Here is a 144179-nt window from a genome sequence, read left to right on the forward strand (position 1 = left end):
TTCACTATGAGCCCCACCACCCACTGAGGACATCTGGAGAGGTCCGGCTCCAGTTGCTGCCAGCTCAGCTGGTGGCCACACAGGGATGGGGCTTCTCAGTTGCTGCCCTCCTGGAATGCTCTCCTAACTGAAATATGATCCTCCCCATCTCTGACCATTTTTAAAAAGAATTTGAAAACCCATCTCTTCATCCAAACCTTTTCAGCTTTTTAAATTGTTAAGTTTTAATGTTTTGACTTTTAGATTGTCTAAATTGTTTTAAGATTTTTGAGTATGTTTTAACTTGTTTTATGTTATTGTTAACCGCCCAGAGACAAAAGTTTGGGGTGGTGTACAAATCAACCAATCAAATGGTGATCGATCGATCAATCAATACTAGAACTTGTCTTTTCTTTTTTTTTGCCCCTTGCATGTTTTTAGCTTTGCACCTGACTTGAGTCGAAAAACCAACAAACTTTGTTTTCAGTGTTTGGCAGCTTCCAGGTCAGTATCATCCTGCACTTAGTTTTGTAGGCTCCCTGAATTATTTTATTAATAAACCTTCAGTAGACATCAGAGGGCAATGAATGCACCACTGAGAGACATTAAAGGCTTAGTTGAAGACAGATCATCCTGGAGAGACACTATCTATGTGGTCGCTAAGAGTGGACACCAACTTGACGGCTCTTAATCAATCAACCAATCAATCAATCAGACAGAGTGGCTCATACCCCATTTGAGAAGCGGGAGAAATCATAAAACTTTGTGTTCAGTTTTCTTCAACTCCATGTTCCAGGTCAGAATCAACTTTAATGAGTAAAGTGAACTGTGGTGTTTCATCCATCATCCCCTCATAATATTTTACAAAATTTAAGTTTTTACTTATACAGATTTTGGTTATTGACCGACCACAGATCAGAGTCTCTGAAGCGATCTGTTGCCCCTAACAGTTATCAAGATAGGTAGACCTTTATTTCTTCTTCTTCTTATTATTATTATTATTTTATTCAAAATATATTTTTAAAAAACCTTCCAGTACATTACTGTTCGGGGTGGCTCAAAACAATAAAATAAATACAATGTAAAGTAAATGTAATAAAATTAACCAAATTAAGTAAACAAGTTAAAAGTCAGGTTAAAACCACGAATTAAGTTTCAAATTAGAAGTTATTTTAAAAGCTAAAAATTATAAAAACTAAAATCTAAAGAACCTACCAGATATAACCAAAGATGGAGCATTAAAAAACCTCTTTAAAAAGATTTGGTTTTCAGTTGTTTTTGAAAAACATTGAGGGAGGGAACATGGAGAAGCTCTTGAGGGAGGGTGTTCCAAAGCCGAGGGGCCATGTAGTTCATTTTGGGCTTCAAAGGCCAAAGTCAGCACTTGGCATTGAACCTGGAAGCAAGTGGGAAGCCAGTGCAGCTGGTAAGGAATGGGTGTATTATGTGCCAAACAATTTGTGCCACTTGTTATACTAGCAGGCAGCTGCATTCTGCACCAACTGAAAGTTCTGAACAGTTTTCAATAGCAGCCCAATACAGAGAAAATTACAGTAGTCTAGGTCTCGATGTGACTAAGGCATGGGTCACTGAAGTTAGGTGCTTTGACTCTAGGTAGGGCCACAGTTGGCACACCAGCCAAAGCTGGACACAGGAAACCGTGGCCACAGCTGCAACTTGAACATCCAGAGAGATCTGGATGCAGAATTTCCCCCAAGAAGTGTACTTGAACAAATTAATTACCTCCAACTAGTTGTGTGGCCACCCTCACCACTACCAACAGGATATGCAGACTAACTAAGGCTTCCCGTAACTGTCCTTGACACAACAGTCAAAGACAAAGCAGCAACATGAATATCCAGGCAGAGCTCCAAATGCAGAATTTCCCCAAATGGTGTACTTGATATTTCATGGGGAGTGCAACTCTGCCCAAATTAGACCAAGTGCGTCCAGCAGGATCAGTGGAACCCCCCAAACCTACCAACAGGACATTCAAACAAACCAAAGACTTGTCTCAGCTTCCCTCAGCCCCTGCTTCCCCTACATCTCTCCCTTGCATTTCCCTTTGGTTGTTTTCAGCTTACATGAATGTAGATTGGTTAGGAGAGAGTACTGGTCTAGTGGCTTCTGAGGTCACAAAGGCACACAAACTGTGTATTCGGATAGCCTTTTTCTGCTTCCTCCCTCAGCAATTCTTAGACATAACTGTCATTTTGTAGTGTCTCCCAGCTGAAAAGCAGCAGAAGACTTCTTACAACCTCACAACTTTCTAATGAAAGGACTCCTTCTTGGCCTGACAAAGCCATTTACTGGGAGACGCTGGGATCAACAACAGATGTCTGTTTGAAAACAAAACAGGGTCAAAGAGAAATCAATTTGTGGTTTCTAGATACAGGCCTTGGAGGACTCTATAGATATGCACAAGTATATTTATTGATAAATTTAAAAATAAATAAACCGAAAATGGGCTGACAGATACCTGTGAACTTCATAGACCTAATGAACCATATAGGTATGAACTGGAAGGTAGGAATAGAGACAAGAAGATAGAATTGATCTCTGTAAGCCTCTATAGTAACCTAAGGTGGGAAGATTAGGATTTAGTAGATCCATGCACAGCAGAGGAAGGTTTCAGAAGGGTGAAAAAGAGAAAAATATCCCTTGTCTCTGGTGCTGAAATATTCCCTCCTGCCCATGAGTCTTGAATAGCATGGTTCCTGCTCCATGCTAGCTGAAGCCCTAAATAAAAACACTTTTGATAATAGAGGGAGATACACTACCAGATGTCTCTGCAAATCCCTGTATTTTTCTACAGATTCTCACATTCAGCCAACTTATTTTTGATCAATACACTTTTAGTACATTTAAAACTGACAGAAGATGATTTAGAATTGAAGGATACATACATCCATGGAATAACACAGTGTGCTGCTGTCAGCACCATGTTGTTATTAATTAAAGATCCACCACATATATGGTGATATCCTATACCGAAGCCGGAAACTTGAAGACTAACTTGCCATGGCCATGCCCCAAGCTGAGCATCATGTCCACCTACAATCCGAGTCTCTGCCGCTTCTTCATCCATAAGAGGCCTTGTTCCACATTCTGGAAATCAAAAGTTATATGAGTGAGATGCAATGTCTACAAGTACCCCACAAAACACAGCTTGCATTAAGCAACACCACAGACATAAATGTGTTGTCTTGTAGCTACCACGAAACTTTTAGAAAACAGCAGCAACATCCAGGGTCTGGGGAGTTTTACATCATCGTCTCCTGGAGTATTTATCAGTCATTACTTCCACTGGAGAAATCAGGACCTGCAGGCTGTCCGGCTCCCAGGGTGATATCATGCCTCTTAGGGACAAAAATATCTGCTGCTATCTGACTCTGCTACCTAGACAGCTGTTGGAACAGCAACAGTAAGCAGGAATGCATTAAGACTGGAAATAGGATGCTACATTTCACTGACCTCCATCTTTGTCATGTGCCCATCTTAAGGGATGCAAAATGTTTATGTTTATTTTCTGTTCATTTTCTTCCATTGTCAGTTTCCTTGTGAGTCTATTGTCAAGCAAATAGGTGGGACATAAATATTTTATATAACTAAATATTCTGGTTTAAGTGGTTGTGATCCTAAATATGTTTATGTAAAATCAGATTTTATTGACATCAGCTGTTATTACATAGGAGTTTCAAATAATGTGAGATGTGTGCAATCCATTGATTACCCAATCTACTTTAAGTTAGGGTATTAACCTTAAAATGTGGACCTAATTATTTCCTGTGTGATATATAAAAACGGTAGCATTCATTTGGAACAAGAAGGGCAGTTCCCAACAAGAAACACAATTTTTCAAGTACCTAGGGGTACTTGAAGGGCTTTGAGGGGGTAAGGTACTCAGAGCCCTCCTGATTCCTCATGCTGCAGCTGCACTATTTGCTCCCCATCCTGGTCCTCTGTTCCTGATTTGCTGGCTACAAGCTGATGCTCAATGTAACCCTCTGCTTAGCCCAACAGGCTTCTGAAAATTGAGTACTCCCATTAAATGTGTCCTATTAATTTCAATAAGACTGTTTATGAGTAACTTAGTGGATGTGATATCACCCTGATAGCTGGACAGCCTGCAGGTCCTGATTTCCCCAGTGGAAGGAATGAGTGATAAATACTCCAAAAGACGATGATGTAAAACTCTCCAACCCCTGGATGTTGCTGCTGTTTTCTAAAGGTTCCATGGTAGCTACAAGACAACACGTTCATGTCTGATCCCAAATCCCAAAATCTTAAGTGCCATACTTTTAAGCTCACAGAGGTGGTGCAAAAGTAACACTGAGTTCTTCCACACTAGCTTTTTTTCTTCAGAATTGCTATTTTACATTCAGAGGGGTGGTCCTTCCATGAGGTGAGGGAGGCGGTGACCACAAGTGGCCTCTTTTTAGGATGCTGGTAGGGCAGCAAGATACACCCTGCTGCCGTACCTACCTCCCGCCACCATCTGAGCAGCTCTTTGCTGTGTGGGGGCACCAGAGGCACTCTTACCCCTGGACTTCTGGGTCGAAGTCTTGGTCTTCTACATTCCCTGGGGATCTCCAAATCCTCTTTAGTCTGTCCTGGGTGGCGCTGGCCTGCCACTGTGCCAGGCAGCCAAGCATGATGTCTGCTTTAGAGGCAGAAGGGAAATGGGGAAAGAATTATGTGGGGTGGGAATATGTTAAGTTGCATGTTGAAATGTTTCTGCTAATGCATATTTGCATAAATATACCTGTTTTATATTCTTACATTCTTGTGAGTTGAGTTGCTGTTTGTGCCCTCAAGGACTCACGTATTAAAAATACTGTGTGTGTGTCAAGGTGTGTGGGGGGGGGGGGGCTCCAAAGGCCTTTAGGTCCACAGGCTCCAAAATTACCTAGGTGCACCTTTTGGGGGGACAGACAAAATGGTTCTCCTCCTCCTCCACCTTTTTTGTATCAGTGGCACCTGACCTGCACCTCCCTGCAGTGCCACTGGTCTGGTTAAGAAAAGGGGACAAAATAGAGAAAGTATTATAAAATGGGTAGTAGAGTGCTGGAGATGGTATTACTCTACAGGACTTGCAATGTTTCCTCTTCCATTCAGTCATCTTTTCTTAACCAGATTCGTGACACAGGATGGCATGCATCAAGTCAGGTGATGGCAACTACTGCTGCTGTGAAGGAGGAAAAGATTGCTGAGAAGAAGGCTGAGGAAGATGTCTGTGGGTGCGAGCAGGTGGTGACATTTGCCACGGTTATTGGACTTTAAAATGGCCAAACTGAAAGCCTCCACTTTGAACACACAGACTGGGACCAAAAAGCAGCTGTTGGGTTGTCATCATGCAAGGTTAAATTCACTTTCTATGTAGCAGTCAAAGAACGTTGTTGCTAGTCCATTGCAAGCCTACACTTTCTGAGCTGTTCTACCCTTTTTTTAAAGACCTGATTTGTGCTGAGTTTTCATTCATTCATTCATTCGATTTCTACACCGCCCTTCCAAAAATGGCTCAGGGCGGTTTACACAGAGAAATAATAAATAAATAAGTTGGATCTCTGTCCCCAAAGAGCTCACAATCTAAAAAGAAACACAAGATAGAGTTTTCTGATTTGCAATACAGTTGAAGCCCTTCTCTTTCACTTTTGGACTGATAAACTGATCAACTGGTGGGAAGACTGGTCTGTGAGTTTAGGGTGACGTGCTTGGGAATCCCTACCTGTTCACAAAGCCAGAGTTCCCTTGCCCAAGTACTTTTGAACACCTGCCCTAGCTGCTTACTTAGAGCTGATGAAGGCAATGAACAGCCCCTCACTCACCCCAGGAAATCCCCCTTTCCTGACTGCCTCCTTAACAGTCAACTGCTTGCAGTATATTTGCCTACAAAGGAGGCTACAATGACCAAGCCCAGCATCTGCCCTTCCAGAAAGGGAAGCAGAGCAAGAACCAGTGCCAGCCCAGCAGCTCTCTGCCCTTTGAGACATAACACAATCTTTCTTCATAGCTGGTTTTCTCTCCTTTCCTCCAGTGCTGTGCCTTGGACATGGAGACACAATATAGGGGGAATGGAGCTTGGGGTCACCAGCACTACCTTTGAACTATATTATAAGATCTGGGCTTCTCTCTCTCTCTCTCTCTCTCTCTCTCTCTCTCACACACACACACACACACACACACACACACAAAACTTTGGTGGAGGCTAAATATTGTTCTTTATTTCCATTGTTGTTAAGCAATTGATCTACTTTTTTAAAAGGCAATTATTCTAGCACATTTTCTAAGGTGTATGTTTTGAGGCACCAAATTGAACTTACTTCTGAATATCCATTCTTAATAGCCAGAGTCATCATGTGCCTACTCCTGCCATTGCCTTTAACGTTAACTCTGGTTGATCAGTTGCTGTTTTTCTTTTTAAGGCCATCCCCCAGGGCTGTGCAATAGTGCACATATTTTACTCCTGCTAACGGAGCAAAGAGCTACTTTTAAAAGTGGCAATTCTCTTCTATTTAGCAGACAGAGGCAGAGATCAACTGTTCCTGTCAAACCCCAGCAACAGCACCTCTCCATTGGTTGTTGTTGGTGTTTATCTTCAAGAACTTTTGGTCACAATATTTACACATTTTTGTTGTGATATATAAATATTCATAGTAGTAGTTAAATGATTTTTTTTTAAAATGGCCCAGCAAGGTTGAAAAAGGTAGCATGGTTAAACACACTTCCTATGGAACAAGTCCTATTGCACTTAATGGAACTTAGTCCTCATATTCTCTAGATCAGGGATTCTCAACATTGGGTCCCAAGATGTTATTGGACTTCAACTCCCATAATCCCCAGGCCCAGTGGCCTTTGGCTGGGGATTATGGGAGTTGAAGTCTAATAACATCTGGGGACTCAACGTTGAGAATCCCTCTAGATCTCACTCTTATCTCTGTCATGAAATGGGCATTGCAGGACATGAACTCTATATTGTGCACCATGTGGAAACACAACTACAGTATAGCAGACAAATGCTTTGGTAGGGTTAAATGACCCTAGTGTGGAAGCACCCACTGGCTCCCTGAAAACCATCTAACTCTTGATAGTTTGACTTGCTCAATTCATCACTGTATTGAACCCTTGGATAAGGTGTTCATTTCAGTATGTGTGCTTCTGTCACATGAATATTGATATGACAATACAGCAAACACGAGACTTGGAAATTATTTTTCTAATACACACAAGACTTATTTTGTACACTTATTTTGTAGTCTGTTTTTTCTTACAGAACTGTTTGATTTTTTGTTCTGTTAAACTATTTAAAAGAAAACCAAGCAATACACCTTTACACTCTTCTAGGAAAAGCAAAATATACATCTTTACAACAAATATATAGCCATACCAAGTGCTTTACTTCACTGTGATTCCAACAGGGCTTCGTTTGATTCAACAAAGAATCCTTATTTAAAGTGTTGCGGTTCAGCCTTGGAACATGATAAGTAATAACTCAAAGAGCACCTTTAAGCATTAGCAGAATTATGCTCTCCGCCGGTAGTTACCACATTGTTTGAAACAAATAGGTACAGATGCCCAAGCACAAAACTATACAGGGAGGGAGCAAGCAACTCAGATACCGAGAAACTGAACGTAAGAGCGAGAGGTGAGCAGGAAAAAGACTGGTCTGGACCAGCTCTTTCTCAATAGTTTTTTAAAATAGACTTGATAATTATGGCTACACACACACACGTGTAGCACCCTTCATATTTGTGACACGATCCCTGTATGTTGCACTTAAGTCTCTCTACTCAAGGACAAGAGGTATCATAAGAAGCCACTGCAAAGGGCAGTTCACCTGCGGTAGTTTTTCTGCATAAAGACACACTGAGTCAGCACTTTCCCCCCCGTTAAATGGGCAAAGACATACTTTTTAAAGTGGTGACACTCTTATTTTTCGCAGGAGGAGAGCGACTGTCCCTATTTAACATAGCAGCATCCGCCAGCGGCTGTTCCTGGAGAATACGAACTGGAGTGCTCCGACCGCAGCAGGCGCTTGGAGGCTCTATTGGCGGGAATCATCACCTCCAAGCACAGGCTGCCCACCTGGTCACCGCGGTTGGGAGATCGTCTTTGCCCAGGAAGGAAGGGAAGAAGTACATGCTTCGCCGCCCCTCTCCCTAAGCCCAGTCCATACACGGCGATCCTCACAGCGGAGCCATGTGCTGCTATTACCTGAATTCAGGGCTGCCGCCCCACTAGGGAATCCGCAGGGCCGGGGGCCGCCGCAATCCGTCCCCCTATTTACCAGCTGGGAGGAGGAACTCTTTCCGTTTGGGGTCGCACTGGGCAGAGGCCAGCGAAGCCGCGGTGCGTTTGCAATAACAGCTCCATCACCCCGTGGGTAACCGACCCTGGATGCACCCTTACCCTTAAGCCACAGCCGCATCACCGTCCAAGTTAGAGACTCCTCCCCCAACCGGCAGTTTGCGTAGGACGTCCCCGGGCCTGGCCGGCAGCGACACTCCATGCGCAGGCGCCCGTGGCGCGACAGAGCATGCCGTGTGCGAGGCGCCCTACCGCCGCCTTCGACGCTTCTTACTGGCTTAGTACAAGCCCCGGGAAAGGGAGACGTAGCCGGGCTCACCGTCTTCAGGGAACAGTGCGCCCAGGGCTCTTGGCGGGGCTTCACCCAGCAGCACAAGCAGCGCTAATAAGGAGGAAGCCGCAGCTGCGGGGAGAAAAGGCGACTGCACCATCACCGTCCTTGGAGGGAGGAAAACGGCGGACAGCTCCTCGCTTTCTCCTGCCCTCTCTCTCTTCTTTCCCGCCTCTGCCAGGCGGAAGTTCGGGGTCGCGGGACTGTCTGCAAACGGTCCTGGCACGCGCGCGCCTTCGTCTTCCGGCTCTCGGCGGGCCCAGGAGTGGTTGCTTTTTGCCCTTTGGACGTGGCGGGATACCCGAGACAAAGGAATGACTCTCATGCCTGACAGTGCACACAAGACCCAAGCATGGTATGCGGGCGGGAAAGTGTACTGTTGCATGCCCAGGCTGCAACCCTATTACCAAATACCACGTGAAGAAGAAGGAGACGACATGAGGGTAATTGCAGATAATGTACAAGTATATTTATGGTAAATTATATGCAAACACTGTGGGGTGTCCAAGTTGCGAAATGTGCTGGAACCAATCAGAAGGAATGTTAGAACACCCAGAATGTTGGGGCAATATGCTAAATCATTGTAAACCGCTTAGAGAGCTTCCAGCTATAGAGCGGTATATAAATGTAAGTGCTATTGCTATTGCTAGAACAGGACAAGCAGCGGTCTGTTCAGTGGGTGGCTGCAGGGGTGTAACTATAATAGGGCAAGGAGAGACAGCTGTCTAGGGGCCCACTGCCTGGGGGGGGCCCCAGAGGCAAGTCACATGACTGACTCCTCCAGCCGTGCACCCCCCGGGCTTCCTTCAGTTGTATATATTGCAGGTATATTGTATCTTCCACAGGGTAACATGACTCTTTTTGCTGTCCTTAAATGGTATCCCTGGTGGATTAATTATATTGAGAAATGTCAGAAGCTGCCAGAATGCAGTTTAGAAGACAACAGGAGAATGGCCAGACTGGAACAAGTGTGAAGAGCCAGAGACTGGGAGAAGTGTAACTGTAGATGTCAAAAGGAAAGAATTTTGTGTTGCCAGCAACTTCTCTCTTGCCAATTGTGGTGTGGATGAGAGACCTTGGGATGATGTAGCCCACTTTAAATGCACTTCAGGAACCAGCCTGGTTTAGATGACGTTACAGAGGTTCCACTGCCTCCAAATATGCTTGAGCTTAAAAGAGAATGTATGTATAACTCTCAAATATAATTCCTCCCCAGGGCCCAGCATATGCAGCAACAATCACAATCGCAGAGACCAGCAAGGTGAAATCTCCAATCTGCCCAAGGTGTCATTTCCAGAGAAGTCTCCCAAGTTGGAATGTGGTTTAGGAGAGGACTTCACAATCCAAATGAAGAGGAAGGAGTTGCATGATACTGAGTTGAACTGGTTTGCAGACATGGTCCCAGATATCATTGGCACTTTTGATTCTGGGGCCCCATCAGGATCTCACATTTAAAAGACCTGTGCTTTCCTCAGACCTGCTCTAGCAAGAACTCCAAGTCCCTGGCTTTGCTGTGTGTGAAGATGGGGAGGGACAAAACACTATAGAATCAAGGACATTTATTCTGTTTCTAATAGTACTTACAGACCTAATTGTGAGTAATAAGCTAGGCCTGGTGTACAGATCTCACACACAGAAAAAGTGAGGGATAGTGCCTGGAAGGAAAGAACATTTCTTCATATGCACACCATATGAAGTGGGGGGGGGGACAGCATGTACACCATTCTGAGCTCCTTGAAGGAAGAGCGGGATATAAGTGCAAAAATAAAATAAATATCTGGCTATAAATACAAATTAGTCAGCCAGAAATGTAAGAAAGGAAACTAAAGAAGCTAAAAGACACCAACCAGTCCTCCAACTTTCCAAAACCAGGCAAGACCTTTGTAATCTGGTTTATGGTATACATCAGTGTTTCTCAACCACCAGTCCATGGACCAGTGCCGGTCTGCGAGGCATTGGGTACCAGTCTGTGAGGCATTACTACTAAAAATCACTCTCCCAAAAACAATTTTGGGTCAGTGGGGGCCACCGGGAGCTCTCTGGAGTTCAGCCCTTGCTGCTGGATAGGCAGCCCTTGCTGCTGGATAACATTCATTTCACTTTCTTGAAATGAACATTATCCAGGAGAGGGTTGACTAGAAATGAGCTCCGTAGAACTGCCCGAAATTGTTTTTTGGGAAGTGCCTGGGGGTGAGTGTGAGGGGGGCAACCCCCTTACTAACTGCTTGTCCAGGAAACTGCATGAATAATGTACTGGTCCATGACTCCAAAAACGTTGAGAAACACTGGTATACATTAACTAGGAAAGTAGATGTACAGAAGCAACATGACAATGATTTCAATGTAAGGTCTGTGTATAGAACTGCAGGCATTCTACTATGGAGCAAGGACAGTTAAGCCATCTTGGTATTTTGTTTACTGAATATAAACTCATAAAATAAATTGATTTGGGGAAGATAATTCATGATTCTGCAATGAAAAATGCTTTTTAAAAAGCTCTAAAGTGAATTGGCATAATAAAAAATGCAGACATTAATCCATTAGAATTAAAAATATTAAAGCATTGATTGGCCAATACTATTAGTTGAACCAATAATAAAAAAGTTACAAAATTGGAAATTTTGTTGTTGCTTTTAAAAAGGATTTCACAAGTGGTTTTTCAGTCTTTGAAATTTGCAATAAATTCTTTACAAGGCATGCTGCTCATTACTCTTTCAAAATTCTGTCTATGAGTGTCTTGTGAATTCAATGAAAAATGTCAGATAATTCCAATCCTATATAATATAAAGTTATGTATAACTAGTAGGTGAGGCCCGTTGACCGGGCAGGGTCATTTTGCACAGATTACACTTATAGGGAAGTTAAAGAAATTAAACATAATGTAATTTTTCATTAATGTGTTTGCAAAAGGGAAGTAAAATAACAGTTTGATATTTGTAGGATTTCAACTTCAACCATTTTACTGAATGCTTGGTAAATTTCAATCATGGTAAATTTGAATCTGAGACAGATCTGCTTTTCTTAGGCATGATGTCAATACTTGGAATTAGTGATCTGATTATTGAGTGTTAAAAATCTGTTGAGAACAAAAACAGTTTAAATGTGATTATAGTTAGAATTTCTTCCTTTAAAAATACAGTTTTTAAGAACTTTCTTCAAGTATATCCTGGTGTAAAAAGCAATGCAGTCAACTAATTTAAGTGGCAAGATTGTTCATGCAAAATTTGGTATTTGTAAGTAATTGAGAAGTATGATATTCAGAATTTCTTTTTTAAATTACCCCCCAAATTATTTGTTTTTCATTGAGCATTTTCCAATGTAAAATTTAATGCATTCAACTAATGTAAGTGGCAGGACTGTGTATGCAAAACTTCAAATCTCAGTTGTATTTCAGCCCCTCACAGGACATCCTGTCGTGTTTACTTAAAGAACACTCAGACCTAGGCCATTTCTAAGACCTGTAGTTTCCTGTGATTGTTGCTTGATGTACTCTGACCTACTGCCTTCTTTGATTTGGAGGATGATGGAAATATATTTCTCCCGATTTCTCTCTTGTTCATCTTGGAGATATTCTCTCACCTCAAAGAACTGTGACACTGTATTTCATCCTCTTACAAGGAAACAAGAATCCTATTGCCCTGCCTGCTTGTGTGGAGAGATTTTTATTTTTTTTTTAAAGGTCAAAGGGGGCAGATAGGTAGGAAAGGCTCAGAAGAAACATGTTTAGTTACCTCAGGTTGTAGCAACTTGCAGGCTGATCTCTAGAGTGGAATATAGTTATAACTTTAATTTGATATATGTATAAAATGTAAAAGTATAAATTCCTTATTATAAAACATCAAAATCTTATATGTTTACATCATTCATTTTGCATTTGGCGTCCAGACTGGCACTTTGTTGTTGAAACAGTGACTGCCATCCTGTCTAATGCAGCATTATACAAGTAGGGAGGGGTGATTTTTGGCAATCTCTCCTTCACATAGGAAGCTGCCTTCTACCAAGTCAGACCATTGGTCCATCTAGCTCATTACTGTCTTCACAGGCTGGCAGCGTCTTCTCCAGGGTTGCAGGCAGCCCTATCTTGGAGATGCAAGGAGGGAACTTGGGACCTTCTGCATGCAAGCATGCAGGTGCTCTTCTCAGAGTGGCCCCATCCCCTAAGTGGAATATCTTACAGTGCTCACATGTAGTCTCTCATTCAAATGCAAACCAGGGTGAACCCTGCTGAGCAAAGGGAACAATTCAGTCTTACTACCACAAGACCAGCTCTTCTCCCAAGGGGAGGAGGGAAGACAATCTCTCCCTCTGAAGTCACCTGTGCCTCTCAAAAATATGTCCCTGATATATTTCTATTTCCTCAAAATCTTTTGCCCCCTCAAAAAGCATCAAACACAAGCAATTAGCATGACATCGTTCCAAGCTCTCTGTCAATTCATGCCCCAACAAACAATTAGAAGTAGAGTGAACATGGAGCAATATACATTTTCATACCTGTCATTTTAAGAGTCGTAGTGGCGTATTTGCTGGTTCAATTTGTTCAGTGTTAAAAATACTGAAGGAACACATGTTTTGAATCAATTCACCTCTAATGCCAAATCATGGCTTGGTGTTGCATAAACAAGCCCTATACTTGCATGCTGTCTCCTTTCTCCTCCCATGCATACTCCGCTTTAATAAATTAATTGTGTTGGTTTACAGTCCTAATTTGGAGAACTCATGCAATTATGTTGTACTAGCTGAACCCGCACAGAGCTTCTGTGCAGTAGTTTACTTACTTTTTGGAGTTGTGTTGTGAGAATTTGGCTGGTTGTTCAGTTGTTTCTTTATTTTCCCATGTGTCTTCGTTGTCTTTTTGCAGTTCTTTCTGAGCATCAGTGCACTCTTTGGGGGAGGTTGGTGTTTCAAGTATTTGGTTAGGGTTTTTTTCTTGTCCCTGCTGTTTTGTGGGGTTTTTTTCTCCTCCTCTTAGCAGGGTCAGGTAGTCGCTAGATATTATTTGTTTTTGTGGGGAGTGTGGCTACTGTAGACCCTCTAATTTTCATTTTTAAATTATTTTTAATTTTGGTGGTGGTGGTAAGACTGGCTACCCTTGTCCCTCACAGTCCAGTGTTTTGGTTTCCATCCACTTCGCCTCTTGCCCCAGTGTTGTCCTTAAAAGCCCCCCCCCCCGTTTGTCTTTTTTTTTTGTCTCGCCTTCCATCCCCCCAACTTCTGCCCCATTGTCTTCCCTTTTATCCCCCCGCCTTCTGCCCCAGTGTCTCGCCTGCCATCCCCCCGCCTTCTGCCCCAGTGTCTCGCCTGCCATCCCCCCACCTTCTGCCCCAGTGTCTCGCCTGCCATCCCCCCACCTTCTGCCCCAGTGTCTCGCCTGCCATCCCCCCACCTTCTGCCCCAGTGTCTCGCCTGCCATCCCCCCACCTTCTGCCCCAGTGTCTCGCCTGCCATCCCCCCACCTTCTGCCCCAGTGTCTCGCCTGCCATCCCCCCACCTTCTGCCCCAGTGTCTCGCCTGCCATCCCCCCACCTTCTGCCCCAGTGTCTCGCCTGCCATCCCCCCACCTTCTGCCCCAGTGTCTCGCCTGCCATCCCCCCACCTTCTGCCCCAGTGTCTCGCCTGCCATCCCCCCACCTTCTGCCCCAGTGTCTCGCCTGCCATCCCCCCACCTTCTGCCCCAGTGTCTCGCCTGCCATCCCCCCACCTTCTGCCCCAGTGTCTCGCCTGCCATCCCCCCACCTTCTGCCCCAGTGTCTCGCCTGCCATCCCCCCACCTTCTGCCCCAGTGTCTCGCCTGCCATCCCCCCACCTTCTGCCCCAGTGTCTCGCCTGCCGCCGCCACCACCATCCGCCTTCTGCCTCAGAGTATCTGTGCAGTAGTTTACTTACTTTTTGGAGTTTTGTTGTGAGAATTTGTTTGATTGTTATCTCACGCTCTCTCCATCCCTCCTTTTTTTGTGTGTGAGCAGAGTGGCTGCTGTTGGCTCTCACCTTTCCTATTTTGTAGGGGAGGGGATTCTGGCAGCTGGCCTTTTCAGTGGCCTTTTTTGAGGGGAGGGGAGAATCTGGCTGCAGTTGTTTTTATCATTTTTAATTTGGTGGGCAAACTGGCCTGCTGTTAGCCCTTGCAGACCCCCCCCCCTTTTTTTAAGGGAAGGGGAGTCTGTCAGAGACTCTCCATCTCTCCTTTGTGTGTGTGTGGGCAGAGTGGCTGCTGTTGGCCCTCACAGTCCCCCCTCCCTTTTTTGTAGGGGAGGGGATTCTGGCAGCTGTTGGACCTCACCGTTTGTTTGTTGTTGTTTTGGAGGGGAGAGTCTTGCAGTTATTGGCCCTCAGAGTCTCTAAGGGTTTCCCCCCAGTTTTTGGTGTGAGGTCTTGCATTCCCAAGCTTTGTCCCCCCCACCCCACCCATCACTGCTTTGTGTACTATGAAAGCACATCCATCTGTCCATCAGTCTCCATCTCTCCTGCGTCAGGTACAGTGGGCAACCAACTGCAAAATAAGTGCCACCTCCTGTCTCACGCCTTGCCGCCCTCGTCTGCCCAACCGCCACCTGTCTTGCGGCCATTCCTGAAGCAGGCAATTGCCACTCTTGTTTGCAAGCCATGACTCTCACTCCCCACTGCATAACTCCTTACTGCTTGTCCACTCCGCTTGCTTTACTCTCCACCAAACTTGCCCAAGCAGCCCACCCGCAGCTGTTTTCTGGCTCCTTGCCACCGCTGTCCATTTGCAGCCGCCTTGCCCCCACACCTTCCCCAAGCGACCCGCCACCAGCTGCCCACTTCCCAAAGCGCCTAGCCGCCTTGGTGCCTAACTCAAGCACGCCACCGACAGCCGCGCGCTTCCCCCAACGGCCCACCGACAGCCGCGCACTTCCCCCAGCGGCAACCTCGTGAGTGGTGGCTGCTGACTGTTGGCCAGCCAATACGGAGAGCCTGCTCCGCCCAGCCAACCCCCTGGGTTGCCGGGACGCATCCCCACAGAGGCACATCTACGGGGATTAAATATATAGATTCTGTTGCTACTGGAGAACCAATAGGAAGAATAATTAATTAAAATAAAAAATTCTAAATCTTAAAAACCAAAACACTATGGAGCTTCTTAAGGGGAACTTTTTATATGACTGATGCCTGAAAAAGTAACTCTTACATATATGCCCTCACACTTTCCCTAAGACAAATCATTTGAAGGACTGGAGAAGGTTTGTATTTCAATATGTTTTTCCTCCCTGAGCTGGAGCTCATCACTGATGGGAACTGCTCATCAGGGGCGTAACTACCATTAGGCAAGGGGAGGCGGCTGCCTGGGGACCTCTACGCCTCGAGGGGCCCCCCAGAGGCAAGTCACATGTGAAGTGAGTGTGTGTGTATCAGGGAGGGGCCAATTTTAAAATGTTGTCTCTGGGCCCACTCCAGCCTCGTTACGCCCCTGCTGCTCATGTTCAAGTTCCGGTCCTATCTGCTCGAGGCATGCAGCACTGAGAGTTTGCTCTCTCCATAGGCCTTTTCCAGCTGCCATAGCTTTTTTCATCAAAGCTCTCTTCTTCTTTGTCTCCCCTTCCCCCTCTTAGATTGTTCTGGGGTGGGAAGGGAGCTGACTCAGACTTTTGTTTCTTTTTCTACCAAATTTATCCAAAAACCTTTTTTCTTTTTGATCAGACCAATTGGCTTTTGCATTCATTTGTAGTTTGTGCTTATTTCGGACAAAAAGGAGATATGGGACGCGATCGCTTGCTCCCCAATGGAGCGCACCCATGCAGAGGAGCTTTTGGTTGGCTCCCTTTCAGAAAGCTTGCGACCTCTGCAGCCTTCGGAGCGAGGTGCCGACGTACCACAAGTGTTCCAAGTGGCAATTCTGACCACGCAAACTGAAGCCTTCCCCGCTCTGACGTTGGCTACTTTGATAGAGGCTAGGCGTTTGCCACACAATCCCTCAAAGAAAACCAAATACCTCAAGGAGGATGGCGAACCAAAATGGCATTAAAAAAGCCTCAGCCTCGCTTAGGCTGAGCAAACGCCTCCTGATTCAGGTGGTCTGCAAGAAAACCAAGCTGTGGCGAGAATCTACTGCCGACAAGGCAAAAAGGGGAGATAAGGGCAATGTGCTTCCCGCGGGGCAGCCAAGGGCACCGGCCCAACTGTCGCCTTCAATCGATAGCACAGCAAGGGAACTAGCGGGCCTGCCCAGCCCCCATGCACACCGAACCTTGCAACCCGTTGCTGGCCCCGTGGGATGTTGCCCGCCCATTGCTGCCGGCGGATGCACATGAACCTCCCGACTCCTTGCCAGCAGGTAGTGCCTTTCCCCCTCCCATGGGGCCAGCAGCCCCCTTCCCCCCTAATGTGACTGGGTGGTTGAAAGTTTTTTGCAAGGGAATGTCCCGCTTTTAACACAGTCCCGTTTGCCAGACATTCCTGTTGCACCCCTTAGGCTCTGCAGGCAGATCTCTTCCTCCTTGCCTGATTCCAGCCCCGGGCAGGAGGCCATTCCCCTGCATAAGCAGGGCAGATTGGTCCCGAGAGGCCAGCAATTTGGGTGCAAATGGCACTCTTCCCATTGGGAAGAATAGCACTCAGCCCGCTGCTGTGCCTCCCAAGCACCCATGGCCTAGGGCTCTTGCCCTCCCTCCTCCAGACCCAGCCTTGCCCTCTCATCCTTTCCCACCCATCCCTGCACAGCCCGCCTTCCCTCCTCCTATGCAGTCTTACCGGTGCTACCTCCTCCTAACATGGTCCCTCTCAGACCAGATTCTGATTCCAGCCAAGCGAACCAGGAGTCTCCCAACTTTTCCTAACCTGCTTACTCCTGTTGACCTTGAGAGAGAAGAGGAAGAACTTTCTGAGGACTCTGCTCCTTTGGCTCCTATTTCAGCACACTTATTCTCCTCTATTGATTTTGAGGTATTACTTTCAAAGGCTTAGAGGACAATAAATGATGTGGCTCCTTCGGCTGCCATGCAGGCTTCAGACTTGGATCAGAACGTTTTTCCCACTTCATCCGCTCCTCAGTCATCAGTCCCTTTCCCTGATTTATTTAAGCAGGTCATGTGGGTGGAATGGCAGCAGCCAGCCTCATGTACCCATTAGTAGTTACCCTAGGAAGCATTACGCCTTCTCTCAGGAGGCTGCCTCTCTTCTAGTCGCCCCCTGTATTGTTTCTGCCCACTGAAGGGCAAGAACAATTGAAGTCCGTAGAGGACAGGAAGGCAGACCTACTATTAAAGAAGGTGCATGAGGCCTTGGTCACTGTGGTAAGGGCGACATCTGCTAATTCTATCTTCACCAGGGCCTCCATTCTGTGGGCTAAAGAGCTGGCGGCATTGGTCTAAGAACATCAAACTTAAGGCATTAATAAGATGGCTAAGGCAGCGCCTTTATGGCAGATTCCAGCCTAGATTGCATCCAGCAGGCATCCAAGGCTCTGGCCTCAGGGGTGGCGGTGCACAGATTCCTCTGGCTGAGGAGTTGGCAGGTGGACCCCAAATCTAAGGTCACGCTCACAGCATATCCCTATGTAGGATCTAATCTATTTGAGCTGTCCTAAGACCCAGTCCTTATTGAGACAAGGGATAAGAAAGCAATGCCATACATGTGAAGGGAGTCCAGGAGGTCCTTTCATCCTGCCTCCTCATCCTTTCACCCCCAGCGGCAGTTCCATAGGGACCAGTCCTTCAGGTCTGGTGACTACAGACCCTAAAACTTCAGGGGGTCAGGCAGGCCCAAGTGGAGGCTTCATCACAGGGGAACATTCAAGAACCAGGGTGCTAGATCCTTCAATCCTACTCCCCCACCACAACAAGAGACAATGACTCCTACCCTATAGAGGGCAGGCCCACGCACTTTGCCCTGACCTGAATGTCCACCACACAGGACCAATGGGTGTTGGACACCATTTCCTGCGGTTACTCCATAGATTTTCTGTTCCTCAACCCCCACCCCAACCCCGCCGACAGTTACATGGTCACCCGCGCTCCAAGAGGGCGGACAAGCACGACTGAATGAATCAGGCGATTCGTCATCTTCTGGAGATCCACGCCATCGAGCCCATACCCTCGACACGAATATGCTCAGGCGTTTATTCGCTCTTGTTTCTGGTTCCCCCCAAAGAACGGCTCTTGGAGGGCAGTGTTAGACCTCAAGTGGCTAAACAGGTTCCTCAGGAAGAAAAAATTCAAGATGGAGTCCCTTCGTTCCATTAAGAGGCGGTTCTCCCAACGACTTCCTGGGACTTCCTGGTATCCATAGATTTCTCGGAGGCATACATCCATATTCTCATCCTTCTAGATCACAGGTGGTTCCTCCTTTTCACTTACAACAATCAACATTTTCAGTACAGGGCTCTCGCCTTTGGGCTCTCCTCAACAACGAGAGTGTTCACGAAGGTCATGGTGATCGTCATGGCGCATCTCCGCCTACAGGGGATATGCATATACCTGTATTTAGACGACCTTCTGGTCCAGGCCCCATCCTTCCATCTTGCCCATTCACATGTCCTTCAGGCCCTCTGGTGCCTGAACGACCACGGCTTCATTGTCAACACTGAAAAGAGTCATCTTCACGCAACAGTCTCTACAGCATCTAGGAGCAGTTTTCAACACGGTTCCAGCGCTAGTCTCCCTGCCGCCAGAGAGGAAAGCCAAGCTGGCCACTCTCATCCAACCACTCTGTCAGGCTCTCTCCGCAGACCTGATTCTCCTGTCCCAAGTCCTGGGATCGATGACAGCCTGTATGGACTGCACACCTTGGGCAAGGTTACATGCTCGTCCGCTCCAGTGGCTTCTGCTCCCCTTTCAGTACCAGATCATGGCAGGGACCCAAGTGCCAGTGTGCCTCACTCGCCAATTCAAGGAGTCCTTCTGTTGGTGGCTATCTCTAGCCCTCAACCAGGGCTTCCCCCTGGTAGTTCCTCATTGGACTGTCATCACTACAGATTCAAGCCTCTCGGGATGGAAGCAGTCTTTCAGGGGCACTTGGCCCAGAGCCTGTGGTCCAAAGAAGAGGCAAAGAGCGCAGCCAGGAAGGCTCTACTCCACTTTCATCACCTTCTGGCAGGCAGGCATGTGCTGCTTTGCACAGACAATGTCACAACTAAGGCCCACATCAACCGTCAGGTCGGCATTCGATCCAGAGCATTGATGAAGGAAGCAACGCACCTCTTCGTTTGGGTGGAGACACATCTGGTGTCAATACTGGCAGAACATCTCAGCGGCATAGACAATACCCAGGCGGATTGGCTCAGTCGCCAATAGGTAGATCCCGTAGAATGGGTGCTTCATCCAGTGACCTTCAAACAGATCGCCAGTCAGTTGGGCCGCCTGACAGTGGACCTATTCGCCACTGAGACCAACACGCTGCTACCACGCTTCTTGCTGTTCCTCAGTCACTGAGCGGAGGACACGGACACCCTTGCAACCCGATGGCCACCAGGTCTCTTCTACACGTTCCCTCCGGCAACCATCCTTCCGAAGGTAATCACAAAATTGTGCCTAGAGCACGCCAAGCTCATTCTAGTAGCTCCTCGCTGGTCCAGACGACCTTGGTTCCCGGACCTGATCAACCTGAAGGTCTGCCCACCTTTGCATCTACCGCTCCGCTGGGACCTTCTGTCTCAGGGTCCAATCATCCACCCAGACCCAGGCTGGTTCCATCTCTGCATCTGGAGGTTGAGCACAAGAAGCTGACTGTAGCAGGATACTCCTCTCAGGTACAGAATACCATCCTCTCCTCCCACTGACCGTCCACTCAGAGGATCTACTAAGCCACATGGGCGGCCTTTTTCAGGTGGTCCCAAAGGCATAATTAAGATCCCTGATCCTAGGGAGTCCCAGAGGTGCTGGCCATCCTTCAAGAGGGATGGAGCTCCGTCTAAGACCCAGTACGCTGAAATGCCAAGTCTCCATCCTGGCCTCTGTTCTGGATCTCTGTTATTTGGGCTCTCAGTCCTTTCACCCACGTATTCCGTGTTTCCTGAGGGGTGCCTCTAACCTGGTCCCCCCTCCTGTCCAATGTTTTCCCTCTTGGAGCCTCAACAAGGTCTTGAACGCACTGACCCAGCTGCCGTTTGAACCGTTGGCGTCCATCCCAATCAAACTCCTCTCATACAAGGTCCTTTTCCTGACGGCCATCATGTCCGCACACAGAGTTTCTGAATTGGGAGCGCTGTTGGTGTGCAAGGAGCTGTGTATTTTTCAGCCGGACTCAGTCGTGCTGAAACCTGACCCCACCTTCCTGCCTAAGGTCAATCTGTTTTCCACCGATCTCAGGACATAGTCCTTCCCTCCTTCTGCCCCAACCCCCAGCACCATAAGGAAAAGCTCTGGCACAATTTGGACGTGTGCCAGGTGATCAAGGCTTACCTCAAACGAACCAATGACTGGAGGCAGTCAGACTCCCTTTTTGTGTCCTTTCAGAACCCACCATTAGGGCAGAAGGTCTCTAAGGCCACCTTGGTGAACTGGATCAAGTCTTGCATCAAGCTGGCTTACAAGGCACAACGGCTACCACTGCCAACTGGGATCACGGCTCACTCTACTTTCAAGCTGAGTCTTTCTCCGTTTGCATTCAAGCCATCTACCTTGCCACTTCAGCCCTTGTAGCTCTTCTGTATACCAAGGGGCTAATTTAGAAGCGGGTCGGAGAGGGCACTTAGGAACAACCTTGTCTATTGCCCTAGTAAGTTCATTATTCCAAGTCTGAACCAGGGCATCAACAGAATCGCTGGCAGAACCAACCTTAAAACCTTCTAAGGCTTCTTGGAATCCTATGGGATACAATAGCTTTTTGGGGTGGACCATCGTAATAGGTCCCTCAACCCTGTGGAGGAGGGTTGTGGCTGTGGGTCCAACCTTAACCAAATGGTGGTCTGTCCATGACAATGGGGAAATCACAGGAGTCCCCACCCATGGAACACCTTCCTAATCAGAGCAAAAAACCAAATTGAGAGTGTGACCAGCAATGTGTGTTGGTCCAGAGACTTGGCACTGCATGAACAAGTCCAGTGCTTGTATGATGTCTCCTTTCTCTTCCAGCACACACTCCTCTAACATAAAACTTATGCTGTGTTTTATTGCTGCTAGAGAACTGAATAATTAAAATAAAAGTTTCCAATTCGTATAAAGTCCAAACACTATGGAGCTCCATATAAATATGACTAATGCCTGAAAAATTCTTATTTATATGCCTTTACACATTTTCTCTAGAAGAAACAGACTGAAGGGTTCAAGAAACTGTGTATATTTATAAATAACATCTGTATTCAGCTATAAAACATCTTTTATTTGAAAAATCAGGAATAATATGGCAACATTTAGCATTTTTTGTGTACATTGTTTTGCTATATCTTAGAAACAGAAATTGCATATTTGGGAAGCTAGCTCAGATACTGCACAGTGAAATGGGGTGGTGGAGCACTCGACCACACTGCTGTGTATGTGTAGCTGCCATGGGGCTGTAGTGAAACAGAACAGAACTGCTCCTACTTAAAGTTGTGCAAATACATTTGCACAATCGACACCCATTGGAAATAATGGGCATTGGGTTGCAGAACTATGTTTGTGCAACTTTAAGTTGGAGCAGAGCTGCTCTGTTCTGCAGCAGCTTCAACAGTGGTTACACATGTGAGCAGAGTGGGTGGTCATCAACTCTTAATGTTTCAAATTCACTGCATGGTATGTCAGCCACTATGCTTAGAATAATAATTGGTCTTGCTGGAGGAAAAACATTTCTGTCATATGCTAAATTACTGGCCTTAAACCGTGTTTGATCAGCCTGCTGGAGAGTAAGCTTAGCATCAGGTAATTTATAATCTGTAAAACACATACATGTAACTGAACACTGGCTTTTGTACTTATAGAAGAATGACCAGGAGGGCTGGAGGAGGAGGTTCCCTGCCTTCCCCTGCAGATGAGTGGCAGCTGTCTTGGCCTCTGCTGCATGCCCACATGAGTGGAGGCATGGCGAACGTCAGAACTGAGAGCGGGAGGAAGACGTCCTGCATCCCAGTGTGCCCTGCACCAGCAGCGCAGCAGCTGCTCTCAACAGAGCAGCCGCTGCATTTGGCACAGCCATTCCTTCCCCCAGCTTGCAGACCAAAATGGCAGTGGGCTGTGGGGAAGCCATCTACTGGTGGCAATTGCCAAGGTAGAACAAACCCACAGTTCATTCTACCTTGATAAAATACCAAGTAGAAAAGATGGTCTTTCCTAGACTGGAGCAGCTGAGAGCAGGGGGCTCCCGGTGCTCCAGACGACACAAGTTGCCTGAGGTAACCCAAGCAGCTTGTGTTGTGAGAATGCCCTCAACACTATTTGCTAAAATAATAAATTTTGTTGCGGGTATTTGTTCAAAACAGGAAAATACGTTTTAAAAGCAAGGTAAGAAAGTTTTCATACAATGGAAGATTTTTCCTCTTCATACAACAAGATGCAAGGCTACCCAATCTATATTCAAAAACATAAAAAGATATGAAATGCTTACAGCATTCTTTTTGTTAAAGGCAAGATGTGACTCTATCCAGTCTCTGTAATTAGCTGTACGTGTGAAGACAGTTGGATGTCTTGCTTGGGAACAGTTGTCAGCGCCAAAACTGGTGACTCCCGCCACATAATACTTGGTGGCATCTGGGAAATAGCACATCAGAGGCCCACCGCTGTCTCCCTGGAATATAAAGATAAAAGATAATTTGACAGTTGCTCATGGTAATTTGAAGATCGAACATGCAGAGAGATGGAGTAAGTCTGAGGTTGCTTTCATGAATAATCAAAAGAAAATATTAGCCGACATATTCCACAGTGTTAGTAAAGTGAACGAGGAGCTACCTCACAAGAGGCTGCATCAGAACTGTGCCAGAGCATTGCTGAGTGTGTGGAGGGGGAGTTATTTTTACTTCTCTTTGCTATTTGGCTGCCAGTAATATGCTCCTGAGGGCTACACTTCCCCATTTGTCTACATATATATTTAACCTTGATCCTGTATCATAAACTCCTACTGCCAAGTAGAACTGATTAATCCAGAATAGTCTCATTGGTTACATTCAATACGTCAGACGTGGGGGTGGTAGTTTAGCTCCCGAGTGGGGGCTGTGCAGCCCCTTCGGGAGCTAAACTCAGGTTGGCGCTGCATTTGCAGCGCCAGCCAGGAGCGCCTCTTCCCTGCAAAGGCAGGGAAGAGTCGCTCCTGGCTGCGCGCTGCAAACCAGCCTAACAAGCTCCTGAAGGGGCCGCGCGGCCCCGTCAGGAGCTAAAAGACTGGTGCTGCCTTCGCAACATAGCCCAGGAGCGGCTCTTCCCTGAAGGAGCGGCTCTTCCCTGAAGGGCTGCGTGGCCCCTTCAGCAGTTAAACTGCAACTCAGGCTCCCGAACGGCCAGACCACGCCCCCCACATCTGATGTCAGTTGCAGGGGCGTGGCTATCCCCTGAATCTGACATCAGATGCAGGGGCGGGGCTAGCAGGGGCGCCCGCCGCGGCTGCACACGGGCCGTCGGCAGGCTGGCTACGCCCCAGAGCGCCACTTGTTTCTCCTTCCTCCTCCCAGACTGAAGCTGGGCACCATTTTCATCATCAGGGCTTTCTCTGTTGTCCCTGCTTTGTTTTCCCGCTTTCAGTGACATGATGAATTAGGTGAAAAAGTGCCTGGGGGTGTGTGAGTTGCATTAGAGTTTTGGGCTCAAAAGCATATGCCTATGTGCCAAAGTCTAAAAGAACCAAATTGAACTGCAGATGTGAGGAATGGATAGTAATTGGCTATGCACCAGGATGTAAAGGGTATAGAATACTTGATCTTGCCAAAGAAACCATAAAAATGTGTCATGTGGTGTATTTTGATGAAAAAGACAAACCAAATGCTGATGAAGTACCATATATTAAACCATTTAAAGCATTCAGATGCAAAAGAAGTATGAACCAGAAAAAAACATGTGTCAACTAACTATTCATAGCAAAATGAAAACATTAAGGCTTGGTCAGAGATAAGGTGCTCAGCAAGAATCAACATAGGTGTTCCAGCAAAAAGACTCTCATATATGACTAGAGAAGAAAATGTGTAAGAGCCTAGTACATGGGAGGATATTGATAAAATGCCATCTGTTCAAGCTTGCTATTGGAGAAATGTTGCAGAAGAGATCCAATCTCTACATAAAAATAATACTTGGATACTTACAGAGCTGCCTATGGGAAGAAAAACTGTAGGGTGCAAGTGGGTTTTCAAAGTGAGGCATGAAGCAAAAGGAGACGCAAGGCTAGGAGCTAAAGGATATTCTCAGAAATATGGTGAGGATTATGAGGAAACTTTTCCCCCAGTAGTAAAACATTCTTCTATAAGAATGCTGCTCTGTATTGCAGCAGCAAGGAAAATGTACATAGACCATTTAAATGTGAAAGCTGCATTTCACATGGTGATATTAAGGAGGACATTTACATGGAGTAACCACCAGGGTTCAGGGAACCTGATAAGGAGGGACTTGTGTGTAAGTTCCAAAAGAGCATTTATGATCTAAAGCAAGCAAGCAAAAAAAAAGGGAAAAAAAAAGCCTGAAATACAAGGGTAGGGGTGTGCACAAATTGGTTAGGTTCGGTTCCGGACCAGACTCAAACAAGACCAGGCATGTTTGATTTTGTGCCCTGAACTAGAACCCTGACTCAGCTAGAGTTCGAGCCTGTTCGGGATTCTAAGTAAAAAATAATAACAACTCACACAGCCTCCGGGGGTTGCTGCTGTGTTTCCGGGGGGTGGTGTCTCCAAAGGCATACATGCCTGGGCATACAAATAACCCGTGTGCATGCACAGTGGCCTTCAAAATGGTTGCTGTAAGCTGGGAGAGGGCCGAAATGGCCCCAAAATGGCCCAAAGAAGACCGGGGCGAGGCTGGTGGTGGGAGGAGGAACTTTCTGAGACACCCCCTCCCCGTGTGGCCGTTGCAGCACACCCTGGAGGCCAGTTGAGTTTTTAAAAATATTATTAATTTTTTTACTTAGAACCCTTGAATCAGCTCTGAGCCAGCTCGTGCGGTTCGGCTTAAGGTCAAGCTGAATCAGGCCCAGTCTGGCTCAAGGGCAAGCCCTCAAGCCAGTCCGGTTCAATGACAAACTGGCTCGACATCGATACCAACCCTACAAGGGTTTATTCAGGGAAAAACTGACTCTTTTCTATATTCAAAGTTTAGAAACAATAGGTAAACTTATATACTAATACTAGCTGACCTGGCGCAGAACATCTGCGCCCGTAGTTCTCCCTGTCTCTCTCCCTCCCTTCAGCCACAGTTCGTTGTCCCCTTCCCTTCAGCCCCAGTTCGTTCTTCCCTTCCCTTCAGCCCAGTTACATAGATTGAATTGTTTGCCGAACCAGTTCAAGGTCTACTGGTAAAGGGGAATCCGGTGAGGATTTGGGGGGGGGGGTAACAGTGGCGACTCAGGCTAGCCTGGGCCAGCGGCAGCCTGGTTTGGACATTCTCCAGCCTAGTTCCAGTCTCCAAGCACGCACAGAGGCCATTAGTGTGATCACACAATTTGTGTGATCATGCAAATAGCCTCCACGCATGCATACAGATCACTAAAATGGCCTCCACAGGTGCACAGAGGCTGAAATCGGGCCAAAGATGGACCGAACCAGGCTGCCAGCACTCCGGGCTACCCAAGGGGAGGCCAGCAGGATTGTGGGGAGTTGCCACTCTACAGCCACCACCACTGATCCTTTTTGTAAGTACACCTGACTCCCCCGACCCCTCTAGCCCTAGAAAAGCACCCTGCCCTTTTACAGGTAAAGGGAAATCCTCACCAGATTTCCCTTTACCAGTAGACCCCCCAAACCAGTCCAAATCAGTCCAGTTCAAACTGGAGCCAGTCTAGTACAAACGTGGACCAGACGAACGGCCGGTTCAATTCAAAACACAGTTTGAATCAAGCTGGCTCGCACATCCCTACTTATAAGGGAAATGGAACATAACTTTCCAAAGAGGAATAGAACTTTATTTCCTACCCCATAATGATTAACACTGGGCTGAGACATAAATTACTCCAATGGAGAAAGTCCATGCAGTGTGGGGTAGCTTTCCTCCCATGAAACTCAATATTGGGCTGGGATGGAGACTACCCCACTGGAAACAGTCAATACAATTTGGGGTGGTTTTTTACCAAAATATAACTGGTGAGTGGCCATACTTTGAGATCTGATGTGTACCAGGTGGAGATAACTATGGTCTCAAAGAGCATAGCTGGGAAAGCAGTTATTTGAATAGTTACGCTAGTGCCCATGGTCAGAATTTACTCCACTATATAGGATAAAATTAAAAATGGCTGTTTAGTATGTACTTATGGAATTGTGTTTTCTGGTTTTGTACACCAGCACCTATTGGATATTAAATGTTTTTGTAAGTATTGAATGAAGAAGATAAATTTGAATGTTATTACTTGACTTTTCCTGTGACATTACTAATATACATTCTTTCATAGTAATGTGAAATAATATGCCTTTCTCAAATTTACTAAATACCTTGCAGCTACTTTATAATGCAAGTGGATAACAGTTTAGCTTAGAAGTAATGAAACGATATGATTCAGCAATATGTGTCAAAGCAGAATTATTTCTGGTTTACCTGGCAGCCACTGATAATTCCACTTTCAGTACCAGCACAAACCATATTCTGGGTTATGAACAATCCTCCATACCAGTCAGCTTGATTACAGATGTCTAGTGGGAATATGTCCACTTGAGCTTCCTGTAATATATGTTTGTGTAGACCTATAATGAAAACAACAGAGTGCTAGAAATATGCTTAGGCTTGTTAAGGTTCTCTGATATACAAGCCAACTAGCAAAAATGCTGAGTTTGGCAACCTTTCAGTCTGTACAATTCTCCTAAACCTACAGTAACTAGAAAAGGTGCATTAGCTGCTATGAAGATATATGGAGAATGCCTGACTAAAAGGCAGGCTCTTGGAAGCCAAAGAGGTGGTGAATCAATTTTTTTGGAGGTTCTGGGATTAAGACCAAGCAACAACAGCATATACTGTGCAAAAAAATTGTTAAGGGCTAGCAGTTATGTATGCAGCTTGCATCATCTAGCTTTTCTTATGGCAGAATTTGGACTGCCTGAGGACATGATTTTTATTTCCTTTGAGGACTAACAAAGTACTTAAAATACTACAGGCTTTCAAAATTTCATAAGGAATTCCTTGGCGCAAGAATTGTATTTGCTCCATGTCTCTCATTCGGCGAGATTAAAGCCGGGGGGGGGGGGTACTTTGAAAAGCAAGAAATCTGCATGGTTTGCTCATGCCTACTCAGTAATGAACCCAGCAGGAAAACTGAACTTCAAACCACAGTGAACAGAGTGGCTATATCTGATGATACTTCTGCTATTCTTGATTGCTTCCAAAAAGTGGCTGGAAGGAGCTCTCTTAAAACCTTCAGTGCCCAGAAAAGATTATAAGCGCAAGATCCATTTAACACATAAAACTGTTTCTAAAGCTATGTGTAATGTTACACAGCATCTATTCCAGAAGTATTTACAGTACAGAAACTTCTGGGATCAATGAATGATATCCTTACCTAGTGGCAGCACTCCTGCAGCACATGTGCATGCTGTGGAGAGCTGCCTGAGTATGAGAGAACACGCCACATAGCACAGGGGAGAACTTTAGTGTACTCTCGTTTCCCCAAAAGAGCCCTGCACAGGCTCGGACTGGCCTGCCCGGCAGGAAGGCATTTACCCGATGCGCCCTGAGGCCCTCTGAGTATGAGCGCCCTCCCGTCTCCACAGCGCCTGCCTCTCTCTTGAAGGGCGCAGACACCAGGAAATCTTGCCTCTGTGTGTGCGCATGCCCTGCTGCTTTCTCCGAGAGAGTGTGAGCTGTGAGCGGCAGCCCCCTCCCTGCCTCTGTTGTCCTGGCAGCTCCCAGCAGCGCCTTCTTCTCTTGCAAGGCGCAGCCAGCCACCAGGGAATCTTGCCTGGTGCGCCCTGCCTTCCAAGAGTGTGAGCAGCTCCGGCGCCTCCACCTTCAGCCTGCTTGCTGCCGTTTGGTTGTACCAGCGCGCAGCGCCTTCCTCTCTTGCAGGGCGCAGCCTGTGTGTGCGTGCGCCCTGCTGCTTTCTGAGAGTGCGAGCGGCGCCTCCACCAGCCTGCCTGAGCGCCCCCAGCCCCCCTCCTGCCTCCGTTGAACCAGCAGCCGAGCCAGCGCGCAGCGCCTTCCTCTCTTGCAGAGCACAGCAGCCTGTGTGTGCGACTGTGTGTGCGTGCGCCCTGCTTCTGAGAATGTGAGCGGCGCCTCCGCCAGCCTGCCTGAGCCCCGGCCCGCTCCTTCCTCCGTTTCACCAGCACCTGACTCTCTCTCTCTTGCAGAGGGCAGGGAATCTCTGCATCCAGGCAGGTTGCTGCTGTGCTGCTCAGAGAGTCCATTGAGTGAATCAGGGCAGTGGGCTTGCTTTCATTCATTCTCCTTGCTGCCCTCCTCTGAGTCAAGTCAAGGTAGTTGCTTAAGTTGCTCAATCGCTGCTATTATTAACTGCAGAAATAAAGGATTTCAGCCTCCAGTCATGTCTCCCAGGTGCTGGGATTGGGAACCTGGTCCCTCTCCTTACTAATCAAAACATTAGAAAGAGGCGGTCTCCTCCCACTACTACCTTCCTGCTCCTCCTCGCTTGCTCTCTCACTCTGTGCGTGCACAGACTCACTCTTCACCTCAGTCATGTGAGTGAGGATCTTCAGGTCAGAGTGAGGAGAAAGGAGACATGGGGAGCAAGAGCACACGCACACACAGTCTCATCCATTTCAAAACAGTAAGCAATGCATCCTTTCAATCATTCATATTTCAATCAGTAAGCAAAAATGGAGGGGGGTGGGGTGCATGCATATGGGGGATGTTCTGTGAAATGGGTAATCAGTCTGTCTGTGATTCTGCTGGTGGCTGTGACTGAGTGGAGAAGAGGGGAGAAAGAATTTCAGAAAGTAAGCAAAAATGGAGGGGGATGCAAGCATATGAGGCAATGGGGCCCCATATGCATGCATCCTCCTCCATTTTTGCTTACTTTCTGAAATTCTTGGGGGGGTGAAATTTTATTTATTTATTTTACATTTTATATCCTGCTCTTGCTCTTGCTCCAAGGAGCCCAGAGCGGTGTACTACGTACTTAAGTTTCTCCACACAACAATCCTGTAAAGTAGGTTAGACTGAGAGAGAAGTGACTCTCTCAGAAATTGGGAGATATCAGGCATAAAATCACTCTCTGTGTGTGATTCTGCTGGTGGCTGTGATTGAGTGAAGAAGAGGGGAGAAAGAATTTCAGAAAGTAAGCAAAAATGTTGGGGGATGGATGCATATATGGGGCAATGGGGTATGTGAAATGGGGAGATATCAGGCATAAAATCACTCTGTGCCTGTGATTCAGCTGGTGGCTGTGACTGACTGAGTGGGGAAGAGTGAGGGGGGAAAGAATCATTTCCAAAAGTAAGCAAACCTCTAACTGAGATTCTCAGATGTTGTTGACTACAGCTCCCAGAATCCCCAGCCAAATGCAACTGCAGCTGAGAATTCTGTAGTGAACAGCATCTGGGAATCCCTGTTAGAGGGATCAGTGCTCTGGTGTCACTGAGAGGGAAGAAAAGTGAACTTTGAGAATAGTCAGCACTGATGCTGCTCTACTATGAAATGTCAGAGAGCTTCTGGTTTTCTAGAGCATGAAATAAACCTCATCTATAAGTATTGCCTTTTTATAGGACTTCCATTATGTTTTAAATTGTTCTGGAGTTGACAGCAAATGTGAAGGCCTTAGGGGATGGCAATGTATTGAGTGCAAAACATGCAGTGCCTGTAGAATCCAGGGCAAAAATGCAGTACATTTTAATTCCTTAATGCAGTATAATGTTCAATTTAATTTTCAGTATGATTATTTTGACTTAATTGAGTCAAATTTACAGGCATAGGTAGGGACTATTTTTAAGATAGTCAGCATGGTGTAATGGTTAGAGTGCTGGACTAGAACTGGGGAGACCCGAGTTCAAATCCCCATTCAACCATGATACTTGCTGTGTGACTCTGGGCCAGTCACTTCTCTCTCAGCCTAACCTACTTCACAGGGTTGTTGTGAGGAGAAACTCAAGTATGTAGTGCATAAGTCTGAGCTCCTTGGAGGAAGAGCGGGATATAAAATGTAAAATAAATAAATAAAAGGGTGAAAATAAGGAGCAAGGACTACTTGAGTATTTTGCCTGCTTAATCATGTATGCACAAACAGTACTGCAGATTATTACTTATTTAGCCAGCAGGGATAGATTAGAGTAGCTGAGGTAAAAATTGTCCAAATCCAGGCCAATATAAGATACAACCCTGGCCAGCATGAGAATTGTCCAGTACCAGGCCTTTCTTCCACACAAGAAAAAGTTAAGGAAAGCACCTGCTATACAAGCCACAAAATAAGTTTATCCCTAGTCCGAGTATATATCCTCTCTAATAAAAACCTTGGTGTCCGTCCGTGGACACCAAGGCGTGTGTCCGTGCCTGCGTCGGCCGTTCTGGGCATGCGCAGAGCGCATGCCCAGTATGGCCGACGTAGGCACGGAGACAAGTACCAGGCGGCCATGTTCCTGACTCTGCCCGGCTGCGGAGAGGACAGAAGCGGCTCGGGCAGCCGCTTGGAGGCAGAGGCGGCGGCGGGACGAGACCACCCACGGGCGGCAGATGCGGCTGAGACAGCCGCTGGAAGGCAGAGGCGGCGGCGACTCTGCCCAGCCGCGGGGAGGACAGAAGCGGCTCCGGCAGCCGCTTGGAGGCAGAGGCGGCGGTGGGCGGCTCGCCGGGGGCTGCTGCGGGCCGAGCAGCCCGGGACTGAGAGACAAGCAGCAGCTGCGGAGGCCAGCGGCGGGCCGCAGAACCAGTACTTGGCCCAGCCCTCTCTGCCTGCCTCCATAGTCCCGCCTTGCCCTCCTCAGCCGCCACCCGCTGGGCAGCGCGGGCTCCCTCCTCCCTTCCCCATCGGCTCCCCTCAGGCGGCGGTGGCAGCAGCAGCACCCAGACTCCGGAAGAAGGGCAGGGAGGGAGGGAAAGAAGGAGGAGGGAGCCTGCTGGGTGGGTGGGAAAGGAAGGCGAGCGGCGGAACTCTCCCCTACTAGCGCCCGTTATTTAAACGGGCTTGAAAACACTTGTACATATATATTTGTAAGAAATTGAAAACAAAAACTCTGGGGATGACAAATCCTGTAGGTAGCATTGCTAACATTTAGCGGCATACTTCCGTATTAACTTTATGTTGCCAAGATTCCAGGACAGAGACAGAGAGGCTCTCAGGCTCGGACTGGCCCACAGGGCAACAGGACATATTCCCAGTACGTCCTACCCGCGCGGCACCTCTGCACCCCAACTCCCACCATTAATTTCCTATTCTGCTCAAATACATGTTAAAAAGCCTGAGTGAACAGAAAGGTCTTCACCTGGCATCTAAAAGAATAAAGTGATGGCGCCAGGTGAGCCTCACTGGGGAGGCTATTCCATAAATGAGGTCCCACCACTGAAAAGGCCTTCTCCTTAGCAGCCACCTGCCTCATCTTGCTTGGCAGGGGCACTGGGAGCAGGACCTCCGAAGAGCTTAAGGTCTGAGTGGGGACATATGGGGCAAGATGTTCTCTCAGGTAACCCGGTCCCAAGCAATTTAAGGCTTTAAAGGTTAAAAGCAGCACTTTGAATTGGCCCCAGAAGTGGACTGGGAGCCAATGCAGCCGACAAAGCACTGGTGTGGTATGATCAAAATACCCAGGCCCAGTTAATAATCTTGCAGCCCCATTTTTGTACCACCTGAGTTTCCAGACTATTTTCAATGGCAGCTCCATGTATAATGCATTGCAATAATCTAAGCAGGAGGTTACCAAAGAATGGGTAACTGTGGCCAAGCTATCTCCACCCAGGTAAGGACACATTTGGCATTTCAGCCAAACTGATAAAAGGTGCTCCAAGCTCCAGAAAAAATATTACAGACGCTAAGCCAGTGCAGATGATACAGAATGGATTCTGTATACTTGCCCAGATTCCCAGCTTTCATTTTCAGAAAAGCGCTATGCTCGAGCCCTTCTAGAAGCTGGATTATGCCACAAAAACGTCCAGAGACCATTTGAGCCTGGCTGAGAGCTGTGTAGAGCACTGCTGGTAAGTCCCCTGATGAATGTTGTCTTTGTTTTATGTAGGAAATGCCTGGAGGCTTCTTTTCTTTTGGTATAAATCTTTATCATGTGAATAAGTACCAAGTGTCTATCTGTGACTTGGCTTTATAGAGCAATTCTATGAACGCCTACTCAGGAGCTCAATTGGTTTTAATGAGACTTCCTCACAGGTACGTGTGTATAATTGAAAAGTTCAGTGTGGAGTTTTTTTGTTCTATTGTTCCTATTACTCCTTAATTTAGTTTTTTATGTATTTGTGTGTGTATGTTTTATTTTGCTGTAAGCTGCCATGAATTCTCTCTCCCCTGCCTCCACTGCAGGACAGGGGAAAAGAAGGTTTGCTCTCTGATAGAGAAGTTTGCTCTCTGTTTGCTGATGGTTGCATTTATTTCAGCATAAAAGAGACAGCATTAAGAACACTTTTCACAGTTATGCAATAAGTTGCCTACATTAAAGTATTTTAACTCAAAATTGTTTTAGTGTTTTGAGTTACATTTTATATACTGGTCTCAGGGTATAAATGATGACAAGGCTCAAGAACCCTGCAAATCTTGATTGCTAACTGGACAAAGAGGCAACTTTCTAATATGGTGATTCTTTTATTTAGCAGGGGGAGAGTAACTGGCCCTATCCACCCCCCGGCACAGTACCTCCAGTGATTGTTGCTGGTATCTGCCTTATGTTTCTGTGTAGACTATGAGCCCTTTGGGGCATGGATCCATCATATTTATTTATTACTTATCTATGTAAACCACTTTGGAAACCTTTGTTGAAGAGCGGTATATAGATATTTGTTGTTGATGATTCCTAGTGCTAGTTCTGTAGTGTAGAATTTAGTGGTTATCATTAATGCACTCAGCACTGCTCCTCAGCATAAGCTGGGGTATCTTAACAAACAAATCTTAACCAATAAATAGCATCTTCAAATATTGGAAGGGTTTTTTTGGGGGGGGAGGTGTGACAGTATTTCACACAGCTAAATAGACAAAGTTATAGACAAAGAAGATATTAGAAAGTGTTGGGATATAGAATCTAGGTGTTTAAATGCTGCCTGAAATTGTGAGGTAAAAGATCCTTCTCCAAATGTTGGTGGTTGGTGTCCAAAGCAGACCCAGGTAATCAGCGCATCAGCGTAGTATAGTGGTTAGAGTGCTGGACAAGGACTGGGGAGACCCAAGTTCAAATCCCCATTCAACCATGATACTTGCTGGGTGACTCTAGGCCAGTCACTTCTCTCTCAGCCTAAACTACTTCACAGGGTTGTTGTGAAGAGAAACCTAAGTATGTAGTACACTGCTCTGGGCTCCTTGGAGGAGGAGCAGGATATAAATGTAAACAGTAATAATAATAATAATATTTTGCACAATATGCAAAATATTTGCATATGCAAATTAGGTTACCAGAATTGGGAAGCTCATATATGGCAACTCTACACACCAGGGGAAATGCTTGACTAACAAGCAGAAAGTTGCTGGTTCAAAGCCCAGCTGGTATGTTTCCCAGACTATGGAAACACCTCATTCGGGCAGCAGCAATATAGGAAGATGCTGAAAGGCATCATCTCACACTGCGTGGGAGGAGGCAATGGTAAACCACTCCTATATTCTACCAAAGAAAACCACAGGGCTCTGTGGGAGCCAGGAGTCAAAATCGACTTGATGGCACACTTTACCTTTACACACCAACCAAAGCTGGGCACAGGCAACCTTGGCCACAGCTGCTACTTGAACATCCAGAAAGAATTCTGGATCCAGAATGTCCCCCAATTTGTTCCAAAGGGTGTATTTAATGTTTCAGGGGAACTGCAGCCCCATCCAAGACAGTCCAATTACTTCCAAGTGGATCAGTGCAACCCACCTCCAACAAGACATTCAAACAAACTAAAGACCCGCCTCAGGTTCCCTTGGCCCCTGCTTCCTCCATATCTCCTCCTTGGGTTTCCCTTCCATTGTTTTTAGCTTACAGGAACCTATGCTAAATGCTCAGGAATGCTCAGGAAAAAGGAGGACACTGGTCTACCGACTTCTGAGGTCACAAAGGCACATGAACTGTGAACACAGATCTCTTTTTTCTGTTTATTCTCTCAGCAGGGAGGAGGACATCCCAACAATCTGATGAAAATCTCCTGTAAGGGAGGCAGTTCACCTGAGTCAACCATTGCACATGCTCCAAATGGGGAGATGCTTGCACAGCAGGGAGAGTGGTAAAGGGTGTGTGTGTCCCTTTTCTCCACACCTGCCCTGCTGAAATATTCCTTCCCATCAATGAGCTCTGGCTGCTCTAGATGGCTGAAGCCCAAAATAAAAACACTCTTCATAGCGAGGGGGCATCCACTACCAGATGTCATTGCAAATCTCTACATATTTATATAGCTTTCAAGATTTGATCAATACACTTTCAGAACATTGAAAACGGACAGAAAGATTAAAAACAGAAGTATACATACAGCCGTTCCATAACACAGTGTGCTGCTGTCAGCACTGTGTTGTTATTAATTAGAGATCCACCACATATATGATGATATCCCATGCTGAAGTCAAAAGCCTGAAGACTAATTTGCCATGGCCAAGCCCCAAGCTGAGCGTCGTGTCCACCTACAATCCGAGTCTCTGTCACTTTTTCATCCATAAGAGGCCTTGTTCCACATTCTAGAAACCAAAACACAGTAATGCTAGTGAGTGGCCATGTCTACAAGGGTCCCATAAAGCACAGCTGGCATTGAGCAACACCAGTGATAGTTCTGAACATATCAGCTTGGCATAGCCATATAAAGCACTTTCCGATAGACTGAGATTATGCAAGTCTGAATCCCTATACACCTCTATATCTCTCTCTCACACACACACACTACCAGAAGTTCTTTCAAATAAGTATGAGCATTTTAGCCTACTTTCCAGTAGGCTTATGAGATCAGCCAGCATTCCATGTGTGTGCCCCCCTCCATCCACTTGCAACACCTGTCTAACTGAATTGAACCAAATTAGGTACAGCTGCAGTGAGTGACACACATGGACACCTCAAAGGCGTAGTTTATGAAGATGTCACCCACCCCAGTTCAAGTTGGTGGTTGTGTAAACATTTGAGGCTCAAGTGGGCTAACTTGTGAACCGCCTAACCGATTTGATCCAAATTTGCTACAGCTGTAGAGACACATAGGGACACCTCAATGGCGTAGTCTGTGATAATGTCATTCACCCCAATTCAAGATGGTGGACATGTAAACGTTTGAGGCTCAAGAGGTCTAACTTGTGGACCACCTAACCGATATGAACCAAATTTAGTCCAGTTAGTTTCTTCCAGATAGTGGAAGAAAAGTAGGCAGATTAGTTCTTACTACAACTTGTTATATATTACACACCGAATGATTTGGTGCATGCTTCAAGGTTAATATCCTAACTTTTTGATTTATAGAGGTCTATGAAATCATACATGGTGTATGATTTCATCCTCAGCTGCAGTGGCCTTTGTCTTTCAACCAGTTAGCAAGCCACACATGTACTTTCTCTCTTAATTAAGTACTAAAATTACAGCACAATTTAAGTACTTAATTAATCCTATGCATGTCTATTAAATTCAATGGGGCTTATTCCCAAATAAGTGGTATAGGATTGCATATTCTTGACTCTCTGTAAGAGAACTCCCCAAATTATTGCATTTAAGTGGGGGGTGTGGCTGTTGGGGTGGACATGACTATGGGGGCTGTCATAGAGCGCACGCCTGCACTTCTGAACTTGCGACTACATCACTCATCACGTGCGACAATGGAGTAGGATAGTTGTGAGTAGCAGGAGCTGGAGGGGTCTGGAGCTGGGGGCTGTAACCGCTCAGTTATAGCTACACCCGTGGTGACAGCCAGCACCTTCAGTCAGACACTGCCTACGTGGCCGCCTACTTTGCGAGATCGTAGTGGCCCTATTAGTCACCTCCGTGGTGGACAAATCGGAGGAGCGACAGGAACAGTTGCTTCCTGGAGGGCGGCGCCATTGAAACACCACCTCCAAGTGGGGGTGCAGCCGCTTCCAGGCCAGCTTGAGCCCCAGAGCCTGTTTATTTGTTTAACTTCTATACCGCCCAAACTTTCGTCTCTGGGTGGTTAACATAAGAACAATTAAAACACATACAAAAGTTAAAACAATGCAACAATTTAAAAACAGCCATAAAACTGTTTGCCCTCAAGCGAAGGAGAGTAGCGGCGCCTTTGCCTGCGCGCCCTACACAGCACCATCTTGACAGCAGATTCATGTCCTGTGAGCTGAACTGAGGGTTGACCCGGCCGCAGAGGAACAACAAAGCAGGCGGGCGGGCTGCGCTCCGCGGATTCATCATTCCCTTTTGGACCACATTGCGCAGAAGCCCGCTCTGCCCCGCTGCGCTCGCAGTGACAGCCCTTCCGGCCCGTGAGGTGAATAAAACTTGGGGGCGGGAGGGAAAGGAACCAGGAGCTTTCCACTACGCGTGCGACCCTCCTGGCCTAGACGGACCTCTGTCCCCTGGTCTTGCGAAACGCGCGCTCCCTCTGCCACGCTCCTGCACGGCCGCTCCCCGCCAAGGTGCGTAGGCGCACCACGCCCGAAGGCGCTTATCTCGGGCCGCATGATGCGCAGGCGCACCACGCCCGAAGGCGCTTATCTCGGGCCGCAAGATGCGCAGGCGCACCACGCCCGAAGGCGTTTAATCCTGCTAGCTGTTCGCTTCTCCTCGGCCCAGCCTCGCTCGACGCTTTCCGCCGGCTCAAACCACTCAACACACACGGGAGGGGCCGCAGAGCGGTGGGGGGGGGGCAGGGAGGAAGCAACCTGGGCTCACCGTCTTCGGGACCAGGAATCAGTGGGGCCAGAACTTTGCAGAACAGCAGCAGGAGCAGCGCCAAGGGGGTGGCGGCTGGTGGTGGCGGTGCTGCTGCTGCGGGGAGAAAAGGGGGCCGCATCGTCGTCCTTGGAGGGAAGCGACCGGCTCTCTCGCTCCCGCCCTTTCTCGGCCAGGGGGCGGGGCTCGCTCTGGGCCACGTGCCTGAGGGCGCGCAAACGGTCCTGCCACGCGCGGCTTCTGCCCTCTCTGTGTTCTGTCTTGTGGCCGAGCGAGGCCAGATGTTGGCCTCCTCTCCCCGCGCCCCTTGGGCATGGCGGGACTCCCGGGAGAAAGTGGTGGCCGCGGGCTTCTGCTGCTGCTGCCACCCTGACAAGGGGGACCCGCCTGCCTGCCTGCCGGCCCTTCCCAGCCCTCCTCCCCGCAGAGGTTCTTATTAGCGGTCTTCTTCGCTTTGCCTGGAAGGTCCTGCTTCAGCGAGGATCGCAGGAACAGCCCGGGGGGGGGAGCAGCAGAGGGTGGCTGCTCTTGTTGCCCTGCGCGGTGAGCCGGGCTGCTGCCTGCGAGTGGAGAGGAAGGTGGGCTCGCTGCTTCCCTGCCCGCCAAGAGCCCCTCCTGCTCGCAGGCAGCTGCCGAAGTGTTTGGGGGGCTGCTCTGTGCCCCCCAACGCCCTGCCGCATCCCTGGCACTCTCCTGCTAGCATTCTCCGTGGGAGCAGCGATGAAGCACAGCCTCGGGGCACAGCAGCCTCCGCGGGTTCTTCTTGGCGGGCAGCGAAACCGCGAGCCCACGCTCCGCTCTGATGCGCAACTCCCTTGGCGGCAAACCAGCCTTTGCCTGCAAGTCCAGCCTCCGGGAAGGGTTTAGGGGCGTTCTGTTAGTCCTCCATGGAACAGCGTCTTTTTGCACACTTCGTTTCTCTTTTCGTCCCTTCCTCTAGCTTAGATCTACCTTCCTATCTCTTTGCTTTCTTCTTAAGATAGGCGAACTTTGTCCGCTACAGCAATCTTTCTCTTCAGATCTTCCTCTTTTTAAGCGATATGAACTTATACATGCAGGGCTGAAAATCGGGGTGGGGAGGGAACAGGAGAGATGCTGCTGGACTCACCTTATTACCCATGGAAAAAAGAGAGTATTTGTAGATCACGTTAAGGACATTTATGATATGTTACTTATATGCCATCTCTGTGGGGCATCCAGGTTGCTAGAATCGGGGCGTTCTGAACAGTGAATTCAGAGCAAATCGGGGGTGCAAGTTACAGATGGGTCCCAGCCCTCTTAGGGAGAGAATTTGTGCAGTTATGTCTAGGACTTGAGTTGACAGAGCTGTGCTTTCCTATGTGTGACCTGCTCTCCCAAGAACAAGAAGTCCCAGTCTTCCCTGTGCATATAGGTGAAGAGGGAGAGCCGGTGGGATGAACAAAGCACAATAAAATCAGGCACATTTACAGTATCTCATATTGGTAGGATTTATAGATCCAAGCGTGAGTAGAGTCTACAGATTGCACATAGAAAAAGTGAGGGATCGCACCTATGGACGCTTGGGCTACCGGCAGCCATACTACCAGGCAGTGTAACCCAGGCTACCTGGCTGAGGACTGCCAGGATTGGGACAGAGCCTGGCAGGTCTCACTACCAGCTCTACCCAGGTTGGTCTGTGCTACCGTGAGAATGATCTCAGTATGTGTCCACCAGAAACATGAGGTAATACAAAGGGAATTAAAATAAGTTAAAAGCCACCAATCACCTAATTTTCAAAACCAGACAATACCTTTCTACAGTATGACTCGTGCTAAGTAGAAAAGCAGATAAACAAAATACAATACAAATGATTTAAAAACAGAGGCAGTGTATAGAACTGTAGCTGCTTTACTATGGAACACAAGCAGTTAAACTACCTAGCTATTTTCTCTACTGAATGTAAACTTGTAAGAAAAAATTGATCTGGTGGAGATAATTCACAAACTTGCAATGAAAAACAACAGAAAAAAATCTTTGAAGTGAATTGGTCTATTTGAAAAATGTTTGCAGCTGTATTAGTTTATTAGAATAAAAATATTTAAATCTTGATTGGCTAATTCCATTATTAAACCAATAATTAACAAGTTATGAAATTGGAAATTTTGAAAAAGGCTTGACATAACATAATGTTTTATGGAAGACATTGGAAAATACTACGCAAATACAGTGTTACATATAATTTTCAAATCCCAGATGCATTTCAGCCTTTGCCCCCACAGGACACACTGTCATGTTTACTTGAGGAACACACAGACCTAGTAGTCCAGTCCCTGGCCAAAGGACCTGTCGGAATTTCAGAGTGGATGAGGTTTCTCATTGGATCCTATGCCTAAATGAAGGGGGGGGGATTGGGTAGACACCTGGCAAGGTTTGCTACAATGCCATATTGGTTTTGACCCATGTGCATGGAACCATACTGGATTTCTCTTTTTTTCCCTCTTCCCATTAAAGTGATACCAAATATAATGTGTTCATTGAATTTCTCATAAAATCTTCTATCAATAGGAACTAGTTTCCTAGCAAACTTTTGCACTAATTGCCAGATGTCTACCCCCAATTTTTTCCCCTTCATTTAGGCATGTCCTTACAGGATCCAGTGAGAAACCTCATCCACTCTGAAATTCCTGCAGGTCCTTCAAAGAACTGTGTCTCATCCTCTGCTTGGAAACAGCCTATGGCTCTACCTGCTTCTGTGGCAAGAGTTAAAAAGGAAATCAGAGTGGGCAGATGCTGCAAAAGGCTTCTTGTGGGTAGGAAAGCTTTACTATAAACCTGTTCAGATAGTTCAGGTTCTAGCAGCTTGCAGGTTGATCTTCAGAACTGGGTACAGTTGTAATTATAGTTTCTTAGACCTATGAAATGTAGAAGTATACGTACCTAGTTTTTTGTGGTTTTTAAAAAATCTTATGTGCTGAGCTGTACATCATTCATTTTGTGGTTCTGCTGGTGCCAGTGGCATAGTGACAACAAGGGCAGCTCTGGGACAAGATTTGGGATTGCCCCCATTATTATTTATTTATTAAAACATTTCTATACTGCCCAAAAGTTACATCTCTGGGCAGTTTACAACAGAATAAAAAGAAAGTAAAACATTCGTTAAGACAAAAATGGGTTGGGGGGGGGACATACACATTACAACTATATAAAATTTTTAAAATAATATTTTAAAACACCATTAAAACCATTAAAACAACATTAATTAAAAGCCTGGGTGAAGAAATGTGTTTTTAAAAACATTTAAAAAGCTGTCAGAGAGGGGGAGGCTCTTATTTCACTAGGGAGTGCATTCCAAAGCCTCGGGGCAGCAGCGGAGAAGGCCCGTCCCTGAGTGGCCACCAGATGAGCCGGTGGCAGCTGCAGACGGACCTCTCCAGCAGATCTCAGTAGGCAGTGGGGTTCATGCAGAAGAAGGCGTTCCCTTAAATACCCAGGGCCCAAACTGTTTAGGGCTTTATTGGTTATAACCAGCACCTTGTATTTTGCCCAGAAACATATCGGCAGCCAGTGCAGCTCCTTCAATACAGGAGTTATATGGTCTCTCCGAGATGACCCAGAGACCAGCCTGGCTGCCACATTCTGGACCAGCTGTAGTTTCCGGACTACGTACAAGGGCAGCCCCACATAGAGCGCATTACAGTAATCTAGTCTGGAGGTTACCAGCAGATGTACCACTGTTTTGAGGTCATTCATCTCAAGAAACAGACGCAGCTGGCGTATCAGCCGAAGCTGACAGAAGGCACTTCTGGCCACCGCCTCAACCTGGGACACCAGGGAGAGGCTCAGATCCAGAAGCACCCCTAGACTGCGTACCTGTTCCTTCTGGGGAAGTGTGACCCCATCCAGAACAGGCAGATCAAAATCATCTCTCAAGTTCTGACCCCGGACAATGAGTACCTCCATCTTAGCTGGATTCAGTCTCAGTTTGTTATCCCTCATCCAGCCCATCACTGACTCCAGGCAGGCATTTAGGGAGGTTATGCCCTCTCCCGATGATGCTGACATGGAGAAATAGATTTGGGTGTCATCAGCATACTGGTAGCACCCTGCACCAAATCTCCTGATGATCTCTCCCAGCGGTTTCATGTAGAAATTAAGCAACATTGGAGACAGTATGGAGCCCTGGGGAACACCATACAAAAGTTCAGATTAGGGTTGCTGCTGATGATACTCACCTGCCACTCATGCTTCGCTCGCTTCTCACTTTCCACTTCCAAAATGCTGCTTTGCCAGGCCAGGTTGCATCACAATCTAAGGATGTTACCATATCACAGCCAGCTATGGGACATAGGCCAGTGGTGGAGGCAAGCAAGTACTGCAAAGACCAGCGTGGGCTATGACAAGTGACCAAAACAGGAGGCAGCAGCAGAATGGGGCAGTGGATCACCTCAGAGATTGGGTGTATAGTGTCCAGACGACCCCAGAAACAAAGCACAGGTGATGGGGTGGGGAAACTCCAGTGACCCTAGGAAATCCTATGGGCGCTGGAGGGCCATGGACATTTGCACTCCACGTTCCATTATGTGTATGCACCTAGGTGGTGCAACAATGGCTGATGTCCAGACTAACCCTGCATTGTTGCACAACTTGGGAAGGGCAATTTCCCCCTTCCCTCTGAAGTAATTCGTGGCTCCTGAAAATATATTCCTGAGGGCCATATTTTCAGGAGGCACAGTGGGCTTTAGAGGGAAGGGAGATAGTGGGGAATTGCCGCTCGTCCAACAGCACAGTCTTAGTCTGCATGTCAGCCTGTGTCTTCAAAATAGTAAAATAAATTTAAATGTGATGTAGAAACAAGCATGGTTATATACTTCAATTTTCCCCAGAGTTTCCATTCAACACCCACCCCACACAAAAGAGGGGGGAAAGGGTCCCACCACCACAAATTCGACATATCCGGAATTTTTACATCCCTTGATCATGCACACAAAATACACTCACCTAACTTCAGCAATTGTTCTTCTGACAAACAACTGGTAGGTAGAGCCAACATGGAGCAACATGCTATACAATTTTATACTTTTCTTTTTGAGATTCACACAACCGACAGTGCAAGTATTTGCTGGTTCATATTTGTTCAGTGTTAACAATGCTGAAACTACATACAGAGGTAGTTCACATGACTGGGTGGGGCGGCAAGTGGAGGGCAAGGCTTGTTAAATGTACCTCCCCACCCCGGACAGGCACTGGACCTTGCTAGGAGTATGGACTTTGCTCCCAGTCAATCCATGCTGCAGCACGAAGCTCGAGTCTGGGACAAAGCTCTGGAGTCCAATCCCACAATGCACCATGCAACACATGCAATGCATTGGGGGAGTCTCCCAGGAGACAGGCGCTCTAGGCACCTGTCTCTGTGCCTGCTGGGGCTAAATATAGCCCCTGAGAATATACAAGCAGTTAGCCAGGGTTAAGGGAGCACTTGTTCGCTTAACCTTGGCTAGCACCTGGCTCCAAAGTGGCGCTAGGAGGCACTGCCCCGCCACAATCAGGCCGATCCTGGCAGTTCTCACATGTAGCCTAACCCAAGCATCCCTAGCCTGGGTTAGGCTGCCCATGAGAACAGTCTCATATTCTGAATTGGTTCACCTCTAACACCAAACCATAGCTTGGCGTTATATGAGCGAGCCTTGTACTCGCACGCTGTCTCATTTCTCCTCGTGTGCACACATGGCTTTAATATATTAATGGCCTTGGTTTCCAGCCCTGCTTTGGGAGACTAATGCAGATGTGCTGTGTTCTGTTGCTACTGGAAAAGCAAGTTGAAGGAATAAGAGAAACTTTTCTAATTCTTAAAACCCCAAACACCATGTAGCTACTTATGGGTGAATTTTTATATCACTCATTCCTGAAGAATGAACTCTTTCTTTATATATTCTCTCAGAGTTTTTCTGATTGAACAGACTTCAGTTTTGAACAAACTGAAGAAATGTTTATACTGTACATGGTGCCTGTATTCAGTTGTAAAACATGTTTTATTTGAAAAATCAGGAATAATATGGCAACATTTAGCATTTTTTGTGTACACTGTTTTGCAATTTCATAGAAACGAACATTCCATACTTGGGATACTATAATTTGAATGGTACATGTCTGTCTTCTCCCTTGAAGAAAAAGATTTCTATCATACAGTATGCTAAATTACTAGTCTCGAAGCATGTTTGACCCCTTGATTTAGCTAGCTAAAGATTAAGATTATCATATTTTAAATTACAAAATTGAATGTATGTTTTAAATTACACAGTTAAATGTTTTAAATTAAAACTTTAATTTAAGATTAAATATCTTTGAATCTATTGAAGGTAATAGCAGAAGACATGCGAGCTGCTGAAAATATTTAAAGTTGCTAAAGATATTCACAACAGGAAAATACTGAGGTTATTAACACAAGTGAAAACTGTGTTCTATACACACAGCTCCCAAACTTGAGTACAGGTTTTTGCTTACACGGTTTATGCTTGTGTGAATGACCTCATTATGTTTTTAAAGCAAAATGATTTAATTCTAGTACAATAGGAGACTTTGCATCTTCAAAGAATAAGATACAAAGCTACCCACTCTACTGTCAAAAAGATCAGAAGCGATGGGATGCTTGCAGCGTTCTTATTGTTAAAGGCAAGATGTGACTCTATCCAATCTCTGTAATTAGCTGTACGTGTATAAACTGTTGGATGTTTTGATGGACAGCCTCTACCAAAACTGGTGATTCCCACCACATAATACTTGGTGGAATCTGGGAAATAGCACATCAGGGGTCCACCGCTGTCTCCCTGAATGTGAAAAATAAAAGACAATTTGATTGTGGCTTATGATATTCAAAAATTTGACAATACAGAGTGATCAAATAAGTCTGAGGTATGTGTCTCATGAATATCCCCCCGCCCCCCAAAAGTTGATTTTTTGGACATGGATGAATCTAGAAAGCCTACATGTGGTAATCTTTGGGTGGACAAGCAGGCCACATACACAATCTTATCATGAAATATTTGGGGAATTCTAGCTTCAGAATCAAAATGTTTCCCTGGAAAATCCAGTGATCCATCCATTAGTTATCTAAAGAACTCATTAGTTACACAGGTACTGATACCCACCCCTCCAACTCACCATGCACAGTTAAGGTGGTGCTCATCTGCGAGGGAAATGCCATAACTGTGATGGCAGGTGCTTCTGTGATCAGCAGCCTGTATCGCCCCAAGCTGAGGATCACAGAAGTGCTTGCCATCACAATTATGCTGTTATAACCATGAGTGGTGAGGTTGAGAGGGTGAGTGATGGGCTAAGGTGTGACTTCTGCACCCACTTTCACTGCTGTAATCATGTACAGCAGTTTTGGGTAAAATATCTGAATAGGATTAAGTGAACCAAATATTCTGAACAGAAGCAAATAAATGTCTTTCCTTTTCTGTAATGCTCTGTACTCTTTTCTGTAATAAAGGTGTTATCCCTCACACCTTAGCTTATGCTAAACAGTGGTAGCAGTTTGTTAACTGGAGTTATAGTGCAACTTTATTGCATATACATTCAAATGTGCATTAGAAATATAGTGTCCCCCTTTTCTTCCAAGTTACTTCCTTATTTGTCTATTTTTTTTAACCCTCTTCCTGTATCATGAAGTCGTACTGCTGAGCTGAGTATTTCAGAGTAGTTCCATTGGTTACCTTGCATCAGAGTTTCCACTGAAAGGAAAATAGTTTGACTGACTGAAGGCAATCTTCACAGGTATGGTAATTGGTCAAGGTCATTCTACAAACCACCTTCCCCCCAATTCTGGCACCTTCTGTTTAGTTTCATCTCGGCTTTCCGTGGGCAAAGAAAAAAATGAATGTCCAGTTTGGGATGCTGTACCACATTCTGCAGCATTTGGAGGATGATAGCCTAGCACAGTCCATATTAGCATGGTTGATATAGCAATAGCACTTACATTTATATACCGCTCTATAGCCGAAGCTCTCTAAGCGGTTTACAATGATTTTAGCATATTGCCCCCAACATTCTGGGTACTCATTTTACCGACCTTGGAAGGATGGAAGGCTGAGTCAACCTTGAGCCCCTGGTCAGGATCGAACTTGTAACCTTCTGGTTACAGGGCGGCAGTTTTACCACTGCGCCACCAGGGGCTCTGGACATCCAACAGTATTGGTCTTATTTTGGCACCTATGAATTGTTCCCCAAGTGCCATCTCATCCTTGCACACTGTTCTCAGTTTGGATGGTTGGACAACCAGACAAATAAACTGGCAATGACAGCAACATAGATCGTGTGTGTGTGTGTGTGTGTGTGTGTGTGTGTGTGTGTGTGTGTGTGTGTGAATGGTCCTTTTGGATGAGCCATTTGTTTGCAGCCATACTTTCTCAATTTCTCTGGACTATCAATTCCACTCTGTGTCACAGCAGAATGGGAAATAATGCACAGCTTCCTCTGCTCTGGTTCCACCACCACATCATGGTGTGTGGTTGATAATTACAGCCTTACCCTTCTTGGGTTCATATGATACCAATGTCTTGGTATGCCCCAAATCTGCTGCACACTCTCTCTAGAGCTCTTCATGATGGGCACAAAACACACCAGTCAGGACTAGCAGCTACATTTACAGTTCTTTTGGGTCAAGAGGCTTCCACATTCATGTTTTCTCAGGATGGCTTGATATTCCATTCCGTGATTAATGCACGTTCAGCCTCTTAGTTGGTTTCCCTAGTAGTGGAATAGCATTTTCTGCCATTCCTGCCTATCATGTACATAAGCAGCTACCTTATACCGAGTCAGACCATTGGTCCATCTAGCTCAGTATTGTCTACACAGAGTGACAGTGGCTTCTCCATGGTTTCAGGCAGGAGTTTCTCTCAGCCCTATCTTGGAGATGCCAGGAAGGGAACTTGGAACCTTCTGCATGCAAGCAAGCATATGATAATGAAGCTGAGATGTTGTGGGTACTGCCTGTTGTGATCCGTCTGCCTTTGTTATGATGGCTTCTAAATGATGTGTGTGTATGTATGTATGTATTTATAAAGTATTTATACTCTGCCACTACTGCTTGGGGCAGCTCACAACATCACGCCATGTACACTGCTCTGGGCTCCCTGGAGAAAGAGCGAGATATAAATGTAAAAATAAATAAATAAATACATACATACATACATACATACATAAAACAGACAAGATTAAGGTAAGACACTAATAAAATTAAAGAAGTTAAGTTAAACTACTTAAAACCCCAGGTTAAAACACTGTTTCAAATTAAAAGTTATTTAAAAAGCTAAAAACTGAGAACTATAAAAACTAAAGAACCTACCTAATGTCCTAAGCGGGGGGGGGGGGGGCACGATGGTGACCGGCTAACAGCCTAACTTCAAAGCTCCTGCTTGCACTTTGACTTTCCCCCTCCCCAGACATGCCATCCAAGGGGGAGAAAAAGATTGAGGAAGAGTTCCAACAGCAAGAGCCACCCCCCCAAGGAAGGAGGGGGAGAACAAGGAAGAAGAAACAGCTGAAGATCGAAAACTTCCTCTCCCCCACTGATGCAGTGATGGGTGATTTGTTTACTTTGAGTACCAAGAACAGATTCACAGCCCTGGCCACGGAAGCCCCCACCAGCACTGCCAAGCCAGCACCCCAGGAGACAGATACCAACAATCCACTTTAGAACTGTCTCATCGGAGGGATGAGGAGGGAAACTCCTCAAGACAGAGGGATGGAAGTTTTATAGCTGGCCAAGCACTTTACTCTCAGTCTGACCTTGTTGCCCAGCAGCTAAGCAACACATGCTTGATTTCTGCTGAAAGTCTGATTATAATTTGAGGGCATCTGAACCAAATTGGGGGACAAATACAGAATTTAACACAAACTTTTGCCCATTTCTTGGCTAAGACCCAGCAAGGAGTTAAAAGCTCAAGTGACATCAACAGTTCCCAGCCAGCCCTCCCCTCTGCCTCTGCATCTGACTCACTGCACTGGATATGCCCAGAAGCAACTGAAAATAACAGGGATAAGCTGCCAAGACTCTTGCAAACCCATCAGATTCTTATCCACCTCTCTAGGAAGGACTGTTATTTATGGGCAACCCGAAAGAAAATAGTCACTTTCCTCTCAGAGCTCTTAAACCAACAAATCCCCCCCCCCCCCCCGACAGAGTTGGTGAACTTTCACTTTTTACCGGCAGACTATAAAAGGCTATTTATAGCTTTTAAGTTAGCTCAAGTGCCCACACAACTACTCCACTCAACCCAGAGCTTACGACAATTAAATATAACCTCTCACCGTGTCTTTAAAGATCTTGGCACCAGTTTGTTAATCACGGGCCTTTTAAACACCAGCAGCAATAAACCTGGCAGTCACACTAACAATAAATAAACCTGGCCCCGTGAGAGCTGTAGCAGCGCCTCACAAGCTGAGACACTCCAAGGACACAAATTCTAAACAAGCCTTCCAGCCAAGGTAAGCCACAACCAACTCTCTCTACAGAGTGGCCGATTCCCATCCCTGCAGACAAGATGATCTGCTTCAACTAAAGAGCAAGCTCACTGCACTTATGCAGAGACTGAGCCCCAAAACACAAAGAGATGATTACCCAACCACAGACACTGAAAGCGATCAGGAACTGCCAATGGAAGTCCAGCTGTCACCTCCCAAACACCTGCTAAAGGTGAATTCCACCAATTTTGTAACTGAATCAGGAACTGAAACTGCATCAGAAAGCAACTGTGATCACGACCGATCCCCCAGGTTCTCCCCTGTCTTCAATTAATATCTTTGGACATACAGAACAGAGGTCCTGGACACAGCTGACATGCGTCCAGGAGTAATGCTAGCCACAGACCCACATTTTGATAGTGTCACTGCCCTCCTTGTCCCAGACAGGCTATCGACACCATGGACTCCACAGGCCCTCCCTGCAATGCCCTCTCTCAAATCTGAGGGGTTGGCCTCTGTGATGGAAGATCTGACTCACACATACATCTTGACAGCCAATGAGAGTGAAGGACAGAGCCCTCCCCCCCCCAGCATCACCCCTACACACAGAACCATCATATTACCCTTCTGCTAATTCAAGGGATGCATTACCTAAATTGCAAGAGCTGGGAACTGACATGCCCTTGTCCAGTGATGCCCAAGTGGAGTAGGCTTGTGCATTTTGTTTTGATGTTTCTGTTTCATTTTTGGCCTGAATCTGAAACACCCCCATTTTGTCCTTTTTTCAAAATCAGCCAATCTGAAACACTTCAATTTTGTTCTTTGTTTGAAATTGCAAAATTCGAATCCGAAATGTTTTGGATTCTTAAAAAATGGCCCCGGGGCAAAACTAGTGGGTGGGAGTGGTAGTGCCCAAAGGGTGGGAGCTACCTCCCAAATTTCAGAGGAATTGGGCAAAGGGCTGATTTTTGGTGAATTTTTGAAGTTTAAGATTTTTCTCATAGGGAATAATGGAGGTTTCAGCAAAAGTATAGCTTCACATCAGGGAGAAAGGGGGTGGCCCAGAGCAGAGTGGGGTGGGTGGTAGTGCCCAGGGCAAGGGCAAGGAAGCTGCCAGAATTATTTCAAAGGAATTGGGCAGAGCGCTGATTTTTAAAGATTTAATGGAGTTTATGTGTCTTTAAAGTTCTTCCCCATAGGGAATGATGGAGGTTTCAGCAGCCCCATAACTGCAATTGGGGGGCACTGGGGTGGCCAAGAGCGAGTGGTGGTATAGAGCACATAGGGTGTCAACCACCCCCATGAGTTGCTAACCCATGGGGTACTGGGTTCTGTTGTTTCTGAGATGTTTTGAGTGTAGATTCTCTGGTAGCATATGAGAGTGGATTCATGGTTTGTCGTTTTAAATCTCATATGCTGCCAGAGAATCTACAGGCTGGGCTCAGGCTGGCAACAAGGCAGGCATAGGCAATGGCATGGCATCTCTCAAGGGGGTGAAAAAAAATCTTCTAGAACAAAAAAGCAGTGCAGCAAATAAATCAATTCCCAGGCTGACATGCAGTAGCCATAGCAGGCTGGTAGGCTGCGCTCAGGCTGGCAACAAGGCAGGCAGGCATAGGCAATGGCATAGCATCATCATGGCAACTTGAGGCATGCTATGCAATGCAAACTAGTTCTCTCTCTCTCTCTCTCTCTCTCTCTCCAATGAGGCAGAAAGGCAGAATGGTGAATGAATAACTAACTTGTTGAATGAATTGAAAGCCCCTCCTTGAACTCCCCCTCACCCCTTTCCCCTTCCTTCAACCCTTCTCCTGGCCAATGTGGGATCAGTAAAGAGTGGCAAGAGGCAAAAGAGCCGATGGGGAACAAGGAGAGAATCGTCAGCATGTCAGCCCATGCTTTAGGTCACTGATCAGAAAGTTGGAAGGGCGGAAAATTCAAAGAGATGTCAAACACAAAATGGAGACTGACTCACAGATCGCTACAAAATGGAGGTCCGAATCAACAAAACATTTTGTAGCCGAAACAAGGACATTTTGTTTTGTGCACAAAACCTTCGGATTTGGAAAATGGGTCTTTTGTTTTGTCTACAAAACACCCGAAATGGCCCATTTCGAGTACAAAAGGTTTTGTACCCAAAATGTTTCACACATCCCTAAACTGGAGACTGTGGTCATGCTAGACAACCCTCAAGGGCCAACTTATACCCAGGTCCATACCGCTATCCTCCCTGATATGAGATCCCAGACCACCTCGGTAGCCCCAGAGGTCTTCAACGCACAGGATATACTGCCAGGAACTGCCCCTGACAATGCTGAACTGAGTACCCAAGAAAGCCCACCAGAAAATGGGAGTATGCTGGACTCTCCTACTATCCTTCCTGGACTGGACCCAGGCCAGCTGGTCGATGGGACAGAAGTGACAAACTGAGGGCAACATCCGGGTCCCCGGAAACAGATGGACAGAGCCTGGAAGATGCCCCCCTTCTCCCTCAGAGCCTCTCCATGACATCCAGAAGACCAGCATAAGGTTACCCTCCTCAGCTGGAATGTGGCTGGGTGGGGTGCATTGGCAAAGCACGCCTGTTTCACTGATTTCCTGGCTTGCTATGACATCATCCTAATACAGGAATCATGGACGATGGAGGAAATATCACTTAATGGATTCCTTTCATTCTTGGTTAGAGCTGAGCCAGCGAAGGGACAATCAAAAGGAGGCTTGGGGATACTAGTCTCCACCGCTCTTAGCGTGACAAGAGCTCTTCCTTCATTCAAGCATTATGCTATGACAGCTTTAATTCAACTCAGCAGTTGCTCCCTGCTGATAATTAATACCTACCTTCCTCCACAACAGTGGAAATCCCAGCTAAGCATAATCTGGGCCAAATTGGAAACCTACACTGCAGACCTTAGTCTTTCTCACCCTGACGCACTGGTGATCCTGGCTGGTGATTTCAATGCTAGATTGGGCAGTGACGATCACACTCTTTATATGACACATCAACATCAATGCCTCCCCCCACTCAACCATGAGGATGAGGGACTCCTTCCCAACCGAACAGCAAAGGACCAGAGATCAAACTTTGTAGGACTCTGTCTGGCACAAACAGCAACTAAACTTAACGTTTTCATCCTAAATGGTGCTGTCCAGGGAGATCAGCTTGGAGAATATACCTATCTATCAGATTCAAGAATAAGCACTATTGACTATGTTATCATTTCCAGGGATCTGCTTCTTCTTGTAGAGAGCCTAGAGGTTGTTCCAAAATTTGATAGCAATCATTTTCTGATCGTCCTCCATCTAAAGTCTTTTCCCTATCCAACCCACACTGAGAATTGCTACCAACCTCCAATATTCTCGGCCAGAAGATCTCTCTGCTATGCCAAATGGTCTCCACAACTGGACCATGCCATAGCCAGGCTGCTTGCCTCAGAGCGGTTTCAGCATCTCCTACAGGCCCTGGTAGCAGTCGAACCTCCTGATAGACCCTTGGAGGTCTACAACACTCTGGTGGAGGAAATGCAACAGCACCTAAAAATGTACCTAAAAAGGGAAAGTAGTGCAACCCTACAGCAGCAACATCATCACTTCAAACCATGGTTTGACAAAGACTACATTAAAGCCAGGAAAGCTCTCATTACTTCCTACCAGAAGTGAACCAAAGGCAGCAATGGACCTGCTACAGCAGAAGAGAAGTTACAAACAACTGGTGGCGCATAAGAAAAAAGAAACCATGAAACACAACTGGTCACGACTCATCCAGGCAGCCCAGTCCAACGACACAGCAACCTTCTGGCACATTACCACATGCAACCATAGCAACGGCACGAACCAAATAGATTGCCATATTTCCCCCAGGGAACTGGGGGAAAAACTTCCATGAACTTTATGAGGATTCCTCTGCACTGAGCAGACACCCTGAGCAAGCTATAGAGGACACAGCCACATGGATACCTACTGACAACATCTGAAATCAAGAGCCTTGTAGCTCACTTGAGAACTGGAAGGGCCCTAGGGGAGGACCTGATTCCACCTGAGGCCATTAAAAACAATATGGAATGGTGGCCCCCTGTTTTGGCCTCACTATTTACCTACATTGATACACATGGCCATTTCCCCAAGGACTGGGAGACAGCAATCATTGTCCCCATTTTTTAAAAGGGTAGCAAAATGAACCAGCCAACGACAGGCCTATCAGCCTACTCAACACAATCAGCAAACTATATGTGAGACACCTATACTGGAAAATACAGGACTGGTTGGAGCAAGGAAATCTGCTGGCAGAGGAGCAGGCTGGCTTCAGAGAGGGACGATCCACAATCAACCAGTGCCTAGTACTCCAACATCTTCTTGAAAAGTACTCTTCCTGTAACTCAACCTCCCTGTATGTAGCTTTCATTGACTTTAAAGCTGCTTTTGACTCTATTTCAAGAGTCAAATTATGGGAGAAGCTAGAGGCTTCCTTGACTGATCGGCGACTGCTATTCCTAATACGTATGCTACACACTGATACATCACTCAAGGTAAGGTGCAGCCCTCAAAGACATCTCACTAGTGCCATCAGTACATGAAAGGGTGTAAAACAAAGTTGCATACTGGCCGCGTTATTCAATTTCTACATCAATACAATGGTGGGGCAACTTAACAACATAGACTTCCATCCCCCTAAACTCACAGGAGCCCACATTTCCACCCTATTATATGCGGATGATGCAGCAATACTCTCAAGGGCCCCAGTTGGCCTTAAACATGCACTGAAGGCATTAGCCCAGAATTGCAAGGAAGATCTGCTTGAGCACAACTATCAGAATACCAAAATCACGGCCTTTGCCAAAAGGCCCCAAACCCACTCCTGGTTCATAGATGGGCACAAGATTGAGCAGGTCCCTTGTTTTAAATATCTGGGGACAGTCCTGAACTCCAATGGTTCTAGGAAGACACAGGGGGAATATGCAACATTAAATGCACAGAGGAGCACCTCCGCTATCCTTAAGTTCTTCTGAACAAGAGGTGGTCACTATATATCCGCAGTGCTAAAATTGGATGAAGCTAAGCCGCTAGCAGAGTTACCAGCTTGGCCCCTTCCCCAACTTTCTCAATCTGGAATGTGTGCAATAAAAGTTCCTAAGAGCAGTCCTTCAAGTACCAAGTTGTGTCTCTCTCACCACTCTGTGGCTGGAGACTGGCCTGATGAAAGTGAAGGCAAGGGTCTGGATGAACATTGGTTAAAGCTCTCCCGCTGCCCCTCAGGCCTTGCCCCCCTAAAGCTATGTTATGACTTCCAATCCAGTTGGAAAGAAGTAAACTATGAGTTTTTTAAAAGGCCCTGGGCCTATTCCTGCTTCTCTTAGTGAACATGAGATACAACCAGGCCAAGGCACTCATCAAACAGATATAGAGTGACAAGCTGACATAGGCAAGACCCCAAACTTCATTGTCAGTGAAGGACTCAGGTATGCCAGCTCTCCTATGTCATACCTAATGCAACTGGAAGTCCCAAAGCATAGGAGGGCTGTCACACTGGCGTGCTGCCATGTTCTCCCCTCAGCTGTGCTTGCAGGACGCTATAGGAAGATCCCAATCTCAGAGCATAAATGCCCCTGCAACTCAGGGCAGGTAGAAACAACAGGTCACATCCTCCTGCAGTGCCTGTTCTACAGAAACAACCATACCTCTCTCATCTTACCATATGAATATTCTGAGCGAACAGACCAATTTTACACCTCTTTGCTGCTCTCCGATAGCAACCCTGTTACCACCTACAGTGTCGCCAGGTTGTGCACGGCAGCGATTAAAATTAAGCGGACGTTGACCTCCCACTCGTGCCCAGCATCCATCTCTATGAACTAGAGTGCAGCCCCATCTGCTGTCTTACTGTGGTAGTCCAAAAACCTATAGACCCACAACATCCTGGCTTGTCCCTTTCTGGTTCATAGTTGTTCCGGGAAGAGTATTTCTGATTACCTGTATCTGGATTTTAATCATATTTTTGTGTATTTGTATGTCCTTATTTTATATGGTATCATTTTATTGCATACCAGTTCCTACTTACTTTTAATGATGCCTTTTATTTATTTATTTCCTCTTAGACAGTAATAGAAATATTTCAAATCCTTTATGTTATATGCATGCAGTGTATTATCTGTTGCTGCTTGGTTTTAGTGCATTCTTATGCCTTTTTTAACATGTCTCTGCTCGCAGCCATAGCTATATTTTCAATCATTATATGCTAGTAGTGTGTTTAGAGTGTAATATATATTGCTACTTTGGTTTGTGTAATAATCACCTCTTTTACTTTATGCTGGTCTGTGACCATAATAAAGATTGATTGATTGATTGATTGATTGATATCTAATGTCTGGAGTTTTTCATTCCAGACATGAGATGCAATGTTCTGGAGGAGCTAGTTTCATCTGCCCAAACTAGGCAGCACAGAACAATGCACTGCCTCAGATGATTGGTCAAATAGTCTATCACCTTTCAGGGTCAATTGAGCTTCAAGGAGAAATAAAACTTCATTTTCCAAAGAAGTACAGGACTTAATTTCCTACCCCTATTGAGTTAACACTGGCATGGGACAGAAACTACTCCAGTGATGAAAGTCCAAGCGGCCCTAAGAGGCTTTCCTCTTGGTGAGTTGACATTGGGTTAGAATGGAGACTACCTGACGAACCAGTCAATGCAGATTGGGGTGGTTCTCGGTGTCATATTTTTTATTAATAATAGAAATTTCATAACTGGTGGAAGGGTATAATTGGGAGTACGGTAGTTTGCATGGTTGAGCTACATTTACCCACCCAGGCTCAAAATCCACCCATAATACAAGACAAGGCTTTAAACATATTTTTAATACTGTGGTTATGGAACTGTGTTTTCAGTTTTTGTAGAGCACCTAGTGGATAATAGGTATTTTTAGAAGTAAGTAATGATGAAGAAGAAACTGAAATGGTTATTGCTTTAATTTTCCTGTAACATCAGAAATATCCATTCTACCACAGCAATCTAAAATAATACGTTTTTCCAAATTTCCTAAATATTTTGGAGCTGCTAGTGGATATAACACAATTTAGCCTAGAGACGAGACAGTGGGGGACATGATACCCAGTCTCCCTTAGGTGCTAAGGAAGTGCCGGACCTGTGCAACTTCCAAGCCAGCCCAGACAGTGTAGCAACGAGGCTGCTGCAGAGTGACTTGAAAGTGCTTCCAGAGGCACTTGAAAGTTATTGTGCAGCAGCCCTTCTGTCTAGCCCACCAGGGCTGCCTTTGGCATTGTGCAGCAGCCCCAGCACATCCTTAGTGTTGACAGGAGAGTGTACATCATGTCATGCACTGTGATGTCCGCAATCGGTATAAAAGCAGAATAATTCCTAGTTTACCTGGCAGCCTCCTTTAAACCCACTTTCAGTGCCAGCACAAACCATATTCTCTGTTATCATTCCTCTATACCAGCGCTTTTGATTACAGATTTCCAGTGAAAAAATGTCCACCTGAGCTTCTTTTAATGTATACTGAAGTGGACCTATAATAAAAACAACACAGTGTTAAGAAGTATGTTTGTGTTTGTTGATGTTCTCTAAAACAATGTTCTCAATGAGTGTGGCATGGCACATTATTTATTTATTTATTTATTTATTTATTTATTTATTTAATTTCACACATTTATATACCGGCCCAAACCAAAGTCTCGGGGCGGTTCACAACCATAAAACACCACAAATAAATAAAACATTAAAATCAATTAAAACTCCAAACGCTGCTTAAAACAAAATCAGTTTACAATATCTAAATTACAACAGTTAAAAGGCCTGGTTAAAAAGACGAGTCTTCAAAGATCTTTTAAAAACCGCAAGAGATGGGGAGAGTCTTATGTCAACGGGAAGCGCATTCCAAAGTCTCGGAGTGACAACTGAGAAGGAAAGACATTAGTCTTTCCAAAGGCAGCACTATTCTTTCGGAGCAGGGGGAGAATTGGGGCAATCACCCAGCCCTGCACCATTGAGCTCCCCCATCTAGGGCACCCTGGGCCATGCAGTGCAGGTGAGGCAAAGTGACCAAGTGGAGATTCTGGTCGGAGTCTCCTCTTCCTCACTGCCTCCAGCCCAGGAGCATGGCTCCAGCTGCAGCAGCTGAGCTCCAACCCAGCTGAGCCTTGCAGTGTGCTCTGCTTGGCTGTGTGCAGTGGCGGCTCTGGTTGGAGTACAGCCCAGCCAGAGCTGCCACTGCACATAGCTGAGCAGAGCACATCATGGGGGCCCAAATGGGTCAGAGTGCAAGTGCAGCTACTGTAGCAAGAACCACACTCCAAGGCTGTTGGCACTGGGAAGACTCCGGGCAGGAATTTCCTTGCCACTTTAGATGGGGCATCACCCATGGGATAATATCCTTGTGGCAATTGTTCAGTTTGTCATAATTGCGAGAAACTTAGGAATCCTTTGAACCTCCAGGAATATCTCATAGGAGATTTTTTTCAACTGCAATACTAAGGGGGTGATTTGTGTTATCCAGTGCCCTGGTGCATTACTACATGTGGGGACTGCTACTAGGAATATACAAACTAAAACTGAACATAAAAGTTTCATTAGAAAAGGAAAAATACAGGCACCTTTGGTCAAACACTTTTTTGCGCAGAAGGATATTAATGTATTCTAATATATAGGCTTAGGATAAGTAGTTTCAGAATTGCTATGTTTGATTGGAATTCAGTTTTATGGTTTGTTTATTTATTACATTTCTATACAGTCCCAGCAATCCAAAGGCTCTGGGTGGTTTACATCTGCTTGAATTACAGTAATGGAAAATGCCTGATACAATAGTATTTAAATGTTGAGAGACGTTAGGAGTAGAATAGTAAGAAGGCAGTGTCCCCCCTCCCCCTACTGTATTTAGAATTAGAAGGTTGAATATACTCAGTTAGTATGATTCTTAGTTGTGATAAATGTTTGTGATGTGGTACCTCCAAGTGTCATAAGTCATAACCAGATTTCCTTCATCACCTTTCCTTTTTCCTTTTTAGGTAAGGCCTTATAACACTTTTTACTCTGTAACAGTATTTCTGGATTTATTCCATGAGTTCCCTCTTTATTCAATTAAAAATACCTGAAAAAACTTTTTTGCCTCAAAGAATACCTCCCAGTCAAGCCATGGTTTGAGCCTTTGGATATAAATGCTGGTTTATTAAGCTTGTTGTCTATCAATGTGTACTTTAGCTAAAGATAAGCCTGTCGTACAGTTCCTGCAGTCTCTTCTGTGAGTTCTATGGAAAAGAAGCCCATACAATTAAAAAGGCTTCAGAATATAGCAACTCAATTGTTAAATTCTCTAACTCCATATTTCATTTATCCTCATAGGCCTGATTTCTAGTTCCCGATCTGGAGACATAGAGCCTTCTTTATTTATCTGCCTTTCATTAGATTTCAGTAACAACATGACAGGAAAATGGTCACTATCAGGGCAAATCTATTTTAAAGCAATTATGACAAACATATTTTAAAAGCAGTATGAGCCAGTATTTGGGTCTTTGCCTGATTGGCCACCTGTAACAAAGGAAACAGCTGAACTGATTCTTCTGTTGAAAGCAGGAAAGGCCTCGGGGCAGGACAGTATATCATCAGAATTAATTAAGAAAAATGCAGACTGGTGGATGCCTGTGTTAGCTTCCTTTTTTACATTTCTTTACCAAACAGCACTGATTCTGAGGGAGTGAAGAGTGGCTATCTTCTGCCCCATCTTTAAAAAGGGCAACAGAGGGGACCCTAATAATTAATGGCCCATTGTTTGTTTGTTTAACAAATTTTACACCACCCAAAACTTATGTCTCTGGGCAGTTACAATAAAATACAAATTAAAACAAAATTAAAACATTAAAACATTAAAATAACTTAAATTTTAACACATGGTTTAAAACTGTAAGTCTAATTAAAAGCCTGGATGATTAGCCTTCTAAATGGTTGGAACTAGGACTCTGACAGCATCAGCTTTCAGCTGCAATGTCGCATAGTGACCACTGGTGTTTTTTAGGGTGATAGATCATAGTGTTGGTAATAGTGTCCTCCCCTCTTTGTTCTTCCAGTGTGAATCTCCATTTTGTCTCTCCAGAGATGGCTGTTTGTTTTGGTCTCTCTCTTCAGCCATGAGCTACAGCTGAAATACGCTGAAGGCTTTTTCACATTTGTTTGTAACTTTTTCTTTGATTGAATCCTTGTAGTTCTTCAACACTAAAGAACTGCCTCAAGACCTCTTGCTTTGCTGCTTTCTCACCAAATGGGTTTTGCTCTGCTATTTGGTGACTGAACTGCCATTCTTCCCCTCATAAATATCATCAGCAAGCTCTATGTGAGATATTTATTTTGGAAACTGCAAGAGTGGATGGAGAGTGAAAATTTAATCATGGTACAGCAGGCTGGATTTTGCATGAGAAAATCTACTTTGGATCGTGGGTTGGTTCTCAGACTTTTCATAGAAAAATATTCTGGAAAGCCTAAAACATCATTTTATGTAGCATTTGTAGATTTTAAAGCCGCCTTTGAATCCATTTTCAGGAATATGGGAGAAACTGGGAAATTCTTCAATAGATCGATGGCGTAGCTTTCTTGCTCATCTGGAAATTATATAATAACATGTCCTTAGAAGTCCACCACAATTTACAAGGACACTTTTCTAATTGTATACCAGCAGATAAAGGAGTTAAAGAGGGCTGTAGCCCTGCCCCCTTACTATTCAACCTCTATGTTAATTCCTTACTTGAGAAATTCAGAGGGCAGGATTTTCACTCCCCTAAAATTAAATCTCATTGTTCTCATGAGAAACCTATACACAGGACAGGAAGCCACAGTCCAGACACAACATGGTGAAACAGAGTGGTCCCAGATCGGCAAATGAGTAAGACATGGCTGTATACTCACGCCTTATTTATTCAACTCATATGCTGAACATATACTGAGAGAAGCTGGATTGGAAGAAGATGAGTGTGGCTTTAAAGCTGGAGGAAGGAACATCAATAACCTACCCTACACTGATGACACCACTCTGATAGCTGAGAATGTAGATGATCTGCAAGCTATAGTAAATGAAAGGAGTATAGTGAGAAAATGGGACTATGACTAATTGTAAAGAAGACTAAACTAATGACAATGGGTACAGCAACCAGCCTCAGAATTGACAATGAAGACAATGAAGTGGTGGATAGCTTCTGCCTTTAGGATTGACCATCAACAGTAAAAGATCCAGCAGTCAAGAAATACTCCGTAGACTAGCACTTGGTAGGGTTGCAATGAAGGCCTTGGAAAGGATATTTAGATGCCGTAACGTGTCTATACCTACAAAGATTAGAATCATTCAGACAATGGTTTTTCCTGTGATGCTCTATGGATGTGACAGCTGGACTTTGAAGAAGCAAGATAGGAAAAGTATTGACATTTTTGAACTTTGGTGCTGGAGAAGACTTTTGAGGATACTATGGCCAGCCAGGAAAACAAACAAATGGATCATAGAACAAATCAACCCAGAATTTCACTTGAGGCACAAATGGCCAGGCTCAAACTATCATGCTTCAGACACATTATGCGAAGACCCAGCGCCTGTGAGTAGTCCATAATGCTGGGAAAAGTTGAAGAGGACGACCAGCAGCAAGGTGGATGGACTCGATTACAACAGCAATGAATGCACAACTGAGAGACTTTAAAGGCCAAGTTGAAGACAGATCATCCTGGAGAGAATCTATCTATGTGGTCACTAAGAGTCGACACCGACTTGATGGCACTTAATCAATCAATCAAAATTTCAAATACATTTGTTAATGCTCTCCTATATGTGGATGACATAGCGATATGTTCCAGGTTGCCAATTGGGCTGACAAGAGCTCTGAGAGTATTATCCCTAGGGAGCTCAGAGGAAGAGCTTGTGATAAATTACCAAAAAATCAAAATAGTAGTCTTTGCTAAGAGACCATTGAAGATAGAAGATAAAATTTGGCTATTATAGGAACATAGGAAGCTGCCTGAGTCAGACCATTGATCTGTCTAGCTCAGTATTGTCTTCATAGGCTGGCAGTGGCTTTTCTAAGGCTGCAGGCAGGAATCTCTCTCAGCCCTATCAGAGATGCCAGGGAGGGAACTTGTAACCTTTTGCTCTTCCCAGAGTGGCTCCATCCCCTGAGGGGAATATCTTACAGTGCTCACACATCAAGCCTCCCATTCATATGCAACCAGGGCAGACCCTGCTTAGCTACGGGGACAAGTCATGCTTGCTACCACAAAACCAGCTCAATTATTGGTTAAAAATCAGGTGTTTTTCGGTTGGTCTAGCCTCCGTGACATTGGAAGATTCTTTTATATCAACTTGTTATCAACAAATAGAGACAAAGCGTCTACTATATGGCTAGCGCTTGTCTCTTTGAAGGCTTTACAAACAACGACAGGGGCAGGGGCGGCAGAGGAACTCTGCCGCCCCAAGAAGATTTTTCAAATGACCAGCGCCGGAGGGGGAAGAGCGGCGGCGGGGGGTAAGTACTACCACCACCACCCCGCTTAAAGCAATAGTCCCCCGCCCATCCGGAACGCCGGACCTCTGTACCGGTCCGGCGGTCTTTTGAATTGTGCCGGACCGAACCGTGCACACTCCTACTAGGTGGGTGGGACCTAGAGGGCCATTGTAGAGGAAGAATTGTTTTTGTTAGAAAGAGCTGGCTGGAGGAGCAGAGGAGATGTGGCCGTGAGGTCTGGCTGCAGGGCAATCTCTCTGCAAATCCACAGAAGCCAGGAGGGATTTGAATCCTCTACCATGGTTTGGTGAATTCAAGAAGAAAAGGAAGCCAGGGCTTTTTGGCTTCAGGAAGTAGTCTAGGGAAAATTTTGTTCATTGGCATTAGACTTTTTGTTTTCTTTTGTGTGTTTTGTATATCCCTGAAACTGTTCTATGAACGTTTTCCTGTAACGTAACTAAACTAAAAACACTAGCCTTCACCCATCCATCCAGGGCATTTTAAAAGACTCTGTAAGTTAATTATGCTTTTGTATTTTCCTACATACCTGTTCCTTGCATTTGGGTAACCACAATTTTTAAAGCATGCTGCCCCAATTTCATCTGGGGTGGTTTCTGAAATATTTTTGTAACTTACTGAGTATTTTTACCTGTAACTAAAGCTGTGAAAGTCACAGACGGATGCAGTCTGTAGCATTTGAATAAAATGTTTTTCTTTTTGTTCTTTTCTTCTAAAAGCCTCATCCAAATGGGATTTTAACTCAGAAGAAAGGGGAGGGCCTGGAAGGGGGTCTAATTCTGGTGCACACATGCCTCAGTTGTTCAGCAGTCTACCAGTTTTCTGTAGGCCACATGTAGGCATGCACGTTTTCTGTACCACGTGTAGGCATGCACATGGAAGGTTTTTGCATTTAGTTTAAAGCAACATAAAGGGAGTTTTTTCCCTGGGATTTCCACCCCAGCCCAGGGAGGGTCAAGTTCTGTGATCAAGAGGGGTGGTGGTGGCAGCCTTTTAAAAAAACTACCAGAGATACAGGAAAGTTTAAGGAAAAGCCTTGCTCAGAAAGCATAGGAAGGATTTTTCTTCCCCTCATGTGGGCTTGCTCTGAGACAAAGGCCATAAACCGCTATATAACCAGTGTACACTGGTTGTCACAGAGCAGATATCTGAATGAAGCTAACTGTACAGAATTACTGAGAAAGAAATAGTCTTCCTTAAAAAAAAAAGCAATATCCAGAGCTCCATTCCTGTGAATTATCTCTTTTAGTGATCAAAAAGACACTGAAGGGTAATGGTGCTCTAACCACTTTTTCTCTAACGGTCATGCAGTCACATGAGGAGTGGAGAAGGATCACCATGAGGAGCTTTTGTAGTTGTTCTGGGGGAGGGTCCTGCATGGACATGAATCCCATTGTGTGAATTCAATGAAGATCACAAGAAGGATCAGCAGGTACTTTGAAGAAAGGGAAAGCTACATTGTTTGCTCATGCCTACCCAGTAATGAGCCCAGGAGAAAAATGAACTTTATACCACAGTGAAAAAACTGGACATTTACTACTCTTGATTGCTATCAAAAAGTGGCTGGAAGGAGTTATCTTATAACTTCCAGTGCTCTGAAAATATTACAAGCAAGATCCACAATTTGACATAATGTTGTTTACTTGTACACCTAACATCGAAGTGTGAGTGCAACACATCTATCACCTAGTATACTTCTCAAGAGCTGTGGTTGGTGAAAAAATCCGTGTTAAGTGAACACTTGGTGGCCAAGCTTGATGTCCCTTGTGTGAAATACTCCTGAAAGTACACACATCACAGAAATTTTGGGGATCACTCTAACACAGCAGCAACCTTATGGAATTCATTGGTCCAACAATTACAGTTGCTCCATGTCCCTTAGTCTGTCAGATTAAAACAGCAGGTAGTTTGAAGAGAGGGAAATCTGCAGAGTTTGCTCATGCCTATTCAATAATGAACCCAGGAGGAAAGCAGAATTTTATACCACTGTTGCAAGACAGATAACAGTGGACCTTTCTTATAACATTCTTGTTGCTTCCAAGAGGTGGCTGGAAGGAGCTTTCTTGCTGTGTCCAGAACAGATTATCGGTGAGATCCATTTCACACACAGTTGTTTACATATACATCTAAAACTGTAACAATGCCATACATGTTGTCTGCCAGCAGCTCTCTGTTTAGTGTACACATGGTGGCAAAGTTCAGTTTCCCCTGTGTGAAACAGTCCCAAATGTACTCATGGCTCAGAAACTTTATGTGATTTTCACTTAACTATATTCATTGAAAGGGGGGAAATATATGCAAGACTTACCTTGGAGTCTTTTGTTTCCCCATCCAGATATATAACATGGATTCTCATTAGTCACAACCAGAGAAGCGTCAGGCAAGCAGACAGGCTGAATATAGTTATTGTATGGAATATACTCATTTAGTTTAAGCAAGGCAATATCGTTTTGATACTTCTGGGAACTGTAATCAGAATGGACCATGATACCACTAATCCCAATTACTACAGTGTGAGGTTGATATCTATAAAGATTATTGATTCCAGTCACAACCCTAAAAAAATCTAGGTCCCTAGGAGGGAGGGAGGGAGGGACGGGGAGAGAGAGAGAGAGAGAGAGAGATCATTTGTAGAGTCAATTATTACCATCACATCACTACTTCAGAGTCAGAGAAACTTATATGTTGTCTCTTACCTCACACCTAGTGCAGAAGCTATACACATGGAGCCAGATTCTGATCAAGTTGTGAAAGGCATTGTTTTTCTCCAAATAAAAGCAATATAACAAAGTATATATGTCCAAATATATAAAGAAGTAACAATTAAAGCACTTGCAAGAATACTACTACTTCAATTCAAAATTCCCTTCAAAAAACAACCTTCTAATCTTATCATAGCAAATTCCTATTTTGCAATGTGTGAATATTCTATACAGAATCAGTAAACACCATTCACTAAAAGTTGAATACAGAAAATAATGCGGAAGATTAATGCGGAACTGAATCGTTCCCATACATACTAAAATCAGAAGCCAAATAACTATACAAATAACTATACACATTTACAGGAGTGCTGAATGTGTTTCTCCTCAGCAGCTGTCAATTCAGGCTTCATGACTAACCTCCTCGGAAATGGAGGGAATTTGCATAAGCCATTTATAATTCAGCATGGGTGCCTGCAATTCAATGTGAAAAATCCCACTGAACACAATGCAAACTTGAAAAAATGTTCCTCCAGAAGTAAGGCAGCCATAATTTGGAAACAGGAGGTACACACCCTATCATAATCTGACTATTTTTCATTGCTATCTCAGGTAATGGTGGTTTTGAATTAATCAGCAAGACAAAAGCAGCATATAACAGAAGTAACAGTAAAAATTGCCATTCTGTCTCTAGGTAGAACCTCTTAGATTTGGTAACAAAATTAAAAACTTAAATATTTTAATTTTGCTAGCCACCCTGCCTGTAGAACAACACAGAAATATATTACATGATCAGTTAAAATGGGGTTAATAATACTGTCCTGCTTTACAAGATTGTTGTAAGAATTACTGTAGAAATTTGCATGGGGACTTTTCCAGAAAATGTTCAAATTCAAAATTTTCAGGAAAACCCACATCTCTGCCCAGGTCCTAAGCCTGGTCAAATGCAGTTTAAGCTGCCTCAGGTTCTTTTTCCATGCCATTCTCCCAAGGGAATGAGAATAATAATTATTCCACTTATTTTAAGCCAAATTTTAGGTTACGGCCCATTTGACCCACGAGTATACCCCTTAGGTTCGGGCAACAACACACCATTGGGTTCTATGCCTGTGTAACAGCCACAGTCGGAAGACTGACAACTCCTTGCAGTTATCCAGCTCCACCCCGTCGTGTGCAATGAATCCATTAGTTAAGGCAGTTGGAGAGCTGTTGTTGCTCAATCCTTTAACAACTGCCATTAAAGACAATCATCTAATGAAGCAAAAAGAATGCCTCACTAAGGGAGCTGCAAAGGTAAGTTAGAGAGATACGTGAGTTATGTTACACTTGTAATGGGGAAGTGGGTGGGCTGTGTGAATACACAAGGATTACTCAAGGATCATCAGTTACAGGTAAGTAACCTGTCTATCTTCTTCATCATCCTTAGTGTATTCTCACCATTGAGTGATTAGTCTGCTTACCACAAGGACGGAGGGTACAGCTGTCCACAGCAGAACTTGTTTCAAAACTCCCTGTCCAAAGGAAGTCTCTCTTGCCGATCTTATACCTAGCACATAATGTTTCACAGATGGTAAGTCAGAAGAACTCCAAGTTGCTGCTTTACAAATGTCCTGTCCTACTGGAACCCCTGCAAGATTTGCAGAACGAGAACCATCAGCCCTAGCAGAATGTGACTTAACATTCAAAGGAGAGTTCATATTCGGTATTTGATAGGCTGTTTTAACCGTTTCTAAAATTCAATGCGATAGACATTGCTTTGAAATTCTCTTCCCTTTGTTCTGCCCTTGATATGATACGAACAGTCCATTGTCCTGTCTAAACTCTTTTGTCCTATCTATGTGTATTTCCCTTTCTGCCTCAGAAATTCGAGTTTGAAAGGAAGCTGGAAGCGCAATGAATGTCTTGGCCAAGGCTGTAGCTATAATTGAGTGGATGGGTTCAAAGAATCCGGGCCCAGGGCCACCCAGCTCCACCCCTCCCTATTTTCTCTATTATCTCCCTCACTCCAAGGGGCTGCCGGGGAGAGGGGCGAACATAGGACCCCTCTCCCCAGCTATGCCCCTGGTCTTGGCTGACATGAAATGATGCTACTTTGCATCAAAAGCCAATGTCTGTACGAAGGAAATCTCGGATATGATTTATGAAATCTCAGACATGATTTATCTACTCTCAAAGCAGCTAGTTCACTTACTCATCTTGCCAAAGTAACAGCTATTAGGGACACCGTTTTATAAGAAACTTTGAACAGATGGCAAAATTACCCTGTAAGGTTTTGCCCACAAGAGCAGCGAGCACTACCAATAGATTCTGAATAGGAACTGGATAGTGAACTTGGATACATATTCTGCAGTCCTTTAAAAAACCTTTTTGACTTAGGATGTGAAAATACTATTCTTGAATCAATATTTTCATGGTTCACTGAAAGGTGCACTTTTAATGAACTGTTAGATATGTAAATAACAAAATAATGCAACTGGGCCTTTCTCCTTTTGAACTTCTCACTCGGGAATGCAATAAGGTGAAGGAAATACTATTTCTCCGGTTGCATGACACTGAACGTCAGGAATTAATGTCTTTGGCCAACAGGACTTGTTCCCCTCTGCATTTTGGGATTTTGCCACCTAGGGGAGATAGAAGTGCCAATTACTTAACAATGTTGCACTTTTCTAAATTTCGGGTCTCATTTGCTCAGGCTTGGTTAAACGTGTTGCCCTCTTCTCTTTTGGAACAGAGGTTTGCTAAAGACCAGTCTGCTACGGTTTTTTGCCCTTGTGGTGCTGGCCTCCTGGAAACTGTCACCCATGTCCTGCTATATTGTTCTTTGTATCGGGATGCTAGAGAAGAATTTATTTCCCTTTTGTTACTCAAATTTCCTGGGAGGTGCGAGTGTTTTTATACATATTACTGTCTCGCAGATGTAAACTCTGAGATTACAAAAATTGTAGCAAAAAATTGTTATATTGACATTAGGTTAAGGTCTCAATTCAGTGTTTAACTGTGGGAGCTGTTTATGCTTTTTAAACTAATTTTTTTATGAATGACTGTATTTTGTTTTATTGTGTTTTAGTATTGTTGTATTGGATATGATTGTTATTTCTATTTCTGCTGGCCAATGGCTGTAATAAAATTGGTGATGATGATGAACTGTTAGAAAAGCCTTTGATCTTCAGATTTGTCAAGTCCTGAAGAACTTGTTCAACTGAGGCTGTAGATGGCTCAAAACCTTTTCCTTTAGCATAAGCAGAAAACCTTGTCCACTTTGCAGAGTAAGACCGTGGATTCTTTTCTATTATTCACAGGTATCTCTTGCAGCAGTTTTTCTATAGGATTTAATTGCAGATTCTCCACACTGTTAATTTTAGCATTTCTACGACTGGACGAAGCTCACTGCTACGTGAAATGAGATCTGCTTGTAGTCTCATGTACATTGGTTCAGCAGGGATGCAGATAAAAATTGCCTTGGCCACCATGGAACTATCAATAGTATGTTTGCTCCGAAAGATAATATTCTGGCCAGCACTTATAGAAGTACCAAAAAAATGGGGAAACGTAGCTCGGAGTCCCTGACCAGTCTATTTGAAATGCATCCCTTGAGAATCTCTCCCTACTTCCACCCAAGAGCAGTAATGATGGCATTTCTTGTTTTCTGCTGTTGCAAACAAATCTAAGGTCACGGTTCCCCAAAGCTGAAGGTATTTTATCAGATAGCTCCAACTTGTGAATCTCTCTGCTGAACTAATCTGCTTGTATAGTGTCCATTCCTCTGATATGAATTGTCATCACTGTAATGTCCTGGTGTATGCACAAATCACAAATTGTTATTGCTAACTCACATGGGGATCTGGATATGGTACCCCCTTGCTTGTTTATACAGACAATAGTTGTGGTATTATCTAAATAACACTGTTTTTAGGAGTGGTTGGAATGCTTTTAAAGTTCTCAAAAAAGATAGGAGCTCTAAATAACTGATAGGGCACTCTCTCTTCTTCTCTCCATATATTGCTTACAATGTGCGTAAACCATCCCTGAAGAGATGCATCTGAGGTCAGTGTCACTGATGGTCTTAGAGGTTCGAAGGCAATGGTCACAGACAAGTTCTTGACCTGCGTCCACCACATTAAAGAGTCTAGAATCTTTCTTGGAGCAATAGTAAAACCCTGATTGTGTTTTTGGTTGCAATGTATCCTGAGGAACCAGAGTTGCAGAGGGTTTATTCTTAGCCTTGCATAAGCTACAAAAGCCATGCAAGGCCTAATAATACCTGAACTCCCACACACTCTGAGTTGGAATTTCCAGGAATTTGCTGACCTTCAATTTTATTTGCTGTTTTCTGGTCTGTAGCAGGAATGCCCTCTTCTAGTTTGCATACAAAACAGCTCCCATACAGGAGGACCTCATTAACTGCGGGTATAGCACTTGTGGTTTTGTGTATCCGTGATCAGGTAATTAGCAACCAACCTCAGTATACATGGAAAAAAGGGGGGTTGAACCCACATATCTGTGGGTCGGGAGTGTCTGGAAATGACCTCTGGGGTCATTTCCAGCTGCCATTTTGTGCCATTTATTTTTTAAAATGGGCAAAACCTGCACATTTTCGCTGGGTTTTGGCACTGTGGACTACTCCGTAGAATGGTAGGGTGCTTTTGGTGGTCATTTGGGGGTGACTGGAAGGAAACGGGGACAGCAATTTTCTGCAGTTCGAGAAGCTAACCCCCCGATTTCCATAGCCCTAATGCCCCATCTTCCACAGTTTTGCTATCCCGCCCCCCAGTGTAGAATTAAACCCCCATGAATAATGGAGTTCTCCTATATATTGAGTGCAGAGCTCCAGCACTCAATATTATTCATTCCTAGGTTCTGTAAAAGATCCAGAACATGAGGTGCTAACACAAGTATTAACACAAGATGTTAATACTGTACACTGCTGTTTAATGCCACAATGTCAGTCATGCCACCTAATGGCGCAGTGGGGAATCAACCTGCCTAGAGAGCAGGAGGCTGACGATTTGAATCCCCGCTGATGTGTTTCCCAAAATATGGGAACTCTTATATTGGCAGCAGCGATATAGGAAGGTGCTGAAAGGCATCATCTCATACTGCGTGGGAGATGGCAATGGTAAGCCCCTCCTGTATTCTACAAAAAAGATCACATGGCTCTGTGGTCACCAGGAATCGACGCCGACTCCATGGCACAACCGAGCAACCAAGAGAATGATAAATTTTGATTTTAAAACTGCTTAAATACAGATACAGATAACTTCATTTCGGTCACTGACCTGAACAAAAGAACATCACAAAAAAGCAGTGTGAGATTTACAGAAAATATAGCAAAACTTGGCCACCAAATTACTACTCATAGCATTAAAATTAGACAGCAATAGATCAAGAGAAAATTCATCTGAGTGACCAGGAAAAGCCTTCAAAAATGGTGAAATGAGATTTAATCGAATGTCCCTGTAAAGGTCACAATATAAAATAACGTGGGCGGTGGACTCAATAGCGCCTGAGCCGCAAGGGCATAGGCAGAATAATACGGAATCCCCTTAAACCTTCCTTCAAGTACAGCAGTGGGGAGTGCGTTAAGACACACAAGAGATAATGCACTTACTTAATCACCCCCAATTCAGACGTGCATTATCTCGTGTGTCTTAATGCACTCCCCACTGCTGTACTTGAGGGAAGGTTTAAGGGGATTCCATATTATTATTTCCATAATTGCTGATTACTTACAGTAAGCAATAAATATATTGCTTAAGTAATCAGCAGGTTCCAAATTAAAAAACTGATCACCTACAAACAGGCCTCTTGGTATTTTGGCAGCTTCAACTTGTAATTCGGTATCAAGGATACGCTGTTTAACGACCTTCATAGCTTGATTGAGTCCCAACCTAATAAGTTCTTCCAGTAGGAGCCCGTAAAGTTGTAATTTGTTTTGACCATCTGCTTCAATTTCGAATTGAATGAATTGACCAGTGTGAGAGGCGCCAGGCCCACTTGGGAGAACTTCAGTTTTAATCAAAATAAAAGAATACATTGTCAGTAGCCCGATTCCAGAGTAAAGACTCCTACTTCCCGCCTAATGGCGACATTTGAGACACAACTAGGCACCTGAAGTATAGATCTGAGGAATTTTGTTTGTATAGCTTCCACAGGTGAAAAGTTGCCAAAGGGGCCCAACTGGGCACCATACATAAGCTGTGGATAAACTTTGGCCACAAAAAGTTTAATAGCAGCAGGAATATAAGAAGCACCCCTTGTGAAATGAAAAGATGTAACTGAATTTGCCGATTGTTGGGCGATCTGTGATATAAATTTTAAATGGGGTGGCAACCGCCAGAAGAGTGAAAAACTACACCAAGGTATTTGAAGGTTTTGACCTGCTCTATTATATGGCTGTTCATTTGCCACATGTAAGACTTAGGTCCCTTGGCAAAAAAAAGTACTTTTGTTTTCTGGGAATTTACCTCAATGGCTTCTTCTGCATAATAAGTACCGAGTAAGGTGAGTGCCTGCCTAAGCCCAATGGGGGTCTGAGACAAAAGAACCATGTCATCAGCTTACAGTAGAATTGAAACATGTCTGTGTGCCAATTTAGGAGGGTCAATGGAAAGGACGTTCATGTGGGACACTATTGAATTGATGTAGATATTGAACAAGACCGGGACCAACATGCACCCTTGTCTCACACCTCTATCAGTTGCCTCTGTCTCACACCTCTATTTCAGCAGATAAATGGCCCCATGCATTACAGCAAACCCTCAGGTGAGTATTTTTGTGTAGCTTGTAAATCAATAATAGGAGGTGCTTATGAACAGATAAGGCCTTCAATTTAAGCCATAATCGGTCCCTCGAGATAGAATCAAAAGCTGGTTTCATATCTATGAATGTAGCATATAGGGCAGAACCAGGGTTACGGGTATATTTCTCAGCTAAATGCTGAAGTATAAATGTTTGCTCTATTGTAGAACACCCATCACAAAAACCTGCCTGTTGGGGAGGCAAGATATCATGAACATCTATCGAGTCAGCCAATTTCAACAGAAGGTGTTTCACGTATAATTTACTGATAATGCTCAAAAGGCTAATGGGGCGGTAATTGGCAGGGTCTTCTCTTCTCCCTTTTTAATAAATGGGAATAATTACAGCAATGCCCCACTCATGAAGGACTTTAGCAGTGTTGTCAATAAATGAAAATAAAGAGGCAAGAATGGGAGCCCACCAATCTAAATTAGAGCATATAATCTCGATGGTGATGTAATCACTCCCAAGGGCTTTACCTGTTTTGACTTGTTTTACAAGGCCCTCAGTTTCAGAGCATGAGACTGGGTTCCAGTAGGGAAGATCAGAATCATTCAAATCGAACCTCACCTGCAGGGGGTCTGTGCTCCTATATAGATTATAAAAATGGCACTCCCAGGCCTCCGCTGGGACGATAAAGGATGAAGCATAGCGGGCTCTCACCAGAGATGTTGAGACAAGTTGCCAGAACCTAGTCTGGTAAGTAGAGGCACCTTCGGCATAGGTTTTAAAGGCCTGAATGAGGGACCTTTTCGCAGCACAGCACTCTGAGTCAAACCAAGGGCGAGAAGGTTCTTTTTTGGCGCTCCCAAGGTGGGGGCCGTGGGTTAACAAGCACAGATGAAAGAAGACCAATTAATCTATCAAAATGTTCAAGCATGGATGGGTCAGAAATCTGAGGTTCTCCAGCGATTAGGGCATCTCACAAGTAGACGGCATCAAAGGAATTTAGCAGCAAGCAGCATTGCTCAACTCGATTGAGCAATGAAGGGGACAATCTCGCTCGCTGGAAACCAAACACGTCCTCATTACAAAGAACCTGCTTGCAATCTAACCTAGTGGAGCCCTTCCAACCAATGTTCAACATCAGGGGAGAGTGATTGCTCTCAGGGCAACTAATTACTTGAAAGTTCCTAATGGATGACGCCAAACTGCAAGAAATAGCCACATAATCAATTAGGGAAGGTGGCCAGTGAGTGTACTCAGCAGGGAAATCAGTAGAAACCGCCCCACTGAGCAGGTGAAGGTCCATCTTATTAAAGGATTGCAAAAGATTTAATCCAAAAAAATTGCCCCTAGTGTCTTTAGAACATCTAACAAGTGTGTGTGTGTGGGGGGGGATTTCTATAGGTAGAGAGAAACAATGCAATTTAGCATAGAGAGCATTGTCAGCTAACCCAATGCGGGCATTAAAATCTCCTGCCACTATGATGTGAAGGTTATGATAAGTAACCTGGATATCAGAGATGGATAGAGCCTATAGGAGGAATGTAAATATTTATCAGCACTAAGTTAAATTCTCCAGAGCTAAGTAATACAGTTAAAGTGTAAGGGTCTAGGTGGCCGAGGGGGGTCAGTTCACACTGAAGAGAAGTGGAAACAAGCACTGCCACATCACCCTTGGGTCTGCCACTACCCACCCCAACCTTTGCAGCCAATGAGAATGGTGTATAGCCAGAGGAGAATAAATCACCTGCTAGCCAGGTTTCCTGGATCATCAGGATATCAAATCCAGAAATAAAGGATAAGAAGTTAGGATTGTGGCGTTTGCATTTCCAGCCCACGATATTCCACACTAAAATCGAGATCTGGTTAGTACGAGCCAAGAGTTAATTGGAAGCAGGCTGGCTATCCCATACAAATGAATCAATCACTGGCTCATGGGGTGTTGCATGAGTGTTCAGTGGATCTGAAGGAGGAACACAGCCAGAATTATTCATTGCAGCGGATGCACTGGGTACATCCAAGGAGTCAACTTGGGCCACCGAAGTAACTGAATTAGGAGTCAAACTTTCATCTTCATCGGATGGTAAGGTGATAGGGTCCTCTAGAACTCTTGGTGTAACAGTAAATACTGTTGGTTGGTTGGTGCAATATCAACAACTAGCCGACCTGCACAGAGCATCTGTGCGCTCTTTGGGGCCGGCTGTTCCCCCCTCTCTCTTGCCCCTCCCCCTCCCCCCTGCCCCACTCTCTCTTGCCATCCCTCTCTCCCTCTACCACCCAAATCTTTCTTGCTCTCCCTCCCACCCCACTCTCTCACCCCCAGCCCCAATCTCTCTTGCCCTCCCCCTCCTGCCCCACTCTCTCTTGCTCCACTCTCTCTTGCCCTCCCTCCCCCTTCCTCCAGGCCCACTTTCTCTTGCCCTCCTGCCACACTCTCTTGCCCGCCCCCCTCCCTCCTGCCCGCAGCCATTTTTGTCTGGACCTCACAGCCGCCACAGGCCTTCCTTACCAGGCGGCGGGTGGCCAAAAAGGGCCCTGCCACCGTTTGTCCTCCCGGGCAGTGAACAGGGAAGTCTCGCCACTTGTTTCCCTCTCGCCCCAGCCTCCAACGGGCCTCAGGGCTGTGCCCCGCTGCCCGTTTTCCACTCACCCCCTTTTCCCCTCGCCACCTCTGGTGGCCAGGCCAGGCTTTGCCACTGCCTCCTCCCCCTTACCCGGGATGGCCTGGCCACTTGATGACCAATCCTCCTGGTTACACCTCAGCCTGTCAGGCGCCTCCACTGCCCAGCCAATCAGCTGGGCGCTGGGACACACATTCTAAAGCTGTACCCAGGAGGATTAAATATATAGATATTAACAGTAGCATCCTTAATGGCTTGAGAAACAGGGCCTCACCTATTATCACCCAAAGAAGGCCTCCCACTAAGAGCTTCAGAGTCTTTGGAAGGGGAGGAGTGGAGATTTGGAGCCAGCACAGAAAAAATTGTTTGGAGATGTGGATCATTTGACAAGCCCGCCCACTGTTCATTCTCAGTTTGACCGTGCTCCTGCAGAGCCATTCGTGTCAGTTCCAACATATCCGAGTTAATGTGGTTGTCAAGGGGCAAATGTGGATCAAGGGAAGTATTAGTCTCTTCAGAGAAAACTCGACTATCATTGAAAACCTGGGAGGCTGGCAAACTTATTGGAAGGGGGGCTTCACAGGTTTTCTTCCCCAGGGCGGCCAAGCCATTGGCTATTTCCATCAGGGAGTTTGAACTGTCAGAGAGTTTGATGAGTGACTGAGAAAGAATATAAATAAAATCTTGAGATAAAGCTGGAGGTTTTGAGTCAGTATTAGAGTTAGGAGCTTCTACTTCAGCCCATTTCCCTTGTTCAGACAGTTTATTTGGATATGGACTGACCTTGAGATCTAGTATGCACTGCTATCTTAGTCTCTGATGTTTTCTTACTTGGCTTTGGTGTCTCTGAGGTGCGAGACCAAGAGCAGAATACTGGAGATTGCAGATTTAACCCCCTCACAACCAGGGGATTTACAATGGAGTTAGTAAAACATCATTGAGTTAATATTCTAAATCTGCCCAAGTGCTCCTTCTTTCGAAAAAGCAAACCAGGAAGTCTAGAGTCCCCGAACGTAAGTAAGAGCCTCTGATTAAAACCCACGTCCAGTAAAAGTCTTAATGAGCGAAGAATGACAGCTTTATGGTTCCAGTTGTAAAAGTTATTTGGTATATGGGTGATAATGAACAAGATACAATTTGGTTGTAAGTGACAGTTAACTTTATTGTCAACTGAAGGGAAGCAGAGGCACCTAGTTTGCCTTTGCATTGATGCTGCCTTCACTGTTAGTTGGTGGACAGGGCGGTTTCTAGGTTCGACGCTTCACGAACTCATTTATTTTAGCTTCCAGGTGCTTTAAACTTTGCAAAATATATTGCAGCATGCCTGCAGTTAGGTTGCAAAATTGGGGTAGAAGAGCATTTAGGTCCCCCCCACACTGTGTCTCCTGCATGGGACCGCTTGGGGGCGGGGAGTCATGGATAGTTTCCCCGGCATCAACTTCTGCAGAAACGCAGGTATTTTCTAGCGGAGCAAATTTGTTTTGTAATGGTAAGGAAATCGGAGAACACACAGCAGAAGTCAGGAAATGATCTATCCTCAGTTGCTTGGGTTGTCTCTCCGTATCCGATGGCAGAGCAGACAGACTGGCTCTTGCCCGCTTTCTTCTACCCATCTTGATAATCTCAATTATTTTCCTCAAGAATGTTCAATAAAATGAAAGCAGACAAATCATCCAGGAAGTTAGAATAGCAAAGGCACAAAGGTAAGTCAGAGAAAAAAGACCTTCACAGAGAAAGGACCTTCACAGGCTGCGAGTGGGGGAGGGGAGGGGAGGGAGGGGGTTGCTGCGAGTGGGGGAGGGGAGAGGGGGTGGCCGCGAGTGGGGGAGGGGTGGCTGCGAGTGGGGGAGGGGGTGGCTGCGAGTGGGAGAGTGGAGGGGTGGGGGTGAGTGGGGTTGCTGAAAGTGATAGAGGAGAAGGATGGCTGTGAGTGAGGTGGCTAAAAATGGTGGAGGGGAGGGGAGGAGGTGGCTGTGAGTGGGTGGTTGAAAGTGGCGGAGGGGGGTGGCTGAGGGGGGGGGGCTGACACTGAACAATTAAGCAGGGGCTGTGGCAAGACTTTAAGGAGAGCAATAAAGTCCTAGCGTGCAGATGTTCTGTGCAGTGCCAGCTAGTTTATTTGCTTACTTAAAATGCCTTGCCCTTCAAAGGCCTTCAATTTTATATCTTTTTTCAAATTACAAGGTAGAAGAACAGAGTAACACTTGACACCTTGCAGCTATGGAACCTTCAAAGTTCTTAAATTTTGTGCTTATTTGTATTGAGTTAGGTCAGATTTGTTGAAATAGTCTTTAAATTTCTGATGGAGCTCCTCTGGAGGGTTTGAGATGTCCATTTTCAATTGCTCCCAAAAGAGTAATTACAAATACAAGCTAAGTAATTAGTTATACAAATAGTTAATACAGAAGTTGCACAGAAGTGTCTGCCCATCACATCTCATTTTCTCCTCTCTTTATCTGAGGGTGCAGAACTATTAAAACTATTAGATTTTACAGATGCAGCACAATCAATGGCTAGAAAATTGGGTTGAAGGTCATTAAATAGGAAATAACATCCAAGGCTGTCCTTAGAGAGCCCTGGCAGGGTGCAGGGCCTGGGGCAAAGCAGCCAGTGGGGCTCCCTTCCAGTTAATTTTAAATGGAGTTAAAATATCCATCATCTTCTTGTACTTTATACATATTATCCAGCTTCTTCAGCATCAGTGGATCTGATTATGGCTTTTGCCAAGCCTGCTTTGAAGCACCAATTAATACAGGTAGCACTAGCAAAGCTGTAGGTTGTGATGTTGAAGATGAAGAGAAAAATTACTGGGTTACTGCAATGCGCTCTATGTGGGGCTGCCCTTGAAGAACATTAAACAACTTCAATTGGTGCAGAATGCAGCTGCCAGGGTTCTCTCTGAAACTGCTCACTCGGAGCATATTACATCTATTCTGAAAGAGCTACACTGACTACCAATTTGTTTCCAGGTCCAATGCAAGATGCTGGTTTTGACCTCTAAAGCCCTAAATGGTTTGGGCCTTGGATATCTGAAGGTCCGCCTGCCCCAAAGGTTTCTGCCTGTTGGACAAAATCATCAGAGGGGGCTCTGTTCCACATGCCAACGGTGAAAGAGGCTCGGCTGTTGAGCACACGGGACCAGGCCTTCTCAATCATTGACCCCAGGCTTTGGAATGCTCGCCCAGCTGGCATTTGGTCCTCAGCATCCACCAAAGTTTTTGAAACAAACAGTAACATGGCTCTTCACCCAGGGTTTCAAATGAGATTAGTTTTTACTGCTGCTGCTGCTGCTGCTGTGTTTTATGTATTATTGTTTTAGAGAGGTTTTTAAATTTTCAAATAGAGATTTTTATATTTATTTTAATAGCTCTACTTTTTGTAAACCACTTTGAGATTATTTTAACAAAAAGCAATATATAAATCGAACAACAAAATAAATACTGGATCCTCTATGTTTTGTTACCTTTAAATGTATAGCAGAGGCCATATCTCTAATCTAGGAGTGATAGGTATGAAATTCCTTTGATAATCATACAGAGTCCTTTGGAGCTACATACTCATCTGGTGAGGTTTCTTATGGCCATTCCATAGAAATGGATTCCTCGTCAGACTTGTGGTCGTCAAGAGAGACAGAATCCTTTTCAAGCTCCTTTTCTATTTCACCATTTGCAGGTTGGCATTTAGGAACACAGGAAGCTGCCATATACTGAGTCAGACCATAGGTCCATCTAGCTCTGCATTGTACACACAGACTGGCAGCAGTTTCTCCAAGGCTGCAGGCAGGAATCTCTCTAAGCCCTATCTTGGAGATGCCAGAGAGGGAACTTGGAACCTAGATGCTCTTCCCAGAGTGGCTCCATCTCCTAAGGGGAATATCTTACAGTGCTCACACTTCTAGTCTCCCTTTCATATGCAACCAAGGTGGACTCTGCTTAGCTAAGGGGACAAGTCATGCTTGCTACCACAAGATGTCATCATAAGAGATGTCGCAGTTACTGCCGTGCTGGTGGCTTTTGGTTGGGCAGCAGGAATTGGTGTAATCTGCAAGAGTCTGTAGTCAGAGCAGGGCACTTTCCAAACTAGCTGCTCAACAGCAGCAAAATGCCTCCATTCAGGCAAGTCACATTGAAAATGTAAACAGCAGGGGGAGCAGTTTTGCAGCAACTAACAACCCGAAGAAACAGCAACTTCCTTATGCCGGATATACAATGTCCTAGCTCTATATTGCAGCGATTAAATTCGAGACAAGGCATTGGCAATGTGAACGGCACCCTGCTGTCCATGTAGGGACTGCGGTCTCACAACGACGGAAGTGTGGAAGCACACCTCCAAGATCCAACGTGACCCCGTTGCAGGGTCTAATTTGGAAAGCCTCCTGGAGGATTATTCTGAACTTCTGCGGCTGTAGTAAGTAGAGGAGTAGTCACAATTGGTAGTTTGAAGAAGCTGGATGACCATGGGTAAATCCAGTGCTGAGGATATACATGGAAGGCAGGAGGTCTAGGTCCATACATCAGATAAAAACTGTACTCACAGCATTTCTTTCATCCTGAAGCTTTCCCTATGATGATGACTCATGTCTGATCTCGCTGGTGAGGACTATGGTCTAATAATTCCTGATGGGGATGCTATATGGAGGAAGTGTTGTCTCTTTTCATGCCATATAGGAGAATGAAGGGAGCCAGGGGAGAAAGAAGGAATCTCCAGTATATCCTGATCCTCAATATCCTTTCTCCTCCCTTCTACTGCCAACAACAAAATCTATACCTGTTTGCGGCTGTAGGTGTCAGTGTGGTGGATACTGATGTCAACATCAATGTCAACATCAAGGATGGAAGAGCAAGTCTAAATCTTTTTGCTTCAGTCAAAGTTATTATGGTGATTGACATCTATGTCAATAAGGAAATTGAACCTTTTTAGACTCTTAACTCCAGGCAGTATCAAGGTTAGTTTGTAGCATTTCTTCTTTTGGAAACAAGAGAATGTTTCCTTTTTTTCCTTTCCTCTTTTGTTGATCAGATGTTTCTCCTTTTTCCTCTTCTTAAGACTTTTTCTCCAGTCTTTTTCACGATGTCAGTTCTCAGACATAGAAAGGCATAAGGAGAACCTGAAGGATCAGGTCCCTTCTAATTGTTGAGAATGTTCTACAGACACAATGCATTCTGATGTCAAAAAATTCAGGCCAGTCTTGGCGTTGGTAGCTGTCCAATGACAAAGCTGTCAACAGCAATAGCATTGAGATGGATCAAGAATCTGATTGACATAGATGGACTTTTCAGCATAGATATTGGAGGGTGAAATATAATCTAATGCCACAAGAAATCTATGTTCTCAACCTTTACGGGTTTGCTTTGACAGATTTTACAATTGCCTGGTATGTGATCCTCTTTCAAACACAAGAGACACCAGTCATGGTGGTCAGTTAATGGAAGTTTACCACCACATTTTCCACACTTCTTAAAGGATTTTTGTTTTTTTAACATCCATAGATGCTTAGATGGAGAGTTCATCACTTTGTAGGCAGAGCAACTTAAATTAAAAAACCTTTCTGTCTCTCTCTCAAAGGCATTATTCTTTTCCACGAAAGAGGAGCTATTTCTGTTTAGTGACACTCTTGGTGATCAGAATAAAACTAAGCAGCAACAGCTCTCCAACTGCCTTAACTAACAGATGAATTACATGCAACAGGTCAGAGTTGTGGTGCCTCACAGAGCTCTCAGCCTTCCTGATTATGAAAACTGCCCATGCACAGAACCCACTGGTGTGAATACACCAAAGATCATGAAAAGGATCCCCAGATATACTTCTGGAGTACATGGAGACCTACAGAGACCATAAAGAAAACTGGCCAATATTCTGACTAATACTGTGCTTGTGCAACAAAGCTGCACTTGCACATGAAGGTCACATAGCTGTGATAAATAAAGATGTTTTGATTTGTGCTGTTGAGAACGATTCCCTGTCAAACATATAAGATACACTTTTAACTCTTTGAAAACTGACAGAAAAAGATTTAGAAATGAAAAATACATACAGCAATTCATCGATGCAGTGTGCTGCTGTCAACACTGTGTTGTTATTGATTAAAGATCCACCACATATATGGATAAATCCAGCACCAAATCGGTAAACTTGAAGACTAACTTGCCACGGCCATGCCCCAGGCTGAGCATCACGTCCACCTACAATCCGAGGCTCTGTCGCTTTTTCATCCATAAGAGGCCTTATTCCACATTCTAGAAACCAAAACACAGTTATGCTAGTGAGTGGCCATGTCTACAAGTACCCACAAAATACAGTTTGCATTCAGCAACACCACATTTAAAGAAGATGCTGAGCGACTCTTTTGAACAGATCAGTTGGGCATAGCAGTTTTTATGGATAATTTTCTGACATTATGCAAGCCAAAAGGATGCTATGAATCCCTAGATCACTCACTCTCATTAATCAGACACCGAATATTATGAATATTGCTTTTATATATCACACAGGGAATATTTAAGTGCATGTTTTAACATTAATATCCTAACTTAGAACAGATTAGGTAATCGATAAGATGAACCACATGCAAGTTTATCTGAAACTCTCAAATAATAACAGTTGATATCACTTCAATTAGATATACTTGTTTGTTTCAATAATTTGCTTAGCAGGCTTCCAACACAACTGACAATAGAAGAAAAATGACCCAAAATAAATCTAGTAGCGGACATGATACACGGTGCTAACAGAGATGGGTGAGTATTGTGGCATCACTGCTGTGGATGCAGAAGCAGCAATGTTACTGTGGAGAAAGATGCCAATTTCATCACCAGCATTACCATAGTTTCTGCTGTTGTGGCAAATACAACTACAAGGTGACAAGTGGGAGGGTCAATGAAGTACAGCATCCTATCCCCTGTCTTCGAATGTTACTGCTTGGTGATGTTGCTCCAACTGCTGGTCTTTCAAGGTCATGAGGGGAAATGCTGCCCCCCTCTGTCTAGTTAGCAGAGTCAGTTTTTGTCCCACAGAGGTAGGACATCTTCTCATGTAGGAGGCTGAAGAGCCTGCAGCTCTGGGCTTTCCCCAGCAGAATGAATGGTTGATCAATCCTCCAGGAGATGATGACACAAAGCATTCACTCCCCAATCCTGGGAAGTTACTGCTAGTGCAGCTGCTCCAACGGCTGCTTTCTAAAGGTTCTGTGGGGGCTGAAAGACAACATGTTCATGTCTTCTCCCATGTCCTAAAATCTTTAGACACCTCCAGGTTTCACACTAGCCCTTTTCTTCAGCATTGCTATTTTTCATTCACAGTGGTGCTCCTTCCATCAGGCAAGGTGGGGCAGTCACCTCAAGCAGCAGAATATTAGGGTGCTGGTAGGGTTGCCAATAAGATATATCCCACTGCCTCTCCTGCCAACATTCAAGCTCCTTTTGCCAAATGGTGGGACAGCCACCACTCTGCAAACAGCTGCACTGTGATATTTCTCCTCCTTGTCCCACTCATCTTCCTTCTTCCTTTAAAAATGTTACATGCTCTCCTGCCTTCCAACCGTTCTGGTTTAAAAAGTGGGGGAGAGAAAGGGGGGAAAGGTAAAGCACTGGAGATGCTCTTAATTTACTGCCCCTTTGTTCTGAGACGTCTTCTTCCATTCCATCCCCCTTTTCTTAACCAAGCCTATGGGTCAGGGCGGCATGCACCAAGTCAGGCAGTGGTAACTATTGCTGCTGGAAAAGAGGGAAAGGCTGCTGCAAAGTGGGCTGAGGAGCAGCATTTGTGTGAGTGTGAGCATTTGTCACCCTGCCTCAGGCACACAAGTCTTCAGCTGCCACTGTTCATTCACTCACTTTTTATGCAGCAGCCAAAGAATGTTGTTGCTAGCCCATGGCAACAGAGGTGCTCTTATCCCTGGACTTCCAGGCTGAAGTTCAGGGATAAGAATTTTTTTTAAGGGGGGGGGGATATTTTCAGGGGGTGCCAAGTAAGATTTTAAGAGTGGCCAGACAAAAGGTATATGAAGCACACAAGAGCCTTTTGATATTGCTAGTAGAAGGAAGTTGCCAATGTACACAAACATTTCTAGTTTTAAGAAAATAAAACCCATCCCATTAATAAAGCTACTGGGTACACACACACACACACACACACTCATCCCAGGTTCAATCCCTGCCATCTCCAGGAAGGACTTGGAAAAACTTGAAACCTTGGTGAGCTAATGGAAGTCACTGTAGACAATTTTGAACAATCTAGACCGATAGTCTGACTCAAAAAAAGGCAGCTTCCTATAATCTCCAATATTTCTTTGACAAAACACCTTCTCAAAGAAACATAATTTCCCTGACAGGCCCATCCAAGGAGAGCATGTGTGCGTGCACACACACACACACACAGCACAGGACTGTTTAGAGGACTCAAAAAACCAAATTAATAGAGAAAGAAAGATCTCTCATGAGCTGTTAGTCATGGTGACTATGTGGATGGACCCTCCATATTCAGAGGCAAGATACCTCTGAATATCAGTTGTAGTCTCAAGACATTATTCAGACTCTCAAACAAGTGTGCTTGCATGTGCATCTTTTTTTTTTTAAAGGGGGGGAGACAAGGATTACCTTGCCAATAGGTCTATCAAGAAGGAAGAGCCATCAAACTGCAATCAATATAGGCAAACACATACCTACCCCCAATCTGATTTTAAACTATACCTGAAATTACCCACATTTTTTAAAAAATGTAAGGATAAGAAAGCACTTCAAGAACAGAGCAAAATTCCCCATGATTCGGTTTTATAAAATCTTATTTTGATGCAACTATATAAGACAGACCACAAAATAATGTACCTTTGGTGAAGGAAGAGAAAATGCATAATTCTCAGTTTTACAGTCTGTAACCCTTTGCAAAAGAGCAAAATAAGGTGGGCATTTTACATACATAGCATGTCAGGCTAAGCATGTCCAACTGATTTTACCACTAGGTCTTCTGAAGACCTAGTGGTAAAATAAAAACCGCCCAGAGATGAAAGTTTGGGGCGGAGTACAAATTTTATAAAATAAAAATAAATATAATCACAGTCAACGGCCATTCAGTCAGAGGTCATTCACTCTACCCGCCCCTTCAATTGTTTGTGACAGTGTGTGACGTGGAAGTGGGCTAGACCTTGTTGAGGCGCCAAGGTTACAGAGGAATGCGGGGGGCGCGGGCAGCAGAGTGTAGACAAAATTCACGGGGTATTTATCCGACCTGGGTGGGGAGGGAGATCATCAGGTACTCTTGGCGAAAACAAGCACCGCTCCAGGCAGAGGCTGTTTAGTGTCTGCCATGGCTGGAGAACGTAGAGACGCAGCATCGGAGGCATCACATCCACAGTTCACCGGTGGTGGAGGCGCCATTGCGACAGCACCTTCAAGGGGTGGGTGCAGCTTACAGGCGGACGCCGGAGCCTGTTTGCTCACTGGAAGAGGAGAAGAGGCTTTGCTGCGCCTTTGCCTGCGCCCCGTGTACAGCCTACAGGAGACAGCAGAAGATCCATGTGCCGTGAGCTGAAGTGAGGGCTAATCTGCAGCTGAGGATCCACCACGGGCTGCGGTCCTCATCAGCGGGCAGTCTCCAGCTCATCATTTGCTTTGGGACCGCAGAAACCTGCTCTGCCCCGCTGCGCTCGCAATGACAGCTCCTCCCGGCCCGTGTATAAAAACTGGGGTGGGGGGTGGGCAGGAGCTTTCCACTACGCACGCGCGACTGGCCTAGACGGGCTGCCGGGAACCATCCAAGGCGCTTAACTCGGGCCGCAAGATGCGCAGGCGCACCACGCCCGAAGGCGTTTAATCCTGCTAGCTGTTCGCTTCTCCTCGGCCCAGCCTCGCTCGACGCTTTCCGCCGGCTCAAACCACTCAACACACACGGGAGGGGCCGCAGAGCGGTGGGGGGGGGGCAGGGAGGAAGCAACCTGGGCTCACCGTCTTCGGGACCAGGAATCAGTGGGGCCAGAACTTTGCAGAACAGCAGCAGGAGCAGCGCCAAGGGGGTGGCGGCTGGTGGTGGCGGTGCTGCTGCTGCGGGGAGAAAAGGGGGCCGCTGGTGCCGCATCGTCGTCCTTGGAGGGAAGCGACCGGCTCCCTCGCTCCCGCCCTTTCTCGGCCAGGGGGCGGGGCTCGCTCTGGGCCACGTGCCTGAGGGCGGGCAAACGGCCCTGCCACGCGCGGCTTCTGCCCTCTCTGTGTTCTGTCTTGTGGCCGAGCGAGGCCAGATGTTGGCCTCCTCTCCCCGCCCCCGCGCCCCATGGGCATGGCGGGACTCCCGGGACAAAGTGGTGGCCGCCGGCTTCTGCTGCTGCTGCTGCCACCCTGACAAGGGGGACCCGCCTGCCTGCCTGCCGGCCCTTCCCAGCCCTCCTCCCCGCAGAGGTTCTTATTAGCGGTCTTCTTCGCTTTGCCTGGAAGGTCCTGCTTCAGCGAGGATCGCAGGAACAGCCCGGGGGGGGGGAGCAGCAGAGGGTGGCTGCTCTTGTTGCCCTGCGCGGTGAGCCGGGCTGCTGCCTGCGAGTCGAGAGGAAGGTGGGCTCGCTGCTTCCCTGCCCGCCAAGAGCCCCTCCTGCTCGCAGGCAGCTGCCGAAGTGTGTGGCGGGCTGCTCTGTGCCCCCCAATGCCCTGCCGCATCCCTGGCACTCTCCTGCTAGCATTCTCCGTGGGAGCAGCGATGAAGCACAGCCTCGGGGCACACAGACAGCACAGCAGCCTCCGCCTGCTGCCTGCGCGGGCTCCTCTTGGCTAGCATAGCAACGAAGTCGCGAGCCCGGCAGCTCTCTTTGCAAGTCTAGCCTTTAGGGAAAGTTTGAGGGGGCGTTCTTGTTTCTCCAAGTAACAGGGAGTCGTCCTTTGGCTTCTTCTTTTCCACACTTTACTTGCTCGGAAGATATTTTTTCATTTCCCCCCTCAGATCTCACTTCATCTTTTTAAGAGATGTGAACTTTTACATGCAGTTCACTTAATGTAACTTACATGCAAGTCTGAAACATGGGGCCCTGGCGGCGGGGGGAGGTTTACATCTTACTTGTAATAGATGGTGTACCAGTGGATCATCTGGTAATAGAGGATGAAAACTGTTAATTAGAATTATATATAACTTGCAAGTCCCAAATGCATTTTAACCATTGCTCTTCACAGGACTTGCTGCCATGTTTATATGACAGATATTCAAGCCAAGGCCTTTCTTAAGACCCTTTGTTTCTTGTAAAGTATTTCCTCTAACCTGACTTCTACTTTGATCTGGTGGGTGGTGGATATACTATCCTCTGAATGTGTCTCCTGTTCATCTTGGAGATACTCTATCACCTCAAAGAACAGTGACCCCATATTTCACCCTCCTACAGAGGAACAAGCATCCTATTATCCTGCCTGCCTGTTGGAGAGAGTTAAAAGAAAGATAGACCCCGGGGCAGATGCTGGAAGAAGCTTTATAGTGTAGCAAAGGCTCTAGCTAAACCTGTTTTAGATACCTCAGGCTGTAGTAGCTTGCAGGCTGATCTCTAGCTCTCTGGATATAGTTGTAAGTATAGTTTGATATATTTAAGAAGTGTAAAAATTTTACTGCCTTAATGTAAAGGTAAAGTTGTGCCGTCAAGCCATGTGGTTTTCTTTGGTAGAATACAGGAGGGGTTTACCATTGCCATCTCCCGCACTGTATGAGATGCCTTTCAGCACCTTCCTATATTGCTGCTGCTATAGTCTGAGAAATATACCAGCAGGGATTCGAACCAGCAACCTCTTGCTCCCCAGGCAAGTTACATCCCCACTGTGCCACTAAGTGGCTTGCTCCTTATTGTACACAAAGAAAATAAAAGCTGTGCATTGTTCACTTTGGGGCTGACATCCTGACTAACACTGCACCATTGTGTGAGTGAGGAGGGGTGATTTTTTCCAACCATCTCTCCTTCCCTCTGAAGTCACCTGTACCACCTGAAAATATGTCTCTGAGGGCTGTGCAACACTCAGGGATATATTTTCAGGAGCCACAGTGGGCTTCAGGAGAAAGGAAAGCTTGGGGGAAACCTCTGCAGGACAGTTCAATGTTTGTTCTGGATGTCACCCACTTTTGTAGGTGTGCAGTTCTAGTATGGATGTCAGCCCTGTGTCATTAAAATAGTAAAGTAAGTTTAAGTATGATGCAGAAGTAAATACTCTGTAACATTTCAATTTCTCCCCAAATTTCTTGGTTTTGCCTCAAAAAACACCTAACATCAGCAACTAACATAGGATTGCTCCAAGTGTGGTGCCAATTCCCGCTCTGGCAAACAATTTGGTTCAGATTTGTTCAATGTTAAAAATACTGAAGGAACACGTTTTCTGAATTAGTTCACCTATAACACCAAAGCATGGTGTGGCATTGAATGAACAAGCTCTAGGCTAATATAATGCATCCTTTCTCTTCCAGCACACACTCCACTGTAATAAATTAATGGTCTTTGTTTGTGGACTTCCGGTTGGACTGCCAGCGTAGCTGTCTGCTTCTCTGCAAAGAGAAGACCGAGCAGGAGAAATAAGAGGGTTTTGAGGCTTCAAAACCCTCCCACGTCATCCTGGATTAAAGGATTGACTCAAGATAAACCACGACTTCCCATATGCCGGTCACTTGATACAGGGACTGGGCTGAAGAGCCCGGTTTTTGTCTTAAGTTGATTGGCAGGGATAAGGGTTCCATCTTCGCTCATCTCCTGCTCAGGAAATCTTTATGACTGAAGCTGCCCGGCAGACAATCTCTACGGCTTGGATATAATTAATGCTTGAAGTTCAAGAAGCTCACTTCTCTAGTGATTGATGATGACAAATTGTGGAAATTCCTCCTGCGTTTCTGGGGAAGACGCTACAGATAAGGCTGTAAGTTTTCCTTTGGATTACAATTAAAGAAAGGAATTCCTTCTTTTTTGTTTGCTAAATACTAAAACTTAAGACTTGAATTGCTGATTAAGTTTTTTTAAATATTTGGAAAAGATTTTATTAGTGGCGATTATTATTTTTTAAGCTTAAAGAAGAGACGCTTTGCCGTTTCTAATTTGCTATGGACTCTGCCTATCATTCCTTTTAACCAATGGAAACAATAGATGTCCCACACCACCGTGAGAAAATTCTAACTGCCAGTGATTAGATACAGAGGCTACGCTGCAGAACTGTTTATATTTGAGAAATAGGCACAGGCTTTTACTTTCTGTTTTGAGATCAAGGACAAACTTTGCTGTGCAAGTATTTTCCTTTCTTAACCCTTTCATGTCATTATGAAAGGCAAAGAGAAACTTCATCAGAGTCAGATACATACACAAGCCAGGAAACTTTCACTTCCAGATTCAGGCGTGGGGGAAACTAAAACACCTGCAGCTATGGATCAAACGCTGTCTGAGATGAAACAAATATTGCAATCAAACGCCACTGCCCTTCAACAAGTCATTTTAGATATGACCCAGATGAAACAGAATATGAATGAAATAAATAACAAAACTTCAAATATTGATGAAACTGTCAAGAAACTAGCACAGGATAATAAAGAATTTAAATTAAGGGTTGAAGCTTTAGAGAAGGATGTGGGATCACTGAAAGATGATAAAGAAAAATTATTAGATCAAATGGCTTTGTTGGAATTAAGACAAAAATAGGGATTTTTAAGGTTTAGGGGTATTCCAGAAACTCCTAACCAGAATATTAAGAAACTATTTGGAGAGGAACTTGCATCACTTTTGGGAATCACAGCTGGAGAGATGGAGGCTCAGATTGAGATAGCTTTTCGTCTAAACTCGGACTTTGCTATAAGAAATAAATTAATTAAAGGCTGTTTAGTACAGTTCACTACTGTACTAAATCATCCAGTACAGTTCACTACTGTACAGAATCATCCAGGCTCATTTTACCACAGCTTTAACAATTCAAGCTCACCAGATAAAAATTTTGAAGGAAATTCCAGCTAGAATTTTAAGAAAACGCAAGGATTACAAATTTTTGACTGATGCATTAAATGCCAATGGAATACGTTTCAGATAGGAATTACCAGAGGGACTCTCCTTTTTCTACAAGAGTAAGAAGAACAGATTCACTGAGCTCCTCAAAGCACAAGAATTTTGGCGGAAATACAAAAAAGACTTAGCCTCTGAGCACCCTGCTCCATAAACATATAATCTAAATTAGTTCATATGGATTACAAACATACTTATAGAATTTTTTCTTGGAATGTAAATGGGTTGAATTCAAAAATTAAAAGAAATAAGGTTTTTCACTTTCTTAAAAAACAAAATTTGGACATTGTGTGTCTACAAGAGACTCATATTAGAAAACAAGATTAAAAAAATTTGGTCAGTAAGGCCCTGGGACAAGAATTTGTTTCTTTAGACAAGAAAAAAAAAGAGGAGTAGTATTTTATGTCAAACAGCAATTTGAACCTAAATTGATTTTTAAAGATGAAGAAGGTAGGGTATTAGCGTTGGAAATTTTAATTTCCGGAATCAAAACGGTGATAATTGGAATCTATGCCCCCAATGAAAAGAAAGTTGAATTTTATAGCTATTTGGATCAAAAGATGGCAGATTTATTGAATGTTAATCTGATTGTACTGGGAGATTTTAATGGAGTTGTTTCGACATCTCTGGATAGAAAATCTGATTTACCGGATAGGAACTTACAAGGTAAACTTCCTAAAGAATTCTTTGACTTAGTAGAACATATGGATCTTTATGATTTATGGAGAATTAAAAATTCTAATGCAAAAGAATATACCTACTTTTCCGAAAGACATCAATCACACTCAAGGATAGATATGGTTTGGACATCTAAAGCTATTACATCTCATATGAAAAGAATGGACATTTTACCTAGGACATTTTCAGATCATAATCCAATTTGTTTTGCATGGAAGAAAGAAGGAGTGACTTCATTTCGGTGGAGACTGAATGAATACCTCTTGAAAAAAGCAGACGTGGTCAAGAAAGCTAAAAAGAAGTTAAAGGACTACTTTGAACTGAATCTAAATCAAGCTATGGATAACAAAATTGTCTGGGATGCAAGTAAAGCGGTTATGAGAGGTTTTTTCATACAGCAAAATGCATATTTTAAAAAACAAAGAGAATTGAAAAAAGAAGCATTATTGATGCAGATCTCCAAAAAGGAAAGGGAACTGCTATGGGCTAAAGATAAGAAGAAGGTTTCTCAAGCTATCAAGATCTTACAACAACAACATCTATATCAACTCAGTGGTGAGCTGTTTATCTGACATGTCTATGCACCCTCCAAAACTGGCACAGAAACACATTGCAGTCCTGCTGTATGCAGACGATATGATCCTTTTATCCCAGACGCCCATAGGACTACGTCGAGCACTAGCACAATTAAGTTCATTTTGTAACAGAGAGATGATAGAGGTAAACCACCAAAAGACAAAAGTTTTGGTGTTTGCTAAACGGCCAAAGAGATATACCTGGCACATGAATGGGAACACAATTGAACAAGTTCAATCTTATAAATACTTAGGTGTTGTATTCCACTCATCTGGTTCCCGTATTGCGCATCAAAAACATATTATTCAGAGCGCCCAATTATCAATCAATCTGATCAAATCATTTTATTTTTCACGGGGAGCTCTGTACATCCCTGTTGCAATAAAATTACTATTGGCCAAAGTGTATCCTCAGATAATGTATGGTGCACCATTGGGCCCATTTAGTAATTTTGCTCCGTTAGAAACACTGCAAACTAAGTTCATAAGAACTATATTACAGCTGCCATGTTGTGTCCCAAATACTGTTATTAGAAGGGAGGTGGGTCTGGTTAGATTTGAATCACATTATTGGAGATCTATCATACTCTACTGGTTAAAATTGGTTTACATGAAAGTCGGCTTAGTGCATTTAATTCTGGAAGACTCCTTTAAATCCAATTGGAAATTGGCAATTACAGAAAAACTTCTATTATATGGATTCTCTCATGACGATTTTATTAGATTAGGTTTCGATCAGGCCAGAAGAGAAATTGTGCAACGTATCCATGACGTGGAGTTGCAGATGGATCATGCAAAGTTACCGAGTAGCATTTGCATAGGTAGCCAGTGCACCGAGCTCAAGCCTGCTACATATCTAAGTAGCATTTTAATTCCAAAATTTAGACGAGCTCTAACACTTGCCCGTGTAAATGCTCTCCCAACAGCTGTGCTCCATGGGAGATTCCAGGGTATACCATACACATCAAGATTATGCCCTTGTGGATCTGGTAACGTTGAAACAACTGCTCATGTTTTACTGCATTGTGAATATTACAGAGACATAAGACGCCAACAAATTGCCCCACTTTTGATAAATTTTCCGGGTCGTGGAGAGGATTTCTATTTAAACTATTTGCTCACTAATCCTAATCCGGATGTTATTCATATCGTGGCCAAATATTGTTATATAATATGCCAAATGTTTATAAATGTAGTCTGATTTTATATTATCATCTTATTATTGTTATTATCATTATTATTTTAATATTGTTGTATTGCTGGTCTACGACCGAAATAAAGTTTTACAACTTTCTATGTTAATAGCAAATGAACTCGAACAGAATTTGAAATATGTTAAGCAAAGATCATTTGAGTTTGCAAACAAACCAGGCAAGTTGTTAGCTTGGAAAATTAGATTTGAGAGGAAGAAAATTTTTATATCCAAAATACTTACAAAAAATGGGCTCTCTTATAATGGAAAGGAGATAAGAATGGAATTTTTCAAATATTACTCAGAATTATATAAAGGTAAAACAGTAGAAGACAAAAAAATAGAGCAGTTTCTTAGAACCAAAAATATTCCAAAACTTTCTCAGCAACAAACAGAAATTATGAACGCTCCAATAACACTTATGGAAGTAACAGAAGCAATAAATCAAGCTAAATTCAACAGGGCCCCTGGGCCTGATGGACTGTCAGCTTTGTACTATAAGCTGTTTAAAGATCAAATTTTACAACCTCTTCAATGGACTATGAATGCCATTTTACAAAAAGGGATTATGCCGGATTCGTGGAAGTATGCAAATATTGCAATAATCCCCAAGCCAGATCAAGACCTAACATTAGTTAAAAATTATAGACCAATTTCACTTTTAAATAATGATTACAAACTTTTTGCTGCTGTTTTGGCAAGAAGAATGAAAGTTGTATTAAGAGACTTCATTCATGAAGATCAAGCTGGCTTTTTGCCAAAGAGACAATTGAGAGACAATGTTAGAACAGTTTTGAATGTACTGGAGTACTACGAAAAACATAATGATAAACAGATGGCGATGATTTTTTTGGATGCAGAGAAAGCTTTTGATAATATTTCGTGGCAATTTATGTGGGGACTATTAGAGGAAATAACTGTTGGTAATAACTTTATTAGAGCAATTAAAACTATTTACTCGGAACAATACGCTAAGATTATTGTAAATGGGGAATTATCAGATAACTGTGTAATACAAAAAGGGACTAGACAAGGTTGTCCACTTTCCCCATTGCTTTTTATATTGGTTTTAGAATTGCTTTGTAGAAGTATTAGAGAAGATGATGAATTACATGGTCCCAAAATTGGGAAACAAGACTATAAGTTGAGAGCCTTTGCAGATGATGATGTGCTATTTTTAGAAAATCCAATGGACAAGATTGAAAGACTTTTGGATAAGATACAACAATTTGGTCAGCTGGCTGGATTTTATATAAATAAGACTAAAACCAAGGTCTTGACTAAAAATATAGATCAGAAAACTAAAGACAGATTCTTTGAAATAAGTGAGTTAAGAGTGGAGAAGAAAGTGAAATATTTGGGAGTTTGGTTATCAAATAATAACTCTTTGTTGTTTGCCAATAATTATGTTAAAAGATGGAACTCAGTGAAAAATGATTTGCAAAGATGGTCTAAAATGAATTTATCTTTAATGGGAAGAATCCCAGTGGTGAAGATGAATGTTTTACCTAAAATGTTATTTCTCTTTCAGACTATCCCTGTAATTAATAATTTGACTTGTTTTAGGCAATGGCAGAAGGATATAACTAAGTTTGTTTGGCAGGGGAAAAGACCAAGAATAAACTTTAAGAACTTAACAGATGCAAGGGAAAGAGGTGGTCTTACCTTGCCAGACCTAAGGTTGTATTTTGAAGCTGTCTGTTTGACATGGTTAAAGGAATGGATAACATTGAGAAACCCCAGAGTTCTTGATCTGGAGGGAATCGATAGAAGGTTTGGATGGCATGCTTACTTATGGTATGAAAAAAGTAAAATACATAAAGACTTTTTGAACCATTATGTAAGAAGGAGTTTAATGAGGGTATGGTTAAAATATAAAAACTGGTTAGAACCAAAAACTCCGTTATGGTTATCTCCGATCGAAGCCTTATCACGTAAAGAAGTAAACATGCAAATGTGTTGGGGTACTTATAGGGATTTGTTACATTTTCAGGGAAAGGACTGTAAGTTAAAAAGTTTAACTGAAATACAAAATTTGGTTAGAGATTGGTTTCAGTACTATCAGTTAAATGAGATGTATAAGAAAGACCTTAAAGTTGGATTTGAGGATCAGATTTCGAATTTCGAGAAGGAATTATGCCAAGATGATGCAAAATTGATTTCTAAAATGTATAAAATGTTACTTTTAGAGGAGACAAGAGAGGAAGTAGTTAAAACAACTATGATAAAGTGGGCTCAAGATGTTGGACATAATATAGAAATGGCAGCTTGGGAAAAGTTATGGAAGAGTGATTTAAAATTTACTGCTTGCTATGCTTTGAAGGAAAATTATTATAAAATGATGTATAGATGGTATCTGACACCAAAAAAAAACTGGCATTAATGTATAAAAATGTTTCAAAGAAATGTTGGAAGTGTGGGCATACTGAAGGTATTTTTTTCCATATGTGGTGGACCTGTGGGAAGGCTAAGGCCTATTGGGACATGATATATAATGAATTAAAGAAAATATTTAAAGTGACATTTCCTAAGAAGCCAGAATCCTTCCTGCTAGGAATAACACAAGGAGTAATTTCTACAAATAACTCTTTTCATGTATGCATCTACGGCGGCCAGAATAATATATGCACAGAAATGGAAGAGCAATGAACTGCCTTCAAAAGAAGACTGGCTGATAAAAACTTTGGAATATGCAGAGATGACAAAACTTACAACATTGATAAGAGATCAAAGCTTAGAACGTTTCAAGGAAGATTGGAGACCTTTTTTGTTGTATTTAAAGGATTATTTTCCTACTATTGATCTTACAGCAGGATTTGAAATTTGAAATGCAGGTTGGGTAGATTAATGGTTCTTTTTTAATTATTATTTTAAAGGTTTAAATTTGTGGTTTTTATTAATATTATAATAAGGGTAAACTTTATAGTTGTTATTTCACGAAGGGAGGTGCGCGGGAAGTCCATTTGTGTTTATTATGATTGTTAATGGTTATTATTGTTAAAAATTAATAAAAACTGAATTTCCAAAAAAAAAAAAAAAAGGTCTTTGAATGCAGTCCTGGATGGTGATTCATGCAAATATGCTGTGTTTTATTACTACTAGAGAACCAGCATATTTTAGAGAGAATTTGAGTCAAACCCTTATTTAGCAGAGAAACCCAGTATGATTAGAACAGAGGTCATAGAGGAGGATTCTCCACAGAGGAGAGACACCTTGTTATAGTGGGGATTCTCTTTATTTAGCAGGGGCAGAGCAAGCAACCAGCCTTATCAAAGTAGCTGTTGCTGGTGTCTATCTTAGTTTCTTTTTAGATTGTGAGCCCTTTACGGACAGGGAACCATCTTGTTTATTTCTCTATGTAAACTGCTTTGGAAAACTCTTAAGGTCTAAAACAAGTAAAGATTTATTTGAAGAAGTTACAAACTTAGAAAGCCTGCATCTTGTACTAGCTACCTCATGGTGGAAACACTATGGACCTACATATCGTTATGTTTTTATATGACTGATGCCTGAAGAATTAATTCTTACTTCTATACCTAACTTCAATAAATTAGACAGTCTCCCAGAACATCATTTAGCCAAATCTTTTTTTTTTTTTAAACACATTACGATAGAATCAATGGTCTAAATTCTTGTCTTGCATCCTAGAGTTGTATTCCCTGCCCTCGGTGGGGGAACTTAGATCTTAGAGTAAAGAAAACATTAGAGACCAGCTCCTTGAACAGTATGCTTGCAGAGCTCAGATGCCACTGCAGTACAGCTCTCAAGGTTTTCAATTTGTTACTGCTATAATAAGAAACCTAGAAGCTTCTCGCGGTACCTGGTTGGTCTTACCCACATATCACTGAGGAAGGCCTTTACAACCTTATGCTTTCAAACTGTGCCCATGACATATCTTGAAGGGAGATTTCATAAACTTCCTGTGGAACAGCACCTCTGTCCCTGCGGCGCTGGCCAATTGGAGGATACTCTACACCAGGGTTCCTCAACGTTGGGCCCCCAGATGTTAGTGGACTTCAACTACCATAATCCCAAGACCCAGTGGCCTTTGGTTGGGGATAATGGGAGTTGAAGTCCAGTAACATCTGGGGGCTCAACGTTGAGGATCCCTGCTCTACACTATGTCTTTTACTGTCCCTTCTATAAGCTGATTGGGGGGGAAACACTGAGACAGATCATAGATAAATTCAAGGGCTCAGATGTGGAATGTCTGATTTACCTTCTTGCAGATGTGATCCTATACTTTAGCTACCAAGTAGGGATGTGCACAGAACCAGTGGGGCTGGTTCGAAGGCGGGGGGGTAGATACCTTTAAGTGCAAGGGAGAGTGCACTTACCCCACCCCCAGCCACATTTTCCCCACCGGCACTCCGCCCCATTCCCTCCTTGGTCTAGAAGTGACCAGAAGTACCCTGTGTGTATGCACAAGTTGGTGCGTGCGAGCACGACGTGCACGTGTGCCTGACGTGTGTACACACACTGGGTACTTTTGGACTAAGGAGGGAATGGGGCAGTAGGGAGGTACGCTGCCACCCCGCCGGACCAGTTTTTAAGAGAGCGCCAGTGGGGAAAACATGGGCAGGGGGGAGTGCACCCTACCCCACCCTTAAAGGTGTCTTCCCAGCCGCCTTCAAACCAGCCAAACTGCCAGCTGTTCAAACCTGTTTGGAGGCCTTTTTACAGGTCTCCGAACAGGTTCGTGCACATCCCTTCTACCAAGTTGCCACATTTGTCTTGCTTTCCTTAAAACGTAGAAAGAAATTTACATCTGTTATGCTTTGTTCCAAAGTGTAGTGCTGATCTCAGCTTATCTAATACTGTATCATTATTTGCTGAATTTTATTGTATATTGGGTTTTATTTCAACCTTAAAAAAGTAAGTTGTGTTACAACCAGTAGTTACAACAACAAACTTATTACTACTACTATATACCTTCACACATATTCTCTAGAAAAACAGTTTGAAGGAGTCAAGAAATATTGTATAAGAATATTTATAAATGACATCTGCATTCAGCTACACACACTCAACAGAGTGGGTGGTGATCCACTGCTAATGTTTCACTGTGTGGTATGTTAACCACTATCCTTAGAATAATCACTAGTCTTCTTGCTGGAGGAAAAACATTTCTATCATATTCTAAATTACTGGGCTTAAACCATGTTTGATCCCTTGGTTTAGCTTGCTGAAGAATAAGATTAGCATCACGCAATTTATAGTCAGTAAAACACATACATAACTGTTGTTTGGGCTTCTAGAAGATACAATTTTAGTTACTAAAATAATAAATATTGCTGCAGTTATTTGTTCAAACAGGAAAATACATTTTAAAAGCAAGATAAACTTTTGGTACAGTGTAAGACTTTGCCTCTTCATACAACAAGATGCAAGGCTACCCACTCTACAGTCAAAAAGATAAAAAGATATGAAATGCTTGCAGCATTATTTTTGTTAATGGCAAGATGTGACTCTATCCAGTCTCTGTAATTAGCTGTACCAATATAGACTGTTGGACGTTTTGGTGTGGAACAGCCTTCAGAACTGACAAAACTGGTGACTCCCAACACATAATACTTGGTGACATTTGGGAAATAGCACATCAGAGGTCCACCGCTGTCTCCCTAGAATATAAAAATGGACAAGTTGACTGTTGCTCGTGGTATTTTGAAGAGACCCAATAAGTCTGAGTTGTCTTTCATTAATATCCAAAAGAAAATATTAGCTGACATATTCCACAGTGTTAGATGGGCAGAAAAGGAGCCGTCTCCTCAAAAGAGGCTGCATTGGAGCTGAGCCAAAACGTTGCCAAGTGGGAGGGAGGGGATAGGGCAGTTATTTTTGCTTCTCTCCTGTCGCCCTAAAAGTGTGATTTGGCTGCCAGAAATACATGTCTGGGGCCTGCACGTCTCCATTTATCTTTTTTAAACCTTCACCTTATCTGCTGAGTAGAAATCCCATTGCTGAGTAGAACTCATTACTTCAGAAAAGTCCAGTTAGTGACATTTCTCATAACATGGACCCTAAAATAATTGTATACTTTGCTTTGGGAATTGCATTGATAACCCACACCCAAGCATGGTGCTTGTGTGACCATACAACTCACTAAGGATATGCATTGCTAGCAAAGAAAAATGAATATTTCAAAACCAACAGTTCTGAGGATACAGACCAACATTTCACTTTTCAGCAGTTTGGCTGAAAGGAATACGGTGTGGCTGACCTAAAAGCAATAATCATACACCTGGTGGCTGATGAAGTGCATTGTATTCATTCATCCTTCCATCATATTTATATACCACCTGATGTGCATCCCTCGGTGGTGTACATCAGTTAAAACACAAGAATAAAACAGGATAAAGAGATTAAAACAATTTTATGATATAAAACAAGACTATTTAAATTTAATTAAAAGCCAGAGAAAATGGGTGTCTTAAGGGACTTTTTAAAAACAGCCAGAGATGGAGAAGATCTGGTTTTGACAGGGAGTGCATTCCAAAGCCCCAGAGCAGCCACAGAGAGGGCCCGGTTCTGAGTAGCCACCAGACAAGTTGATGGTAGCCGTAACCTAACCTCCCCAGATGTTCTTTACAGATGGGAGAATTTGTGACAAATAAGATGCTCTCTTAAATATCTGGGACCCAAGCTGTTAAGGCTTTACAGGTAATAACCAGCACTTTGTATTTTGCTTGGAAACATAACTTAATATCTGCATTATATGGTCTCCAGGTTATCCCAGAGACCTGAGTGGCTACTGCATTCTGCACCAATTGTAATTTCTGGACTATGTACAAAGGCAGGTCCATGTAGAGTGCATTACAGTAGTCAAGCCTGGAGGTTACTAGCATGTATACTATTGTTTTTCGGTCTTTAACCTGCAAAAATAGTAATAGTTGATGTATCAGTGAAGCTGATAAAAAGTGCCCCTGGCTGCAGCCTCAACCTGAGAAACCAGAGAGAGTTTTGGATTCAGGAGCACTCCCAAGCTATGTTCTTGTTCTTACTGGGGAAGTGTAACCTGATCTAGGTAGATCTAAACCATCTCCCGAGTTCTGACTCCCCACAGTCAGTACCTCTGTCTTATTTGGATCCAGTTTCAGTTTGTTAGCCCTCATCTAGCCCATTACCCCCTCCAGGCAGGCACTTAGGGAAGTAATGCCATTACCTGACGGCATTACTAGCGCGCGCATGCGTGCTGCACTTACGAAGGCTTTACAAACAATGACGGGGGCAGGGGCGGCAGCAAGGAACGCTGCTGCCCCAAAAACTTCGCTTAACACTACAGCGCCGGAGGGGGAAGAGCGGCGGGAGTGGTCAGTTCTAACCCCCCCCTTAAAGGGAGACCCCCTCTTGGTGCCGGACCGCCGGACTGGCCCGCTCCAGACCAGTCCGGAGGCCTCTAACATGGCCTCCGGACTGGTCCGTGCACATCCCTAATTCCCCCCTCCCCCCTCTCATTCTTTTCAAAGGTTTTAATACTTTTTGCACTGACTAATTTCCTCACAAGAAGGTATACTGTTGAGATGGGGAGGGCTTTTCTTACAAGTTTGCACTAGAACAGTTTGGGCATACTTGGATGGGACTTCTCTCACATGTAGAACACACACACACACACGGTTCATGGGGGTTGGGGTGGGGGGAGAGCAACACAGTAGCTTGACCAAGGGGAACAAATCACACACAAACAAAACAAACAGCAAAGGGTTGGGTTTTTAGTCTACTTTCCAGTAGGCTTATGAGATCACCTGGCATTGTGTGTGTGTGTGTGTCCGTGAGTCCCCCACTATCAACTTCACAATGCTGGACCAATATGAACCAAATCAGGTACAGTTGTAGGGACACACAGGGACACCTCAACGGCATAATTTGTGATGATGTCATCCATCCCGATCCAAGATGGTGGATGTGTAAACTTTTGAGGCGCAAGTGGGCTAACTTGTGAACTGCTTAACCGATTTGAACCAAATTTGCTACAGCTGTAGGGACACATAGGTGCACCTCAACGGCATAGATTGTGACAATGTCATCCAACCCAATTCAAGATGGCGTACACATAAACCTTTGAGGTGCAAGTGCACTAACTTGTGGACAGTCTAACTGATTTGAACCAAATTTGCTACAGCTGTATGGACACATAGAGATATCCCAATGGTGTAGTTTGTGATGATGTCATCCACTTTGATCCAAGATGGTGGATGCATGAACATTTGAGGTGCAAGCGCACTAACTTGAGGACTGTCTAACCCATTTGAACCAAATTTGATACAGTTGTAGTGAGTGACACACAAGGACAGCTCAATGGTATAGTTTGTAATAATGTCATCCACCCTGATCCAAGATGGTGGATGCATGAACATTTGAGGTGCAAGAGATCTAACTTCTGAACCATGATTTGAACCAAATTTAGTCCAGTTGTAGAAGCAGTGAAAGGAAAGTAGGCTAATTAGTTTTTAATAGAACAACTTGTTACAAAATGTGTTACTTTCCTTCTTAGAGGGAGACCCCCAGCCCAACAGTCAGCTTCTTCGGCTCTGCAGTTACATACAAATACCAAGCAGGGGAGAAGCATACAACTCCAGCAGAACCAACAGGGCTGGGAGAAACGTCAACCCCTTTTTTATTCTGCTACTGCCAGTCTCCAAGAGATTCAACATTAATTCACAGGGGGTGCAACTGCACCCTTGTACCCCACCCTGGATCCGCCCCTGATGTACCTGCATTAATTTAAAAGGGGAACCTAGGTATAGGCTCCTCAAATGCACAGAGATAGAAAGCGTACTGCTATACTTGCACTCAGCATACCGTGTGAATAAATGTACCTCTGTACACTGTATACTCATATGAGCGTTGAACATAACATGTATACAGGGCTACTGAAACTGGCAATGGCAGCAACATAGAACATGTTGGGGGAGGAAGTGCCAACAACTACCCATTGGTATTTGTTTGTAGCTGTACTTTCTCACAACATGGTCTAGATCGGGGTGTCAAACTGTGAGCTGGAGTCTCATCATCCCTGGTTACTGGCCACTGTGACTGGGGTTGATGGAAGTTGTAGGCCAACAATAGCTGGAGGGCCACAGTTTGATACCCCTGGCCTAGATTGTCAATGCCTCTCTATCACATTGAAGTGGAAATAACAGGTGGCTTCCTTTGCTTTGTTTCCCACACCATATCATGGTTCACAGTTCATAACAAAGATACAGCATGCCCTTGGGCAAATTCAATACCAGCTTTTCCTATCCATCAAAGCTAAAGACAGGTCAAATTAGTTCCCTTTGTGAATGTGGTTATATCTCCAGGCATACATCTGGCTTGTTGTATCTCACAGCAGGATGGACAAAAATAATTGTTTGTGTTTTTTAAATGGATTTTTTAATTAAAATTTGATTTTTAAAAATACTAATTTTCAAACTCTCATGTAAAAATAACCCTAATATTAAATGCGATCACAAGTGTGCTAAATCAACATTTACATTCTCCTAAAAATGAATTGACAACACTCTATCACACACATCAGGTTGCTAGTCCTAAATACAATCAAAAATAACTGATTGTATCCAATCCAATATGAAAAGTATCAATATTTGGGACTCTTCCAAATATTGGTATCAGTACTGAATTTCCAATCAGAAATCTGATAAAAATCCCCATATAAATCTATTGGGAAATAGAGAGAAATAAATCAGGAATGGCTGGGCAGAGAGCTCTGAAATTTGTAGCTGAGAATGGCAGGACCCTGTTGCATTTAATTTTAAGTAAACCAGCCCATTCTTTGATTTTTAATGAATTTTTTAATTTTAGCCAAAGTTGTTCTCTCATCTGACGATAACAGCAGAAAAGTGAAGTAATATCCAAAAATCACAGGGGAACTTATGGAATATCCAAGAATCAAGGCAAAAGGTATGTCACATTTGAGAATCTACTACTTGATTTTTAATTTGGTGTTATGAACCCTGGCCCATTCCCCCTGATGCAGTTGCCTCTTCTCTCATATCACTATGGGACTGAAGTCCTTTTATAAGTTTCTACACTGAAAGCTATATTCCTATGTCTTTTAATGAAACTATATGCCTTGTGAACCACTATCTCATACTCATACTGTATTAATTGTTCAGTTCTATATTCTCTCCAAGCCTTGAGCAGAAGTGGCAAGACTCTGGATGAAGCACCATGGCAAGAAGGAGGCAAAGTGCTGTCCTCAACATTTTTGCATAATAGGCTTGTGAGGAATTTCTGAATGGCCTTGTTCACTGCCAGATTGTGGTTTATGTCTCCTGTACTCTCAAATTAGGCAAAATGGAAGATGTTGAGGCTATCCTCACAAGCGTGCAAAACTGGGCTAAAGGAGCTCAGCCCAGTTTTGCATGCTTGCGAGAACCACTGGGCTCAGGGGCAAGCCCGGTGGCCCCATGGCAGAAAGCCTGCCAATGTAGCCCCCTAGTTAAGTGAGGTTAACAGAGAAAGTGCTCTGGTAACCTCATTTTTTAAATCATGTGTCCACTGCAGCTGCTTGCAGCTACGGCAGTCAAAAGGGGGGAGGGGCTTCTAATAATGCACCGTGCACTTGTGCAATGCATTATTTGGGGCTCCCTGCACTCAGTCCCCGGAGTTTCTGGGCAAGCCGCAGGCGGCCCACAGAAGAGCTGTTGCAAGTCTGGGCGGGCGGGCAATCCACCCACTCAGGAAACGGTAAGAGATGGTCTGCAGGGAGGGTTGAGCTAACCCGCAATCCCTGCAGACCCGCCTGAAGCTCTTCACACGGATCATGTAAAGAGCTTCGTTCACTTGTAAAAGGAACGTTTAAGAGCAACAGATGTTGCAGTTAAAGCCTATAGATTAGAGTGGAACTGACACTTTTTGTATTATTGTTGTGATTTGCAAGGCTGTAGCATGCTTTAATTATATGTAGGAGACGTTATATGGCTTAGCTCCCCCCACAATTCCTACCCCTGCTCCCTTCCTCACCCTCACTCCCCTCCTCTACATCAGTGGGCAATGGCTAAGATGGGCCAAGAGGTCAGAAGATTGACGACACTGTTTTGACGTTTATGGAAGAATCCATCAAGGCCAGAAGACTCTAACTGACAACATGCACCAGAGACATCCTGAAACAACAACGTAGTGTGGGCGATAAGGAACCAGGGTCTGAGACATGTTGGAGTCAGGGTGGCAGAGGAATGATAACACCGGGGCCGGAATCCTTCTTAATTTGGGCATATGGGTGCATCTGAACTGACATGTCCCGCATGGATTAGACTGACCTGATGGCCTGAGAGCTGACTGATCCAAAAAAGCATCAAAGGAGAACCAAAGGTGTAACTGTTCTGGATCTGGGGCTGGGAAGCCAGAGGAGTAGGTTGAGACAGCTTGCCTTGATCACTTCTCTCCAACACATAAGCTGCTTTACTTTGCTCCCCAAATACTCTGCACATCTCAAATTTCATCTCTACAAACTACAGCACTACTGGTAAACCCAGGATGATTCAATCAATCTGGCCAATTGGTTGACTCCTGCAATGTTTTGAATGGGATGTTTCTCCTAAATTTCTCCCTCTCCCTATTCCCCAATTCCTCATCTGTCTCCTCTTCCCCTCCCTTCAGAATTGTAATCTGATATGTTAGGGACTTCAGCCTGCTTGCCTATTCTTGATGCTGTATGCTTCCTATTTTCCTTCAGTAAAAATACCAAGACAATTCCTGGTTTGTTCCTGCTCAGTTCAGCATAGTGGTTATGGTGTCAAGGTTTGAAATGCACCCATTGTGCAGGACGTCCCCCTCCAAGCCTCAAAGTTAAAATGCCTCTTAGGGTGTGCAGCCCACCAAAGGAGTGAGAAGGGAATCTTAGGAGTCCCTTTCCCCCAGGCTTACCATCTCACAATTGACCTGGCAAATGGTCTTTTGTGGCAGGGAGTAAATCTCCCCTCTGTCATTTCACAGATGTGCAACCATTAAACCTCCACTCCCCATTCCAGAGTCAGCTACAGACCCTTGGCAGCAAGCTGTACCAGTGGTTCGGGCCAAGAGTAAGACAGAAGTTGGTTTAGTCAAAGGGAACAGGACCATTCTCATAAAAGGACCCAATACCCTGCCTCAAAAGCTGTAGCTGCAGTACAGGTATCCCTGAGCCATGGAGGAATCCCTCTGTGTCCCCATTAAATACTTTGAAGAACAGGGAGTTCTGGTATGTATGCAGAGCCTCTGCAATGCCCCCATATGGCCCGTACTCAAGTACAACAACATTGTCTACAGGCTCATGGTGGACTATAGAGCCCTAAACAAAGTAACCCCACCTTTTGCCCCAGTAGTCACAAAGTACAATGAGATCCTGGCTGCCACTGCCGCCAGATAGCGCTATTATTCAATTCTTGACATCAGTAATGCCTTTTTTTTCAATCCCACTTAAACCTGCGTGTTTGCAAAATCACATTCAAGTTCCGATGTCAACAATTTTCAATCACCCGTATCCCCTAAGGTTTTCACTCCTCTACCAGTATCTGCCACGCATACATAATGGATATGAGGGAACAGCTTGATCCACCTCATCACCCCCATGTGTTCTTGTACTGTATATTGACGATGTGCTTGTTCACACCCCCACAAGTGACATGGCAAAGAGAGGTCACTCTAGCTATGCTCAAAGTCATCCAAGAGACTGGTTTTTGTTGTTGTTTTTTAAAAATACTTTTTATTCAATTTTTCACAACATAAGATACATACACGCACACACAAAAAGAAAGAAGAAAGAAGAAAAGAAAGAAGAAAAGAACGGGGGGTGGGGGGACACGAGGCCTTCCATCTCATCATTAGACCAAGTATCAGTTACAATACACAAGTCTTGCCTGTAATTTAATCGTTCTCCTCCCGATAAATCGTACAAAAATCAGCTCTAGGTCATTTTAAAAACATTTTTGTTACCACTCAAAAGCCTGATAGAAATCCATTTTATAATATGTTTTTAGGTAAATAAGAAGAGGGTCCCACTCCCTTTTAAATAGTTCAAATTTATTTCTTAATAATGCTGTTAGCTTTGCCATTTCTGCCAACTCTAACACTTTAAGTATCCAAACCTCTTCACTCGGGCAATGGATGTCTTTCCATTTGTATGCAAATGTCAATCTTGCTGCTGCTGTCAGATACATAAAGAGGATCCAGTATTTCCTAGGCAATGAACTGTTATCAATACCTAATAGTATTGTTTCTGGGCTCTTAGGGAAAGTCATTTTAAAAACTTTCTTAAGCTCATTGTATATTAAATCCCAATAGCCTTTAGACTTATTACAAGTCCACCATAAATGTATATAGGAACCCTCCTCTTTTTTTACACTTCCAACATTTGTTTGACATGTTCTTGTAAATTAAAGCCAACTTTTTAGGAGTTAAATGCCAGCTGTACATCATCTTGAGATTATTTTCCTTTAAATTAGAACAGGCAGTGTATTTCATGTCTTCTATCCACGGTTTTTCCCATTTCTCCAAGTCTATATTGTAACCAAAATTCTGAGCCCATTTAATCATTGAAGTTTTCACTACTTCCATTCTTGTATCTTCCAATAATAACAGATCATACATCCTAAAAACTAGTTTGTCTTCCTTGTCACACAACTGTTGTTCAAATTCTGACTCGGATTGATTAAAACCCTTTTTGCAATCTTGCTTGAATAAGGTGCTAATCTGGTGATACTGAAACCAAGAAATATTCCAATCCTGCATAAGATCTAATTTTTTAAGTTCATATTTTGCACCTTGGGGAACAAGCAGTTGTCTATACGTAGGCCATGTCTGTTGCATATTTTTTCTGTTTTCTAGATATAACTTCCAGTGGAGATACCCAAAGTGGAATTTTTGGTTCTAACACAAGTTTGTTCTTCATCCATACCATATATAAGCTTTTTCTAACATAGTGATTTAAGAAGTCTTTATTTACTTTTACCTTATCATAAAATAGATATGCATGCCAACCATATCTTATATCGAATCCTTCCAAATCTAACAGTCTTGGATTTTTTAATGTAATCCATTCTTTCATCCAGTTTAGGCATATTGCTTCAAAATATACTTTAAAATTCGGTAACGCAAACCCTCCTCTCTTCCTCTTGTCGTCCGTTAGATTTTTAAAATTTATTCTTGGTTTTTTGCCCTGCCAAATAAAGTTCTTTACGTCTTTATGCCATTGATCAAAAATTGACATTGTATTTATTATTGGTATTGTCTGGAACAAATATAACATTTTAGGAAGAACATTCATTTTGATAACAGAAATTCTTCCACTTAACGAGAAATTCAATCTTTTCCATCTACATAAGTCTATCTTTATTTCCTTCCAGATTTTAATATAATTATTTTGAAACAATAAGGCATTATTTGTTGTAAGCGTAACTCCTAGGTATTTTACCTTTCCCCCCACATTGAAACTAGATCTTAAGACAAATTTTTCAATATCTTCTTTGTTCATATTTTTAATTAATACCTTTGTCTTATCCTTATTTATATAGAACCCTGCAAAATTCCCATATGAGTCTAATATTTCCAATAATGTATCAATTGACTCTAAAGGATCTTGTAAAAACAACACTATATCATCTGCAAAGGCTCTTAGTTTGTATCTTTGTGTCCCTATTGACAATCCTTGTATTTTGGTCTCTTCCCTTATCATCCTGCACATAATTTCCAAGACCAATATAAATAATAGTGGAGACGGGGGCAACCTTGTCTAGTACCTTTTTGAATACTAAAATAATCTGTAAGTTCTCCATTAACCTTAATGTTTGCTTTTTGTTCAGAGTATATAGACCCAATCGCCCTTATTTCATTAGCTCCAAACTCTACAATTTGCAGGGTTTTCAACATAAATTGCCAGGAGACTGGTTTTAAGATAAATTGGCAAAAAGTCCTATTAGTTCAGAGATCTAGGTATCAGCCTAAGCAAAGATGGTAGGTCCTCAGACCTACAGGGAGTAGAGACACTCTCTAAACTCCCAGCCCGAATAGATGTCCATTCCCTTGGAATTCTCCTCGGCACCTTAAACTTCTCTTGTGAGTTTATAGGGGACTTTGTAGCAAAGGCAAAGTCCTCTATAAACTATCAGCTCTTGAAGAAGGGTTGCCAGTGGGAGTGGGGAACCGAACAAATGAAAACCTCTGCCACTTTAAAACATGACCTGTGTCAAGCCCCAGCTCTAGTGCACTCAAACACAGAGTGCCACTTTGTGGTTCAATTGACAGCCTCAGAGATCAGCAGAGCAGCAACCTTGAATCAGCATTCAGAAGGCAAGTTGTGTGTCATCACATGTGCCTCTCAGCTGCTGAGTTCAATGGAGCAGTGCTTCTCCCGTTTTAGTTCGAACAGAGCATTTTCTCATTAAATACATTATTTCAGGTCGCGTCCAAGACAGTCAAGTCTAAAACCCCCCCCAATGCTCAGTGGACCTTAGCTCTGGTTAACAGAGGGGTGTTCAGGAAGGGACCCCACACTTTACCAGCCCCTTATGGTTTAATCATTGAAGGAGAGGAATGCCTATTACCAAAGCTTCCACACGTATCCTCTGCCTACCCCCAAAGGCTCAGATTGGCCAGCAAAATGGGGAAAGCACCTAGAAAATGCCCTTAAGACAGGATTTCATCCCTAGTTCTCAGATGGGTCGTGTTCCCATGAACGGGGGGGAAGTCCAAACAGGTTACAGAACAGTTAGAGTCAGTGATGGACAAGTTCCTCAAGGCCCTGCTTGCCCCCACTCCATGCAAGCAGCAGAAATACAAGCTGCAATAGACGTTCTTGAATTTGAGCCCCCAGATGTCCCTGTAGCAATTTACATAGACTCTGATTGGATTGTGAGAGCAGCCACAACATGGCTTCCCATATGGTTGAGTCATGAAATGGAGGCATCTGACACACCCGTTGCACACTCAGATAAATTTTATTATTGTTGCTGTTGTTTAAACAGTCAGACAGGTGTTATCGACTGGTTTGTTTTATCCAGACATCGAGTCCTTCCCAAGGACCTGGGATGGCTGAATTTTATTGTCAGTTGTTATAGATATCGTCGCAGAATATAGGCTGTTCCCAGTAAAGCTGCTTTTTGTAATTGGCTGATGGTGATTTCTGTGGCCCCTATGGTGTTAAGGTGCTCTTCAAGGTCTTTTGGAACTGCACCCAGGGCGCCAATTACCACTGGGATTATTTTGGTCTTTTTCTGCCACAGCCTTTCCATTTCAATTTGTAGATCTTTGTATTTGGTGATTTTTTTCTATTTCTTTTTCTTCTATTCTGCTATCCCCTGGTATTGCTATGTTGATTATTTTGACTTGTTTTTCTTTCTTCTCAACTACAGTTATATCTGGTGTATTGTGTAGCAGATGTTTGTCTGTTTGTAGTCGGAAGTCCCATAATATTTTTACATCTTCATTTTCGACAACGTTTTCAATTTTGCCACTTATTAGTAGTAGTAGTAGTAGTAGTATTAGTAGTAATTTGATTTCTATACCACCCTTCCAAAAATGGCTCAGGGTGGTTTACACAGAGAAATAACAAGCAAATAAGATGGCAGAGAATAGCAAAGCTCATTCAGAAAAGAGCAGCAGCCACACTGCCAGACACCAGAAAATGGACACAACATCAGCACACTAGAACAATAAAGCAGACACATTAGCCAAGGATGGCAGCAACACCTAGTAAACCTGGCAAAGCCGAGCCTCTTGCCCTTGTAAATAGCTGCAGCCAAAGTAAAACCCTCAGAGGAGGACAAGTTCTGACTCTAGATTTGAGCACCCTTCAAGAAGGGGACTCAGAGACTGAAGACAAAGACCCCACAGGGAAGTTTAAAATAGAGAAAGTGGATGGGATATGGTGGGCCATAGGACCCAGCGGAGAGCGCCTCTGGATCGTCCCAGCCAAAATCAGGCATAAGCTCACCCAGTTCCTACATGACATGGGACACAGTGGTAAATAAGCTACACTGGAAAGAGTACAGCAAACAGGATGTTGGCCAGGAATGTGTGATGATGTGAATGTCTTTTGTGAGAGATGCTTGGCATGTGCATGTGTGAATGCAGACTGCCAGACATTTCAAGCCCCTCTCAGACACAAGGATTCTGTAATGAGCCACATCCAAATGAACTACATAGGACCGCTTCCTACCACCTCCCGGGGCAATTGGTTCTGCCTTGTAATTCTGGATCATTTCTCAAAACGGATTGAAGCAATACTGACCATAAACGATAACACCTCAATTACAGCAAAAGTGTTCTTCAATGTAGAACAGCCAGGCCTTGGTGCAGGGTTTGGTGCTGTGGTGCCACAGTAAACTGTGTGGATCCCAGCAATTCTCACAGACAGCCAAAACCAGGTTTGGTTGCCTAAGCCTGGCCTTGGCTGCTCGTGAGTGAGAAAAGCCTCAATATGTATTTCCCAAATTCACTAAATACCTTGCAGCTACTTTGTAAAGCAAATGGATAACAGTTTAGCCTAGAAGTAATGAAACAGTGATGTAGATATCTTCCTCGATTTCCCTTTACCAGTAGACCCCCCAAACCAGTCCAGTACAAACCTGGACCAGCCGAACTGGGCCGGTTTGATTTGAAACACGGTTTGAATCAAGCTGGCTCGCATATCCCTACTTACAAGGGGAAATGGAACATAACTTTCCAAAGAGGAATAGAACTTTATTACCCCATAATGATTAACACTGGGCAGAGACAGAAATTACTCCAATGGAGAAAGTCCATGCAGTGTGGGGTGGCTTTCCTCTCATGAAACTCAGTATTGGGCTGGGATGTAGACTGGAAAAAGTCAATACAATTTGTTGGTGGGGTTTTTTTTAACCAAAATATAACTGGTGAGTGGCCATACTTTGGGATCTGATGTGTACCAGGAGGAGATAACAATGGTCTCAAGGAGCATAGCTGGGAAAGCAGTTATTTGAATAGTTACGCTAGTGCCCATGGTCAGAATTTGTACACCAGCACCTATTGGATATTAAATGTTTTTGTAAGTATTGAATGAAGAAGAGAAATTTGAATGTTATTACTTGACTTTTCCTGTGACATTACTAATATACATTCTTTCATAGTAATGTGAAATAATATGCCTTTCTCAAATTTACTAAATAACTTGCAGCTACTTTATAATGCAAGTGGATAACAGTTTAGCTTAGAAGTAATGAAACGATATGATTCAGCAATATGTGTCAAAGCAGAATTATTTCTGGTTTACCTGGCAGCCACCGATAATTCCACTTTCAGTGCCAGCACAAACCATATTCTGGGTTATGAATCCTGCATACCAGTCAGCTTGATTACAGATGTCTAGTGGGAATATGTCCACTTGAGCTTCCTGTAATATATGTTTGTGTAGACCTATAATGAAAACAACAGAGTGCTAGAAATATGCTTAGGCTTGTTAAGGTTCTCTGACATACAAGCCAACTAGCAAAAATGCTGAGTTTGGCAACTTTTCAGCCTAAACCTAAGGCACCAGCCATGCACACACCTAGAGAAGGTGCATTAGCTGCTATGAAGATATATGGAGAATGCCTGCCTAAAAAGCAGGCTCTTGGAAGCCAAAGAGGTGGTGAATCAATTTTTTAGATTAAGACCCAGCAACAACAGCATATACTATGCATGTATGCAGCTTGCATCATCTAACTTTTCTTATGGCGGAATTTGGACTGTCTGAGGACATTATTTTTCTTTTCTTTGAGGATTAACAAGGTGCTTAAAATACTACAGGCTTTCAAAATTTCATAAGGAATTCCTTGGCGCAACAATTGTATTTGCTCCATGTCTCTCATTCGGCGAGATTAAAGCGAGGGGTACTTTGAAAAGCAAGAAATCTGCATGGTTTGCTCATGCCTACTCAGTAATGAACCCAGCAGGAAAACTGAACTTCAAACCACAGTGAACAGAGTGGATATATCTGATGATACTTCTACTGTTCTTGATTGCTTCCAAAAAGTGGCTGGAAGGAGCTCTCTTAAAACCTTCAGTGCCCAGAAAAGATTATAAGCGCAAGATCCATTTAACACATAAAACTGTTTCTAAAGCTATGTGTAATGTTACACATCATCTATTCCAGAAGTATTTACAGTACAGAAACTTCTGAGATCAATGAATGATATCCTTACCTAGTGGCAGCACTCTTGCAGCACATGTGCATGCTGTGGAGAGCTGCCTGAGTATGACAGAATAGGCAACAAAGCACAGGGGAGAACTTTAGTGTACTCTTGTTTCCCCAGAAGAGCCCTGCACCATACAAAAATATATCCGAGGGCTGCGAAAAGTTCAAGGGCTTAGTTTTGGATGATGCACAACACAGCAAAGGCAAAGATCTGTGGAATCCATTCCTAACAGCCCTGCTGGATCAGGACCAAGGCCTAGCCAGTCCAGCATCCTGTTTCACACAGTGGCCGCTACAGTATTCTGGAAGCTCCCCAGAGTGCATACATGTCCCGTGCTCTGCCATTGCGTTAGCTAGGATGTCAGCCACTAAACTGATTCTCACCTTTAATAACAGTTTAGATATTAAACACTTACCTCCAAGTATGATCGCTCCCCATCCAGAGATATAACATGGGTTCTCATCAGTCACGGCCAGAGAAGCTTTAGGTAAGCAAGCTGGCTGGATATAGTCATTGTATGGAATATAGCTCATTAGTCGAAGCAAGGCAATATCATTTTCAAGGGAACTTCGGTTGAAATTAGAATGCATTATGATACTACGGATCCTGGATACTACCGTTGGAGGCTTGTGTCTATAAAGATTTTTCACTGCAATCACAACCCTCCAAAAATATGGGTCTCTAGAAGAGAGAGAGAGAAACCATCTGCAGAGTTAAAGATTATTATAACATTACTACTTTAAAGTCTGTGAAACTTACATTTGTCTCTTGCTTCACACTTAGTGCATAAACAATAAGAATGGAGCCAGATTCTGATGAAGTTGAGATGATTAAGTTTTCTTTAAATAATAAAAGCAATATAAGCAATCAGCAAAACACATATATCCAGGCTATGGCTCAGCAACAGGGCATCTGCTGTGCACGCAGAAGGACCCAGGTTCTCTTCCCAGCATCTCCAAATAATATTTACTTACCTATTTATCATATTTCTTTACCGCCTGATATAGACATCTCTAGGCAGTGTACAAAGTTAAAACATAATGAATGTAAAACAATAAAGTAGTTAAAATTCACAAAACAAAACAAGTAAAAACAATCTCAAACAACAGAAACATATTATTAAAAAAAAATCAGTTAAAAGCCTGGGAAAACTGGTAGGTCTTCCTTAAAGCAAGCAGAGCAGGAGATGCTCTTATTTCAAGAGGGAGCGTATTCCAGAGCCCCCCGGGCAGCCACAGAGAATTCCCAGCCCTGGGTCACCACCAAACAAGCTGGCAGCAATCATAACTGGACCTCTCCAGATGATTTTAATAGGTGGCAGGGTTCATGACAGAGAAGGTGCTCTCTTAAGTACTCTGGACCCAAGCCGTTAAGGGTTTATAGGTAATAACCAGCATTTTGTATTTCATTTGGAAATATCCGTGTTACATGGTCCCCTCGGGATGATCAAGAGGCCAATCTGGCTGCTGCATTCTGTACCAGTTGTAGTTTCCAGACTACATACAAAGGCAGCCCCACATAGAGTGCATCGGAGTAGTCAAGTTTAGAGGTTACCAGCATATGTACCACAGTTTTAAAGTCATTTACCTCCAGAAATGGATATAGCTGGTGTATCAGCCGAATAATAATAACTAGTAACAACAACCACCACCACCACCCTAACTTTATTTGTTAGCTGCCCCTGAACAAATTGTTCCCTGGGAGGCTCACAACACATTTTTAAAAATCCAATAGAAACACATAAAACATATCAAACCAATCACAAACACAGAATACAATACAAATTATTTTTAAAACATTTTTAAAACCCCACCAAAACCAAATTTTAAAATCAGTTTAAGAGAGCACCTTCTTATGCATGAACCCTACCGCCTATTAAGATCATTGAGGGAGGTTCGATTGTGGTTAACACCGGTTCACTTGGTGGCGACCTAAAACCTGGCCTTCACTAGGGTTGCCCTGAAGCTCTGTAACACACTCCCAAATGAAATCAGAATCTAGCCATCTCTGGTTGTTTTTAGACTACTTTTGAAAACACACCTGTTTCATCAAGCTTTTTGTATATGACGTTTTAAAGTTTTAGTTATGGTGGTTTTAATCTGTTTATATATTGTTTTTAGGTTTTGGTTCTTGTTTGATTGGATTGTAAACCACCCTGAGATTTAATATAGGGCAGTATATAAATGCAACAAACAAACAAAACAAATAAATGTTTAAAAGCCTAAGTGAACAGAAAGGTCTTCACCTGGCATCTAAAAGAATAAAGTGATGGCGCCAGGTGAGCCTCACTGGGGAGGCTATTCCATAAATAGGGTCCCACCACTGAAAAGGCCTTCTCCTTAGCAGCCACCTGCCTCATCTTGCTTGGCAGGGGCACTGGGAGCAGGACCTCCGAAGAGCTTAAGGTCCGAGTGGGGACATATGGGGCAAGATGTTCTCTCAGGTAACCCGGTCCCAAGCAATTTAAGGCTTTAAAGGTTAAAAGCAGCACTTTGAATTGGCCCCAGAAGTGGACTGGGAGCCAATGCAGCCGACAAAGCACTGTTGTGGTATGATCAAAATACCCAGGCCCAGTTAATAATCTTGCAGCCCCATTTTTGTACCACCTGAGTTTCCAGACTATTTTCAATGGCAGCTCCATGTATAATGCATTGCAATAATCTAAGCAGGAGGTTACCAAAGAATGGGTAACTGTGGCCAAGCTATCTCCACCCAGGTAAGGACGCATTTGGCATTTCAGCCAAACTGATAAAAGGTGCTCTGAGCTCCAGAGCCTATTAGAGTCTCTAGTGACAGTGCTGGATCGATGAGCACCCCCAGACGGTGAACTTGGTCCCTCAGGGGAAGTACAACCCCATCTAGGTAGGGCTGGGAAAGACTTCTGCCCCAAACTTTGGAGAGCCTCTGCCAGTCAGTCTAGACAGTACTGAGCTAGCTAGACCAGTGATCTGACTCAGACCATTGTTAATGGAATTGCTCCGGGCTGACTGGCGAACACCCCTAAATGCATTCGGGCTTTGTGTGTGTGGGAAAGCAAACTGGGGTAGAGCAGTCCCATGTCAGAATAAATCTGTGCAAAGTTCTGGTCCCAGGTTATGAACTGACAGAGAGGTTCAAGTTCAAAATAAAGTAAGGTTTTATTTGAGGTTTTATGGGTACAGCGGAATAAGAGAGTTGATTAAAGCAATATTGTTACTAAAATACGCTACAGAGATTAACCAGATATTTCCAAAGAGGCAAGTTAGCTTGGTGTCCAAATTAAATGATTCCAAGCTGACTAGAGAAAGAAGGTTCAGAGAAACAGTTATTTAAATTAAAGAAAGAACAGGGATTGGAAGAGCCCAGAGGGGCGCAATGGTTATCATACAACCTCGTCCTTCCGTTTAGAGGCATTAGACCCTCATGCTCAGGCACAGCTGAAGGACCTCTTTCCTCAGGGATGGACCGAGAACTGGGAGGTAGTAGCGGAGAACCAAAAACAGATCGAGGGTTAGGCAGCAGGGGTAAATCCAAAAGGTGCCTGTTCTTGTGTAGCCAGCTTCTCGTAGCAACGAGGCATGCTGGGCAGATCGGGTCAGTGAGTAAGGCCAATCTGGAGGCTGAGAGCATTAATGGCGTGAAGAGCAAGACATGGCCTGGTGTTATGGCTGGTGTCCAGTCTATCGCTCAAACGGTGGGTGACTTCACAGTGTAGAGACCAAATGAAGCACACTGGTTCGTGAAACCATGGCCAGCTATAGCCCACAATAAGCCCTGATGCAAAATACTGGCCGCTCCTGCTTCCTGAAGAGGGAAATTCTGGTGGATCTCAAAAGCATCCATTGTCTTTGTTTGCTGTGCTTGAGCAAAACACGATGGCATGAATGATCATGAACAACCTGTATGTAAATGGACTGAACAGATGTGCAAGGATGGTATCTTTTAGGTTGGAAGGATCCAGTAAACCAATCAGTAATTTTAATGAGCACACCTCTTGAGTTTCTACTGCCCACTTAGCTCTTTTGTGATGGGGAAGGGAGTAGTATTCGCAGTGCCTTATCTGCTTTCCTGCTGAGGTGATTAGCGTTAGAGGCAACTGCAGAGGAGGGGGAAGTAAAAGGTCAATCTTTGGATAGAGAGACCTTGAAAGTGGAGTTAACCCGAAAGCTAAATCGGGTCTGCTTAGACATTCCCGATGAAAAGAAAGGCGTGAAGCTAACCCCCTTTCAGTTCTCTTGGTAGCTGTTGAAACTGGGGGCGATCATCCCACTGCCTGCTAACTATGCCAACAAACAGGGAGCCTACAATCCCATGAGGCTCCTGAGTATGTTAAGAGTGGGAGCTACAAGCCTGTAGTTCCAGACATAAGAAGAGAGGCTTCTGGGAGCCCGAAGAACAGCAAGGCTGGCAACACAGTATAAGGCAGCTTCTTATGTTTCATTGTTTCTATACAGAAGCAAACATGATCAAAGCATATGCAATAATACTACAGCTGCAATTCAAGAATTATCTTCAAAGAGCAAACTTCAAATCACATCACAGCATCAAAGGCGTAACTATAGGGGGGCAGAGGGGGCACGTGCCCCGGGCGCCACTTGGCAGGGGGCACCAAAAAGTGCCCCCGCCAATTTGCCAGAAAAAAAAATTTTATTTATTTTTATTTTATTTTATTTTTTGAAAGAGCAGTCCCCCTCCCCCGGTCCCGGAGCCGCCCCCCCCCATTGGCATTGCTCATCCAGCACTGGGAGCCGTGGCATCTTCGTAGTCCAAATCTCTGACTCTCACTCCCCGGTGCGCCCCGCCGCCAGTCGCGCATGCGTCGAGAGGAGGACACACACCAGAACAAACTTCCTGAACAACTCCCTCTTCTGAACAACTTCCTGAACGTCCGAACCAGTTCCCCTTTTTGATCATTCAAGTCCTTCCTCCCCTATAATCTAACCACGTTTTAACTGAAAAGGTTCAGGGAGGGGGAGATGGGGGGATGTGGAACCTTGGGTTCCACATCCCCCATCTCTCCCTTCCTGGACTTTTTCACTATGTAATGCAAGCTAATTTAATTATACGTCATCATCAAAATGGATTAGCTGTTTCAGCCCATCAGGAAAGTCTAAACCTCCACCGATTTAATTAACCAGGCTGAAAATCAGATGAACAGAGAATGTTTTAATGAAAGGTGGTATATAAATTTAACAATAAGTAAAACTATCATTAGGAGCAAGTAGCGATTACTTAAACATTGGTGCTGCCAAGCAATTTGTAAATAAAACTAGAAGCCCTTTGAAAATAAGCTGGAATTAATTGTAGGTTGGGCAGGGGGTGAAAGTATATACTTCTAAACATTTATTGTTAAATTTATATACCACCTTTCATTAAAAACAACCCCAAAGTGGTTTGGTTTTAGTCATGGATTTTAATTTTAATTGCTCTTTTTGTCAATGTGATGAAGATTAGTTAAATCTGAGTGGTCTTAGGCAACCAATGTTGCATCTGAAATGCCATTTCATTTTTTATTGTCATAAATACTCTCCAACCAATTTAAATAGCAAAGGTGTATATTATCGCTTTATTCAATTGCAGGGAATCTCAAAAAAGCAGGATTTGCAACTAAGGCAGTGCATATCTTCTCTAAAATGGCCCTTTTATAGTTTTTCTAACTTTGAAATCGTATCATAAAACAAAGCATAAATGCATAAATGCTTCCCCCTCCATTTGAAACCTTTTCTGGTGTAAATAGCGCACGATTTTGGAAAAGGGGAGTCTTTCTTTAACAGCGGGAGAATAAGGAGTCTTTAGCACTATCACCCTAGTCCCTCGAATTACTTTGGAGTCCTTGGTTTTCGTTTTGTTAAAATACAGTCACTCACAAGGGAAAGTCAGGAACAGAACCAGGGCGTGAGGGAGGGGCATCATAATCATAATAATCATCATTGCATCATAATTCTGATGTTTGAGATACAAGCCAACTTCACAGGGTTGTTGTGAGGAAAAACCTAAGTATGTAGTACATTTTGAAATTTTTGGTAATTTTTGTAATTTTTTAAATTTTTAAAATAAAAGTTTTCTGAAACATGTGTCTCAGTCAGATGTATGTTGGGGGGGCGGTGGGGGGACATGGTGGGGGGGCGCAATTTCAGTGCTTGCCCCGGGCGCCATTTTCCCTAGTTACGCCTCTGCACAGCATATTCATATTGTGATAGCAAAAATATATGTGAATATTCTATGTAGAATCAGCAAAAGTCATTCTTTCCTGAAACTTGAATACAGACCGCAATGCAGGAAATAATGTGGAAGATTATCTATTGAATCAGTCCCACAAATACTAAAACTGGAAGGCAAAGCCCTGTACAAATAACTACACACATTCACAGGAGAACGACAGGTGCAGGGCCCTGACATGCCTTGAAGGCCTGACCAGAGTAAATGGTGCTGGTCAAGTGATGGGAGGAAGCCAGGCAACAGCAGGGGCCAACAGATGCTGGTACAGCAGCCAGTGTGCATAATGGCAATGAGGTGGGACTTCTAGCCCCAGGATGGCTAGGCTCGGGAAATAGTGAAAGGAGGGTAGACAAGGAGGTTCATTGGGGAAAGAAAGGGATGGAGCCAGTAATTGGAGGAGGAAGTGGGAGGCCTTTAAAGGGATCTGTGGGTGGAACAGAGGTATTTAGTGCTGAAGTGGGTTCTGGGTCCTCTAGTGAGAGGCCAGACCAAGAGGTATTTAGTCCAGCAGGAGAAGATAGAAAGTGAAGCAACTTCCTCCTTTGCAAAGAGAGGGGCAGGGACCACCAGGAACCCAGAGGGAGGAATAAAAATGTTGCCTGAAGTCCTGGAGAGCCACTGCCAGTCAGAGTAGATAATGCTGCTTTAGATGGACAGACAGCAGCTTCCTATGTTCCAGTGGAGGCACCTTGCTCTAACAGAACTGAAAGCTTATCTTCTCCTTCTGGCTGGTGTGTTTCATGCTAGTTATGAAGAACTGCAGGAAATATGGGCAGTGGATTTGCGGCCTTCCTACTTCTGTGCCATGATGCAGCTTAGACGATTTGATCTGATGACATCACAAGTAATTTAAGGTTTGATGACAAAACCACCCGACAGGAGAGAAGACTGATTGCCAGGCCGGCACCACTGCATGTATCTGGACCTTGTTTGTGCAGCAGTGCTACATTCCTGGGTCTAACCTAATAGTAGATGTGCAGCTGTTAGGTGCTGTCAGTTCTGGCAACTCATGCCAAGCAAGTCAAAAAAGTACAGTTTGAAACTGTAGTGGTGCTATGATGCAGAAACAGCCTATCCACTATCAGGCAATGTTTACGATGGGAAGCAAATGGGAGGACTGCAACAAAGACAATAAGGCCTGAATGTTGTGCAGCAATGGAACAACACTTGAGGCCGGTTCAAGTAAATTGCCTCTCTACCTGAATTCCCAAACTTTGTGGGAGTGCATGTAGACGGGTGACTCAGATTAGTATCAGTATCACACGATTGAAAGATGAGCCAAGAGTGCATCGGCACATGATCCACCAGTGACATCTGGGCAGTTGCCACCACCCTGACGTTATCATGTGCGCAGGGCTGTGTTTGTCTGAGCCTGCCCTCAGAGAATTGTGGTAGGGCGGCGGCAACTGGTGGCTCCTGAAACTGGGAGGGGGGAGGGGACTAGGCAGGGCAGGTGATGGGAAGAGCCAGGGATAGTAAGAGGTGAAGCCAGTTGTGGGCTACTCTCCCCCCTCTCTCTCATCAACCCTTGCCACACCTCATTTCTCTATCTACCAAGCCGACCCCCCACCAAGCCTTTCCCCACTCTTACACCAAGCCCTCCTCTCACCAAGCCTCTTTCTCTCTCCCACCAAGCCTCCACGCTCCAAGCCCTCCTCTCTCACTGAGCCTCTTCCCCCCATCTCTCTCACAAAGCCCCCCTCTTACCGAGCCTCTTTCTCTCCAAGCACCCTACCAAGCCCCCCTCTCTCTCAAACACACCCAAGCCCCCCAACAAAGCCTCTTCCCCCCTCTCTCTACCCAATCCTCCTCACCATGCCTCTTTTCTCTATCTCTCACTCAAAGCCTTGCCATCCAACCCCCTTCTCTCTCTTGCCCCCTTCCTGCCTCCAAACAAAAACAAACACAGAAAGATCAGACTTACAACAGCCAGCGAACTCTCCCAAGCAGAGAGCTTCTTCCAATCGCTCCTCCCCCTAACTTCCTGTTTTGATCTTACTGACTGGAACAGCCTGCTCCAGCCAGTCTGATTGCTAGGGGACACCCGCCTGGCCTCACCCTCAGGAGACAGTAAAAATTGATGGGGAAATATAGGTCCTTTTGGCTTTGAGGGCCTTATTTTCAACCTAATTTTTACTTCCTTGAATGGGCAATGCCAGGAGCCGCCCACTAGGGATTAGAAGCTGGAGCAACTTGATTAGCAGCTGTTCCAGCCAGGAAGTAACAGGCACAGGAACTGGGAGGAGGGGCTGAAGAAAGCTCCCTGCTTGAGAGAGTTCTTTGGTTGCTGGTAAATCCGATATTCTTTGTTTGTTTATCATATTTATATATCTATATCTATATATATATATATATATATATATATCTAGGCGATATACACAATTTAAAACAACAAATATAAAACAGTAAAGAACAATTAGAACAATCACAGAATAAAAAGTTAAAACAATTTCATGGGATAAAAACAATTAAATTTTAAAATCAATTTCAGTTAAAAATCAATTTCAGTTAAAAGTTTGAGAAAAGAGGTGTGTCCTGAGGATCCTCCTACAAGCAATCAGAGATGGGGGTGCTCTTATTTTGACAGGGAGCATATTCCAAAGCCCTGGTGCAGCCACAGATAAGGCCTAGTCCCAAGTTACCACCAACAAGCTGGTGGCAACTGTAACTGCATCTCTCCAGATTATCTTAATAGGCAGCAGGGTTTATGACAAAGAAGGTGCTCTCAAATACCTTGGACCCAAGCCATTGAGGGCTTTATAGGTAATAACCAGCACTTTGTATTTTGCTCGGAAATAGATCGATATAGCCAGTGCAGTTCTTTTAAAATATTCTGCTGGATCTGGTGTTTGGAGGAGAGAGGGGGGCACAGACCCCTTGCCCTTAGTGGCCAACTGCCCTTGGGTGGGGGATAACGTTTTCCCCAGTGTACAGCTGACAGGAACTCCTGAGAAAGGGGTTGACCTGTTTGACCCATTATGAGTCACAACAAGCCAGACATACCCCCAGAGATGCAAGCATATTCACAAAGAGAAGCACTGCCATCTGTGTTTGGCTTGGATGGACAGCAGATAATGGTCTTGTACCCAGGAAGTGTGTGCCCAAGGACAGCTGACAAAAAACCAAGCAAAGGATGTGATGATGTTAGGAGACTGGCCAGCAGAAGGTACGTGACCAGTTCCTAGATCTATAATAAGTGCCTTTAGGTCAGTCACTGAGTGTCCTTCCAGCTGAAATGCTGAGAACTGAGGTGTTGAAGTATGGATCCTCATACTTCTCTTCTCAGGATAGGAGAGCTAGTCTTGTGGTAGCAAACAGGACTTGCCCTCTTAACTAAGCAGGGTCCACCCAGGTTGCATATGAATGGGAGACTTGATGTGTGAGCACTGTAAGGTACTCCCCTCAGGAGATGGAGCTGCTCTAGGAAGAGCATCTAAGTTCCAAGTTCCCTCCCTGGCATCTAGGTTCCAAGTTACCACCATGAAAGTATTTTACACAGCTAAATAGACAAGGTTATAGATAAAACTGAGATATTCAAAAGTAGGGATGTGCGAAACGTTTCAGGTACAAAACGTTTTGTACTCAAAACAGGCTGTTTCAGGTATTTTGTAGACAAAACAAAACGCCCATTTTCAAAATCCGAAAGTTTTGTGCACAAAACAAAACATCCCTGTTTCAGCTACAAAATGTTTTGTTGTTTCGGACCTCCATGTTCTGGCAAACTCTGAGTCAGTCTCCATTTTGTGTTTGACATCTCTTTGAATTTCCCACCCTTCCAGCCTTCTGATTGGTGACTTAAAAGCATGGGCTGACATGCTGATGATTCCTTCCTTGGTCCCCATTGGCTCTTTTGCCTCTTGCCACTCTTTACTGACCACACATTGGCCAGAAGAAGGGTAGAAAAAGGGGCAAGGGGTGGGAGTGAGCTCAAGGAGCGGCTTTCATTTCATTCAACAAGTTAGTTACTCATTCACCATTCTGCCTTTCTACCTCAGTGAAGAGATAGAGTATGTATGTATTGGTTTATTTCGGCCCAAGACCAGCATAAATACCAAAGGAAAAAGAAACAAAACAGGAGTAAATACATAAAATAGATAAAATACATTAAACATAAAATACATAAAACATTAATACCTTCAGATACCGTATACATAGCTAATTTCATTCAAATAGAACGGGTTAATCTGAAGTACACAACCCAGGATTTCATGCCTCAATCATTCTAAACCGAATCTTGCTTGCTATGAATAAAAATTTTGCTACCCTCCTGTAAGCATACTCTGACTTAGCAGCAACCAGGAAAAGAACCTTGTCCTTGCCAGAAGGGCAATTAGAATTGTAATGAGTTAGCAGTGGGGAGAAAAGCTTTCCCCTTAATTCAGTATAAAATCTGCACTTCAGCATCAGATGTTCTGTAGTCTCCACTTCACCGTTCTGGCAGGGGCATAATCTTTGATCATAGGGCACCTTCCCAAAACGTCCTTCCAATACTGCCGTATGAAGGGCGTTAAGTCTAGCCGCTGAAAGAGCCCTACGATGATCCCCGTTAGAGATCCTAAGTAAATATTCAGCGGGGAAATGGCTACTGATTTGGTCTCCTAGGAATAGGCCAGGACCTATTTGGGCAACATCCCCCTCCTTTGTCATGTCCCAGATACGTTGGGTTATGGCAATTTTGGCCTTGCTGTGGCCCAAAGTTCTAATCAGGGGCAGGGAAAAACCCAAGGACGCTAACATTGCACTGATATCCTTTTTCCAGCGGGTCATAAACCATCCTCCAGTATTAAGGGAGCAATGCCCATAGGGTGAAAAATCAAATTAAGCCAATAAGAGAAAACCATTTTCCAGAGTCTCGCTTCTACAGATGGCCATCCAATCTTGAGCCTCATGGCAGCATTTGAAACTGAGCACGGTAATCTAAGAAGAGACCTAATAAACTTAGATTGGACCGTCTCCAACTTCGGATAATTAGTTTTACTCCCTAGCGCGCCTCCCACTAGGAGCAAGGCAAGAGCCTTGGCCTTAAAAAGCTCTAAAGCTACTTGCACACTCGTTTCTTTATGTGCAATGAGCAAATTGCTGAGGCGGCTTTCTGGGCGTTGGCAACAACATAATCCCTATGTGCTATAGTGCTTCTATTGGCCTGTAACACAACTCCAAGATACTTAAATTGTCTGGTCTGCTCTAAAGTATGCCCATTAAGTTTCCATGTAAGCATCCTAGATAGAGAGAGAGAACTAGTTTACATTTCATGGCATGCCTCAAGTTGCCATGATGATGCTATGCCATTGCCTATGCCTGCCTGCCTTGTTGCCAGCCTGAGCCCAGCCTACCAGCCTGCTATGGCTACTGCATGCCAGCCTGGGAATTGATTTATCTGCTGCACTGCTTTTTTGTTCCGGGGGGGGGGGGAATTCACCCCCTTAAGAGATGCCATGCCATTGTCTATGCCTGCCTTCTTGCCAGCCTGAGCCCAGCCTGTAAATCAGTGGTTCTCAACGTGTGGGTCCCCAGATGTTGCTGAACTACAACTCCCAGCATCCCTAACCAAAGGCCAATGGGGCTAGGGAGGCTGGGAGTTGTAGTTCAGCAACATCTGGGGACCCACATGTTGAGAACCACTGCTGTAGATTCTCTGGTAGCATATGAGATATAAAATGACAAACCATTAATCCGCTCTCATATGCTACCAGAGAATCTACACTCAAAACATCTCAGAAACAACAGAACCCAGTACCCCATGGGTTAGCAACCCATGAGGGTGGTTGGCACCCTATGTGCTCTACACTACCACTCGCTCTGGGCCACCCCGGTGCCCCCCAAGTGCAGTTATGGGACTGCTGAAACCTCCATCATTCCCTATGGGGAAGAACCTTAAAGACACATAAACCCCATTAAATCTTTAAAAATCAGCGCTCTGCCCAATTCCTTTGAAATAATTCTGGCAACTTCCTTACCCTTGCCCTGGGCACTACCACCCATCCTACTCTGCTCTGGGCCACCCCCTTTCTCCCTGATGTGAAGCTATACTTTTGCAGAAACCTCCATTATTCCCTATGAGAAAAATCTTCAAAAATTCACCAAAAATCAGCCCTTTGCCCAATTCCTCTGAAATTTGGGTGGTAGCTTCCACCCATTGGGTACTACCATCACCACCCACTATTTTTGCTCCAGGGCATTTTTTTTTTAAAATCCAAAACGTTTTAGATTCAGATTTTGCAATTTTGAACAAAGAACAAAATTGGGGTGTTTCGGACTGGCTAATTTAGAACAAAGAACAAAATGAGGGTTTTTTGGATTTGGGAGGAAAAAACAACCAGGGGGAAAAAACGCACAACCCTATTAGAAAGTGTTGGGATATAAAATTTAGGTGTTTAAATGCTGCCTAAAATTGTGAGGTAAAAGATCCTTGGTGGTTGGTGTCCAAAGCAGACCCAGGTAATCAGTGCATCAGCGTAGTATAGTGGTTAGAGTGCTGGACTAGGACTGGGGAGACCCAAGTTCAAATCCCCATTCAACCATGATACTTGCTGGGTGACTCTGGGCCAGTCACTTCTCTCTCAACCTAAACTACTTCACAGGGTTGTTGTGAAGAGAAACCTAAGTATGTAGTACACTGCTCTGGGCTCCTTGGAGGAGGAGCAGGATATAAATGTAAACAGTAATAATAATAATAATAATAATAATAATATTTTGCACAATGTGCAAAATATTTGCATATGCAAATTAGGTTACCAGAATTGGGAAGCTATGGCAACTCTACACACCAGGGGAAATGCTTGACTAACAAGCAGAAAGTTGCTGGTTCAAAGCCCAGCTGGTATGTTTCCCAGACTATGGAAACACCTCATTCGGGCAGCAGCGATATAGGAAGATGCTGAAAGGCATCATCTCACACTGCGCGGGAGGAGGCAATGGTAAACCACTCCTATATTCTACCAAAGAAAACCACAGGGCTCTGTGGGAGCCAGGAGTCAAAATCGACTTGATGGCACACTTTACCTTTACACACCAGCCAAAGCTGGGCACAGGCAACCTTGGCCACAGCTGCTACTTGAACATCCAGAAAGAATTCTGGATCCAGAATGTCCCCCAATTTGCTCCAAAGGGTGTATTTAATGTTTCAGGGGAACTGCAGCCCCATCCAAGACAGTCCAATTACTTCCAAGTGGATCAGTGCAACCCACCTCCAACAAGACATTCAAACAAACTAAAGACCCGCCTCAGGTTCCCTTGGCCCCTGCTTCCCCCATATCTCCTCCTTGTGTTTCCCTTCCATTGTTTTTAGCTTACAGGAACCTATGCTAAATGCTCAGGAATGCTCAGGAAAAAGTAGGACACTGGTCTACCGACTTCTGAGGTCACAAAGGCACATGAACTGTGAACACAGATCTCTTTTTTCTGTATATTCTCTCAGCAGGGAGGAGGACATCCCAACAATCTGATGACAATCTCCTGTAAGGGAGGCAGTTCACCTGAGTCAACCATTGCACATGCTCCAAATGGGGAGATGCTTGCACAGCAGGGAGAGTGGTAAAGGGTGTGTGTGTCCCTTTTCTCCACACCTGCCCTGCTGAAATATTCCTTCCCATCAATGAGCTCTGGCTGCTCTAGATGGCTGAAGCCCAAAATAAAAACACTCTTCATAGCGAGGGGGCATCCACTACCAGATGTCATTGCAAATCTCTACATATTTATATAGCTTTCAAGATTTGATCAATACACTTTCAGTACATTGGAAACGGACAGAAAGATTAAAAATAGAAGTATACATACAGCCGTTCCATAACACAGTGTGCTGCTGTCAGCACTGTGTTGTTATTAATTAGAGATCCACCACATATATGATGATATCCCATGCTGAAGTCAAAAGCCTGAAGACTAATTTGCCATGGCCAAGCCCCAAGCTGAGCGTCGTGTCCACCTACAATCCGAGTCTCTGTCACTTTTTCATCCATAAGAGGCCTTGTTCCACATTCTAGAAACCAAAACACAGTAATGCTAGTGAGTGGCCATGTCTACAAGGGTCCCATAAAGCACAGCTGGCATTGAGCAACACCAGTGATAGTTCTGAACATATCAGCTTGGCATAGCCATATAAAGCACTTTCTGATAGACTGAGATTATGCAAGTCTGAATCCCTATACACCTCTATATCTCTCTCTCACACACACACACTACCAGAAGTTCTTTCAAATAAGTATGAGCATTTTAGCCTACTTTCCAGTAGGCTTATGAGATCAGCCAGCATTCCATGTGTGTGCCCCCCTCCATCCACTTGCAACACCTGTCTAACTGAATTGAACCAAATTAGGTACAGCTGCAGTGAGTGACACACACGGACACCTCAAAGGCGTAGTTTATGAAGATGTCACCCACCCCAATTCAAGTTGGTGGTTGTGTAAACATTTGATGCTCAAGTGGGCTAACTTGTGAACTGCCTAACCGATCTGAACCAAATTTAGTCCAGTTAGTTTCTTCCAGATAGTGGAAGAAAAGTAGGCAGATTAGTTCTTACTACAACTTGTTATATATTACACAGGGAATGATTAGGTGCATGCTTCAAGGTTAATATCCTAACTTTTTGATTTATAGAGGTCTATGAAATCATACATGGTGTGGAGAAAATGGTTAGAGAGAACTTTTTCTCCCTTTCACATACCACTAGAACCAGGGGTCATCCCATGAAATTGATTGCCAAAAAATTTAGGGCCAACAAATGGAAGTACTTTTTTACACAATGCATAATCAACTTGTGGTATTCTCTGCCACGAGATGTGGTGACAGCCAACAACCTGGAGAGCTTTAAGAGGGGTTTGGATAATGTCATGGAGGAGAGGTATATCAATGGCTATTAGTCTGAGGACTATAGGCTGAGGACTATAGGCCAGGAAGGGGTGTAGGGAACTCACTGGTGGCTAGGTAACAAGATTCCGCTGCTGGCTCCCTTTAGTCTTTTTCACGCATGCTCATCCAAGTCGCACCCTCTGTGTCCTCAAGGGGCAGGGAAAGGAGCTCCCAGTCAGCAATTCAACAAACCGCTGATTGGGGAAACTCAGAGGGACTAAATGGCCCTGTCCCCACACTGACCACGCCCCCTGCATCTGACATTGACGCAGGGGACATGGCCACTTCTGAGCCAGTGTTTCATTGACAGGCCCAGCACTCGCTCTAGCCACCGCCACCAATGGGGGTGGGGAAGGACTGCTCGGATCACACACACCCCTGGCAGCCATCCCTCTGCCACTAGTAGGGGAGAGTTCTGCCGCCGCCGCCAAGAGTGCCCCGCTCCCTCTTGCCCTTCCCCCGCCCCACTCCCGCTTGCCCTTCCCCCCTGCCCCACTTCCACTTGCCCTTTCCCTTCCACCCTGGCCCACTTCCTCTTGCCCTTTCACACCCACTCGCCGCCGCCATCGCTTTCCCGTCCAGCACCGTTTCCCCGCACTGCTTCTCCGCCGGCGCTTCCCCGCCGCCGCTTCCCCAGCGCCGCCATCGCCTCCCCATCCGGCACCGTTTCCCCGCACTGCTTCCCTGCCGCCGCTTCCCCGCCGCCGCTTCCCCAGCGCCGCCATCGCTTCCCCATCCGGCACCGCTTCCCCGGCAGGCATCGGCCCCAGTCGCCGCCGCCTCCTGTTGCTGCTTCCCGGGAGCCAACATGGCCGCCCGTGTCCCTGCGGCCGTATCTTTCTCGGTCGTTCTGAGCATGCGCTCTGCGCATGCTCAGAACAGCCGAGAAAGACACGGGCAGGGACACGGGCGGACACTTTAGCTCTTTATTATAGAGGATATTTCTGTGCCACCTCTTTGCAGCATATATATTGTTACAATATATACATGGCCATACAGAGTGCTTTACTTCACTGTGATTCCAACAGGGTTTCATTTGATTCAACAAAGAAACCATGTTTGCAGTGTTACAGTACTTAACTGTTCTCTCTAAAAGGGATTCCCAGATGTTGTTCACTACAACTCCCACCATCCTCAGCTGCAGTGGCCTTTGTCTTTCAACCAGTTAGCAAGCCACACATGTACTTTCTCTCTTAATTAAGTACTAAAATTACAGTACAATTTAAGTACTTAATTAACCCTATGCATGTCTATTAAATTCAATGGGGTTTATTCCCAAATAAGTGGTATAGGATTGCATATTCTTGACTCTCTGTAAGAGAACTCCCCAAATTATTGCATTTAAGTGGGGGGGGTGGCTGTTGGGGTGGACATGACTATGGGGGCTGTCATAGAGCGCACGCCTGCACTTCTGAACTTGCGACTACATCACTCATCACGTGCGACAATGGAGTAGGATAGTTGTGAGTAGCAGGAGCTGGAGGGGTCTGGAGCTGGGGGCTGTAACCGCTCAGTTATAGCTACACCCGTGGTGACAGCCAGCACCTTCAGTCAGACACTGCCTACGTGGCCGCCTACTTTGCGAGATCGTAGTGGCCCTATTAGTCACCTCCGTGGTGGACAAATCGGAGGAGCGACAGGAACAGTTGCTTCCTGGAGGGCGGCGCCATTGAAACACCACCTCCAAGTGGGGGTGCAGCCGCTTCCAGGCCAGCTTGAGCCCCAGAGCCTGTTTATTTGTTTAACTTCTATACCGCCCAAACTTTCGTCTCTGGGTGGTTAACATAAAAACAATTAAAACACATATAAAAGTTAAAACAATGCAACAATTTAAAAACAGCCATAAAACTGTTTGCCCTCAAGCGAAGGAGAGTAGCGGCGCCTTTGCCTGCGCGCCCTACACAGCACCATCTTGACAGCAGATTCATGTCCTGTGAGCTGAACTGAGGGTTGACCCGGCCGCAGAGGAACAACAAAGCAGGCGGGCGGGCTGCGCTCCGCGGATTCATCATTCCCTTTTGGACCGCCCTGCGCAGAAACCCGCTCTGCCCCGCTGCGCTCGCAGTGACAGCTCCTCCCGGCCCGTGCCGTGAATAGAACTTGGGGGCGGGAGGGAAAGGAACCAGGAGCTTTCCACTACGCGTGCGACCCTCCTGGCCTAGACGGACGGACTGCTGGGACCTCTGTCCCCTGCTCTTGCGAAGCGCGCGCTCCCTCTGCCACGCTCCTGCCCGGCCGCTCCCCGCCAAGATGCGCAGGCGCACCACGCCCGAAGGCGCTTATCTCGGGCCGCATGATGCGCAGGCGCACCACGCCCGAAGGCGTTTAATCCTGCTAGCTGTTCGCTTCTCCTCGGCCCAGCCTCGCTCGACGCTTTCCGCCGGCTCAAACCACTCAACACACACGGGAGGGGCCGCAGAGCGGGGGGGGGGGCAGGGAGGAAGCAACCTGGGCTCACCGTCTTCGGGACCAGGAATCAGTGGGGCCAGAACTTTGCAGAACAGCAGCAGGAGCAGCGCCAAGGGGGTGGAGGCTGGTGGTGGCGGTGCTGCTGCTGCGGGGAGAAAAGGGGGCCGCATCGTCGTCCTTGGAGGGAAGCGACCGGCTCCCTCGCTCCCGCCCTTTCTCGGCCAGGGGGCGGGGCTCGCTCTGGGCCACGTGCCTGAGGGCGCGCAAACGGCCCTGCCACGCGCGGCTTCTGCCCTCTCTGTGTTCTGTCTTGTGGCCGAGCGAGGCCAGATGTTGGCCTCCTCTCCCCGCCCCCGCGCCCCATGGGCATGGCGGGACTCCCGGGACAAAGTGGTGGCCGCCGGCTTCTGCTGCTGCCACCCTGACAAGGGGGACCCGCCTGCCTGCCTGCCGGCCCTTCCCAGCCCTCCTCCCCGCAGAGGTTCTTATTAGCGGTCTTCTTCGCTTTGCCTGGAAGGTCCTGCTTCAGCGAGGATCGCAGGAACAGCCCGGGGGGGGGGGAGCAGCAGAGGGTGGCTGCTCTTGTTGCCCTGCGCGGTGAGCCGGGCTGCTGCCTGCGAGTGGAGAGGAAGGTGGGCTCGCTGCTTCCCTGCCCGCCAAGAGCCCCTCCTGCTCGCAGGCAGCTGCCGAAGTGTTTGGGGGGCTGCTCTGTGCCCCCCAATGCCCTGCCGCATCCCTGGCACTCTCCTGCTAGCATTCTCGGTGGGAGCAGCGATGAAGCACAGCCTCGGGGCACACAGACAGCACAGCAGCCTCCGCGGGTTCTTCTTGGCGGGCAACGAAACCGCGAGCCCACGCTCCGCTCTGATGCGCAACTCCCTTGGCGGCAAACCAGCCTTTGCCTGCAAGTCCAGCCTCCGGGAAGGGTTTAGGGGCGTTCTGTTAGTCCTCCATGGAACAGCGTCTTTTTGCACACTTCGTTTCTCTTTTCGTCCCTTCCTCTAGCTTAGATCTACCTTCCTATCTCTTTGCTTTCTTCTTAAGATAGGCGAACTTTGTCCGCTACAGCAATCTTTCTCTTCAGATCTTCCTCTTTTTAAGCGATATGAACTTATACATGCAGGGCTGAAAATCGGGGTGGGGAGGGAACAGGAGAGATGCTGCTGGACTCACCTTATTACCCATGGAAAAAAGAGAGTATTTGTAGATCACGTTAAGGACATTTATGATATGTTACTTATATGCCATCTCTGTGGGGCATCCAGGTTGCTAGAATCGGGGCGTTCTGAACAGTGAATTCAGAGCGAATCGGGGGTGCAAGTTACAGATGGGTCCCAACCCTCTTTTGGAGAGAATTTGTGCAGTTATGTCTAGGACTTGAGTTGACAGAGCTGTGCTTTCCTATGTGTGACCTGCTCTCCCAAGAACAAGAAGTCCCAGTCTTCCCTGTGCATATAGGTGAAGAGGGAGAGCCGGTGGGATGAACAAAGCACAATAAAACCAGGCACATTTACAGTATCTCATATTGGTAGGATTTATAGATCCAAGCATGAGTAGAGTCTACAGATTGCACATAGAAAAAGTGAGGGATCGCACCTATGGACGCTTGGGCTACCGGCAGCCATACTACCAGGCAGTGTAACCCAGGCTACCTGGCTGAGGACTGCCAGGATTGGGACAGAGCCTGGCAGGTCTCACTACCAGCTCTACCCAGGTAGGTCTGTGCTACCGTGAGAATGATCTCAGTATGTGTCCACCAGAAACATGAGGTAATACAAAGGGAATTAAAATAAGTTAAAAGCCACCAATCACCTAATTTTCAAAACCAGACAATACCTTTCTACAGTATGACTCGTGCTAAGTAGAAAAGCAGATAAACAAAATACAATACAAATGATTTAAAAACAGAGGCAGTGTATAGAACTGTAGCTGCTTTACTATGGAACACAAGCAGTTAAACTACCTAGCTATTTTCTCTACTGAATGTAAACTTGTAAGAAAAAATTGATCTGGTGGAGATAATTCACAAACTTGCAATGAAAAACAACAGAAAAAAATCTTTAAAGTGAATTGGTCTATTTGAAAAATGTTTGCAGCTGTATTAGTTTATTAGAATAAAAATATTTAAATCTTGATTGGCTAATTCCATTATTAAACCAATAATTAACAAGTTATGAAATTGGAAATTTTGAAAAAGGCTTGACATAACATAATGTTTTATGGAAGACATTGGAAAATACTACGCAAATACAGTGTTACATATAATTTTCAAATCCCAGATGCATTTCAGCCTTTGCCCCCACAGGACACACTGTCATGTTTACTTGAGGAACACACAGACCTAGTAGTCCAGTCCCTGGCCAAAGGACCTGTAGGAATTTCAGAGTGGATGAGGTTTCTCATTGGATCCCATGCCTAAATGAAGGGGGGGGGATTGGGTAGACACCTGGCAAGGTTTGCTACAATGCCATATTGGTTTTGACCCATGTGTATGGAACCATACTGGATTTCTCTTTTTTTTTCCTCTTCCCATTAAATATAATGTGTTCATTGAATTTCTCATAAAATCTTCTATCAATAGGAACTAGTTTCCTAGCAAACTTTTGCACTAATTGCCAGATGTCTACCCCCAATTTTTTCCCCTTCATTTAGGCATGTCCTTACAGGATCCAGTGAGAAACCTCATCCACTCTGAAATTCCTGCAGGTCCTTCAAAGAACTGTGTCTCATCCTCTGCTTGGAAACAGCCTATGGCTCTACCTGCTTCTGTGGCAAGAGTTAAAAAGGAAATCAGAGTGGGCAGATGCTGCAAAAGGCTTCTTGTGGGTAGGAAAGCTTTACTATAAACCTGTTCAGATAGTTCAGGTTCTAGCAGCTTGCAGGTTGATCTTCAGAACTGGGTACAGTTGTAATTATAGTTTCTTAGACCTATGAAATGTAGAAGTATACGTACCTAGTTTTTTGTGGTTTTTAAAAAATCTTATGTGCTGAGCTGTACATCATTCATTTTGTGGTTCTGCTGGTGCCAGTGGCATAGTGACAACAAGGGCAGCTCTGGGACAAGATTTGGGATTGCCCCCATTATTATTTATTTATTAAAACATTTCTATACTGCCCAAAAGTTACATCTCTGGGCAGTTTACAACAGAATAAAAAGGAAGTAAAACATTCGTTAAGACAAAAATGGGTTGGGGGGGGGACATACACATTACAACTATATAAAATTTTTAAAATAATATTTTAAAACACCATTAAAACCATTAAAACAACATTAATTAAAAGCCTGGGTGAAGAAATGTGTTTTTAAAAACATTTAAAAAGCTGTCAGAGATGGGGAGGCTCTTATTTCACTAGGGAGTGCATTCCAAAGCCTCGGGGCAGCAGCGGAGAAGGCCCGTCCCTGAATGGCCACCAGACGAGCCGGTGGCAGCTGCAGACGGACCTCTCCAGCAGATCTCAGTAGGCAGTGGGGTTCATGCAGAAGAAGGCGTTCCCTTAAATACCCAGGGCCCAAACTGTTTAGGGCTTTGTAGGTTATAACCAGCACCTTGTATTTTGCCCAGAAACATATCGGCAGCCAGTGCAGCTCCTTCAATACAGGAGTTATATGGTCTCTCCGAGATGACCCAGAGACCAGCCTGGCTGCCACATTCTGGACCAGCTGTAGTTTCCGGACTACGTACAAGGGCAGCCCCACATAGAGCGCATTACAGTAATCTAGTCTGGAGGTTACCAGCAGATGTACCACTGTTTTGAGGTCATTCATCTCAAGAAACAGACGCAGCTGGCGTATCAGCCGAAGCTGACAGAAGGCACTTCTGGCCACCGCCTCAACCTGGGACACCAGGGAGAGGCTCAGATCCAGAAGCACCCCTAGACTGCGTACCTGTTCCTTCTGGGGAAGTGTGACCCCATCCAGAACAGGCAGATCAAAATCATCTCTCAAGTTCTGACCCCGGACAATGAGTACCTCCATCTTAGCTGGATTCAGTCTCAGTTTGTTATCCCTCATCCAGCCCATCACTGACTCCAGGCAGGCATTTAGGGAGGTTATGCCCTCTCCCGATGATGCTGACATGGAGAAATAGATTTGGGTGTCATCAGCATACTGGTAGCACCCTGCACCAAATCTCCTGATGATCTCTCCCAGCGGTTTCATGTAGAAATTAAGCAACATTGGAGACAGTATGGAGCCCTGGGGAACACCATACAAAAGTTCAGATTAGGGTTGCTGCTGATGATACTCACCTGCCACTCATGCTTCGCTCGCTTCTCACTTTCCACTTCCAAAATGCTGCTTTGCCAGGCCAGGTTGCATCACAATCTAAGGATGTTACCATATCACAGCCAGCTATGGGACATAGGCCAGTGGTGGAGGCAAGCAAGGACTGCAAAGACCAGCGTGGGCTATGACAAGTGACCAAAACAGGAGGCAGCAGCAGAATGGGGCAGTGGATCACCTCAGAGATTGGGTGTGTAGTGTCCAGACGACCCCAGAAACAAAGCACAGGTGATGGGGTGGGGAAACTCCAGTGACCCTAGGAAATCCTATGGGCGCTGGAGGGCCATGGACATTTGCACTCCACGTTCCATTATGTGTATGCACCTAGGTGGTGCAACAATGGCTGATGTCCAGACTAACCCTGCATTGTTGCACAACTTGGGAAGGGCAATTTCCCCCTTCCCTCTGAAGTAATTCGTGGCTCCTGAAAATATATTCCTGAGGGCCATATTTTCAGGAGGCACAGTGGGCTTTAGAGGGAAGGGAGATAGTGGGGAATTGCCGCTCGTCCAACAGCACAGTCTTAGTCTGCATGTCAGCCTGTGTCTTCAAAATAGTAAAATAAATTTAAATGTGATGTAGAAACAAGCATGGCTATATACTTCAATTTTCCCCAGAGTTTCCATTCAACACCCACCCCACACAAAAGAGGGGGGAAAGGGTCCCACCACCACAAATTCGACATATCCGGAATTTTTACATCCCTTGATCATGCACACAAAATACACTCACCTAACTTCAGCAATTGTTCTTCTGACAAACAACTGGTAGGTAGAGCCAACATGGAGCAACATGCTATACAATTTTATACTTTTCTTTTTGAGATTCACACAACCGACAGTGCAAGTATTTGCTGGTTCATATTTGTTCAGTGTTAACAATGCTGAAACTACACACAGAGGTAGTTCACATGACTGGGTGGGGAGGCAAGTGGAGGGCAAGGCTTGTTAAATGTACCTCCCCACCCCGGACAGGCACTGGACCTTGCTAGGAGTATGGACTTTGCTCCCAGTCAATCCATGCTGCAGCACGAAGCTCGAGTCTGGGACAAAGCTCTGGAGTCCAATCCCACAATGCACCATGCAACACATGCAATGCATTGGGGGAGTCTCCCAGGAGACAGGCGCTCTAGGCACCTGTCTCTGTGCCTGCTGGGGCTAAATATAGCCCCTGAGAATATACAAGCAGTTAGCCAGGGTTAAGGGAGCAGTGCACTTGTTCGCTTAACCTTGGCTAGCACCTGGCTCCAAAGTGGCGCTAGGAGGCACTGCCCCGCCACAATCAGGCCGATCCTGGCAGTTCTCACATGTAGCCTAACCCAAGCATCCCTAGCCTGGGTTAGGCTGCCCATGAGAACAGTCTCATATTCTGAATTGGTTCACCTCTAACACCAAACCATAGCTTGGCGTTATATGAGCGAGCCTTGTACTCGCACGCTGTCTCATTTCTCCTCGTGTGCACACATGGCTTTAATATATTAATGGCCTTGGTTTCCAGCCCTGCTTTGGGAGACTAATGCAAATGTGCTGTGTTCTGTTGCTACTGGAGAAGCAAGTTGAAGGAATAAGAGAAACTTTTCTAATTCTTAAAACCCCAAACACCATGTAGCTACTTATGGGTGAATTTTTATATCACTCATTCCTGAAGAATGAACTCTTTCTTTATATGTTCTCTCAGAGTTTTTCTGATTGAACAGACTTCAGTTTTGAACAAACTGAAGAAATGTTTATACTGTACATGGTGCCTGTATTCAGTTGTAAAACATGTTTTATTTGAAAAATCAGGAATAATATGGCAACATTTAGCATTTTTTGTGTACACTGTTTTGCAATTTCATAGAAACGAACATTCCATACTTGGGATACTATAATTTGAATGGTACATGTCTGTCTTCTCCCTTGAAGAAAAAGATTTCTATCATACAGTATGCTAAATTACTAGTCTTGAAGCATGTTTGACCCCTTGATTTAGCTAGCTAAAGATTAAGATTATCATATTTTAAATTACAAAATTGAATGTATGTTTTAAATTACACAGTTAAATGTTTTAAATTAAAACTTTAATTTAAGATTAAATATCTTTGAATCTATTGAAGGTAATAGCAGAAGACATGCGAGCTGCTGAAAATATTTAAAGTTGCTAAAGATATTCACAACAGGAAAATACTGAGGTTATTAACACAAGTGAAAACTGTGTTCTATACACACAGCTCCCAAACTTGAGTACAGGTTTTTGCTTACACGGTTTATGCTTGTGTGAATGACCTCATTATGTTTTTAAAGCAAAATGATTTAATTCTAGTACAATAGGAGACTTTGCATCTTCAAAGAATAAGATACAAAGCTACCCACTCTACCATCAAAAAGATCAGAAGCGATGGGATGCTTGCAGCGTTCTTATTGTTAAAGGCAAGATGTGACTCTATCCAATCTCTGTAATTAGCTGTACGTGTATAAACTGTTGGATGTTTTGATGGACAGCCTCTACCAAAACTGGTGATTCCCACCACATAATACTTGGTGGAATCTGGGAAATAGCACATCAGGGGTCCACCGCTGTCTCCCTGAATGTGAAAAATAAAAGACAATTTGATTGTGGCTTATGATATTCAAAAATTTGACAATACAGAGTGATCAAATAAGTCTGAGGTATGTGTCTCATGAATATCCCCCCGCCCCCCAAAAGTGGATTTTTTGGACATGGATGAATCTAGAAAGCCTACATGTGGTAATCTTTGGGTGGACAAGCAGGCCACATACACAATCTTATCATGAAATATTTGGGGAATTCTAGCTTCAGAATCAAAATGTTTCCCTGGAAAATCCAGTGATCCATCCATTAGTTATCTAAAGAACTCATTAGTTACACAGGTACTGATACCCACCCCTCCAACTCACCATGCACAGTTAAGGTGGTGCTCATCTGCGAGGGAAATGCCATAACTGTGATGGCAGGTGCTTCTGTGATCAGCAGCCTGTATCGCCCCAAGCTGAGGATCACAGAAGTGCTTGCCATCACAATTATGCTGTTATAACCATGAGTGGTGAGGTTGAGAGGGTGAGTGATGGGCTAAGGTGTAACTTCTGCACCCACTTTCACTGCTGTAATCATGTACAGCAGTTTTGGGTAAAATATCTGAATAGGATTAAGTGAACCAAATATTCTGAACAGAAGCAAATAAATGTCTTTCCTTTTCTGTAATGCTCTGTACTCTTTTCTGTAATAAAGGTGTTATCCCTCACACCTTAGCTTATGCTAAACAGTGGTAGCAGTTTGTTAACTGGAGTTATAGTGCAACTTTATTGCATATACATTCAAATGTGCATTAGAAATATAGTGTCCCCCTTTTCTTCCAAGTTACTTCCTTATTTGTCTATTTTTTTTAACCCTCTTCCTGTATCATGAAGTCGTACTGCTGAGCTGAGTATTTCAGAGTAGTTCCATTGGTTACCTTGCATCAGAGTTTCCACTGAAAGGAAAATAGTTTGACTGACTGAAGGCAATCTTCACAGGTATGGTAATTGGTCAAGGTCATTCTACAAACCACCTTCCCCCCAATTCTGGCACCTTCTGTTTAGTTTCATCTCGGCTTTCCTTGGGCAAAGAAAAAAATGAATGTCCAGTTTGGGATGCTGTACCACATTCTGCAGCATTTGGAGGATGATAGCCTAGCACAGTCCATATTAGCATGGTTGATATAGCAATAGCAATAGCACTTACATTTATATACCGCTCTATAGCCGAAGCTCTCTAAGCGGTTTACAATGATTTTAGCATATTGCCCCCAACATTCTGGGTACTCATTTTACCAATCTCGGAAGGATGGAAGGCTGAGTCAACCTTGAGCCCCTGGTCAGGATTGAACTTGTAACCTTCTGGTTACAGGGCGGCAGTTTTACCACTGCGCCACCAGGGGCTCTGGACATCCAACAGTATTGGTCTTATTTTGGCACCTATGAATTGTTCCCCAAGTGCCATCTCATCCTTGCACACTGTTCTCAGTTTGGATGGTTGGACAACCAGACAAATAAACTGGCAATGACAGCAACATAGATCGTGTGTGTGTGTGTGTGTGTGTGTGTGTGTGTGTGTGTGTGTGTGTGAATGGTCCTTTTGGATGAGCCATTTGTTTGCAGCCATACTTTCTCAATTTCTCTGGACTATCAATTCCACTCTGTGTCACAGCAGAATGGGAAATAATGCACAGCTTCCTCTGCTCTGGTTCCACCACCACATCATGGTGTGTGGTTGATAATTACAGCCTTACCCTTCTTGGGTTCATATGATACCAATGTCTTGGTATGCCCCAAATCTGCTGCACACACTCTCTAGAGCTCTTCATGATGGGCACAAAACACACCAGTCAGGACTAGCAGCTACATTTACAGTTCTTTTGGGTCAAGAGGCTTCCACATTCATGTTTTCTCAGGATGGCTTTTATTCCATTCTGTGATTAATGCACGTTCAGCCTCTTAGTTGGTTTCCCTAGTAGTGGAATAGCATTTTCTGCCATTCCTGCCTATCATGTACATAAGCAGCTACCTTATACCGAGTCAGACCATTGGTCCATCTAGCTCAGTATTGTCTACACAGAGTGACAGTGGCTTCTCCATGGTTTCAGGCAGGAGTTTCTCTCAGCCCTATCTTGGAGATGCCAGGAAGGGAACTTGGAACCTTCTGCATGCAAGCAAGCATATGATAATGAAGCTGAGATGTTGTGGGTACTGCCTGTTGTGATCCGTCTGCCTTTGTTATGATGGCTTCTAAATGATGTGTGTGTATGTATGTATGTATTTATAAAGTATTTATACTCTGCCACTACTGCTTGGGGCAGCTCACAACATCACGCCATGTACACTGCTCTGGGCTCCCTGGAGAAAGAGCGAGATATAAATGTAAAAATAAATAAATACATACATACATACATACATACATACATAAAACAGACAAGATTAAGGTAAGACACTAATAAAATTAAAGAAGTTAAGTTAAACTACTTAAAAGCCCAGGTTAAAACACTGTTTCAAATTAAAAGTTATTTAAAAAGCTAAAAACTGAGAACTATAAAAACTAAAGAACCTACCTAATGTCCTAAGCGGGGGGGGGGGCACGATGGTGACCGGCTAACAGCCTAACTTCAAAGCTCCTGCTTGCACTTTGACTTTCCCCCTCCCCAGACATGCCATCCAAGGGGGAGAAAAAGATTGAGGAAGAGTTCCAACAGCAAGAGCCACCCCCCCAAGGAAGGAGGGGGAGAACAAGGAAGAAGAAACAGCTGAAGATCGAAAACTTCCTCTCCCCCACTGATGCAGTGATGGGTGATTTGTTTACTTTGAGTACCAAGAACAGATTCACAGCCCTGGCCACGGAAGCCCCCACCAGCACTGCCAAGCCAGCACCCCAGGAGACAGATACCAACAATCCACTTTAGAACTGTCTCATCGGAGGGATGAGGAGGGAAACTCCTCAAGACAGAGGGATGGAAGTTTTATAGCTGGCCAAGCACTTTACTCTCAGTCTGACCTTGTTGCCCAGCAGCTAAGCAACACATGCTTGATTTCTGCTGAAAGTCTGATTATAATTTGAGGGCATCTGAACCAAATTGGGGGACAAATACAGAATTTAACACAAACTTTTGCCCATTTCTTGGCTAAGACCCAGCAAGGAGTTAAAAGCTCAAGTGACATCAACAGTTCCCAGCCAGCCCTCCCCTCTGCCTCTGCATCTGACTCACTGCACTGGATATGCCCAGAAGCAACTGAAAATAACAGGGATAAGCTGCCAAGACTCTTGCAAACCCATCAGATTCTTATCCACCTCTCTAGGAAGGACTGTTATTTATGGGCAACCCGAAAGAAAATAGTCACTTTCCTCTCAGAGCTCTTAAACCAACAAATCCCCCCCCCCCACAGAGTTGGTGAACTTTCACTTTTTACCGGCAGACTATAAAAGGCTATTTATAGCTTTTAAGTTAGCTCAAGTGCCCACACAGCTACTCCACTCAACCCAGAGCTTACGACAATTAAATATAACCTCTCACCGTGTCTTTAAAGATCTTGGCACCAGTTTGTTAATCACGGGCCTCTTAAACACCAGCAGCAATAAACCTGGCAGTCACACTAACAATAAATAAACCTGGCCCCGTGAGAGCTGTAGCAGCGCCTCACAAGCTGAGACACTCCAAGGACACAAATTCTAAACAAGCCTTCCAGCCAAGGTAAGCCACAACCAACTCTCTCTACAGAGTGGCCGATTCCCATCCCTGCAGACAAGATGATCTGCTTCAACTAAAGAGCAAGCTCACTGCACTTATGCAGAGACTGAGCCCCAAAACACAAAGAGATGATTACCCAACCACAGACACTGAAAGCGATCAGGAACTGCCAATGGAAGTCCAGCTGTCACCTCCCAAACACCTGCTAAAGGTGAATTCCACCAATTTTGTAACTGAATCAGGAACTGAAACTGCATCAGAAAGCAACTGTGATCACGACCGATCCCCCAGGTTCTCCCCTGTCTTCAATTAATATCTTTGGACATACAGAACAGAGGTTCTGGACACAGCTGACATGCGTCCAGGAGTAATGCTAGCCACAGACCCACATTTTGATAGTGTCACTGCCCTCCTTGTCCCAGACAGGCTATCGACACCATGGACTCCACAGGCCCTCCCTGCAATGCCCTCTCTCAAATCTGAGGGGTTGGCCTCTGTGATGGAAGATCTGACTCACACATACATCTTGACAGCCAATGAGAGTGAAGGACAGAGCCCTCCCCCCCCCAGCATCACCCCTACACACAGAACCATCATATTACCCTTCTGCTAATTCAAGGGATGCATTACCTAAATTGCAAGAGCTGGGAACTGACATGCCCTTGTCCAGTGATGCCCAAGTGGAGTAGGCTTGTGCATTTTGTTTTGATGTTTCTGTTTCATTTTTGGCCTGAATCTGAAACACCCCCATTTTGTCCTTTTTTCAAAATCAGCCAATCTGAAACACTTCAATTTTGTTCTTTGTTTGAAATTGCAAAATTCGAATCCGAAATGTTTTGGATTCTTAAAAAATGGCCCCGGGGCAAAACTAGTGGGTGGGAGTGGTAGTGCCCAAAGGGTGGGAGCTACCTCCCAAATTTCAGAGGAATTGGGCAAAGGGCTGATTTTTGGTGAATTTTTGAAGTTTAAGATTTTTCTCATAGGGAATAATGGAGGTTTCAGCAAAAGTATAGCTTCACATCAGGGAGAAAGGGGGTGGCCCAGAGCAGAGTGGGGTGGGTGGTAGTGCCCAGGGCAAGGGCAAGGAAGCTGCCAGAATTATTTCAAAGGAATTGGGCAGAGCGCTGATTTTTAAAGATTTAATGGAGTTTATGTGTCTTTAAAGTTCTTCCCCATAGGGAATGATGGAGGTTTCAGCAGCCCCATAACTGCAATTGGGGGGCACTGGGGTGGCCAAGAGCGAGTGGTGGTATAGAGCACATAGGGTGTCAACCACCCCCATGAGTTGCTAACCCATGGGGTACTGGGTTCTGTTGTTTCTGAGATGTTTTGAGTGTAGATTCTCTGGTAGCATATGAGAGTGGATTCATGGTTTGTCGTTTTAAATCTCATATGCTGCCAGAGAATCTACAGGCTGGGCTCAGGCTGGCAACAAGGCAGGCATAGGCAATGGCATGGCATCTCTCAAGGGGGTGAAAAAAAATCTTCTAGAACAAAAAAGCAGTGCAGCAAATAAATCAATTCCCAGGCTGACATGCAGTAGCCATAGCAGGCTGGTAGGCTGCGCTCAGGCTGGCAACAAGGCAGGCAGGCATAGGCAATGGCATAGCATCATAATGGCAACTTGAGGCATGCTATGCAATGCAAACTAGTTCTCTCTCTCTCTCTCTCTCTCTCTCTCCAATGAGGCAGAAAGGCAGAATGGTGAATGAATAACTAACTTGTTGAATGAATTGAAAGCCCCTCCTTGAACTCCCCCTCACCCCTTTCCCCTTCCTTCAACCCTTCTCCTGGCCAATGTGGGATCAGTAAAGAGTGGCAAGAGGCAAAAGAGCCGATGGGGAACAAGGAGAGAATCGTCAGCATGTCAGCCCATGCTTTAGGTCACTGATCAGAAAGTTGGAAGGGCGGAAAATTCAAAGAGATGTCAAACACAAAATGGAGACTGACTCACAGATCGCTACAAAATGGAGGTCCGAATCAACAAAACATTTTGTAGCCGAAACAAGGACATTTTGTTTTGTGCACAAAACCTTTGGATTTGGAAAATGGGTCTTTTGTTTTGTCTACAAAACACCCGAAATGGCCCATTTCGAGTACAAAAGGTTTTGTACCCAAAATGTTTCACACATCCCTAAACTGGAGACTGTGGTCATGCTAGACAACCCTCAAGGGCCAACTTATACCCAGGTCCATACCGCTATCCTCCCTGATATGAGATCCCAGACCACCTCGGAAGCCCCAGAGGTCTTCAACGCACAGGATATACTGCCAGGAACCGCCCCTGACAATGCTGAACTGAGTACCCAAGAAAGCCCACCAGAAAATGGGAGTATGCTGGACTCTCCTACTATCCTTCCTGGACTGGACCCAGGCCAGCTGGTCGATGGGACAGAAGTGACAAACTGAGGGCAACATCCGGGTCCCCGGAAACAGATGGACAGAGCCTGGAAGATGCCCCCCTTCTCCCTCAGAGCCTCTCCATGACATCCAGAAGACCAGCATAAGGTTACCCTCCTCAGCTGGAATGTGGCTGGGTGGGGTGCATTGGCAAACCACGCCTGTTTCACTGATTTCCTGGCTTGCTATGACATCATCCTAATACAGGAATCATGGATGACGGAGGAAATATCACTTAATGGATTCCTTTCATTCTTGGTTAGAGCTGAGCCAGCGAAGGGACAATCAAAAGGAGGCTTGGGGATACTAGTCTCCACCGCTCTTAGCGTGACAAGAGCTCTTCCTCCATTCAAGCATTATGCTATGACAGCTTTAATTCAACTCAGCAGTTGCTCCCTGCTGATAATTAATACCTACCTTCCTCCACAACAGTGGAAATCCCAGCTAAGCATAATCTGGGCCAAATTGGAAACCTACACTGCAGACCTTAGTCTTTCTCACCCTGACACACTGGTGATCCTGGCTGGTGATTTCAATGCTAGATTGGGCAGTGACGATCACACTCTTTATATGACACATCAACATCAATGCCTCCCCCCACTCAACCATGAGGATGAGGGACTCCTTCCCAACCGAACAGCAAAGGACCAGAGATCAAACTTTGTAGGACTCTGTCTGGCACAAACAGCAACTAAACTTAACGTTTTCATCCTAAATGGTGCTGTCCAGGGAGATCAGCTTGGAGAATATACCTATCTATCAGATTCAAGAATAAGCACTATTGACTATGTTATCATTTCCAGGGATCTGCTTCTTCTTGTAGAGAGCCTAGAGGTTGTTCCAAAATTTGATAGCAATCATTTTCTGATCGTCCTCCATCTAAAGTCTTTTCCCTATCCAACCCACACTGAGAATTGCTACCAACCTCCAATATTCTCGGCCAGAAGATCTCTCTGCTATGCCAAATGGTCTCCACAACTGGACCATGCCATAGCCAGGCTGCTTGCCTCAGAGCGGTTTCAGCATCTCCTACAGGCCCTGGTAGCAGTCGAACCTCCTGATAGACCCTTGGAGGTCTACAACACTCTGGTGGAGGAAATGCAACAGCACCTAAAAATGTACCTAAAAAGGGAAAGTAGTGCAACCCTACAGCAGCAACATCATCACTTCAAACCATGGTTTGACAAAGACTACATTAAAGCCAGGAAAGCTCTCATTACTTCCTACCAGAAGTGAACCAAAGGCAGCAATGGACCTGCTACAGCAGAAGAGAAGTTACAAACAACTGGCGGCGCATAAGAAAAAAGAAACCATGAAACACAACTGGTCACGACTCATCCAGGCAGCCCAGTCCAACGACACAGCAACCTTCTGGCACATTACCACATGCAACCATAGCAACGGCACGAACCAAATAGATTGCCATATTTCCCCCAGGGAACTGGGGGGAAAACTTCCATGAACTTTATGAGGATTCCTCTGCACTGAGCAGACACCCTGGGCAAGCTATAGAGGACACAGCCACATGGATACCTACTGACAACATCTGAAATCAAGAGCCTTGTCGCTCACTTGAGAACTGGAAAGGCCCTAGGGGAGGACCTGATTCCACCTGAGGCCATTAAAAACAATATGGAATGGTGGCCCCCTGTTTTGGCCTCACTATTTACCTACATTGATACACATGGCCATTTCCCCAAGGACTGGGAGACAGCAATCATTGTCCCCATTTTTTAAAAGGGTAGCAAAATGAACCAGCCAACGACAGGCCTATCAGCCTACTCAACACAATCAGCAAACTATATGTGAGACACCTATCCTGGAAAATACAGGACTGGTTGGAGCAAGAAAATCTGCTGGCAGAGGAGCAGGCTGGCTTCAGAGAGGGACGATCCACAATCAACCAGTGCCTAGTACTCCAACATCTTCTTGAAAAGTACTCTTCCTGTAACTCAACCTCCCTGTATGTAGCTTTCATTGACTTTAAAGCTGCTTTTGACTCTATTTCAAGAGTCAAATTATGGGAGAAGCTAGAGGCTTCCTTGACTGATCGGCGACTGCTATTCCTAATACGTATGCTACACACTGATACATCACTCAAGGTAAGGTGCAGCCCTCAAAGACATCTCACTAGTGCCATCAATACATGAAAGGGTGTAAAACAAAGTTGCATACTGGCCGCGTTATTCAATTTCTACATCAATACAATGGTGGGGCAACTTAACAACATAGACTTCCATCCCCCTAAACTCACAGGAGCCCACATTTCCACCCTATTATATGCGGATGATGCAGCAATACTCTCAAGGGCCCCAGTTGGCCTTAAACATGCACTGAAGGCATTAGCCCAGAATTGCAAGGAAGATCTGCTTGAGCACAACTATCAGAATACCAAAATCACGGCCTTTGCCAAAAGGCCCCAAACCCACTCCTGGTTCATAGATGGGCACAAGATTGAGCAGGTCCCTTGTTTTAAATATCTGGGGACAGTCCTGAACTCCAATGGTTCTAGGAAGACACAGGGGGAATATGCAACATTAAATGCACAGAGGAACACCTCCGCTATCCTTAAGTTCTTCTGAACAAGAGGTGGTCACTATATATCCGCAGTGCTAAAATTGGATGAAGCTAAGCCGCTAGCAGAGTTACCAGCTTGGCCCCTTCCCCAACTTTCTCAATCTGGAATGTGTGCAATAAAAGTTCCTAAGAGCAGTCCTTCAAGTACCAAGTTGTGTCTCTCTCACCACTCTGTGGCTGGAGACTGGCCTGATGAAAGTGAAGGCAAGGGTCTGGATGAACATTGGTTAAAGCTCTCCCGCTGCCCCTCAGGCCTTGCCCCCCTAAAGCTATGTTATGACTTCCAATCCAGTTGGAAAGAAGTAAACTATGAGTTTTTTAAAAGGCCCTGGGCCTATTCCTGCTTCTCTTAGTGAACATGAGATACAACCAGGCCAAGGCACTCATCAAACAGATATAGAGTGACAAGCTGACATAGGCAAGACCCCAAACTTCCTTGTCAGTGAAGGACTCAGGTATGCCAGCTCTCCTATGTCATACCTAATGCAACTGGAAGTCCCAAAGCATAGGAGGGCTGTCACACTGGCGTGCTGCCATGTTCTCCCCTCAGCTGTGCTTGCAGGACGCTAGAGGAAGATCCCAATCTCAGAGCATAAATGCCCCTGCAACTCAGGGCAGGTAGAAACAACAGGTCACATCCTCCTGCAGTGCCTGTTCTACAGGAACAACCGTACCTCTCTCATCTTACCATATGAATATTCTGAGCGAACAGACCAATTTTACACCTCTTTGCTGCTCTCCGATAGCAACCCTGTTACCACCTACAGTGTCGCCAGGTTGTGCACGGCAGCGATTAAAATTAAGCGGACGTTGACCTCGTGCCCAGCGTCCATCTCTATGAACTAGAGTGCAGCCCCATCTGCTGTCTTACTGTGGTAGTCCAAAAACCTATAGACCCACAACATCCTGGCTTGTCCCTTTCTGGTTCATAGTTGTTCCGGGAAGAGTATTTCTGATTACCTGTATTTGGATTTTAATCATATTTTTGTGTATTTGTATGTCCTTATTTTATATGGTATCATTTTATTGCATACCAGTTCCTACTTACTTTTAATGATGCCTTTTATTTATTTATTTCCTCTTAGACAGTAATTGAAATATTTCAAATCCTTTATGTTATATGCATGCAGTGTATTATCTATTGCTGCTTGGTTTTAGTGCATTCTTATGCCTTTTTTAACATGTCTCTGCTCGCAGCCATAGCTATATTTTCAATCATTTTATGCTAGTAGTGTGTTTAGAGTGCAATATATATTGCTACTTTGGTTTGTGTAATAATCACCTCTTTTACTTTATGCTGGTCTGTGACCATAATAAAGATTGATTGATTGATTGATTGATATCTAATGTCTGGAGTTTTTCATTCCAGACATGAGATGCAATGTTCTGGAGGAGCTAGTTTCATCTGCCCAAACTAGGCAGCACAGAACAATGCACTGCCTCAGATGATTGGTCAAATAGTCTATCACCTTTCAAGGTCAATTGAGCTTCAGGGAGAAATAAAACTTCATTTTCCAAAGAAGTACAGGACTTAATTTCCTACCCCTATTGAGTTAACACTGGCATGGGACAGAAACTACTCCAGTGATGAAAGTCCAAGCGGCCCTAAGAGGCTTTCCTCTTGGTGAGTTGACATTGGGTTAGAATGGAGACTACCTGACGAACCAGTCAATGCAGATTGGGGTGGTTCTCGGTGTCATATTTTTTATTAATAATAGAAATTTCATAACTGGTGGAAGGGTATAATTGGGAGTACGGTAGTTTGCATGGTTGAGCTACATTTACCCACCCAGGCTCAAAATTCACCCATAATACAAGACAAGGCTTTAAACATATTTTTAATACTGTGGTTATGGAACTGTGTTTTCAGTTTTTGTAGAGCACCTAGTGGATAATAGGTATTTTTAGAAGTAAGTAATGATGAAGAAGAAACTGAAATGGTTATTGCTTTAATTTTCCTGTAACATCAGAAATATCCATTCTACCACAGCAATCTAAAATAATACGTTTTTCCAAATTTCCTAAATATTTTGGAGCTGCTAGTGGATATAACACAATTTAGCCTAGAGACGAGACAGTGGGGGACATGATACCCAGTCTCCCTTAGGTGCTAAGGAGGTGCCGGACCTGTGCAACTTCCAAGCCAGCCTAGACAGTGTAGCAACGAGGCTGCTGCAGAGTGACTTGAAAGTGCTTCCAGAGGCACTTGAAAGTTATTGTGCAGCAGCCCTTCTGTCTAGCCCATCAGGGCTGCCTTTGGCATTGTGCAGCAGCCCCAGCACATCCTTAGTGTTGACAGGAGAGTGTACATCATGTCATGCACTGTGATGTCCGCAATCGGTATAAAAGCAGAATAATTCCTAGTTTACCTGGCAGCCTCCTTTAAACCCACTTTCAGTGCCAGCACAAACCATATTCTCTGTTATCATTCCTCTATACCAGCGCTTTTGATTACAGATTTCCAGTGAAAAAATGTCCACCTGAGCTTCTTTTAATGTATACTGAAGTGGACCTATAATAAAAACAACACAGTGTTAAGAAGTATGCTTGTGTTTGTTGATGTTCTCTAAAACAATGTTCTCAATGAGTGTGGCATGGCACATTATTTATTTATTTATTTCATACATTTATATACTGGCCCAAACCAAAGTCTCGGGGCGGTTCACAACCATAAAACACCACAAATAAAACATTAAAATCAATTAAAACTCCAAACGCTGCTTAAAACAAAATCAGTTTACAATATCTAAATTACAAAAGTTAAAAGGCCTGGTTAAAAAGATGAGTCTTCAAAGATCTTTTAAAAACCGCAAGAGATGGGGAGAGTCTTATGTCAACGGGAAGCGCATTCCAAAGTCTCGGAGTGACAACTGAGAAGGAAAGACATTAGTCTTTCCAAAAGCAGCACTATTCTTTCGGAGCAGGGGGAGAATTGGGGCAATCACCCAGCCCTGCACCATTGAGCTCCCCCATCTAGGGCACCCTGGGCCATGCAGTGCAGGTGAGGCAAAGTGACCAAGTGGAGATTCTGGTCGGAGTCTCCTCTTCCTCACTGCCTCCAGCCCAGGAGCATGGCTCCAGCTGCAGCAGCTGAGCTCCAACCCAGCTGAGCCTTGCAGTGTGCTCTGCTTGGCTGTGTGCAGTGGCGGCTCTGGTTGGAGTACAGCCCAGC

General features: G+C 44.6%; 2 protein-coding genes across 9 annotated transcripts in view; both read right to left on the reverse strand.

Annotated features, from left to right (window-relative positions):
* Nucleotides 1-21831: 21831 nt before the first annotated feature.
* On the reverse strand, nt 21832-82691 carry LOC128344036 (serine protease 56-like). Its single transcript, XM_053293470.1, has 8 exons — nt 82484-82691; nt 78580-78781; nt 62787-63052; nt 55359-55501; nt 44121-44344; nt 28556-28986; nt 27202-27347; nt 21832-23269 (listed from the first exon to the last, which is right to left on the reverse strand). The coding sequence occupies exons 1-8, from the start codon at nt 82611-82613 to the stop codon at nt 23024-23026; spliced, it is 1788 nt and encodes a 595-aa protein (XP_053149445.1). The 5' UTR covers nt 82614-82691; the 3' UTR covers nt 21832-23023.
* An 11254-nt stretch (nt 82692-93945) lies between these two features.
* Nucleotides 93946-144179, reverse strand: part of LOC128343176 (transmembrane protease serine 12-like) — a 77236-nt gene continuing 27002 nt past the window's right edge. For 3 of the 8 annotated variants that reach the window (XM_053291766.1, XM_053291769.1, XM_053291767.1), the window contains 2 exons: nt 143377-143519; nt 131566-132379 (listed from right to left, as the gene is read on the reverse strand). In XM_053291766.1, coding sequence (XP_053147741.1) covers nt 132140-132379; nt 143377-143519 — 383 coding nt within the window. In that variant the 3' untranslated portion in view covers nt 131566-132139. The other 5 variants (XM_053291764.1, XM_053291765.1, XR_008315363.1 and 2 more) reach the window with 5 other exon arrangements.

Source organism: Hemicordylus capensis, chromosome 2 (genome assembly GCF_027244095.1).
Source record: "Hemicordylus capensis ecotype Gifberg chromosome 2, rHemCap1.1.pri, whole genome shotgun sequence".
Lineage (NCBI taxonomy): Eukaryota > Metazoa > Chordata > Lepidosauria > Squamata > Cordylidae > Hemicordylus > Hemicordylus capensis.

Bases quoted from the DNA above. Each gene is read 5' to 3' on its own strand.
- LOC128344036 (XM_053293470.1), bottom strand. From the start codon at position 82,613: ATGCGGCACCAGCGGCCCCCTTTTCTCCCCGCAGCAGCAGCACCGCCA. The intron at 78,782-82,483 runs GTGAGCCCAGGT...TTTGGTTTCTAG, and splicing joins GATTCCTGGTCCCGAAGACG to AATGTGGAATAAGGCCTCTT. The intron at 55,502-62,786 runs GTAAGTCTTGCA...TTTTTATTATAG, and splicing joins GGGAAACAAAAGACTCCAAG to GTCCACTTCAGTATACATTA.